Below are 144,179 nucleotides of genomic sequence, written 5' to 3' on the forward strand. Positions count from 1 at the left end.
ACCTACCCCCCCGGCAGTGGTTACAGGCATTAAAAATAACTATAAAGATCTAATCAATCATGTCGCTGATGGTTTTGTTTGCTTTAGAGGCATCAGTGTTAATTTCAGTCTGTTTCATAACCAGCTAAAAATCATCACAGGAGCTTTGAATAAAGCACCATGCACACTTCATATGCTGAAGTTTAGTTTAAGCTTTAATAATATTTGTGTCATGAACTCTGATTTACTTTAAGTGTTTGACCTCTTATATAAGTGTCATGTCTGCTTCAGCTGTTGTAGCACATTGGCTCTCACAAGCATCAACACACTGTGGAAACTTTTCACAAAGCCAGAACTAACTCCAAAAATAATATTCTTTCCTGCGGCTGCTTTGTAATGTTCTAATTAGGAACCTAAGGCTACAGCGGTGCTGTTATAGGCATAATTAGTTTTGAATCCTCAAAGAAGTCTTTCTCTCTATCTCCCCAAATCCTTCTATGTATTCTATTTTATTCTATTTGCAGAGCGGCTTCACCCTCACTTTATGACACTCAATAGTCTGAGGACATATGATGGTGCTAAGTGTTATAAATAAGGAATAAAAGCTCATCAAACACATCTATTTCAACATACAGAATGTCCTCTCTGTGTGTACAAAATGTACCTAGCTCCAGATATTAAAACATTTAAAAAAGCCTGTGGCTTACACATGTCCTCAGAGCTGCTTATTAAAAAATGAAAGCCATGGAGTGTAATATACCGCCTGATGTTATATAAGCTGTCCTCAGCTCCTTATTTTTCGAGCACACAGGCATCTTTTCCAGTTTGGATGCAATTTGGAACAGGCTTTGGACCTGTGACTCATTACAGATTTGAAATGCTTTATGTTCATTTGGAGGCTTCCTCCACATTCTTCACCTTCCTTTCAGCCTGAATCCCACCCGGAAATCAGGAAATTAGGGCAGCAGTTCCCAGAAGAATTTGGGAATAAAACAAGGTTTCTGGAATAGTGTGTGCACTCTGAGTGACAGGCTGTTTGCAGCCGCTGCTCTGCTCGTAATTGCTTTTCTGTAGTCAGTAATCTTGGTATGTGTTAGAAACGATTATGAACATGCTATTGTCTCCCCATCTGTGCAACATATCCAGCTACAGCTGAGGTAATATGATCACAAAGAGCACAGCAGAAGGAAAAGGAACAGCAAATATTACATCATTGTTTTGATATTGTCAGCATTACTACTTTGACAAGAACTGCTGCTTTGCACAAACAGTGATTTTATTTTGAAGCCCTAAAAATACAAAGCTGCAGAACGGCACCTACAGATTTATTTCATAAGCTACACACACTAAAAATGGACCATCTAGGGGAAATGATTCACCATCAAATATTGCTGAGGTGTCCAGAAACAGGCGCAGGAGCATGACATCGAGTTACTTCCTGCTCCTTCTAAAGCCAAAGAGAGGAACTGCACGCTCAAGCTACACCAGAGGAGAAGGCAACAGTCTGATACCAAAGTCTGAACCAGCAGGTGGAGCTCAACAAACTGCCTACAACGGGTTAGCAGCAGTTGAGTCATAAGAGCTGCAACCTTCTCCACGGTCCAATCAGAGAGGAAGGCCCAACACCTCACTGTGGACATGTGTGAACTGTCCTCCCAAGGGACTTTTGGATAATTCACTCTGATAATGTATGTTTCTTTTCACCTCTGCAGGAAAGTCACAGTGAATGACTGCTATGGAGGATAATCATTAGTGTTACTAGCCTGTTGACTCTCCTTTCCTCCCCTTGAGTACTGCTGTGGAGGAGTGACGCCTCCATCTCAGCACCACACTCATTTCTAATCACAGAGGTACAAGGTCTTTCTCATGAAGGGAGAGCCTGAAGATGACATCATGCAGCTCCATGGACAGCTGTCAGGATGAGTCAGGTGAATGTGGGCAGACTGAAAGTCGCTGTGTTCCTTATGTCAGGGGGAAAAAAATCCTCCCGCTGTGAGGGACCTTCCAATTCATTCAACGTCAAAGTGTGAGTAACTGCTTTGACAGGAAGCTTTAAAATACAGTTACCGCCATGACTGCAAAACAATACACGACAACAGGATTGTGAAAGAGGTTCATCTACGGCTGCAATCATGAGTATGTTTCTTATCAGCGTGGAGCAGTGCCAGATCTGCCATTCAATGACGTGCACTGGCACTGAATAGGAATGTAGACTTGAAAGTAAAACTGAGCTGAAAAACACATTTGATAACCTAAAAGTAATTATTTTATTTTGAAAAACTTGCTCCTAATACTTAAATGACAAATGCAAATAAAAGCCCAACAATATCACCATGTTTCATATTATTTTTCATGCATTATATGAGTAGAAACCTCAGAAAAACACATTTAATAACCTAAAAGTAATCATTTTATTTTGAAAAACTAAGCACCTGAAATTAAAACAGCATATGTAAATAAAAGCCCAACGATATCAGCATGTTTCATATTATTGTTCATCCTTTATGTGAGTAGAAATCTCATAGAAACACATATAATAACCTAAAAGTAATTCTTTTATTTTGAAAAACTAAGCCTGCGATATTAAAACAACATATGAAAGACAAGCCCAACATTATTGCCATGTTTCCTATTATTTTTCATCCACGATATGAGTAGAAATCTCAGAAAAACACATTTAATAAAGTAAAGTAATTCTTTTATTTTGAAAAAAAGGAACCTGATGTTAAATTGCCCAACAACATCACCATCTTTTCCTCCACCACAGTGCCACACACTACAGATTTGCATGTGCTCAATTATACATTCAGTGTGTGACAAACATGTGCACTTCCTCATAATGAGAAGGAATTATTTATAGCATGCTGTGCTCTTATCATTTGTCGGGCCCAACAGGTACAAAAAGAGAGAAGGTCAAGGACTCCCAAAACTTGTCCTCCCAGCAAGCTGTTACTTGGACAAACATTCATCATTCAAACACACAATTGCACCATATCCAATCCCATTTTCAGTATTAATTGGATAAACAAATCTCTGTCACACCATTTAAGTGGCAGGTCATCCTGTTCTTGACTGAAATTATTATTATACACCAGATAGTTCTCTGTTATATCTCCATTTGCAGGGATTTAATACGCCTATTTAATGCATGACCCGTCACTTTTGCCTTGATCAAAACCCTATGGGGAAACAATTACTTTGCAATTTATTATTGCACAGAAAATATGCAGGAGTGTCTTTCTTGAAGATAATAATATTCTGAGGCCTTCATTAAGAGCTTCCTAAGTACATTTGTAAGCTCATTCTCTTCAGGACTATAATTCATGCTGCACTGGTGGAGCTGCTTAATTAACACCTACTCCAGCCAACAAATAGAAGTGTGTTAGTTGTACTTGCCTGCAGAACAAAACACCATTGTTGTCTGTAATTTTCTCTGTGACCACCTCCTTGAATTGCCTGTGAATGTCTCCTTTTTTTTTTTTTTTTTTTTTTTTCCCTCTTTATATAATTGAAATTATAACATATCTGCATGTAGTGCTTTGTCATATTTGATCATGCTGTTTCCTGTTAGAACAGACTTATTTTAAGCCAGTGGGGTTTACTGAGCACACACACAGGCAGAAAGGTGTAAAAAGGATGCAGGCTGTAAAAATATAATTATCCAATTACCAACTGTCAGACCTAGTTACTTTTTACCACCATGAGGAAAATTCTGTTTGCATGATACCTCTGTTTAAAGAGACAGCGTATCTATTATGTGTGAGTGTGTGTGTAAGGGAAACAGTGAGGCAGGAGGGGTGGCACCTGGTCTCTTCAGATAATCTATTTATGGCTTTCACACTTGATTAGGCCCAAACTAAAATACTTCCCTCTTGAAAATGTTTATCAAATGTCTCAATGTTATCAGTCACAGCAGCAACAAACCATAAAAGTGTGACTACTGCTTACTGATCGGATCTTGTATGGTTTTCTTGACCTTGAAATTGTTGAATTTGTGACATCTGCAAGCGATCTCCAGCTATCTGAATAAAAGTCTCATATAAAATGTCAGTGCTGCTGTTGTGGGATGTTTATTACATATAAATAAAATATGAGAAACTGAATATACAACCTGCTCATTGTGTATGCATCTGATGCGGCATTAGCTGGAGTTGCACTTTCTTTCTCAGGATGTTGAACCCAGTGACCTAAAAGCAAAAACAATATTATTTTGGGATGAATTCAATAGTATTTACTTCTGAGAAGGTTTGAAATGAAGTTTCAAACAAATGAGTCATATAAAAAGATATACAGTTCACCAAACATAGTATCAAAGTCAGAACTTTAAATAGACCATCAAAAAATTATTTAACTCATTTAATGACAAAATCTGCCATCTAAAACAATATGCCACATATTCTGACAATTAATAAGGAACAATACTTTGACTAATATAGCTTAATAGTGGATACATTGATTTACAACCTGTCAAAAATGATGCTTGTTAAGCTTACTTAGTGAGCTCTAACAAGGCAGTTTCTGTTGTAACCCAATAAATAGAGACAAAGTTTAATGCTGCTAACAGACCAAAAGTATGCGGAAACGAACATTTAGAATGAATATTTTATTCCTATTTAGTCTATTCAACTGAAATATGTCCACGTTTTTCCCTGTTAACCGGTTCCTTCCTCAGACTAACTGTTAAGGAGGTTTACGAAGGCCGTAATTAATCCATATATGGACACGTACAGTGAGTGCCACGCCCAAAACACCTCCTCGTTTTGCGGGCCTGCTGTGTCCTGTGGTCGCCCTGCCCCACTGCCAGGAAGTTCAGGAACTCGGTCACCGCCCCAGCCCCCCTCCGCCTCATCCATTGTTGGGCAATAGTCTGCGACATCGAAACATTCTTGACCGAAACTTTTCAGGTAACTAACCACCGAGGATCTGTTTTCGCAGCTCTTGTATAAACTTGTATTTTTCGAGAGGACATATCTTAAAGATCGTCCGTCAGGAGTAACAGTAGACTGAGTCAGCGAGGGGAGGAACAGGGAGGAAAACTTTTGAGGCAAGGAACTCGGTAATTCTCATTCCTCCATTTTGAACTTTTAAACTCCAGTTTTCCTAGTGGGTTGTTTTCGGTAAGTTAAAAACGTTTACTTTCTACTCATTTTAAGGTTAATAATTGAACGTTTATTACATGGAATTGTTATTTGGATAGCCCATTAATAAGATAAAGTTTTTCGAATTGTTACGCAGGCTAACAACGGAGCTAACGTTGATGTTTGTTGTGTCGGTTAGCATTAGCACACTGTACGTTAGCAGGTAACATACCGAACGTTGGGCTAAGTTGTCTCAGACGTTAACGGTCAGCCGTTAATAAGAAAATGCCTTCTGAAGCCGGATGACTTATCAACCGTTTAAAGTCTGCAACTACGCATCTAATGTTGGTTATAGTTTTCATTTATGTTGTTTTACAATGGTTAAACCAACGTTAAGTTAGGTAAAGTTAGCCACAACAGGTGCAACTGAACTTAAGCTACTTAACGTTGGCCCAGTAGCCCTTTGGTTAATTTCCCCAACAAACCTAACAGCTTTAAAGGCCAGGCAGACCATGAATTCTGTGGCTATAGTCAACAAGCCCCCCCCCTTCGTCCATGTAAAATAAAGCAAAAACTAAACTGCCAACTTTAGAATGTTGAGCTTCAGCGCTTGTATTAAGTGTTCCATGTTATGCTATAACTTTGGACCTCTGTTGTTTGGATATGCTATTTCAATTAGCATACAATACACCTTCTTAATGGCGAGTCTCAAGCCAAATGTTGTAATTTGCTAAGACCTTTAAATGGGTAATTTCGACCAAATAACTTCCGAGTATCACAGTGGTATCTAACGCTGGCCTTGCAGATTGTTTTGGTTTCATTTGAACAGATTTTGAAAGAAGGTTTATCTCTTGAGACCGCTACTGCCACACCCATAGAAAGGAGGTGAACGGTGAATCACGCCACCTGTCTGAGTTCGTTGGACTAATCCATAGACCAGTTTTTGATACAGCTATTTCTTTTATCGAAGGAGATTCAGTGTAAATTGAAATTACCACAAGGAACTTAAACATTTATGTAAAGACCCTTTTCTGATGAGTTCATCATGTGCAGTTTTAATGCACTGCACACCTCAAACACTTTAATTTAATTGAATAGTTTTCAGTGGCCCCAGATTTTTCTGCAGTGGAGACTTGAAAACCCTAGCAAACGATACCAAATCTATCTGTGTGGTTGGATACCACTAGGAAAAGTGATTTGTGTGAAGTGACCTCTAGATATGATAGCTGATTAGAAAAATTGCAGTAGTTGGTAAGTAATTGTAGATTAAAGCCTCTGTGAGTAGGAAGGAAGTGCTTTAAGATTTTTTTTCAATGATAAAATGAGTTACAACTGTGCCAGGCAATCTGCTTCCATCCATACTGGCTGGCTTTTTTAAATTAAAAGTTAAGAGGTGCCATAGATCACAAGTATGCCTCATCCAAATGCAAACATTAGTCAGGATGTTTGACGGCAGAATTGAAAGCACACCCACCAAATTTATTACAGTTCAATATAACATTAGACAGTCATTTCTCAAATATTCCTCTGTTTTTTTATTTTATGTTATCCTCTTTGTTGACAAAGTAGGCTAATAGCACTCTATGTCATTGTTGTCATATTGCAGCTGACCAACTTTTCAGTTGAAGCCCCTCAGCCCCCAGGGTTTGCTGATTATCCCTGCCCATCCATGTTAGATAGTTAATCAATGGAGTTGCAGTCAGTGCCTGAAAAGAGAAATTGAAATTGGGCCACAGTGTCAAACTGTGAGGGATGGAGCATTGCTGGCTCAAACTAGGATCATTATATTTTGATTGTCATACAAACTTTTAGAAACTAACTAGTTTAAGTCATAAAGTAAGCTTCATATAGTTGGACAACTTCCTCAAAAAAATAAAATAAAATCACTGTATTCTTCATTTTATTTTCTGCTGCCAGGCAAAAGGCTCTACTCTCCAACATGCAGCCACACTGATATCACTTTACATCTGAAATTCAATGTTTCATTAGACATAGATGTTTGTGTTTGGTGTAGTGTACATGTTGTTTTATCATTGTCCTGTCTCACCAGAGTCCTTGTTTTTTAAAACATTGTTTTCTTAACTTTATTTGTTTTCTACCTTCAGTAATCCAGACACCATGACAACCATCAACACAGCCAACATCAACTTTAAATGGGATCCAAAGAGTCTTGAGATCCGTACACTGGCAGTAGAGAGGCTGCTTGAGCCCCTGGTCACCCAGGTAAAATAAAACAAAATAATTTCGATGTAATTATTGCTGAGTAAATGCTAATATTATCAAAAAAGAGCACCTAACCAAATATATTTTTTTAAACACAAATGTGATGTAATCTCAGTTTCCTAAGTGAAACATTATTCTTTCCTCACCTTTTATAGGCTTTTCATATATTTTGTTAATTCTACATGAAAAATAGTAATAAAATAATTGACTAGCGTTAATGGAAAGCTAATATAACAGTCATATGTCTTATGTGTGAAAAGTGCCGTCGCCATAAATATAGTCTGCCAAACACATCCAAGGTCCCAAAGTAGCTGTTTCTGTTGTTGAACCATTTGCTGTTCTCGGTATAGGTCACCACTTTGGTAAACTCCAGCAACAAAGGCCCATCCAACAAGAAGAAAGGACGCTCCAAGAAGGCTCATGTTTTGGCAGCATCGGTGGAGACTGCTACCCAGAACTTCCTGGAGAAAGGAGAAAAGATTGCAAAGGAGAGTCAGTTCCTCAAGGATGAGTTGACTGCTGCTGTGGAAGATGTCCGCAAGCAAGGTATATTGAAATTATATACTCTGCCAGTGTGTGGTTTGTAGCTTGTCCAGAGTGCTTCTTAAGATAGGAAGGATGATAAATAAATCACAAGATATGTACATATCATCTGCCCCAGTGCAAGACCTTGAAATAAGAACATGTCCTGAGCCCCATAGATCTCCTTCTGCGATGGTGTTTTCTGGCAGCTCATTAATAGATACTTTCCATGTTAGCATGCAGGCAGTTAACATTCACACCCAGCCATACACAGCCATTGCCTTGACTTGCCTTCTACAAAGATTCAGTTGACCCATGTTTCCCCTCAGAAGTGTGTGTTTTTCTTGTAACCAAATGTTCGGTTGCACAGGAGGTGTAAAGGAGGTAGACCTCTCTTTTTAGTCCCGCCTGTGGAGTAGTATTTCCTATATATTTTCTTTGTCTGTTATGTTCTTGTATGATACAATAGAGGGAAATAAGACCAATATGGTGAATATTGATTTGTTATATGTATTACTATATACGGTGATTGTTTCTTTGTGTAGTTTAGTGTGGAATGAGATGAAAAGCAAAGTGAAAGTATTTATCTATCTAAATTTCTAATCTTCCAATAATGTGGGACTGGAGGTTACTTTATATGGAGCAAAATCACAATTTAAATTGCAGCGTTTTTATTGAAACTTGCCTTTTCCCATTAGTTTGAGTTGTGTCATAACTCGGACAGACCTTTACCAGGAGCAGGAGCATATAGTCATCTTGATTTAGTCGTGTTATTTTGTTCACTCCAGCGGCAAAAATTGGTATTTCCTGGATCTTTGTGTCAGCCTGTAAGGCCTAATAGTTTGTTTCCTCTGCAGCTAAAGTTGTCTATTTTGATGATGACGGAGTAAAAAGTGAATCATCACAAACCAGAGGGCTCATCTTGTCTATATAAATTATTTTGGGTGCATTGTGGTGATGGCTGTGATTTCTCTGGCATTTTGTTTGAAAGGTTAGCTGCTCTGTTGCTTTTTGGAATATCGGGTCATTGTTTGACGGAAGTGACATGCTGCTTTCCAACATCTTGTGCACCCGTGACCCAAGTCTACTATGGTTTGACATTAACCATGGCGCAATTTTGCATAGAGATGTCCCAAAGTGGCCACAAAGGTTGATCCCTGTACTGCAAGCCCTCCCCTGTGCAACAGTTCAACATACATCCATCATTCTTTGTGCTAGTGAAAGCAAAAGAGCTTGAGCAGCTGTAGCAAACACATTCTTACATCAACCTGATACCGTGTCCTTTTACTCTGTTCCTGTTTTAGTTGCTCTGGGAGTTTTTAGGGGTTAAAAAAACTTAAATTCTTTATTGTGCCATTGACCAGTTCTTGCTACTGCTACTGCTACTGCTACAGCTGACCGTGTCCCTTACACTCTCAGAGGACATGAGGATGTTGTAACACCAGATCCTAGAAATGAATAAAATAGGCACATAATACATAATACAGATAAGGGGATTTCTGTAACTCTTTTATTGCAATAATCACTAACCCAGGCACATTGTTAGGAAACGGGGAGCGAACGAGTGAGAGTGTGTTTATGAGCCAGGGGCATTCATTATATAGAGGCTATATTGAAACTATTCGTGTCTGTGTCTATCCTACCCTACCCTCCATATCTGACATTTTAATTTTACTAATAAATTAAATCACCAATTATTTTGCTTAGCAGATTCCATCATCTTACTACCACACTTTAAAGTGTCATTTGTTCGTTTTTGCCCTGGATATCTGACTTTCTTGATACACACACGCAGACCATCGAGACCAGGGCGCTATGTCTTGAGGGGTGGCTGTTATCACCTTGCAAAGTGACATCTTTGTCACTGTGTCTTTTTCTCCCCAGATGCCCAGCCAGTTAGAAGTCCCCCGCTCAAGCCCCGCTCTGAGTAGTTGGGAGGTAAATGACATGTCGGCAGATAGCTTGTGCTGCGCTCAGTGTCCAGGAATGTTACTGTAGTTGTGCTAAGCTGTCACAGGGCTGGAATCCAGTGACTGTTGTTAGCTGGTGCCTAGGCCTGGCTGTCAGCTATGCCATGCTGCTCAGTGGAGCGTGTCTAGACTGATAATACAGCTATTGAGTAGGGTAACAACACCCCCACACCCCCCGCGATTCAGAAAGCATTTTCCACCCAGCTGTGGCTTACCAGCTGTTTTAAAAGAGAGGAAATTTTGACTTTATTATAAAAGATAATTGTGCATACAATGCATGTTGAAGTGACAAGCAGACAAAATTTTCTCTCTATTTATTTGAAAAAAAAAGTGGATGTTTTGCTCCAGTTAACATATTCTCTGAATATATTTTAAATAGTGTATTATTGACCGTAGGCATCCCATAAATGAATAGACATTTCTCACCCTGTTAAAGATTTTACTCAGCCGTTCCTGCCTGCTCGTGTCCTTGTTCTCTCCGTCTTGCCCTTCCCTCCCTGTCTGTGTCATTGTTGTCCTGCTGTTTAGTGTATTCCTGTGTGATATACATTTTAATCATTTCATTGTGCACGTGGTGGGCCGCAGGTAAGCGTTAGATGGATGGAAGTTTATTAAAGGAGTACTGATCACTATCTGCCCTCTGAAAATGGCCTTATTGATTTTGATCACGGGGGGAATAACAGCCTGAAGGTGCGGACCGTGTTTGAGGTCTGTGTTGTCGATCATTTGCACAAACTGCTTCAGTTCTCTGTTGGGGTAAAATGATCAGACTCTGTGTGAGATTTCTGTTCTGCAGTGCAACTTTTAAGATCTTTTTTCCCTTGAAAACTTTGAGATATTTGATCCGTGATTTCTGGGAGCCCATGGACAATACAATTTACTCTAATAATAATGGATTGCTTTTGACAATTCTATGAGCTATTTTGAGCTTAGTGTCAAAGTTGATTATTTGGTTTGTTGATTTGCCCAGGAAATAATCGACTACTAGTTTTTGTTTGATATTAATTGCTGCTATTTTTTTACATCCAAATATGCAAAACCTTCACAAATTCACTTATTTCAAATTGTTAGGATGGATGCATTTCTTTGTCATGTATGATAAATGTTCTTCATCCATTTTGTCGGTCCGATAAATCAAGATATCTGAATGTCATATTGGGCTTATTTTGAGTTAAAGCCCTTGTTAGTAGTAGTTAATAGCTGCAGCACTTTTGGAGGGTATTTTATAAACTGCTGTGTCCTGGGTGGGGATTTTTCTTTGACATGCTTTACACGATAAAAGGATCACAGTTGCTGCTGATGTGGCACAGTAAAAGCCACTATCACCTCTGCTTCACACCCATTTTACAGCTGTGTTTTTCAGTTTGTCTGTTTGATAGGCTGGGTATGCTTCATTATAAATAACAGAGCAGTGTACACTGGCCATGAAAAAAAGTAGTGTCTTTTCAAGCTTCAAGTAAGTTCTTTTTAAACTTGCTTCGGGTACTACATTGATTTTGTACTGGGCTGTGAACACTGTCAAAACTCTTCTGAGCGTGGTGCACAGCAATTTTGTGGCAGAACAGATCTACTGGCGGAGCACTGACTCCTACTTAGCCTGCAGGGCTGTGAAGAGGTCTCTCACAGCTGGCCTGTAACACCTGGTGACATAGGCTGGGAGGGACATAGTCCATTCACCGAAAATATCTTATCAATTTTGATTTGCTTCATCTTTCGTTGTAAGAGGTGGAAGTACACTTTCAAACATTTCTAAACATCATCATTACACGAAAATGTTTACTAGATAACAGTCAAGCATTCCTGGAGTTATTTGATTACCTAACATTTTGAAGTCTCCTGAGTTAAAGCTTTTTATACTTAGATTATTGGAAGTACAACACTGCAACTAATGATGTTTTCTCTCTTCAGTGCCAGCAGAACTTGCCCAGATGTAAACCTCTGATTATTGAAGTATTGACTCACACAGTTACTGTACATAATTGTTAAAGTGTGCAAATATTGAACTCAAAGTGCTAGTGGGCATGCATGATGCTGGTATTAACAAAGGTTGGGGTATATGTGTACTAGCACTACTGTCTCACAGGCTTTCAGTGGAGTGGAGTTTGCTGATGGCTTGTTATCGATGTTTCATTTACTAAGGAGAGTAGCTCATATTTTATTCGACACCAAAGTATCTCAGTCCAGTCAAGCTTGTAGCATGGCAACATTAGCTTGCACTTACACTGATCAGTGAGGTTGCATTTCTAACTATCCAGCTTGTTGCTATGGATTCACTGTGACTAGAGGGGAAAAAGAAATACTTATTGGATCTGTCAAGAAATGTATCTGCAGTCAATTTGAAAGCTTTATCACTGACAACTTTATACAAAGGTTAAGCTGGTAATTAATTAGAACATTTAATTACCTGCAATTTCATTTATTCATTTCATTTATATTAATTGTATTTGATGATTGATTAAGGGTCTCAATAATAATGAATTCCTATTATTACTAATTGTGAGATGCTTATTCAAATATTGTAATTTAACAAGTCAAGTTATGGAACATTTCCTCTTAACTAGCTATATATTCTAAATTCTTTAGAATTAAAAAATAAGATGATAAGAAAATCAGGTTAATTGTGATTGGGTAATGTGTGTGATGAGATTATTATTATCCGTCTTGGAAGCAGAGGAAGATGACAAGCATGAATAAATCCGAATGTTGTCATGGGTTAAGAACAAATGTATACTTTATACTATATACTATATATATTGTATAGTATACTATATATATACTATATATTATTGTCCTACTACTACTATATATATATACTACAAATGTAACTTTGTTGAACTACAAAAACTTTTACAAATCAATTAGAGGAGTCCAAATCTCTAAAGCAAATGTTGATGCTTAGTAAGCTCTTATAGTGATGCTAGCATTAACACAGGCAGCATCATTGCACGCTGTAAGTTATATGTACTCGAGTTGAAACCGTTTTAACTTGGGGTTAAACATGTAGTTACTCTGAGTTGCATGACTTAAAGGAGCAATTCACCCCTGGAAAAAGCCACTGTCAGTCAAAGCTGGTGTTCTCTGTAATCGGTAGAATGTTACGATGTTACAATGTTACAATTTCATTTGCGACGTACATCTGAGAGTTCATACAACACAAGCAACGATCATGACAGGAGGGAACGAAGTCAGTAAGTGCCAAAAAAACGCTTCAAGTGCGATCGGACACTGGTGGAACAACAGGCAGTGTATAGGGCGTTTTTTTTTTTTTTTTTTTTTTTAAATAATAGTCATCATCATCATCATCATCATCATCATGAAAATCCTAGTCAGCATAAACTACGTCCTCGATGTCGTCATCATCAATATCATTAAGTGCAGAAGTGTTCATGAAAGAGCTGGGTCTTTAGCTTTTTCTTAAAGGTGGAAAGTGTCTCTGCGGACCGAATGGAGTTTGGTAGCTGTTCCACCACCAGGAGACTACTGAGGAGAAGAGTCTTGTTAGCGCCTTAGAGCCCTGCTGTGATGGGAGTACCAGGCGCCTTTCTTTGGCAGAGTGTAGTGGGCTGGACAGAGTGTAGACCAGGATGAGGGCGTTCAGGTAGGCAGGAGCCATTTTCGTTGCTGTTTTGTAAGCGAGCAACAGGGTTTGAATTTGATGCGAGCGGCGACTGGGAGCCAGTGGAGGGATATGAACAGTGGAGTGAAGTGCCGTTTTGGGTTGATTGAAGACCAGTCGAGCTGCTGCGTTCTGGATCATCTGCAGAGGTTTGAATGTGCATGCAGGAAGGCCTGCCAGTAGGGAGCTGCAGTAATCAATGCGTGATATCACGAGACCCTGTACCAGCAGTTGTGTTGCATGCTCTGAAAGGTAGGGTCTGATCTTTCTGATATTGTACAGGGCAAATCGACATGACCGAGCAACCAAGGCCACATGAACCTTAAAGGTTAGCTGGTCGTCAATTGTGACACCCAGGTTTTGGGCAGGCTTAGTGGGTATGAGTTCAGTTTATCCAAGCTGGATATTGATCTGTGGTTGCATAGAGGGGTTGGCTGGGATGACAAGGAGCTCAGTCATGGATAGGTTGAGCTGAAGGTGGCGTTCTTTCATCCATTTAGAGATGTCGGCAAGGCATGACGAAGCAATAATATTTGAATTTGGTGCCATAGCTGTGGAGAAAGTTGTACAAACAGCTTGTGGTTTCGCCCATTCTACATTCCTACAACACCCAGCATGCATTGCACCCCTCCCTCTGAAAGGAATGGCCCAGCGAGAGATGCTGGAGTGAAAAACTACCACTTTCAAGGACATTGATTGCTGCAGGCAATGGCTCAGAGAGGTACAGAATCTGACAAGAATATACGGGTGGAAAAAATCTCAGAGTCTGCAGTCTTCATTTCAAACCCGACGATTTTGAAAAAGACATGACATCGGAGGAGGGTGTCCTAGATTGAGGAAGTGTAGTTTCGTGAGCTCCCTGGCCATCACCGGATGATGCGTTTTACGTAGTCTGTAGGAGATTTTCCAGGGCCCATTGGAGTGAAATTGCATTTTTTTCCTACCATAATGGCATTGGTTCCCCATAATAGCATGATAGGACTGAGGTTGAAAATTGGCGAACTGCCCCTTTAATGAACGAAAATGGACAGGGGCAAACAAGAGATGATCTGGAGAAAATAAGAGAAATCGTGAGTTTGTGATACATTTGGAAATCAGCCGTCACACATACAGTCACCTTTTGTTCTCACAACCAAGATCATTTGGGAAATGTATCAGTTCGGATCAGCTTGTGGCCAAAACATACAGAAAACATTCCTTTTTTCAAAGCCAAGAAGTCACTTCACTTTGTATCTAAATAGAGCTCGCTCTTTATCTTTATAGTGAGAGAGTACACAGATTAGAAACACTCCACATATTTCAGCTCTCACTCTGCACCGCTCACATAGCCAGTCTATGATTTAGTTTGTATTTCAATCCATTTTCAGTGTTCCTTTTTGTTACTTGGAATGCAATGCCGCAACAGTGTGTTACATCCCTACTTATAACCTATTGTTGTCTTTGAAAGCTCCACTATTGTCTGAACTGCTTACCCTGTTTAGTTTCTTGGTAGCTGGAGTCAATCCCAGCACACAGATGGTAAAAGGGGAAGTACAGCCTCTATCGTAGCGCGTCTTTGTAAGCAGAAAAATAGAGCTGCACTCTGCCATCATAGAGAAAGTATTTAGCAAGATGGTAACAACTGGTGAGCCTGAACTGCTGCTAAATTAGTGTTCAGTTGTCTTTTTTCCAGAGCACACTTCATCACTGTAAGGAAACTATTCATGTTGCTGCTTGTCATCTGTTCTCACAGCCTCAATAGAGCTGTTCTACATTAAAGAAAAGTGGACAGAAAATGTGCTTGTATTTTTGTTGGCTTTGGATCTCTAATGCAGACATATTCTTGCTTTTGTAGAGCTTTTTTTTTAAAAGTTTGATTTGGCTGTGTCTCCACTGAAGTAAACTATTTACGGATTTACTGTCTTGTTCATAATGTGAGCCTACAAAGTCCATTTGTGTGCTCAGTCAACTGTGCAGACCCATCCAATGCAGGACAAAGAATGGTGCTGGACAAACCAGACAGTGAGCCTTTTGTTGTGGCTTCAACCTCCCTTTTTTTTTTTTTTTAAGAGGGCTGTTTGTTCATGTCTGTGTGCAAGCACACATTACTACTGAACATGGTGAGGTGTGTGTTTCTTTGTCACTCAGTGTGACATGTGCTGACCTCTAGCACGCAGAGAAAATGCATCAGACTATTGCTGCTCTCCCGCACACTCCTCTTTGTCTGAAATGAAGACTTCTGATGCGATACATCTGCAACGCCTGTGATTGCTCTCAGATATCTGCTTCCAACTCTTGTAAACTTCTAATAATAATAATGCTTAGACTCCTGCTACTACTTACATTTTCATTGTATTATTTGTCTTTTTATTTATTTGAAATCACAAATAATGTATTTGTGATCGAAAAGAAAGGACATTTGTTCATTCATGGTTGCAAAATATGGGAAAACTGTTATGATCAGAAATAATATGTCCACATTTTAGCATGTTGGCAGATTGTTCTTATTGGTTTAAATCACTTGGTGTTTATGAACAGTTGAGTTTTCAGCATTCAGTTTATGCATTGCAGTTTCAGCATTTCTTTTGTCTCATTTTCAGGTGATTCCATGCGTCAGGCTTCTGGAGAGTTTGCAGAAGACCCCTGCTCATCTGTGAAAAGGGGCAATATGGTTCGTGCTGCCAGAGCCCTCCTGTCTGCAGTCACACATCTGCTGGTGCTGGCAGACATGTCTGATGTCTACAAACTTCTCCTGCAGCTTAAACTGGTGAGATAGTTACAGCTTTATACAATACAACTGAGCATAATTATAGTTTAGGTATATCGAATTTTTTTCACACAATAGGAAAAGCCATACTGTACCAAGATCAGTGTTAACAGCTGATTACTTTGAGCACTTAAACTGCATGGTTCTCTATTTGCACATACTACAAGCTGTCTTGGAAGTTCTGGACATACAGTTTGCAATGCAGTGGTCAGGAAACACTTTTTATCTCTGTCAGTTGCTCCCTCAGCGACATTTGAGAACCAGGGGAAGCTGAACACAAGCGCTGAGTGTAAAAAAAATCAAGTTATACCAAATGGGCCAGTATTTTGGAATAGCTCTTCCGTGTTACAATGTCACAGCAATTAGCCCATGCTTGCGTGGATAGAGGAAGGGGAGGATATCTCTTGAATAAATGCTTGCCTTTGTTGCTATTTTTAACAGAAATGTTGAATGTTTCCTGTTAAATCACAAAGTCCTTTAAGGGTCCATTTAATGTTTGATTTTAATCCTAATTGATATAATTTTTGCAGACTGGAACTTTTTTAAAGGCTACAGCTAATTTAAATCACATCTTAATTGATTGGCTTGATTTGATTGCAATTTAGATAATTGTTTTCTATAATCCTGATGCATTCAGCCCTACCTCACACCTGCGCATTAAAAAACAGTGCAATCTTGAAGAACTGCACTTTTCTGGAATACTGTCTAACTTTTTTCCTTTACCTGGCTCAGGTGGAGGACAGTCTGGTTAAAGTGCGCAATGCAGGAACAGAGCAGGACCTCGGGATCCAATACAAGGCCCTAAAACCAGAGGTGGACAAGCTGAACCTCATGGCTGCCAAGCGACAGCAGGTAATGAAAAGTTTGCAAAACAGGAAGACAAAACGAGTTGAAGGCATTGGAGCACAGGGATTGTGATTGGCTTAATTGTGTGGGAGGTTATCAGGTACCTGAATGGTCATCAAAAACATGTTCTCAAATCATTATAGCGATAGAAGGTGAAACAATGGCAGGGACAAGCTAAAAGAAGAGTGCTTCATGCCCTAGTAGGACGATTAGATGCAGTAAGCATGAACGGTAATCTTATTACGAATATCAGTGAAGTGGTCTAAGTGCAAGAAAAGAGCACACAGCTTGACAAAACCCATTTCATTGTGATGAGAAGTGGTGCATCATTTTTCTCCACTATGCTGAAAGTGGTAGTCAACAGTGAAGTGCACTTCACAATGCATTTTCCAGATGAAACAATTTCTTAAGATGTTTGGTGCAGATCCAGAAATGCGCAGTCTTCTTATTACAGGAAACAAACAAAGCTTTGTGGATTAATTTTTAATTTGGAATTGAATACTTATATCTTGACACAATGCTACCACCCACATCCTCAACTTAGACTATGAATATTTTAGGTGTTTAAACTTTTTTTTGCATTTAATTTAAAATGTCCACTGCATAGCCTCTTCTGGGTAAACTCTGAATGTGAACACATGTGCAAGCAGTTTTATGATACAACTTAAGACCACACCTCAGCAATGCACTGATATGCTGAGTCCCACTGAGAACAGTGGTAGTATCAGAAGTTTGATCCAGAAAGTGACCAAGAGCATTGCAGTTCTGAATATAGTGCAGTTTTCCAGTTACCAGTTATCAACTGCATCACATCAAAAGGTTGTCGCAGTACTTTTTAAGTACCAGCTTCATGATTCAGAAGCATTCAAACAACATCTCTTATATCCACCCCGAGACAAGATAGTTCGTGTTCTCTTTATCCCCCCCTCTAAATGGGAGACTTGCCAAAATGAATACTGATGATTTTGTTAAGAAATTACTTTTACTTGTAATTGCATTTTTTGTTATGGCAAAATGTGTTTAACCAAAGTGATGCTGGAAGTAATGAGGCTTAAAGGCTGTTTTTTTTCTAAGTGCATGTCTGAAGAAATAGTGGAAAAAGCCCTGGGAGTATTCCATTTGGAGGGAAGGCTTTCGTTTTGTGTATGCAAGCCTTTTTTATGCCATAAATCTATGCCAGCGATCACTATCTCCCCTCCTCCCTCCTGTGAAGATGTAATTGCAATATAATGCCGAGGTCTGAACAGTAACGCATTAAATTGCAAAGGCATATTATAATGGCCTGATTATGACTATGTTTTGTTACCGCAGGGGACAGAAATAAATCTGGGTCATCCAGAACAAACTCTGTCGCACTTAGCGTCTCCATAAGGGTATGACTGGCCCATTCTGAATCTAAAGTAGATTACCACCCAGCCCCCTGTACGCATTCCATCTTCCAGTTAACCTTTTTTCATCCTTTTCTACGTTCCTTTTCATCTCATCCTGCTAGGAGCTAAAGGATGTCCACCACAAGGACCAAATGGCTGCAGCCCGCGGGGTTCTACAGAGGAACATCCCCATGCTGTACACAGCGTCCCGTGCCTGCCTGCAGCACCCTGACGTGGCAGCCTACAAGGCTAACCGTGACCTGATCTACAAGCAGCTGCAGCACGCCGTCTCAGGCATCTCCAATGCTGCCCAGGCCACTGCCACCGAAGATTCAGCACTCAATCAGCCAGCAGGGGGTGGAGAGCTCGCCTACGCCCTCAACAATTTTGATGTAAGTCAAATGAGTGGTTTACAAGTCACAGCCCATTTGCCTTTTATCATTTGTCCCGCCAGACACCCTGGTGCCTGCCAGATTAATAAATAGCACTAACTTTATGATCATCCTCTTTCTCTGCAATAATAAAGCTCAAAGGTATAATAAAATATATTTATTCAAAAAGCTACATGAGGGCATGCTGAGGAAGGTTATACTTAGGTCATATTTTAGTTTACAGAACTAACCCAACTGAATCATGAAATGACCAAAACCCTGGGAGGGCTCTGGGTTGAGGTGGAAATTAGGACAAGATATGTGAACAATTTGGGACATGGCTTTGGGATACTTTGAATATGTTCCTGAGTCACTGCTCCTTCATTCCTTGATAACTCTATGTCAGATGAAGGAGATTTAACCCACTTTAGCTACAGAAAGAGACCATCATAAAGCTATCTAAATAACCTGAGTTAACCCCTTCTCTGTTGGTAGCTATTTAGCTGTGGTCTACTGTTGCTAGGTTGGTTAGAACTAACGAATACAGGGGAAGTATATTTTAAAGTCATGGTTTTTAAGAAAAGCAGGGCTGAAATACTGTAATGTAATTCAAAAACAGCTATATGATATATACCAGCCATCATTATCATATTGACATTAAACAACATCAAGGTAACAGCTGGATAAAACATTGAAATAATCATCTTAATGCGGCATGGGGTGATAAATGCAAAGATCATTAACCTGTTTTTTTCTTCTTTTTTCGCTGCCTCTGACTTCCGTCAGACATGCAGAGCACCTTTTTTGTTTACAGGAGATTTGTTCATAATCAGGGAGCTTCCAGAGACACCGAACACATCCGCAGTGACAAATTAGACCTTTTCATTGAGCTCTATAGAAGTTCAGGTGTCTGTTTTTCATCTTCTCCCTTCACATTACTCATCCTGTGTTGATTACTTATTTTGTCATTAACCAAGCAGCAGTGTGTTACCTGATGGTTTGCTCAGGCAGTGACATTGTTTGCCCCCGTGATTGATCAAATCTGCACGCACATGTTTTACGTGCCCTCGGACATATGACACACTGTTTAATTGGTAACGGCCTTTTGAAGACATCTTAAGGGATGGGAACCAAGGATTTTCTGTTTAAGAAGCTTTGAACGTGTTTGTATTCTATACAGAAAAAGAGAAACAAATACCCCTTTCCTGCCTAAATTTAACATGTTGACGTGGGTTTTTCAGACCCGTGAAGACCCATTTATAAGTGCAGATTGTCCCTGTTCCCATTGCCAGTTGAGTATACTCCTGTCAATCTCTTTTCTGCTGCTTCACCGTCTGACGTCACAAACGCGCTGGGAACAGGTTCAGTAAACAGTGAAGATCTTACGGTGGTTAGGTCTTTGTTGTATCTATTGCTCATTCAGTCTGTTTGCCAAACTCGGCGCAGACAAATCTGGAACAATTTTCGAGCGCTGCTTGGACAGAGACGGGTTGAATTTGTAGCTGAGATGACAGGGAGTCGCAGAAGTTACTGACAAAGCATAGCATTAGCAGATTAGCGTGTCGACATGGGTTTTGTGTTCCCATCAATGCCGACCAGAGCCAAGGCAATAATTACTACTGCAGAGTCATTTGACCCGGGTCTGAATGTAGATTGTAGCCTTTTCCATTAAGCAAAAAGACTGGGTGTTAGCGGGTTTTTGACCAGTGGGAAAACGACTGAAGTTTTCTTAGTAAATGGGTGTAAAGAAATTCTACTAAATCATAAAAACTGTTTCACACATTTAATATGCCCCTGCGTGGGTAAATCCTTTGTGGACATTGAGAACATGACTGTTTTGATAGGATCTATGTGACTGTCACTTCCCAGGTACCTCTGCTGTTGGTCCTTCCAGGAGCAGAGGTACCTGGGTAGCATATAAGCAATCACAAAATTTATTGGAAAAAGTAACAGTTTTCTGAAAGTCCTTTCTTGTTAATGTCTGTGTGAAATATGTGACCCCCAGACATCACCTAACCCTTGGTTTCGGTCCAATTATGTTGTGCCAGGCCTGTACTGCAGCTAAATTAAAAGTATTTTTGAAACACATTGGTTTGAAGTCAAGTGAAGGCCATCAAGAAAATTAGGTCATTTGGCCCTAAAAGCTCATTGTTTCTTAGTTGGACTACACTGTGGAGATTTCTGAGGCTCATTTATCATTTCCAGGGACAAATACTGTGGCAATGCTCAGTTTCTGGCTTGCTTCTAGCATATTGTGTACCACTTTAATTTGTACAGTTTACCTTAAATGTTCTTTCTTCCCACTAAATTGTTGAGGCCTTTATAGTTGTCAAGCATATATATTTAACCTTAACTTAAGCAAGAAGTCTATTTAAACTGTCTTTTATGGTCCTGGCAAAAATGACAAAAAGTTTCATGCTACAGTTATGTGCCAGTTTGCTTTGCCTGGTTTCTGTTAGAAAAATGCTATACGTCAGTACCTCTTAGCATGACTAATGAAAAATTTAGTTAAGCTTCTTCTGTAGCAAATGTGGTACTTAGGCATTACTCTCCACTAATGGCTAGAAAAAGAGAAACTGCAGACTTTCTTATTACAGTTTACTTTAGTCACTAGATTCTCCTGTTTCAAATGTTGAAACACAGATTTGCAAGTTTTTGTATGAAGGATTGGACTGATGTCACGCAGCTCAGACTGAGTGGATTACAGTCATGGAAATTTATGTGAAACTGTTCGAAACTATAAAAGCATTTGTCTCTACAGACAGCTGGTGAGCCAAAAGATTAATCTACATAAAATAAGTGTCAACAATGCAGCCTCTCAGATGTGTTGCATCAGTGATTATTTTACGGGCAGCCATGCAGAAAGTCACTCCCCTGAAGACTGGTACGCAGCCTTTTCCAGGGTAGCTGCTTTGTGATGCCTAATTTCAAGTGCATAGCAAAATTAGCAAATGAGTCAACCCCCCAATTCTCTCTGTCTCTCTCTCTCTCTCTCTCTCGCTCTGTGTTTCCTCCTCCATGTCTCTCTCGTGTGCCTGTTGCCATGGTGATATGACACGCAAGCAGAGGAGGTCAGATGAGACGGAGCGGAGGGGGCTGGAGGTGGCTGTGATAGAGGGCGGGCTGCCTAATAAACCACACTTCTGACAGCTGAATTGTTGAATATTTTGTAGCAATAATGGCCTCTGTGAAAGCGCAGAGTTCGCTTGTCATTTGGGAAGTTGGCGTTCTTTCTTTAGCTGCCACAAGCGTCATGGTGATACCTTAACCCTCTGCGGCGCCTCTCCAGCATGTCAACTAGTTGCCTCTCACAGCAGGCTTGCCCCTGTGAAATCAGACATTTAAGTGTTCTCTCTCATCCTGCAGATATAAAAGAGAGGAGAGTGAGTTACTCGGGCACTTCTGTGACTCAAACGAAAGGTAGCAAAGGCTATAAAATCAAGTCCTTTCACAAATAGAATATATATTTATATATGTAATAACATATTCATAGGCTCATCTGTTGTCTGAAATGGCTCTTGTAGTCTAAACTACAGACATTGTAGTACTGCTTCCGCATTTTGATTTGTCATTGATTTATTCATTTAGTGCATTACAATAACCTTTCTGTGGCTGTGTTTTTACCATTCCAGATGATCCGGTTACTTTTTGTGCCGTATTTTCTGCAGGCCTGGGACTGAGAACGGGCCTTTTTAAAGCTGTATTCATAAGTCATAAAACTGTGTATCAGCAGAGCAGATGAGCAAGCCTCGTCTTTAAGAGGGCACAGAATAAGATTGCCCTCACAAGTGCAAACTTTGTACTCTGTAAAATGGGCTGTCTGCCTGGCTCAAGTTTTTAGATAAGGCATTTTCATTTTCTGTGTGAGACACACACAGGGAGAGGACAGCCCTGAGTACTATTCAGAAATGCTGATCATGTTTTCTTTTTTGCAAATGTCACAAAAAAGTTTTTCACTCAAGTGTCCTGTAATCTGTGTCAAGCATTGAAAGTAATATGTTTTCAGGTCTGTTAGTCTATCCCATTCTTGTGAACCAAGTTGTCAGGAGTGCCTGGACGGAATATCTTTCAATATGTACTAAAGGATAAACTGGTTAGATTTTAGAGGTTAAAGGTCAAGTTCTCTGTGATCTCATGTCCCTCCCATTTTTGTTATAGTAATATATCTTAGCAATACATTGCACTAGTTACAATAATTCCCTGGTTACCCTTTCATTAACTAAGATAAACTGCACACTGCTCTTGGTCAGATACTATACAGATGTGTTTACTATGATACTGTTACTGAACTGTAGACCAACAACATTTATGTTTTGGCCCATGGACACACAAAAGGGAGCTTAGCACATTCTTCCCTTTTGGCTTTCCATTAAGCCGGTCTGTCAATCAGGTGATCCTGCCTCCCATTGCCTGTCACATTTCTCTCTTTGAGCTTGGACAGGGCGATCTCAGTGTTACATAATGACTGTAAGCATTCTTCTTCACCTGTGTAATTTACCCTCTGACCCTTTCCTTACAGAAACAAATCATTGTGGACCCCCTGGCGTTTAGCGAGGAGCGCTTCCGTCCGTCCCTGGAGGAGCGTCTTGAGAGCATTATCAGTGGTGCTGCCCTCATGGCTGACTCATCTTGCACACGAGATGACCGCAGGGAGCGCATTGTGGCCGAATGCAATTCTGTGCGCCAGGCTCTTCAGGATCTTCTGTCTGAGTACATGGGCAATGTAAGTGTCCTTACCTTTCTATATTCCTACTGTTGCCACCACAATACTTCCTCATCGTTATCCACAGCCATTTTTGCCTTTATTGCGCAGTTGCACAGTGAAATTGGTTAGTTAAAAAGACATACAAATAAAAGCATATTAACTTAGAAAGACAGATTTAATGCTTTTCTTCTATGGTGAACCTTATTCACGTACTTTTTGGAAACAGTAAACCTCAATTACAAATATTGTGAAACTACAAAGACTAATTTGAGACTAAGTTGTTGAGAAAGTTAATGGTTTGTTTGAGAACAAATAAACATCCCTTTCTCATGCCATTGTCTTGATAGTAGCACAATCAATGGAAATTGACAGACACATGGAATAGAGATACATTCAACAATAGCAATCAACAATGTCTCTTGTGTATCAGGTCTTTGTAGTTGACATGAAAACTGACTCATTGAAATTCATATTTTGGCATTGTTAGAAGCATTGTTATTACACAATGAACAAATTGCTTATTCATTCATCATTTTGATCAAACATAAATAGTAAATATGAATCGTAAATATTTCCATTTGGGTTTATTGTTGGTGTTGTTTGGGATGCTGTTTGAATTAAAAATGGCTTTAACGTAAGTGTTACTATTAACTCATTTGTAATTTTGAGTGTTGATAATAGTTCATATTGATCCCTATGTAATATCTTGCTTTAGCTTACACACAGAAATCACTCTACAGTAGATTAATTCAGTCTACTTATCAAGGTGTGTGCTGCCCCCCAACAGCTCTACCTTTCAAATACTTTAGGCTACAGATTGTCAGGTTAGGGGCACAGCTGGGGTTAAGCTCTGCAAATTCCTCACAAAGGAGATCGGGTTAGTACACAGAGGAAGGATTCCCTGGGATGCTTAACCCAGGGCCCAATATTCCCCTGGGCAGCATCTGAGGAGAACAGAAGCTCCAGGCACACGACTTAATTGCCTCTGTGACTGGCTGGTTATGTGACATGTGTGCTTTGTGATTGTGTTTTTAACCAGAGCAGGAATTTCGAGGTTTTGATGTGGGCTGGTAGATTGTGTGATCTGGTTTGATTTAAAGCTGCTGTATGGTGGTACTTCTTACATTGCATGCAGCCTTTGTTGTAGCCTCCTGCAGTTGTTGAATACTGCTTCTGTAAGACAATGTTAGCCAAAAGGTATAATAACCCAACACAAACACAGGAATGAATTGTATTTATGAACTATGACTCAGAGTCATCTTCATTGTCTCTAACTCGCACTACTTTCTCACCCTTAACCATTAGTGCTGTCTTACCTAGTCATCATTCAGTGATTGAGCGGATCACTGCAGCAGCCATGTGCACCTTGTATTTGATCATATGTGTAAATCACTGTAGAAGTTCTTCCTTACAGAGAACAATTGCTTATTTCAGTGCAGTTATTTCAGTTTTCTGATATCAGATAGTTTTCCAGTCCTGCCAAGATGCATGAACTGCAAGTAAGTGTAAGTCTAAATGGGGTCAGTGTGATTCTGGAACCACAGATCGTCTGTTTTATTACTTTTTGTTGAACAAATGATAAGCTATTATGTCATTGAATTTAACATCACTTTTCAGGGGTGAGAGCTGTAATTGGGAGTCTATCCAATAACATAAAAAAGCTTTTTTTTTTTAAATTTTACCACAAAAGTATGAACTTGGCTGCAGTCCTTCCTGTTAGTGCTTTCATTTTCAAAATCAAAGGCTGCTGTTTCCAGTTGACAGCTGTTCATTTGTACCATAGTTTTCCTATTAAAGTGCCTTTAATATTTGTATATTCAGGATACTTTGCATTTATTAGAGTTAGAGTAAATTGCCTTTTTACTTACTTTAGTCTTTACGTGTATGGGACATTGTTCAAAAGATAAAATCATATCTAGTGTTTTAGGAAGAAAAGTGTTTGCTTCACTTTTGTAAATTAGACAGCAAAATATTTGATCCAAAATTAGTAAATGATGCTGAGTGTGAATCCATCCTGTCTGTTAATCCACTTAGATTCCATCTGGATTTGTTATCAGCTGTCGCTGGCTGTGAAGGCACGGCTTAAGCAAATTCGTTTCTTCAAAAGATTAGTCTACAAAGTCAATATGTGATCAAAGGATCAGTGAAGTTTGTCAGTCATATAAGTATATTCATCAATACATTTAGTATTCTTGTTTCTCCATTCTGTGAACTGTTTTCATGCAAACATTTTTTTTTAAAACCACCTTTTGTCTGCCATCTGCACAGATGCCTGTTGGCACCTGTTGAAAGGTATTCCTTTATAATTAAATCATTTTGACATCTGAGGCAGGGAAATCTAATGACTAGACTGACTAAAACTTGCTCAAGAGATCATTCCAGTAGAAATATCTCCTGGTCTCTGGGGATACATGTGTGAAGGAGTAGCGATGAAACTGAAAAGCTATTTAGATTTATCCGTTGTGTCCTTCAGCTGTTATAATTTTCATTTATAATGATGGGGCTTCCCATCAGAGTTTTCTGTTCTCTGTTTGGAAACAGTTCTGTTTAACCACCTCCTGAATATCCAACAGTATCTAACAGCCCAATATCAGTGTGAGCCAGTCATCCAGAGAGATTTCATTGCTGTGGCAATGCATTGTTTATTACTATCTATGAGCTTGAACTTTATGTGTTCACTGCTGTTCTTGATGGCTTATAGAGGTGAAATCATAAACCGCACAGCTTGCCTATTTCATCTCTAAAGCGTTATAGTGGTCCTGTGGCTGTAATGGATGTCTGGCCAGGCAGGATGTGATAGAAGTACAAGTGTTAATACTCATCCACACACTCGGCAGTTGTTCTGCCAGAGCACAAACATCTAAGGATGTAATTTGTCCAAATATCTGCTATAGGCTTAAGGTGGCTGCTAATTTTAACATGCCTCGCCAGTCTCAATACCTACAGTAATAATCTTCTTGAGCCCAGAGATAACCTTAAATAATCTAAATACAGTATTTTGTGGTTACATAATAAATAGGCCAATTTAGGAGTGGCACATTCAGTGAAAGGCGGCTGTACCATTAGATTTATTTTGGCAGGGAGTTGGGCAATGGCCTAAGCCCTCCTGCTTAATAAGTGGGCAAATGGGTTTTCTATGTGGACCCAACAGTAATCTGTGTCTTTTCGGCACTCAGCCAAACTCTCCATGCACTGCCACTAAAATCTTTTAAGTAGTTTTTGACGGATTATTTAGAGTAACAGATAAACAGACAGGACTAAATACACAACTGAGTTGGCAAACATGATAACTGCATTTGTTGCATACTGAATATTTCTGTCTTTTTTTCAACATGGAAAATATTACTTACTTACTATTACTGTTGCAGTATAGGAGAAGTTTGGTCAGTCCGGTATTCCTTAGGGAACATATTTTATTCTTAAGAGAGATGTTATGGATTAATTCCTATTTTTGTTCATCTGTAAAATGAACAAACCAGCTAGAATCACAGATGCATCTGGTTGATATTACATTGGTAACCTGGTAATTGCTACAAAGTTGGTCAGCATTGTAACTAAGCTGCTTTTCAATCAAATTTCTGTCTTTTTGGGTGTTTACTGGACATTTACGGACAACATGATAGGCAGTCAGATGTCAGGCAAGTTTACACGTCATTTTCTCTTAATACTTTCCTGTTCGTGCTCAGGCGACACAGCCGTGGTTTTCTCTTATTGCTCATCTACAACACTGCCAGTTTATTTTAAGCTTCGAGGCCGTTCATGCAACATTTCTGTTTTGCTTCAAAACAAGTTTTCTACTTCACTGGACTTGTCCACGCCACTCATGTAACCCTCGATGAGTTGAGAACTTGGGTTTATAGACGAAGACATCTCATCACCGCAGTGACGATGAGTTGACATGACAGGGATTTTGCCCCTCATTTGGCCAGATGAAGTAAACATATGAGAAGCATAATGTATCATTGTCCACCATGTGCATTAAATGGCCTGGTATAGTCTCTGAAACCTGTGGCTGACATATAGTTAGCACAGAGAGATAGCTGGAGTCTCAACATGTTGCCTTAAACCAATGGTAGAGAGTCTAACCTGACTGAGATGAAGCTGGACGGTCTAAACAAACCCCACATTGGCTTGATAAGGACGTGTGTGATGCTGTTCTCTGGCCCGGCTGTAGAGGTGCGATGAAATATGTAATTCATGCAGGAAACGTAATGCCCTACTTGAACAGATTATACTGTATAAGGTTATACTTAACAATGATTTTGCTGGGTAATGTACTGTATGTGGCATATTGTGATTATAGATGGGACACTGCAAGTCACTAAACAGTATGTTGCCATTACAGCATATGGGTTTACACTGTCAGCTGAGGCTGTTGGACGGACTCCTAACTCATTCTCCTTCTTCCTCCCGTCCCTTCTGCTTCTTCACTCCCCCAGGCTACAAGTTGTGTTTACCCCTCTTCTCAGCTCTTCTTCCTCTCCTTCAGACTCGTTGACAGAAATTCTGTCAGACATCTTTACTTCGCCATCTTTTTATGGAGTAATTTTAAGGATGGGACTTTAAAGCTTTGTTCAAAATCCTTCACGAGCTAAGGTGCAGTCTGCTATTGAGTGAATCTGCAAGAGCAGGTTTTCTGACTTAAGTGTGTAACTATGGCTGAACAAACAAAGAAAAGATCGATGACTACAGATACAACTTCAAAAATAAGTGAAAATCCAAAGAAAAAGAAACAAATTTGACGCTCGGATCAAGGTAACAGTCTAAAAAGGAAAGCGACTGTCAGCTAGGAAAATAAAGAGTTACAACCGGAAAAAACGTGGATGTCACACATGCAACACTGTTTGGATTTCTGGGAAGTGTGCTCCTATCGCCATAGGTCCTGCCAAAGAGGACGGAACTGAGATCTTCGAGATTACCATTTTGAAGTGACAAAATGTGCCTCTTTTTAATAGGTTTTTCAATCGTTAGTCTAATTATCCACACAGAGATGTGTTTGTTTGATTTTAAGGATATGTCAATACCATTATCAGATAGCAGTACTGTTCTAAACAGAAAAGAAAGACACAGACAAGCACAAAAGGTCAAAAAGCAATAGCTTTTAAGGGAAAACCAGAGGACAAATCAAAGTGTAGAAAAAAGTGTTGTAATTTCACATCTATTGGCTGCGCGGGAGAGATCACACTCTTCCACAGACACTATTAACATGATGGGACAATGAGGGCTTTTACCCTGATAACATCGTATTAAAGGCGTTCTCTGTTTGATGGCGTTTGTATACTTAACATTTTTTCTTAAGTGAGCCTGCAGAAGAAAGGAAACACTGTTTCTTTGTCATCCGATCATAAAATGCTTTCTTTAATTTTTGTTCACTGAACTTTTTAAAAGTCTGTCTCATTAGGCATATTACAAATGGTACAATGCTTATACAAGTCCACCAATGCTCCCTCCAGAAATAAGCAGGTCTGCAGGCAAAACAGAGCATTTCTGCTCTTATTAAAAATGAGCCAAAAGAATCTGCCCAGAAATGAAAGTCTCTGTGATTTTACATCGAACACTTATTAAAATAATTAAAGCAATTAGTACGGTGGCTAAAAAGATGGTTTTACATTTCCGTTGTTTTTGTTTTCTGTTCTTTATGAGCTCCGAGTTTGAACTTGCCAAGCTGTGGGTTTGTGCAGCTAATTTACTGCACAGCTGTTAAGGCTATAGTACAATTTATGATAAATGCCTTTAAATATACTGCTTACAGGAGCAGGTGCTACCGCCTTGCAATTTATATAACGCAAGTACCAGTTCATGTCGTCACTGTGTAATCTGAAATGCACTTTTTAAAAATGTATGCAAAGAATTAGGGTCATTATTATGAGATGAGCCTGATTTACTGTAAAAGCATCTTTGGTTCAACTCTTTTCAGGGAACTGAAGGCTGGCTTTGAGATCTGTGACACAGCATTGTGTCTTAATATAAAGAATACATTATGCTGGTGGTTTCCTGGGATGTCAGTTAAGTGTTTTTTTCCTCCTTTCCTGGAGTGGAAATTATGTACACTCTAATGATGATCATTTAAAAGACTAGGGCTTGTCTACTCAACCAGTGAAGATTAAAGACGGGTGGGGGTATTGTTGCTCCAGCACTGCCACATAGTGTGACCTCAATTATTTCATATTGTCATGACAGTTTGGCACGGCACGTGTTGAGTGTAACTGTTTCTGCCATTTTTTATTAATAATGCATCTCTTGTTCCCAGCATCTGTCAGGGTTGCGTTTCACATTAGAGAGTGATGCTAGGTTGCTTTGACGTATTAGGCTACTGACATTTAAATTCCTTCGACTTGAAATGATACATTATCCTTCGGACCTGCTATAAAAGGACATTCCTGGACACTGCAGAGGGACCCCTGCGTCTTCCTTCACTTGCGTCTTCTCTGTGTAGTTAACATAGTCTTCCCACTCTGTGCTCTTTAGCATTTCCCTCACATTTTGCTTTTTGAAACCTCTTCTCTGTTTTTTTCATCTACAAAATCCTTCTCTTCCCGGTTGTGTCCCTTTCCCTCTTGACAGCTCACTCTTTCCCCTTCTCTCGCTGTCTTTGTGCCTTAGGCATCTACAGTGAGTGGCAGTATTTTGCTTTATCCCCTTTCCTCTGTGCCCGCACAGTTGCCTCATAGTTTGAACACATTTTAGGCTGATTGGATCGTGGATTATCTGCTCTGTGTATTTAATTCTATCGTAAGCTATGTGAAAACTAACAAGAGAAAAATGATGGTTGGTTTACTGTTAAAATCATCCACACACCAAGTCACCCCCCTCTAATGGGGACACCAACAGGCATTTTATATGGCCTTTTATTCATGTGAGGGCAAGTGTATGAAATATTTACCATGATATCATATGCCCAGCGTTGGGGAACCAAGAGGCAATGTAGTGGAATGATGCAAAGTACAAAGTGTTTCCCTTTTTACCCATTTTTTTTTTAAAGTGGAAAAAAGGTTCAAAGAAGCTGCACCTCATGCAAGGCCAGCGTGAAAGCAGTTCAATTTATCTACTTGTAATCTCATCTAAATGCATAATTAAAACAAATTACACTCCATACAATGTACAGGGAAAAGATTTAGTGTCCCCAAGGCTTTTCGTATATTTACAGCCTCCATAAACCACTGGTCTGTCAGTAACAGCCTGTCAGGGCAACGTTTCCCAGACCTGGCCCTTGATCTTTTACTGGTGAATTCTCTGCTTTTTGATTGGCTCTCCTGACAGGTAGATGAGATGCACCCTTTTCCCACAACAGTCAAACAGGATAAAGGGGGCCAAATGGACATTTTGGGATGCGACTCCTAAAGTCCAACTTTATCTCTGTTCACAGTTATGTGGAAGAACAAAGTCAACCCAAGGGAAACATGCATGTTTTTTTAAAAGCTCGTCTGTGGCTTTTAGTACTAGATGACTTCATTGGAAAGCTGTGCCTCTACAGGTTTATACATATGTATTTCTTCAGATTAATATTTAATTCTTTGCCTGTCTGATCTTTTCTCCTTTTGTTGTACGGTCTTAGGCACATTGTGTGTCTTCATGTAAAGCTGCAGTACTGATTTTAGTATGCGATTTGCCTTTCATCCTAAAAAGCTCTGTGTTTTGGCCCCTGGGATTACTTAATGCCTCCAAATATCCCATTTGTGCACATACGGCAGATGCGATGCTCTAATTTATCTCACGTTCTTGTTTTGCGTTACATTTTGTTGCTCCCAAGGAGTTAGGTAAGGACATTTAGAAGTCTTTGATTACTATTAGTCTTTTCTCAGTTTACTTGAGTTTAACGCAATTTAGTGAAATAATTTTGCAATGCTTCATAAAATGAACTTCTAAGGATATTCTTTTGTGGTATCTAACATTTTTGTATGGGCAGTTGAACTCCACAAACATTCCCATGTTTTATGACATGTAAGGTGAATTGAAAGGTATATGGTGGAATACCAGTATATATATTTTAGAAATATAGACCCCCCAACATCAAAACACCCTATCTGTGATTCTATTTATTTACATATTACAATACAAAAACAGACTTCAGTGCCCGTAGCAGTACAGGGAACAGCAGAAATGAGTTATAATGACACAACTGGTACATTTAACACCTTTGATAAACACCATGCTATGAAGCCCTGTAGAGCTGATTCAAGGGGTAATTCTCAGCTGATAAACTCACATTGTAGTTAAATGTTGAGTAAGTTACTCAAGTAGTAAAAAGGCCTATGTAAAAAAAATTGTAATATTCCCTTTAAAATATGGAGAAATAAATAAATTAAATGTGCATTTTGATCTGCCTTCTTAGCAGAAATGTAATACATTTATTTGCCGCGACTTGCACAAACCAAATTAAGTCAACAAAAGCATTTTTACTCTGACTATGGTAGGATCTTTTGAGTCTGTGTCTCTGCCTGAGAGGTCTAATAAGCCGTTGTCATCCAGCCAGTGGTACAAACATTGTTAAAAATGACAAGAAACCAGAATTGGAATCCGCTGTGTGCAGGTGTTTAGCCAGAGAATTACATCGGTGGTTTGAAGGTGAGGTAGACTGAATTGAAGTGAATTGAGCTGTGATAAATGTGTCTCTCAATTGGAGGGAACACGTGCACACACACTGGCACAGATACTCAGCTGTAGCGAGTCCCTTTGTTTTCATCAGACATGCCGCTGACCTTGGCAACAGGAAATTACTGTTCATAGCTGTGATATTAAATAACAAAGGAGAATGGGAATATCTTTACTTTTATTGTATTAAGTTTAGAATTTCTTTTTAAAATTATGCAAATTTCTTCTCCTGCCTTTCTAACATGAATGCATTCAGCACATTCTGAAGATGTTTAATATCTGTGTGTGATAGCAGTCGACAATATCCATTCATCCATTATGTACACCTTGTATCCTGTTCAGGGCCCAAGGGACTGCAATGCAAACACACATTCAGCGACATGTAGTGTAAACCACAGCCAGGTCACTCTATCATGGAGCTATCATAAATATATATACATACTTTTGCACTCAAATTCACAGTCGTTGTTTGCAGTTCACCTGACGGTCATGTCTTTAAACTATGGTAGAACCGAGGCACTTTCAGTCTCAGTGAGAAGTCCCAGCCTGCCTTCCATCAAAGGACCTTCTACCTGTCAGGAGCAATGCTAACCACCAGTGTTTTTAACCTGACAGTCTGAGGAGGAATTCAGGATAAAGTTTTGCTATTTGTTGTCATTCATTTATTATGTACAGGAAAGCAAGGTTTGCCTTGACTTGAGGTGGAGCTGTCAGTGCTGATATTTAAGGCAAATGCTTTCAGTAACTATTGTATTCGATGATGTATCACATTTTCAGGCATTCGCCGATAACTTTAAAACATTGCTCTCAGGTTTGGAGGGCTCGCCATCTTGGGTTATGGATTGTTTTTATTTGGCTGCTATAGAACTGAGCTAATGCATCAAAAAGAGGGAAACAAAAACTAGAATAAATCTAAATAACTTGGGCAGTCATCTGCCCTGAGTGAGTGAGCCAATGGCTGATGCCATATGTCATTGAGGTGGCCAGTAGGGATGTCGTCTTTATAGAAAATAGCAATGCTGTTCTACAATTGGCATAGTTGTTTTGTTAATGCTCAGATGTTTGTTGGCTTAATATCTACTCGCTGGCAATTTCAAACATTATTCTTTATGGATGCATTAATATGCTGTTGCTTGAGAGACATTTGCAAATGTCACTTATGTTGGACCTGGCGTACAAGTACTTCTATCAACACTGTTTGCTTGTGAAGGTAATCGCCTTTGTATCTTCTGTAAAGAAAGCTTTAAAGTGTGTATACTTTCTTTCTGTTTAGTCAGGTTCAAGATTTTATTGCGTCTGGATCTGTTGCTGACTTCCATGTTATCTTTGTTATGGGGGAGGGGAATTGTAAAGAACACAATGAAGATGTAGACGACCAAGATTCTCTCTTTTATGTGTGAAGCGGCGATGATCAGAGACACTGAAAGGACGGCCTTCATCTCTCTGTCGTTTGCACTTAAATTCCCCACATGATTTCTTTGAGGAATGGCTTCAGATATGTTAAGCATTAAATATAGTTGGGAGATATTTGCTGATTAGACCAGATCAGAATGTCCTTCTGAGTAAGCATTTTCTAGATTTCTTGGAGGTTTCATAATGAATACCCAGGACATACATGGACTGAGTCCTTGAACTCTGCAAACTACAAAGGCCAGACTTGAGACCCCCACCTGTGAGAACTCTGCAGGTTAATAAATGCAGCTTGCTTTCTGAAGTCCTCATCCAAAGAGGAGGAAGAAGTGTTTCTTACAGTTAGACACTTTGCACATCTTTTAAAACCTGAAACCCTGAAACACTGAAAGATGTCTTCAGATAAAGTATACGTCTCAGTAAACTGGGACACAAACCTCAAAAGTGTTATTCTCTCTCTTAAGCACATTAGGCTCCTTGTGTGGAGTTTCTACACAATAGGAAAGTCTTGGATTAGATTTCCTGATAAGATTGGGTTCAGTAATACATCATCCCCCTCACCAACTAAAATCCCATCTCTCTAATTTTTGTCCTAGATTCTACAGGCTTTACTTCTAACTGCATATAGCTTTGTTATTGAAATGGAGTATGATCGTCTCTGTCACACATTTTGTGAAAAAAACAGGTCAAAACAGAAATAGATTTTCTCTGATGTAGAGTGAATGCAGATTTTAACATGGACTGTTCCTCAGTTGCTCATGTAGTTTGAGTTCAATTAAATGTGAAGAGAGCCCAGTGGGCTTAATTGGTTAGACTCTGGTAAACAAGCTGCTTCCTGCTCTCCATTAGATGTCACATCTGTGGATTGTCTCACTTTCAGAAGATGACAAAAAATTACTTTGACTTAGCAGACAACATGTTGGTGTTGTCCATTTTTTATCTGTGTAAACAGAAAATGCTTTCCAAATGATGAGTGGTGGTCTTTAAACAATATAATCTCATTCAATGGCATATGGAGAGATTGGCTTCGTTCTTTACTTTGTAACATCAATTCACCCAGCATTCATCTAAATGTACATGCCTATCTCGCAAAATACTGTGCTTCTGGCCTCCCGCATAGCTCATCTAGTAGAGCGCTTTACCATTAAGGCTGACTCCTTATCGCAGTGACACGGGTTCAAATCCAGACCCTCTCTCTCCCCCCTCTCTCTCCCCTTCCTTTCAAAGCAGTGAAAGGCGGCTTCAATTTGCTTCATGATGGAAATTGTGGACTTGTCTTTATTAAGACGCATGCAAACTGCTGAGTTGGAAAACCCCAAATCCGTGCAGGTAGTTTCTGCCGTGTCCACTTTGCAAATCCTCAGAGTATAATGCAAGCTTTTAAAAACCCTGTTATTCCTCCTTGTTCTAAAAACCAGCCAATGAATGTTTTATCTGTTGCTTGGGGTAATTTTTTCTCTTGCTGGGTTTCAAAGTTTTTGGCAGCTAAACAAAATTCCTAATTGACTAGTGCTGATGTCAAATATTAAATGTGTCTTGTATGGTACACTTCTTCGCTTCTGTTAAAGTTTCTTAGACAGAACACATAGAAGTAAATTACATAGATTTTTCTCTATTACCTGTTCTTCTGTTTAAATGGCCACATTTAGAACTGTAAAAATGCTCATTACCACTCTGTCTTAAAGCAGGGGTCGTGGACCCCAGAAACAATAGTATTATATTTAAGTGTATGTCACCATTGACTTGTTAACTAGATAATCTAATCATTGTGTTTACATGTATATATTGAAGGCAATTGGAACTGAATAGATCCCTTCACCTTTTTTTGCCTGCAAAAACTATATTAGACAATGAAATTGTTTTATAGTTGACACATACTTTATATTTTTTCACAATATACTGATGAGTATCCGTTTTATTAAGTGTGGGTTTGATTTGGTATGCTTAAGGATTATTTTTAATGCTAAAGATTACACAATAAACCAAAATGTAATGAAAGACCAAACCATGTTGTGAGCATCCAGCAGTTGGCAAACACTCTGTAAATTATAACCATTTTATTTAAAAAATATATGTTTTGAGGGGAAAATGTTTTTTTTTTCTTCAGTTTGGCACATCTTATCCACTATACAGATATGAAATTGTACATATTACAATACAAAAGGAAAATGGGAAGAGAAAAGCATTCATTTTGCACAAAGAGTTGGGTAAGAGAGAGGGGAGTGGATCACTTGTTTTTTCTTTTTTTATTTTTTGGCAGGGTGGGGACCAGGGCTAGAGGATGACAAGAGGAAACAAAAACAGTTTACAAAGAGCCAGAGTGCAAAGGGATGCATATTTCTACAAATTTTGTGGATTTTCAGTCACTTAGTACAACCGTAGTCTTAAACAGTGAAATGTCAAATGATTGACAGAACTTAATAGGAACTCCACATACATCCCCATTCTTGGTGTTATCAAAAATGAGGTCTCTCCATAATGTTTGCTGAATGACATTAAGAAGTAATCAACTCAATTTTGACTTTTGAACATGCAAGACAGATTAGAAGGGCAATAGTAAAGCAGTGCGAAGCTGGAAGAAAACAAAATTGGAAACAAAGTGGAGGTGCTTGGCTTTGGAAAATCAGTATGATCAGTGTATGTCATGTTTTTCATTCAATTCAAATGTGAAGTGTAACAATTTTTGGTTTACACAAACACTGTTGTTGTAGGCATCCCATGAGCATGTGCAGAGAGACATTGATACAAGCATTCATGTTGAAAATTGAAGCCAAATTTTGACAGGCTCAATAAAGAGACACAGCCTAAAATGGTACCTTCTGGCTACCTCTAGGGGGCACCAGCCAACGAACTGCATCCTAATTGCTCAAAACCAGATTTCTCGCTCCAAGGCGCAGTGCTCTCAGACGCATCTTTCCGTCTTAATCGCTGACTTCATTAAACATAGCCAAAAGCTGAACTGTGGAGAAAATGCCATATTTTGATTTCTAGTGTCAACATTTGAGAAAATGACACGTTCTTATTCCGGTGTCAAGAATTTAACTTGAGTTTGTAACTATTTCAACATTGGATAGCTCTTTAGTTTATATGAGGTGAGATCGTTGTTGCTGTGTGGTCACTGCGCATTTCAAGCCCAAGGAGCTGTCAGTATTTATTATTCAATTCTCCCCTACCTTTAGAAAGAGGTTTGGTTTTAACAAAGATATTACCCCATAGTTGCCCCTCTCCATCGTCCCATCAATTCCTCTCAATCCCTCTCTCTTTCACCCTGCCCCCACCACCAAACTGAACACAAAGAAGTGCGGAGCTGCGGCAGCAGCTTTAGTCTGATGCTAATGCACATCCTCTCCCTGCTGCATACAAATGTGTCCTGACCCAGGCTGGCTGTTTGCTTATCACTGGATCTCCATTTGCTTTCAGGCTATTGACCGCAGTTAACTTGACACTTGTGACTGCTACCAAGTAACTATTATAATATTTATTCTTCACCGTACCCCCATTTTCAAGACTCTAAAAGACAACTCTGCATCCCTAACAATAGCAATGTCTTAAAGTAAAAGGCTCTGTGATGTTTTTGTGGTGCGGAGGATGATTCTGCGAGAAACATTTTTGAGTGGCTGAACAAGCTAAATGTTGCTGGATCACTGGCGTGGGTGACAGAATATTAGATTCTTTTTGCCTTGCCTTAATTGGTTCAATCTTGAGCCTGTCAGTCCTGATTAGTGTGTAAGCAGTAAAGAGTCTGGGCTTCTGGGGAAAGGTTTTATTTTCAGAATGAAATGTTCTCCTGTCTGGCATTTGCACTGTTCATTCTGCTTTCACTTGCTACCCTCGCACCTCACACCAGCCTGACTGTATATTGATCCTGGTATACAATAGCAAATCAACAAACTGTACTTACTAGGATAAGCTGTTGGAAATGGTCACAGTGTGTATGGCATTTGGGAGCTAGAGAATCCATGTACATTTAAAGGTCTAATAATTTAGTTCTTGATGTCTAAGTGAGGAAGACATCTTTGTGTTTTGGCTAAGCAGTGTTGTATATAGGAGATTAACCACAGATGGGCAATGCTTAGTGTGTCCCACAGGTTAAGAATTTATTTGTGGCAGTTAGCCCTTGTGGGCAGGAAGAGAAATCCAAATTTCCGAACTCAAAAATAATCCTTTATTGCCTGTGGTAGGCATTTTTGAGGGGTTAGCCTCCCGCATAAATCATGTAAAGAGGAAACACTCAGATACTTTTGATCTGATTGAAGATTATAGACTTTGCTTTTGACTCGTGTCTGATTTGGTATCGATAATAAAATTCCAAGGTTCTTCTCTCCTAAAGAGATGATTTATTTTTTTCAGTAAAAATTCAGAACTAGATTTTGGTCTTATTGGTCTTAAATGTATCGTCGTCCTCCCAGACAAAGAATTTATCAAACAAATACCACCTGATAATTGATCCAATTCATTCCCCAGTGATTGAGTGATTGGCTTACACTGCCTGTGGTGCTGTTAAAAACACGTTTCAAATATTTACTCTTGAAAAGAAATAAGACATAAATCACATTTCTCCACTTAATGTATTCCGTTAGCAGAGGGCCATTTGGCTAAGTGTTTTGTCTGTGCTGCAGAATATAGAGACAATGTGGAGACAAATCTCACAGTTTACAATGTTCCTGTTTAAAATGATTGCCCCTGCCTGATATTAACAACTTTGCATTCATAGAAAAATAAATTTGTGACTATCTCTACATCTTCCCTTAACTGTCATGTCCAACCTCTGTCATTGTAGCATTCAACATTTCTCACATATTCTCAGATCTCACTTGTAGAAATTATGCTTTTTACATAAACTGGAAAAAAAACTCAAAAAAGCAAACCCTGTATCATCTGAAATGGTCAAATGGTCAAACCATATGCTCTAGGAATAAATAAGAGTTCATACTTCACACTCTTTGTAAGGCAGTTGCTGACACTTGCACTGCCCATAGCCATTGATGATCACAAGTGCCCCCTCTTCATGACTGGGCTCATACTCATTATAGGGTACCTGTGTAGCTAGATCTGCCATAGGCTGCCGCTGCTGGGTCCTCATCTGTCTGCGATTCTGAATAGCCGAACAGTGGCGTATCCGGCGCAGGGTGGGAGGGCAGCACTTCCGTGAAATATACACAACGAAAATGATGAAAAAGAATGAAAATAGAAGGGCCATAGTTCCAATGATGACCCTATGAGTCATAACAGTGTTGTCCATTGCAGAGAAGTCATCCGTTACAGCTGCCTCTTCCCATGTAGCAGTAGTTGCTTGAGCAGTGCGTGGTGCTTGTGTTGTGGTTGTTGTCGTAGTGACTGTGGTAAAGCTCCCAAAATCCTCTGCATAGTCCTGCGTGGGGGTTGGCTGCATAATTCCAAACAGGGAGCTTGTGATCTCTGCAGCTATAGTAGCGTCTGTGGTTGTACTAATGGTCTGTACAACCGGCGCTGAAAAATTCTGGCAAAGCTGGAATCCATAAACAGCATCGAGTATCTCCTCACCCTGGGCATATTCAGGACTGTGGCAGAGAATTGAATGTTCCCACCTTCCCTTAAAGGTGCTTAGCCACGTGGCCAGAGAGCAAATCCTTTTGGTACATTCCCAAAGGTTGCTAGAGAGCCCAATGGTACCCAGAGACTGCCACATATCCATGACTTGGGGATCCAGACTGCTAAGTTTGTTGTTATCCAGCAGCAAAATCTTTAAATTTGGCAGCGTTTGAAACACATCAGATGTCAGGACACGAATTTCATTTCCTGTGAGGTCCAGCTTTTCTAAAGTGGTCCAGGTCCACTCCATGCCACATGTTAGGTTGCTGATCTTATTCCATTGCAGATACAGAAACTGAAGGGCAACAAGTCGAGGGAAATGGGCCAAGTTGATCTTGGTCAGCTGATTGTGCTCCAAGTGGAGCTCTTTAAGCTTAATGAGCCCAGCAAATCCATTACGGGCCAGACTCCGAAGACGGTTGCTGCTGAGGCCCAGATATTCCAGGCTGCGACAGTCCCAGAATGCCCGAACAGGTGTGGTGCGAAGTAAATTGGAGCGGAGGTGGAGTATCTGGAGCTTCCTCAGTCCGTGAAACAGCTCAGGTTCCAGTGCAGTCATCTGATTGAAGGACAGGTCCAGTATCTGGAGATTGATGAGGTGGATGAAGGTTGTGTTGGGCAACTTGGTGATACGATTGGAACTTAGATTGAGGTCCTTCAGCTTGTAGAGTCCTTGAAAGGCATCCTCCTGTACGGTGGTAATCTGGTTATGGTCTAGATGTAGCCAAGTGAGCTGGCTGAAGCCATAGAATTGATCAGGGCTGAGCTCAGTGATGCTATTGTGGCGTAGTGACAACCCCAGGGCCCCCTTGTCCACACCATCTGGGGGTGCCTGAAGCCCCTGGGTGTCGCAGTAGAACTGCAGATCCTCACAGCGGCATTTTTGAGGGCAGGTTGTGCACGATGCAGGAGGCAGCAGGCACACTAGGAGCATGCTGATCACACACAGACACAGAGCCGCTGGTGCAGGTCCCACCAATGGCCACCTTGAATGGAAACCTGGGTGGGTTCAAAGATAGGAAAATGAACTGTGGGGCGGGAAAGCTTATCTCTGCAGAGCACTTATTACTAATTCATGATGACGATTGTGCTTTTTGTGTGTGCTCTCATTTTTTCCATACATACGCCACTTAGAATATTTTTCATTGACAACTTTCACAATGGGTGGAAACATGATTTCACAGAGCTTAGGTCTAATGTAGATTTCCTTTAATTGAAGACATATTGACAAATTACATTCATTAGCTGGACTTTGTCTCCACTCTTTTGCTATTTATATTCCGGGCATTTTGTTCTCATCTTTTGCTCTGTGGTTTGGCTTGAATTCAGATTTTTTTCTGATTACGGTCATTCATCCAAAAATATTGCTATAGTTTTTTTAACAGTTTTTTTAAGCAGCTCAAATATGCCATTGTCCTTTTTGAATGCATATCTTTTTAAACTGAGTTTTTTTTTTAAGTCTTCATCACTTGAAAGGTCTGCAATACTAAACAAATGGTCTTTAAAAATGTATATATTCACAACTGGTGTGTGGTTGAAGAAGGAAAAATGAAGGACAATTGCAGTAAATAGACCAGGCTGAGGAGCTTTTAGTCCGTAGCCTCCCTTGCTCTTACTTGTCTTCCCTATTCATGTCCAGATCTGCCGTATAAAGGGGCTAACTTACCCATTCTTTTGTGCACATCGGAGGCTGCATTCAACTGTCCTTTTCCGCAGACTCTTGGAGCAACCAGATGGAAGAAAAATCCAAAGGGAAAAAACCCTTTTGAGTAAGCACAAAAGGAATCAGCCTCTTTGGAAATAAAGCAATTCTGAGCCCACCCAAATGAAACAAAATATGAAATTCCATGTCCAAAGATGATGCTTATTCCTGGTGTTTGGCTTAGAGTCCCTTAAAATCCAAGCTCAGAGAAAAGGTTGAATCTTTTCCTTCATCCCACGAATCCTTGAAATAAATATTTATATATTTTTTTAAGTTGATCAGTTGCATCCAGAGCGACTCCGGTGAACAGATCCCCCCTCCTCTCCTTTTTTTCTTTTTTCTTTTTTTACCCTTTTGTTTCCCTTCCACCGCAATGATGTCAGCTCAGACGGTTAATTGAAAATCAAGCGTTCCTCTTTCATGGCTGTGGTCCTCCAACCTTAACTTGTTGATGGCAGCCAGAGATCCTGCTTCCGACGCCGGCTCAGCCTCAGCATAGCCTCTGCAGAGCTGTGAGCGGAGCCCCTCGTCTGCTAGCTGAGACGCAGGGAGAGAGAAAAAAGCAGAGCAGGGAGTCAGGGATGTTATTCTGTGCTTTTTGTTGCAGCCACTCACTGCTACAGAGTGGTGGCAGCCTGGCGTCGATCATCACTACTGTTTCTCTCTCTCTTTTTCTCTCCCACACTCACAAACACCCTCTCGCTCTCTCGCTCAGTCACTTGCTCTCTGCCTCATACACACTGCTTGTGCACCTCAGTCTTCCTCCACCTCCCTCTTGCAACCCCCCCTTCCCTCCCACTGGCTCGTCACCATCAGAATATTGATATCTTGAACGTGTTGCGGCAGCTTGCTGTTGAAATTAACCACAGCTGTAAATCTCAGCCTCGCCTTGCTGTTGTTCTGCATGTGCTTATGTATGAATGTATACACAGGCGTAAACAAAACAACACAACAAAGCTAAATATAGTTTGTAACATGTGGCTAAAGCCTGCATAAACGAGCAGAGGAAAGGCAAAGGTATGCTGCACTGCCATATCTCTGTACAGGAAGAAGTATGCTATAGCACAGCTAACATAGGTCATCTGTCTTATATTCATAATTTACATATCCTGAGTGCAGTGTTTAAATTTTTGAACATTGGCATGTGATGTATGGCCAGCTGCTCTGAAGTTAAATTAAGCCACATTTTTACATGGTATTAACAAGGCCAGAAACACAAGCTGATATCAAAGTAACTAAATGTTAACTTGATTTAGTTTTTTGAAATTGAGCATAGGGTTTTGTTAAAAGAAGCTTTAACAGTATCTGATGTCTGAAGTTCAGTGCATTAAAGGGCTGACTGTTCCTTAATTATTTAATATGGGTGGAGATGGGTGTTAGGGAAGTTGCATTGAACTTGATTTGATCTGCCAGAGACGAGATACAAGAGAAAGTATGAAGCACGGATACTGTTGTCTACTGTTGCCCCCAGCACCCTGTCAGCCTTTTGTTTACTAAGTGTCTTTGACTTAAATATAACTTCAGATTACTGCAGCAATCCACACCCTTCCAGGTTTCATACCCATGTTATACTTTGAAGTGACTTGATGTCGATTTTAATTCTTGTTGCTCCTATTTACCAATAATAAGTACTTAAAGTAAGCAACGAGTGATTTGGCTGTAGGCGAGTAAAGGAGAAACTTGAATTTTCAATTTGCCTTGAACATAAACTATTATTACCATAATTATATCCCCAAATTAATTTAGTTACATAATTCTCAGGTCCTGCATCTGGCTTTGACTTTCCAGGTCACTTGACCAGCATTCTGTCATACTCCACATTTTTTGTGCTAGACTACATTTCCCTCTGGGACTTTTCTGCAGCATGTAAGAGCTGAAAACATGGGATAAAAACGCTTGAATCTCAGGAGGCATGATGGATATTTCTTTTTCTGAGGTGTGTAAGCTTTTCAACATCACAGATGTTTAAAGCATGTTCATAAGAAAAAAAACACAACATTATGTTGGTCATTTAAATGAAAAAACAAAATAGTTCAACTCTATAAACATTTCTCTTGGAGTTTATGTTATCTCCATTGAATTTTTTCATAATCCAGTGGACTAGTGGTTTTGTAGAAACTGGATGTTCCTAAATCTGTCCTAAAGGAGATGGATAGAGACTCACTTGAGTATCATAAAAGATGCCGCAGAGAAACTGCCTCCATAATAAGCACCTGAGGAAGTGCTTTAGAAGCCTCTGGTGTGGAAATGAAATATAGGCTAGGCATGAATGAAATAGGATTGAGAGAGTAGGGGCAGAGCAGACTAAAGCCCTACCACAGCACTGCATCCAACCGGCACAAAATCACAGGGGATTAGTGCCTTTGGAGCTCCCCGGCCCCTAACTATGTACACAACCCCCCATTGGGCAAAGGGCAGTGGGGGATGGGGCAGGTCAATGCCACCACCAACCATGGTGTTATGTCGCAGCTGATTTCAGCATTATAAGGGGGATGAACAGCCCAGAGTCCAACTGGTTCTTTGCCTTTCCTCTTTTGCCCTTTCCTGTTCATTTAATTTTGCTCTAATTTTATTATTCTCCCATATCCGGCCATCTATCTGTCTGTCTCTATCTCACTCTCCTTTTCCATCCCTCCATCCCTCCTAATAGTTTTTCACATTTTAGCTTGAGCAGTTTACAAAAATGTGACTGAACATCTCTCTGCTCTCTGTGCTGACTGCTGGTTAGGGCTTTAACTACTACATAGCACTCAGCTGTGTGACGACTGCCAAAGGCGTTGCATTACAGCTCGCGGTGTTTAGTAAATTGTAACCTTTTAATCAACACAAATTTCTCATTTGGGATGAGAGTAAAACACCTGTAGAGATTAGAATACTATTTTCAGTGTGTATCTCACGCCACAGACCATATACACACTCATCCATTTGAATCTATACTTGTATCTACAAACAATATCCACAATATGCTCTTGCTTTGCAATAATGTTCTGAAGTCAAAACGTTCACACAAGCCAAACCAGTCCTTGCTTTGTCATATAACTGTGTTTCCAAGATTTCCACTATTAAGCGATATGTCAGATGTTTTCGTATTGTGCTCTAAAAGACATTGTTTGTTATATTGAGTCCTACGAGTTGCTTAAAGTCCAATTTTTAAAATGGTTTGGACAAAAAATGATTCAAAATAAATGTTAAAATGGAGATACCAAACAGAATTTATTTAATTTGTCTCTGAACTCAACCGCAGTTGTTAAAGACTTTGAATCTGCCAGCAGCTATAGATTTAAAAGCTTATAGATCTGCATCAAGAGACTAATGCCTGCATCACAGTTCGCCTGTGTTGGTTTACTGCAATATATTTTATAGGGTCCATTACAACATTCATGAAGTGAGCTGTGCTGGCAGGAAGGCTCAAACAGGATTTGGATCTCCTCTCTTGATCTCTGCATGAATATAATTTCAGATTTAAATCTTTATGCCGTTTACAACAGCAGCACTTGGAGGGTGTGGTGCACATGAATTATAGCACTGGTATAGATGCAAATCAGCTGTTTTTTAACCCAAAGCAGCGCTTCCTTTATACTGATGCATGCTTTCAGCTTGCGTATATTATATGAATAGAAACTGTTGGCCACTGTTTTTGTTTGTTTGCTCCATGATTCACTGCTCGCAATATTAAGAGTTAGAAAATGATTCCAGTGTTTTAACGGAGGGCGATGGGGTGCTTTTGACAGCTGGTCTACCCAGAGCACAATGGTTTCCAATAAATAAAAGGATCAGAAATGGATCAGGCTGGGTATCTGCTGAACGCCAGCTGTACTAATAACACTATTACTGTCACTGGTTGTTGTATACTAATGGATGGATGGATGGATGAATGAATAGTTTTATTTATGGCTTGTCATTTCCATGACTCATGCCTCATGGGATTATTCAAAGACATTCATGAACAACAGACAAAACATTCTCCCTCCAGCATAATAAATTGACCCCATGCAGAGAAAGTTCCTGAAACAAATGTTCAATTGTATGCCTTTGTGCAGGTGAAAGCCGTGGCTAGAGGCATACTGTTTTCAGGTGGTCCCTGTGTTCGTCCTCTTCTTGTAAACGCATTATCTCAGAAGTGCCTGGAGGGATTGTCTTTAAGTTTGGCACAAATGTTTCCTTTGACTCACAAATGAACTGATTTGATTTTGGAGGTCAAAGGCCACCGTGACCTCAGGTTCATCCTATATTCATGAACGTAATATCTCAGCAACGCCTAGAGAAAATGTTTTTTCCAAACAGTCTTAGAGCGCGAAGCAATCCACAATGATACGTTGAGCTCTACCCTTGCCTACCGTTTTTTTCGTCTACTGACTACCGCCTGCTCTGCAGAGAAAAACAGAGATGTTCTTTGTATATGTCCCTCTTGTTGATATTGTAGGAAAGAAAAATGATTATCCATCCGAGAGATCGACACAATTTGCATAACATAAGTAGGGACCAATCTGCTTCTGCTTTGTGTTTTTTGAACCTGTTGAGAGAAGGGGCCACACCCATGCTTTGCAGAGAAAAACTGAGAGAGAGGGAGAGGGGTAGAGAGAGACATCCTATGGGAACTACTAAATTAAATCTCATCTTTAGGCTCATCAGAGGGTATTTTGTATGAGCATCCACAGCAATTATGTTGAAAACAGTTGTAATTCAACATGCTTACAATCTTTTCCATGTCTCTTGATGTTTCAGGCTGGAAGGAAGGACAGGAGTGATGCTCTGAACACAGCCATCGACAGGATGACAAAGAAGACCAGAGACCTCCGCAGACAGGTTTGTTTTTTTCCATTGTCTTTTTTTATCTTCCGCACCACCTCAGTGTGTGTACTCACTGAGAACTGAATGTAAAAATATATCTTCTCCAAAAAAATATTTTATTTGCAGTTTGGCTGATTGAGTTGACAAGCTATCTGTTAGGAGGCTGGTGTCTGTCTTGAATGTGGAAGGTGCTCTTTGTAGCCAGGTCAACAAGCTGTACTGAGAAAGTCAGTGCATATGCACAGTTTTGTTTTAACAGTGCCTTTTCTTTTCTTTTCTTGAACTATCTTACTTCACAGCTGCGTAAAGCTGTAATGGACCATGTCTCCGACTCTTTCCTGGAGACCAATGTTCCCCTCCTGGTCCTCATTGAAGCTGCCAAGAATGGCAATGAGAAAGAAGTCAAGGAATATGCCCAGGTGTTCCGTGAACACGCCAACAAGCTGATCGAGGTAATGTGGGATTTTCAACGCTTTCACACTCAAAATGTGATATGACCCAAATACAGAACATTCATATTTCTCTTTTCCATCCAATCGGCTCTGGACATTTTAGCTTGGCTTACAGCAATCAGGCTTCATCCAGCTTCTCTGTTCTCTGACTGCGGCTGTGTTCTCAATATTCCCTCGTGATACAACTTTAGGATTAGAGTGCCTCAGAAAACAGCAATCTGGGATCTTTTGTCCCTAATGAAAACAAAGCAGTAAACATTGAAATTATTTTCTGTGGTAACTGTCCTTGTTTTTCCACTCTGTGTCTGTCTGCCTTTCCATCACACACAAACACTTTCTCAAAGTGTTTTTTCAATTGAAGGCGCTGCTGATTCTAATCTGATGCTGTAATGCTGTAGAGAGCAGACAGACTGAACATTGCTTTGTGTGGTTATAGCAACAGATCAAATTTTTAAGCAGAACAAAAGCAGTGAAACAACCACAACTCAGCGATGAGTGCTTCCTCTGGGAAAATGATGTCCTTGCCACAAAAGATTGATGTACAACTTCTTATTGACCGGCAACACATGCTAACAAAGATAAATACTTTTGCATCCTGCCTCTTTTGTGGCCGGTCTCATGTCTAAACTGAGGGAGTGATTGAGATTTGACGTGTCTCTGGTGTTGTATACTAGCAGCAAGAATACAGATGTAAGAGGGAATTCAAAGTGATGGACTCGGCAGCTGGAAAAAACATCAGCTGTCCTCATTAGCGGACTTCCTCCTCAGTTTCTTGAATGCCTGTGTCAGAGCATCATATGCTGACATTTGAAAGTGACTTCTCCCCACGGGCAGACGACCGTAAATGACGTTGGATCGGTTGGTCCAGTGAAAGCAGGGCAGCATAAGCTTTCATTGGGGGAAGCGCTGAAGCGTCCCAGGGAAAAGGGGACTACACTTGGGAGGAGACCCTTAAGTAGCCCCTAAAGGCCTGAGTGTCAGATGTGACGTTAGAGCATGACCTTTGTGGTCTCCCCTAATGCTCGGGTGCTACATCAGCTCATAGCACTTAGACAGAATACATGAAGAAGCTCAGCTTTGGAAGGAAATTACTCATGGATGAATGGCGCTAAATAAGAAAAAAATGTTTTAATTTGTGAAAAGCAGCTGGATGTTTCTCTCACCATGAACTTCATGTAATTTACTCTTTAATAGGCACTGCTGTGTGTGGTGTCAATCTAAGCCTTGTAGACCAAAGTTCTCCACTGCTTAAGGGAAAAATAGAACAAACTTTCCTTAATAAACTCTTCATCAATTACACTAAAAAATCCATTTGTACTTGTGGTAGTTCACCGTCATGTCTTTTAGCCAAAAATATTTTATTACTTGCCCAAACTCCATGCCTGTAAAGAGGAATTTAACTGCAGGCTTTGTCAAACGCTTACTGAAATATTCAGCAGCTGAAGGAAGTTTTGTCACGCATAAATAAGGAATGATAGTAACATATCTGAGGAGCACCACTGAATAGCATATGAGCGCTCTGCTGTGTCAAATAATGTTGGCCAAACCGAATTCTGATATGTCAATATGATGCATGAAAACCGTTTTGCTGGTTCAGTGAAGTTGTAACTGCAAGTAGTAGAGGAAAAAATAGTATGTCTCATGCTGATTTAAAAATAGGCGTAAACATTAGTCAGTTGAATCAAATCGCGATAAAAGAACAACGTATGGACACATGCTGATAATTCAAAATTTGGTGAACTTCTTCTTCTTCTTCATCTTCCTGGTTGCTCAGTCCAGATTAGAGCACAGTGTTCCAACTAATGAAATCTCTTACATCTTTTATTACTCTTTGCAAAAGCAGCTTCTATTACTGCAAATGGTGTACTGCAGAGAGTTTGAAAACACTGCAGTAATCTGCAATGTTTTTTCTTTTACAAGTTGCACAGTTACACCAAACATTTCTGTGTGTCATTAAAGCATGACTAATATGAAAGGAACACATTATGACATTTCAAGATAATGGCAGCGAACACACGAGGACAGCTGGATAAATGTTAAGGTGTCCAAATGTTTAGGGATTTTTCTGTGATGGCATGCAAAAGCAATGTACTCAGTAGACGATGCAGCCATGAGCAGTTTTAGTGCAGTGATGTCATCAGTGTATTGATAATTGTATGTTTTTTTGGCTGACCGCCAGGGTTAGCCCTACACTCGGGTCTGAATGTGACTGACTGAGTGACTGACTGAGTGAGTGAGTGACAGTACTTTCACAGCCGTAGAGAGAGAGTTGCGACATCGCAATGGTGGATCATGGAGCATATTGGACCTCCACTGACGCGACTCTCTGTCTACACGGCTCTGGGTACTTTGTTCGGGGAGTAGGCGGGGCTGCTCCTCTGCTGCTCGTCCGCTGTCCTCACCTACGTCCGCAGCGCGCACCTGCTTTCAAGCACGTTGTCATCGGCCTCATGAGGACAGTCCTTGTGACACATTGCCCACAAAAGCGCACTTTGACCTGATGCGGTCAGCCACATACTAGGTTTGTTTTAATATAATGTTTCATTTCAAGCCCACCACCAGTGCCTGATACCTTGCTTTTATAAAGGGTAAGAATTGAAACTAGGAGCAACTAGTGTTTTTTCCCGATTAAGCTTTTCTCAACACTAGCAAATACATATGTACAGTCAAGCATTGTATCATTTCTTATAAAAAATGCCGCTGTAGAGCAAGTCAACATCAATGCCACCGAGCAAAAGGTAAGTCACAGTAGGACTCCTGACTTTCCCCTCTCACTGAAAATGCTTGACATTTCCCTGCAAATGCATCGAGCAAAGTGGGTATTGAATGTTCTGTAAGTAACCTTGGAAAAGGGCCTCAGTCAAGCACTATAGCTGTAAATGGATGCAGTTTCCACGTCCACGGTGGGAAACGTTTTGCACCCTGTCATATAGGGAATAAATATGTCCTGTTAATGCAATACATCTCGTCTTCAGAGGTAGAGACAGCAAAATGCCACCAAGGTCTGGCTCTGTTTATGTGACATCATGAGTAGTGCAAGTGTAAGCTGCCTCGAGGCAAATGGTGCATTAGTTCACACACGTTTGTATGAAAGCAACATTATGACTGACCCACATTTCGGCCCTTTAAGCAGCTCGTCTACTCTATGATGTTAGTCAGAATATATTCTTCTTAAAGCTGGTGTTTATGTCATGAAATGAAGCTAAATTAAAGCTTTACTTTACCTGTCACATCCCACTGTGCAAGCTATCAGACAGTGTGTTAAATTATGATCATAAAATGAATAAAAAATGTTAACTATTGCTACCATTGAATTGGAGCTGTTTGCTCTTGTGAGGCAGGCTGAAATATTCATAATTAATAGTAATTTCACTTTGTTCTTAATGTTATTAGGCTTTATTCAAATGCAGTGTTTTTTCCTCTTCGCTTCTAAGGCAGTGGAATTGATCATCTTGAGAGCATGGGGTAAAATAGACCGAGCTTCGTGTTGTTGCCTCAAGGCCGTGTGCTTAAACGTGCCATGGTCAGTCAGGGCAATGTGGAGATTTCAGTTCTCAGTTAGCAGATGAAGAATTTAGCATAGAAAAACTGCTAAATATTCAGCATCTGTAATATCCTCATCACATGCTGTGAATCCATTTGGGCTCTTCTCATCACGACCAAAAAACACGTCAAGGTCTGGAATGGAAAAGATTCACAGCTGAAGGAGGGATTGATTGAAGAAATTGTTTGCAACAAACTTTTAGGCTTTCAACCAGGCAAAGAAATGAAAGTGACATTATAAAGGGTGTAAGTTAACATTTTGCTCATAAGCTCATACTGGTTTCAAGTGCACCTTCTGTTTGATAATGAGCTTCAGAGTCCAAATCACAGTAAGTGATCAAGATGGCATCATGATAGGTCAGGATGCAGAAATGGACTCATGGAGGGGTGACTAATTTGGCAACATCTTTTCCCCTCAAAGGTAGCCTGCTCTGTGATCTTTTTATTTCTATTTTAAAGCCTGTTTTTCATGCATTTTTACCCAATGCTTGAGCCTAATGCATTTTCTTGCCTTTGTAAATAATGTAAGAGATTTTTTCTGTTAAAAATAAGGCTAAATATCAGGATAAGCTGACTGCCTGTGGGTTTTATACATGACTTACATTTTAGCAAGTTTTCAACCTTTTTATTAACAGAGCTGCACAAAAATAGAAATACGCCTTCTGATTTTTACCTCTGAACTTCATACAGCACAATGATTAGCTTTCCAAACACATTCTCCTCTTTTACCCTCCTCTACTCCAAGGGGGAGTATTTATGACCCTGTATCTTATTTTGCATGATAGTTGTGGCACAGTGTGGATCATTGGACCTGCTGTTGTTGCTTAATGTTTGAGACATAAAAAGACACTACTGGGAAGTCTCTGATCACAACCAGCCTGTTTTGTTGTCTCATCTATTTAAATTAACAACGTATCCATCACTATAAGCTCAGACACGCTCTCACACAGCATCTCAGTCAGTTAAAGAGATGGTGTGATAAAACCTGCACGCTGTGATAAAGCAATGAGGATAAAGTTTATTAGATTGTCCTTCATATGCTTAGGCAGCATAATTGTATTACAGGGCCTCGTGCGTTTCAGGGGATTGGACATGTCATTGAATGAAATGTTTATTATTAGCCTGGTGAGGTTTGTTTAACTTTGCAGCCTGATGAACCTGTTATTGTGTGTTTATGTGGAAAGATAGATGCATTTTTGAATATGTTTGCACAGACTCTGTAAACTCTGACTCCCCTGACACTTAAACGCTGTGGTACAGCATGGCAAGTAGAATACTGTTAGTTGACTTCAGGGTAGAATTTCCCGTCTCTGGCTTCCTTCACAGTTTCTTTATGCTGAAACGGCTGTTTTCCCGGAGGTATCATGGTGAGAGCAGGCGAACGCTTATGTGAAAGATCATGAAAGTAAAAACACAGGTCTAAAGTGCCGGTTTTCCTTTTTTTGCACCCGCTCTCTCACCCCTCCTCTCAGGATACGGAATGTTCTCCCTGTGCTCCCTGCATGTGTTTGCATAGTGATGCAGAATGTGTTTATATCAATGTTTCAGTGCTTCACCAGCACAGAGGAATAAGTGCTTCTCATCAGCAAAATTGCTCTGAAATTTCGAGGTGGGGGTGGGCTTCTTCTTGTAGAATTGACTGAAGAGAAGATCTTTCACACTCCGTGATTCATTCCACCACCAGTGCTTCAATGGAAAAATCTGAGTTGAACCGATTTGCCCCACATTTCTATGCTTTTGTGAAAGCTTTAGATCTAACAGCTGAAAACTTGAAATCCCAGAACCCAGTTTAGTTCTTTAGGGCAAACACAGGCAATCATAGAGGTTGAAAGTAAATCTTTTCTTTCTTCTTATTTTTCAAAGTAAAGAATAACAAAGATTAATGTGAAAATCCAGCTTTCCAATATAAACACTCATTTGGTTTTCAAACCAGCTCTCTGCTTGTGCTTTGCCCTTTGCTAATTATACAGTTGTGAAAGCATGTCATGTTTAAGTGTTTGATCATAACGGACTGTTCAGTTACACCTAATTTGGGATATTATGGTAAAACTAGTGTTTTGTTCACAGCGTAAGTGATTGTCACACTGCTCGTGTTGCTGTGTGACCCAGATCTCAGCAATTAAATTAGTGAGTAAAATATAACAGATTGATTGGCTTCAAAAATAAGACACAGGTTGTTAAAAACCCCCTCAGTCTCCCCCCTGCTAACGTGCAGGCAATAGTGTTTTTGTGCCTTTGTAATTGATTATGTTTTAGCACATTTTCTGTCGATTGGATAATCCCTCTTTGGCACACTTCCTCACATCCCAGGCATTCTGTTTCAGCATTGTTGCCAGTACATCCCAACCAACAAATGGGAATCTTCACAGTCTCTGACCTACATTTTTGTGAATATGAGGAGATGCATAACGTTACTCCGGAAGATGCGAGAATATTTAGAAATAATCATAGCGGGGATGATTTGTTGGTCAATACAAGAAAATATACTCACAAACCATAAATGCTGGCAGCCTGGAGCGGGACCTGCTGAGCTCAGCACTCCTGTTCTCACTCGTTTTTGAAAGTGTCAGGAATATTTTGCCACTCTGATTCCAGGAGCGTAATGGCAATCTGGCAGCATCGTGATATGTTCACTGAGAATAACCACGTCCTTGAGTCACCGGCTACAACTGCTACAAACATTTGTAGAAATGTAACTGTTTTTATGGAAACAAATGCAAAACTTTTATTTTATCTATTCACTCAGCAGCTTAGCTTTTGTTTTCCCTCCCACATGTCCTTTTTTCCCCTCTGTGCCAATGTATTGTATCATTTTAGCAGCTTTATAAATTAATCCTCAGCACTGGGTTTGTATTCCACCGAGATTACTATTGTGTTACAGCACTGCTCCATTTCTGATAGAGAATAACCCAGCCTAACCCAGGCTACCAAAATGAACTTATCTACGTTTAATTATGCATCGATGTATTGCTCTTTCTGTGTTTCCTTTTAGATAAGGCTGTTTTAGAGTTCCTGTCTGTGGCTAAAAAGCAGATATGTGTGTGCTTTCTGTTCAGGTGGCCAATCTGGCGTGCTCCATCTCCAACAATGAAGAGGGAGTGAAGCTGGTCCGCATGGCAGCATCTCAACTGGAAAGTCTTTGCCCCCAGGTACCTGGCTGTTTTGCTCCCTACTTCTATCCAGTTCACTGATTGTGCTCTTTGAAAGGCTGCCACATTGCCTTTTAATACAAGCGCCAATATAGTGTTGGATTTGTCAAGTCATTTTTGTGTCTAATTTTGATTTGATAAAAAAGACTGTGCAGGACTTCTTAGTTACAGTCCAGTACTAGAATAGGAGAATATTCTTTTTTGCAGTCGAGGAGTATTCGCCTGATTAGGTGACTACTTTTATATCAAAGTCAGAGTTAACATAATGCAAACAGACCTACAATCTTACTTGATTTATGGAGGTATGTAAACACTCGGCCATCTACAGTGTCATGATTCTGCTTTTGTACCAGAAAGGTGTTTAAGTGACCTGAACAATACAATGTTGTCCTTCTTACAACATGAATTTTAACAAAAATTTAACTAAATAAAATATAGATAGAAGTCACAAACATGCTGCACAGGAAGTGGCATGCTTTGTAATAATAAAAAAAAAAGGACAGTATGAGTTGCCAGTGCAGCCACAAGGACATGGTACCCTCATGGTTTTCCACCTGCAAACATAATATTTTGTTGTTTGTTGGAGCATAAAACCATGCCAAAGGTAGTGCAACATGGATTTGTGTTCCAGGACTCTGTGTTGGCAGGGTCATGCACTCCCTGCCCCCATGATATTTGGAAGTTTTGTATACCAAAAGTGGAATAAAATAGTCCCTCATAAACATAGTGGCTATGTCTCTAAAGTATATGGAAATATTTGCTAGAAATTGTGTATGATGCAAGCCAGGGCTCACTCTGTTAAACCGTGAAACAAATACATAAGAAAAGAACTACGATCAAAATGCTGCTACTGTTTTCTAAAAGTGGTCCCTCGCAGCGACAGTGTTTCTATGTTGCTGAGTGAGGGTATTGATTCACTCACTTTCTGTGCCCCCACATCACTTCTCTCACCAGTGCTGAACTATCTGAACATCATTGGGTCTGTCACTGCACATCCCCCGGCCCTATTTCCAAAAACATCCTTCTATCCATTTGGATCCATCATTTTAAATATGAAAAATGTAAATGCTTTAATCCAACTTTCAGGTTTTAATTGGACACAAACTACCATGTTGGGTCGTGTAAGAACAGAACAAAAGCATAAATACCTCGTTTTATTCCCCCATGTGTCCACCATTGTGCCAGTCTTTTCATACCCCGTACAATGCCTACATCTGAGCTCTGCCAGCTCTCTTCACTATGGTGCCACGGCTCCTTTTAATCTCATCTAATGACTCCTATTCACTGTGAGCCTGGAAATTCACAGATGTTTCCACCCTAAAAACAAGCAGCTATTAGTTGCATTTTATTCAGTCCCTCAAAACATTCCGTGTCTCTAATCACTCCTAGGAATGAATTGGTTTCATGTTGCAGTCCCAACATTGGGGTTGGAGAATGGGGGGCTGCGTGCAATCAACCTATGCTAATGTTGTGGCTGAGGGCTATGCTGTAATGGAGCTTTAATGGTTGTAATTGGGTGATTACAGGTGATTAATGCAGCGTTAGCCCTTGCTGCCAAACCCAACAGTAAGGTGGCCCAGGACAATATGGATTTGTTCAAGGAGCAGTGGGAGAAGCAGGTCCGTGTCCTCACTGATGCTGTTGATGACATAACGTCCATTGATGACTTCCTTTGTGTGTCCGGTGAGTGGTACTTACTTATATGTTATTAAAAGAAATGTGTTGATCTGTTGGATGATTAATAATAATTATTCTTTCTTTTAAATGTGAAAACAGACTGTGTACTGTTTGGTAGACGGGGCTTGTGGTCAGTATGAAGACAGATTTGAACAGACCACTTAAGGCCATTCTTAAGAGGAGCTAAAATAGCTGTAAAGAATCTCTGGTATTAGTCTTTCCTGATGAGAGCCATACGTACCCAGGCTGATTGGACTCAGAGGAAAGTACTGAAGCATCAGCAGCACTACGTCTGAAATTGACATCCTGTCACGTGTGTTAAACCACACAAATGGTTTGTCAGGCATACCCTTAAAGAGTTCTCGTTAAGCATTAAGCAGAGTGACTTCTCTCACCTCCAGCCAAGGACAGGCTGTAATTTACACAGTGGACATTTGCATTTAACAGGCTCCCATTAATAAGCAGTCTGAGAATTTGTCTTTAGCCCTCCCCATCCTATTCTTCAGCTTCCCAGTGGCCCTTTTAATTTCAGGACTATTCAAACTCAGAATGAGGGCTGAGAATTTCCTGGCCCGAGGTATTCTCTCATTATAACTCATATAAACAGTTTCCACCTCAGATTGCAGCATGTCTTGGATGAGAAAAAAAAAAGAACACCCTGTCTTGAGTTAAAATTCAACACTAACCTCTTTCCACGTACACTACTAACAACATCATTGTTTTATGTCCCCAGAGAACCACATCCTGGAGGATGTGAACAAGTGTGTCATCGCTCTGCAGGAGAAAGATGTGGATGGTTTGGATCGCACTGCTGGAGCTATTCGAGGACGTGCTGCTAGAGTCGTCCATGTTGTCACTTCTGAAATGGACAATTATGAACCTGGAGTCTACACAGAGAAGGTCCTGGAGGCCACCAAGCTCCTCACAAACACAGGTACACAAACACAGGTTTGCCAATGGACTGCATTTACATTTACATAGATTCAGATGACAGCAACCTAAAAGACACACCAGGATTACTTTTTTATTTATTTATTTATATTTTTATTTGGTTTTATTCATCTGTCAGGCACGGTGAACACTACCTGCCACCCTCTTGGTTTTTGTAAAATGCTGATTGTTCATTATTAATTTAGTATGTATTCAATTATCTGGACCCATCCGCTTGGTTGGTTTTTCGGTACACATAGAACTGGCTTAGGAAATGTAATTTCCTGATTGCAGCCAATCCCATATTTATTAAATATGCTGCATTGTGGGATGTAACCACATGCTTATCTGCACAGTGAACTCTGTTAAGTTGTCAGCTAGCCCTGAATATCTCAACCCAAGTTATGTTATAGAAGTTGCTTCTCTACTGTATCATTATCAGGCAGTATGTGTGAGCCGTGTTAGCTTCCATTTCCAGCCAGCTAACAAGATGGCAGAACAATTTGTCGCTTGTCAGATTTGGAAACGGCCGGGTCCTCTTGAGGGTGGGCCCATTAAAAGTCAGGAAATGCAGGCTGTAGTTCGAGCAGGATTTCTGCTGTGGCTGAGAGGTGATGAGCTCTGAAGACATAGACTGTCATGAGAATTGGTCCGATTTTTTTCTCTTAGCTGTACAGAAGAGAGGACAATGAGTTGATTCTGTTTTTTAAATGTGAAATAATTTCGAAGACTTATCAGTAATAGGTTGAGGGAAGTGATCGCTGTGACTCTAACAACCACAAATATGTTATTTTCTCTTCATCATTCTCATTCGGAAGCCCGTAGGTCATTAATGGTCTAAAAGCAAAACCCCCCTTTTTTCCTCGCTCCTGCTGCTCTTCCTCTCCATCTTCATCCTGACATCCATGTCTCTTCAATGTAGCCAAAGCTGTATCTTAAATACAGAATTTAAAATACTATTAATGCAGATGTGCTAAAAAGCCCTCTGGAGCTGTTATTATATCGTCAGTGGGGCAAAGTACATGCCTGCTGGGACAGCTTTGTGAAACCTTCTATTGGAAAACTCTGTCATGCCCATTATGAGATCTGTTCCCTTTAGCATTTCCCCGCTATTTCTTATTCAAGAGTAGAAGGCATCACATTAAGTAGGAGGACCAACAGTGCAAATTCCATCAGTCAAGGTTGTATGTTAAGACTACACTTTTTAGTTAATCATTCAGGGGCTACTAGTAGGAGCTATTATTTTTCAGAGAGCAGAATTAGGCCTCACTAGTGTCTTCAAGGGGTAATGTATGTATATACTGTATATTTATCATTTTCTCAGTAGCTTTGTTTGAGGTTTTATGTGCACAGTTTTTGCAACATGTAGTTCTGCCTTTGTTAGTTATTTTTCACCCATCTGGTATAACACATATCCACCCTAACTATGTTGTCTGTTATGTGCCTTCCTTTTGTGTTTTGAAGTGAATCTTAATCAATATTGTTTTTCTCTCCCTCCCACCTTCATCTCACCTCCCTCAGTCATGCCACGGTTCACAGAGCAAGTGGAGTCTGCAGTTGAGGCCTTGAGTGCAAACCCCTCACAGCCTGTGGACGAGAACGAGTTCATCGACGCGTCCCGTCTGGTGTATGATGGCATTCGCGACATTCGCAAGGCTGTCCTCATGATCCGAGTAAGTCGCAGTGTATTCTCTACTTGTGCAACAAAAGACGTGGATTTGACCCCGAGTTCAACATCTTTGTCACCTCTCTTTCCTGTTCTGTATTTAATCTGGACCCTATCCCTCTCAGAGCATGGGCAAAGCTGAAACTGACAGGAGTAAATAAATGCCGTTTCTCTTCAGGAAATGTTCACTTATATAGAAAGGTTTACCTTTGACCATGTTAAGAAGCTGTAATCCTTTGAAAAACCACACAAGCTCTGTGTGAAGGTCAAAATTCATTTACCATGGAGAGGATTTAAGGTCAAGGTTCAAGGTTTATTTGATGTTCTTGAATTTAAAACATCTCAGCAGAAGTCATCTAGTTCACAGCACAGTGAGAGGCCCTGGTTATTGTAGTGTAATGTAATTGTATATATATAGCCATTGGTGTGTGCACCAGATGCTGATTTTAATGGAACGTGAGAAACTGTATATGCGTGCAGTCCTAGAAGCCAATGATTAACTTGTCTCATGCAAGAGCAGACCTAATTGACCAGACTTGCAATCTAGTGTAACAGCAGCCTTGGTTGTCTGTGGGTTAATGGCCTTTGCTTGAGTAGAACTATAACTGAGACAGATGGTAGTTGGGTACCTAATTGACTGACTATGTGCCGACAACAAAAGCCACTCCAGCTGTAAAGAGAAATGGATAGTTCTTCTGGCTTTATAGTATATACCTACCTTAACTACTTGAGGCTTCCAAACTGCATTTTTTATATATTAAGAAGTAAGTGTATTTGTTTAAAACGCTTCTCGTGTGTAACTGTACCTAATTATATATTTGCTGTGTTGAGCTACAATGAGCTGGTTGGTTGTATTATGTCATCTTCCATTATTTTCAACACTTTAATGGTTTGAATTGGAATCATTAGTCTTGACAGCACATTTTGTGTTGACAGTGGTGCTCCAGAGCTCCGCCTGGGCCTCCATTAATAATGCCGCTCAGACACAGACAAAACCAGATGAGTGAGGGACATTCATGCTGTATTTGCATTATAATAAGCAATTGATTTAAGATGGAGGTTTTAATTAGCATTCTTTAGTTGGACTGCAAGCCAGAGAGCTACATTCAATTTCCATCTGCCCCAGCTCCACTCCTGTTATCCAGATTGATTAAGCTGTTAACACTGGGCCTGTGGGGCTGGCTGAGCACTACCAGGTGGGTGTGTGCGCGTGTAGGTGTGCACGTGTGCACGCGTGTTAAAAATAACAGAGGATTTATGAACAATCTTTTGTACTTATAATTAATCCGTCAGAATGAAACTGCCATTCTTAACTGCGAGCAGCAGATAGTGGTGTGAATCAACTCAAACTTCATCCATTATCATAAAAGGAAATTATGCAGTTCCCCATGGGTTTGCCAGGGCTTCTCCATCAGGTGTGTGGGGTAATAATCATTGGATTGGTAGTGATTATTCAGCAGGAAAATGCTCTTCTGTTAAGCGGAGTGGTTGTGGAACAGCATCTACACTCACCGGCCACTTCATTTGGTACACCTGTACAATCTAATGCAGTTCAATACAACAGCACTGCCATGCATTGTGCTTTTATGAATTTTAGTTTTCGTTGACTTTTGTTTTGTTGAGAGTTGGAAGTGTGTAAATTCAATAACGTTCATTACTCAGGGTATAGTTAAAGGTGGTGTTGTACTGAACTAAATGATATTGAGATGTGTCTCTAGTTTTTATCCTCCCTATTTACATACATGAGGGGGCCACAGTATTAGACACACCACCAATTATGACCTTGACGCTGAAATATCATTGAATTAACATCTCTATGACAGCTTAGAAAAAAGCCTGTACATTACAGGCAACATAAAAGCAAATCTTATGGCTGAGCTGGTATATTGGATTACATTAGATTTTTCAGGTGTACCTAATGAAGTGGCCTGTGAGTGTATATGAATGTATATGGTTGAACTGCACTTCAGTGACACAGTTTGTGAAACTCAGCATGTTCAGCTCAGTCCAAACAGATACAAAATATTACAAATCAGCTGAGCACTATGAGACAACTGCTCTAGAGGGCATGTCCACACAGACACACAAACACACTTGCCCTCTTTCTATAAACTATCACATGCATGCACTGCATGGGCTTAAATCAGAGCAGACAAGTGTGTGGTTTGGGCTACTTAAGATAGACAAGTCTTTAACCTCTGTAAGTGGTGCCCAGGCAGCCTATGTTGGACATCCCCCGGATATTTGACAGGCGGACAGAACCCTCTCCCACCTACGGCGACATCAGAGAATGCCTCCCAGACATCAAACTGTCTCAGAGTCAGGGAGCTGCTGACAGCCAGATACAGGGGCAGCTGTCGTTACCTTATGATTTGTGCAGGGTGCCACGGCTCAAGGTGATTTTGCTGGCTCTGTCCTCAAGATGCTGAGGGGGATTTTACTGTGGGGCTGCCCTGTCTGTATCTACAGCAGCAAATACAAGATAAGACTAAGGCCTGGTTTGTAATGTTACAATACTGTGATTCCAGCTCTCACCCTGTCCCCATGTCTCTCAGCACTTCAGATATTATCTATTCACATATGACACGTAGAGGTGAGACAGGGGAAGCTGAATATTTTAGCCTTCAGACACATTACCAAATTAAATATTGATTCACACATTTTGCCCCAGCATGAAAAACAGTATTAAAATTTCATTTTCTGTGACCGTTACAGTACCTCCTAGACAAAATCCTTTTTTAATTCTACTGCAGGCTACTGTTGTCACTTCTCTTCTGTAGTGGCCCATCGGCTGCTCACCATGAACTATCAATTGTGAGCGTCCCACATTCACAGGTTATCTGTTGCGCAGACCACAGCAGGTGATATCTCTGCCCCACTGAACAGCATTGTCTGGGTTGAAAGAGATGCCTGTGAGTCACTACAGCTTTGTATCTGAAACCCCTATTCCCCTGAGAACAAGAGCATCTCTACATCCCATAAAGCAGTGTAAGGTTATTCAGAGACCTTCAGCTATTTTTAGATGTGGGGGCTCCAAATCCATTACAGAAGGGAGGCATTGAGACAGCTGGATAAGCACAAGTAGCGGCAGAGGCGTGATAATGCACCTTTATCTGTCCACATCATCTTCCCCGTGCCTATATCACCAGCAAATACATTTCCCTGTCAGTCACTATTGTATTTTGCCTCAAGCATGACCTGTTGAGAGAGAAATTCTTTTGAGTATTAATATTTATGGAAGAGTACTTGCGTGAAGCTTGTTTTGCATTCAAAGCAAGGGAAGAGGTGAAGGATCAGAGATGAAGTAGAAACACTCAAGAAGAACACAACTCATGCCTCACACGCCTCTTTACAGACAGCAGCGACAGATGGGACTGAAGCGCTTTGCTCCCAATATGTTTCATACCGGCTTGTACCTTCATTTTGCCTCTCAGAATGCACAGGCAGCACATTACACTTGATTTACAAATTCATCTAGAGTTTACAGTTTCTGGTATCAAGCTGTGGGAAGGAGACATTTATCTGCTGCTGCCCTTGCTGGCAGTGCCAAGGCATTTCTCACACATAGTAAGCAGACTGGTTATTTAATAGTGCTCAAAAGGCTGTAGTATGCCAACATTATTTTATGTTCTCCACTTACATCTTACTTCTTTTTCTTACCTTTTCCAACCCTGTCTCTTGGCTCTGCTGCCTATCATGTGCATTTGGCTGTTTTGATTCATCCCTCCTTGTTGGCCCTTCATTCACCTCTCTCTCCCTCTCTGTTGTCCTGTTGCAGACTCCCGAGGAGTTGGACGACTCTGACTTTGAGACCGAAGACTTTGATGTTCGCAGCAGGACCAGCGTGCAGACTGAGGATGACCAGCTTATTGCCGGCCAGAGTGCACGGGTAAGTTGTCCATCACTTCTCCCTGTATTTACTTCTATGCCTGACATTCTCTCGCCTGCCTTTGAACTCCTCAGTTGTCAGATTTCATCAGTAGTACTTTGTGAGAGGTGTAAGATGTGTGTGAAAGGAGAAACACACTTTTATTAAAAGTAAACACCTTTTTATTCTTAAGCTAAGAAGCATTCTTTTAAAAGGTTCAATATTTACTTACAAGCTTGTATTTTATGCTTTAGTTATTGAGTTCAATATTGCCATGCTGCTTGAGTAAATCTCTGTGGCATGTTAGACAATTCATGAGAGGAAAAATCTAATTATTGCCTTGATACTACACTATGAGCAGTGCACTTCAATATCTTATTCACAAGACTGTAGAATTGTTTCGATAACAACCTGTTGATGTTACCTAGGGCTGTCACGGTAACCGCATGACCGCAATACCGCGGTTATGTGCTAATCGCGGGGCGAACCCAGTGACCATCAACACCGCACATTTTTTTTAATATCATAGACCCAGTGAGGTTGCTAGGTATGTGTCCTGTGTCTCTGCGTCCCAGGGAAGCATCTCATCTTCCCATACAGAACGACACATTATGAACAACAAACTCTGTGTGTAAAAATCACAGTAATCAGCAAAAGAAACCTAGCTGTCAGAGCACTGCTGTTTCAATCCTCTGTGCATCTAATCGGTGCAGTCTTGTGACATGCTAGTTTGGCTGCTACAGCAACAACTAGCCCGTCACCACAGATTTAATTTAATCAATTAAGGATATAAACTTAGTAGTGGTTAAGTAACCTCGCGTTTCCACTGCTCATGCTGTCTTTACTCATGTCCATGATGTTTTACCTTCTGGGGTAAGCGCTGTAGTTGAATAAACAAAACATACTCCAGCAGCGGGCTGGGGCGGCGGTCAACCGTCGAACCTCAAGTTAGAAAAATTCAGTACCATGACAGCCCTAATGTTACCTCGGTTTCTCTTTCTTCAGCTGTGTTGATCAGGTTTGACTGAAGCTCATGTGAGCTTGGATCTCTGCTCTGTGAGGCATTAAGAGTTTAAGCCTACAACAGTCATCTTGATAGGCCAGCATTGCCATTGTGTCTTTAAGCATCTACTCCTTTACCAAACAGCTTGTGTCTGTTTGAAGCTCACATGTTATTGTACCTTTTAGAGGCTTACTGCATTAATGATTTAAAGAATACAATGTAATAAGTTAATCTTTTAAATCCCTGTTGGCAGAGTGATCCATCAGTACATTACCATGCTGTTTGTTATGTTCATTACAGATTATCAGACTGTTTTTTTAGGTAGGGGCTTCTCATCTTTGCACCCGCTCTGAACAGCTTTGTTCAAGCTTAGGTGACTCTAGAGAGTGAGTCCTATTTACCAGTAATGGAATGAACGCTCTTGCAATGATATTAGATTTCCTGCTCTTAAGTGTCTGCCCACTTCGGCCTCACAGGCTCATTCATTGAATGTCTGATTGCCTGTTTGGAAGCTGCCCTTTAACCGTCCTACGCAATAGGAAGGATAGAAATGATTTTAAGCAGCGCTAAAAAAATGCCTTTATATTGATTTCTATCAGTGGCAAGAGGCAGAGAGTTCAGTGAATGTATATTTTTTTCTGAAAGATGTCACATGATATTACTTGCTGTGAACCTTGTATTGAACCAAGCTTTTGGAGCTAAAAAAAAGATTACAGTAACCACTTAACCTGCGGCTTTATGTGAAATGTCCATCTAGAGCACTGGTGTTGGTTACATTTATTTAATGAAAAGACATAGCAATTCTTGTAGCCATTTGTCAGTCTTTGATGACTAGTACTCACCACAAAGAGTTAAAAGGGACTTAAAAAAATCTATCCAGTACTGACCTTCCTAATACAACAGCTTTAGTATTAAGAACCTTTAAGTACAACATCACTATTACATTTCATTTTGGTCTAGCTAACAAAGTAGCTATAGTGAATGAAAGAGGTTAAATTCACAATATCACAGTGGTTCTCTGCTCTGATCTCAAACAATACCTTGTATGGTAATGAAGCTCATGTGCATCCATGGAAACCATAGGAGATGGCAGAAGACAAAATGCCCTGGAGACAGAAATCTCCTCTGTAACAGTATGTCGAGGCCTAGTGTGCTAACCCTCTACACTTTCCATAATTCCTCCTTCAGGCTATCATGGCCCAGTTGCCCCAGGAGCAGAAGGCTAAGATCGCCGAACAGGTGGCTAGCTTCCAGGAAGAGAAGAGCAAGCTGGATGCTGAAGTATCCAAGTGGGATGACAGCGGCAATGACATCATTGTGTTGGCTAAACAGATGTGCATGATCATGATGGAGATGACAGACTTCACCAGGTGAGTTTGGACTAACAGCTTGGCTTGGACCCAGAGCCATTTTTCTTCCCTAGCAGATGATTGCCCAGTTCTTAATTGAAGAGATTGAATGAATTGTTTGAAGTATGGCTGCACAGTTAAAGTGAGGAGTTTATGTATTTCTCTTTGAGTATTTTGTAGTGCTTTCTCTCCAGAGGACCGGTATGCACATGTCATGTGGCTGTCCTCACATTAATATTCTTATAGTTGTGCAATTCAAGCAAAATGCCTCCAGGATAGAACGCATGTTTAAGTTAAGCCGAATGCAATCAGCCAGTAAGCCTACATTTGTTTCCCAACATTGGCTCATATCTGCACAATACTATGCAGCCAGTTTAACACCACTGTTCATGCATCAGTGCTCTTCATTTTCCGAAAGCAGCACTGTAGGTAGGATTTTCTTCTTGATTATTTTCTCACCCTCCCCCAATCCTAATATGCACAAGCCAAATCCCCCCTCTCTGGTACACTAATAAAGCTGGCGTGCTCTGTAAATCTTAAACGGACAGTCTCACTCAGCAGAACTGCTACAGGTTGGCTATATTCACACTTTTCACTGGTTTGTTGAGACACTAACGATGGGAGGGGAATGGTTCGATTAAAGTTAAAAATCTTAGCAATTATGATGGAATATTATGAAACATCCATGCAGCAAATACATCTGGAAAAATATGCCTCCACTAAAACATTAATTGGGTCTTAAAGTTTTTGTGATAACAAGCAGGCCGTTTGCTGAAAACTTCACAAGTATTGATTTCTGCAGAAGCGCTGCTGTTCGGCAAATCTTGCCAGTGAAACCAAGTACTTGAGAGAGATGGAAATGTTTTCCAGCTTAATAAACATCACACAGATTTTAACATCAGTGATCCAAATATAACCAAATATAAACGCAAGGGTTGCACCACCAAAGTAAAAACAGACGACTGAGCCTTATTTTAAAATAGAATTATTACTTAACTGACAAAACAACGATCCCAAACATCTATATGAGGATTTTCTGATATTGTCAGATGTTTTTTTCCCATATAATGTTCCTAAACCCGTTAAACACTTTTTTTTAGTCGTTTAGTCATTTTGTAATTTGATATACATAGACTGTAATACCTCTGTGTTCATAGACAAGTCATGAACCTTGAACTCTGCACTTTCAGCGATGCACAGGCCCTTCTATAACACACTTGTACACTGGTTGTACAAGCTAGGCCTACTGTAGTGTTCAAATACCACCAAATAAGGCATAACTGTTCTATTTACATCATACTTACAAATTCTACAGCCCCATGCTTCTAGCCAGGCAGGGGTCAAATGTAATATGTATGAATGGGTAATATGCATGCTTGTAAATGACATTGGAATTTGTGTCTAGTTGCGGTTTTATTGACACTTTAAGATTAGTGTGAGCAGCATTTCTGTCTCTGTGTGATCGTCTAGCTCACCCAGTGGGTGTGCGTTGTGTGTTGGTGTGTGTGTGTTTTTGTGTGGAGGACGTGAAGAAACATTTTGACTGGCTGACTTTGTTTGCGCCTGACTGTTTTTGTATGACTGTGCCTTTTTACATTTCCAAGCGAATTAGTCAGAGGACATTTTGTGCCTAACTCTGAGTCACATCCGTAATGACGGTGAAATGCTGCCTCTCTGCTGTCTGAATGGGTCAAAGATCCCGTCTCCTTGGCCAGGAGTACAATACTGGAAAGCTGTCGCAGAGTTCAAAATACGAACACGGACAGCGATCGGAGTGAGGTTACACAGAACCCTGCAATTTTCTATTCGCTTATATTCATCCAAAGGACCAAGAAAAAAAGTAATTGCTGCCTTTTGCAATACATGCACTGTACACGCTGTACACACATTTAAATGGAATGCAAATGATGCTGCTTCCACCCCAGAGTGCCATCCGTGTTTCTTTATTAGATGCTGCAGCTGTGTATATATATTTTAAGAGGTTATTGATTGCGGTGACATCTTTATATCAACATGAAGGCAGGCTTCTTCTTTCACTTTAAAGGAGACCCCAGGAATTCAAATGAGAATCTCTCCAATTGGAAAAACAGCTTCTTGAAGCTTTTTTTCGACAGTTTTATTCCTGGTCACCAGTAGGAAATGTATTCAGCTTGCAAATTCCACATGTAGTATCAAATGAATTTGTTGGAAAGCTAAACAGGCATGAAATAAGCAAGAAAAAAAAACCCAAAAATAAAACAAATAAAGCTGCTTTGTGATTTCTTAACAGCTTTTAAAGGGGACCTATCTTTTGAATGGATATTCTCATATTTAGCATATTTTTCACATTTTTGGGAGTTCATTGTTCACAGTGAAAAGGTGAAAACTGCATAATTCTGTGTTTTTCCGGAATCACATTTTTAAAAAGGTAGCCTCTAAAATTGGCCGTTCAGAACAGCTGCAGGTTTCTACGTAGAAGCTTGCTTTCGCTGAAATCGACCAATCGTAACCCCAGGCTGCCGTCTTGCACTTGCTTGTAGTCAAGTCGTTGTCAAGATTTCAACTCACCATTCCGATCCCTCCTGGAGATTCTGGCTCATACATATAAGGCTGAATAACCGATCTTAGAGCAGCCATGTTTTCTACAACTTCAGAGTGCAGTGGGACCGCTCCCCCACGTGGTGGAGGGGCTACGCGGTCACTCCAAATACTGTCAGCCAATCGTGGCTAAGGTCTGACCTTTGAATGGCAAAACGGTTCGTTCGTTTCAGGAGGAAGGAGAGGCTATGTAAAATAATTACATTAAAATATATGAACAATTTTTAAAACAAAACTAACTTTACAAACATGATTCGAAAACACATTAGAATGATAGAAAATTGAATGCAGAGCTAAAATGTGTCCACTTTAAACACTTTGATGCCAGTATCAAATTGAACTCACCTTACAGAAGGCTTTTGTGCCTCTGTTATTGATGGTGCAGTTACTCTTAGAGTTTGGAAATTTAAAGGATAACACCTAAACTTGTGTGTTTTCACTTCTTAATTGGCTCTCTGAGAGTTTGGATCGCATCCTGTCTAACCAGTGTGTGTGTCTGTCAGAGCACACACACCGATGTTTGTCGGCCTGAATATATGTCTTCACATTATGCCTTGACTCTGGCATTCAGCAGCCGTACAGGGAAGGTCAGTAGCTGGCTAATTCAGCCCGCGCCCAAATTATTGCCCTCTCAACCTTGAGCTGGCACAAAGCCCTGCCAAGGTTAATGCTGTAAGAGGTAATTGTTTTGGACCTCTCTCCTGACAAATCTGCAGAGAGTGAGATTCTTGTTGACTCCTGCATTGCTTATGGCTATGTGACAGCTCTCATGAATAAGGCATGTGTGGCTTGGAAACATGCAACATATTTTGGAGCCACCTATCTTGGAGCGATCTGTGCTCTGGAGTGCTCGGCCTGATGTGGCTTACACCCATCTGGAGGCCTGCAGCTGTCACCAGACCTGAAGTGTCTTGTCCTTTCTCCAGGTATGAATCCATTACAAATATCTGACAAGGGTCCTCGTGTCAGGAGGTCTCTTGTCCATCTCTGTGGCCTCTTCTGCTTTTTCTCAATGCTACTTGGCCACCCAGGCAGCGCTGAAGATGCTCAGGAAATGTAGCAGCTGGCTGTTTATTCTCAGGGCTACAGCAAATGTTTTTCTAAAGGAAATTAGTGCTTAGGGAAAAATCAGTGTGATGTTTTAAATTGGGACAAACTACAACATTATACTATCAATACTTCAAACACTCCACAAAGACGTTTTCCCCCAGAACACATCACAATGCCTCGAGCGAAGTCTCCAGGGGGTTGACTCGTCCCCAGAGAGCTGCCAGTCTGTGCTCTGACGCATGGCCTCCTCCACGAGGACCCTGACTTGCTTTACAGCAGAGCAGCAGAGGGAGAGACCGAGAGGGGAAGGGTTGGAGATGGGAGCAGAGGGAAGAGGAAGCGAGAGAACAGAACACAAAATTCCATCTGTTCTGGGTTGGATGGCTCATTTTTTAGCCTGAAGAGAGCAGCTTTGAATCCAATTTGTGCCTCTTGCCAACTGTGTCCCAGAGTCCCTTGTGGGGGCAGAAAAAACAGCAAATGGCTGACAAGCTTACAGTGAGTCGGGTCACGGCTGGACTGACCCGTGTTGGGACGGGCTTTGTGTGGCTCAGGAAAGGTCAAGAATGGATGTTTAGCTTTAGGACAATGACCAAAGCCTTTAAATTGAATGTTACTACTTTCAATTCTGGACATTCTTTTCTCTGAGTCTCCTCCTTTGTCTCATACCTGGATAAAAAGGACTATAGTTACGAGGAGCGGGTGTGTGTGTGCGCGCGTGTGTGTGTGTGTGTTGGGCTTTTGAGAGCAACCAACATATATGAGACCAATCCTATTTGCGTCTTAGCCTCCTGATAAACCCTTCAAAGCTGCTTGAATAAAAGAGGCCAAACAGATTGAACTGAGAATTTCTGTTGCGATAGAAAGCATATAGCGACTGCTATAACACGATAGGCTCTTATATCCAGGTTTCCTCTGATTTACAGTGTGAAAGCACTGCCAGTTCAAACCAATATTTTGTTGATCAAATGCTTTATAGCTCCTGTGAGGAACTTTTCTGTTAGTGTTGATTTTGGCGCCCCCTGTGGACAAAGCCGTACCTCTCATGTCTTTGCTGATATTGTCCTGTATATGCTTAAGTGGGTTTTTTTTTAACAAAAAATCACATCCTGCTTTCATATATGAATATATGTATCACTCAAAATGTTTGCCCTGGAAAATCGTCCCCCCCCCCAACCAACCACCAGCGGCTTCAGGCATTAAAAATAACCATATAGAAATAATCAATCTTACCGCTGATGGTCTGGTTTGCCTTTTGTAGGTCATATAGAGTCATTAGAAATAGTTTTACTCTGTTTCATAACCAGCGAAAAACTCCTCACAGGAGCTTTAAATAGATGAAACAATGGGATAAATCTCCTATTTGCTGCGTTGGGTCACAGTGCTTCAAACAAGTGTGCTTATACAGCGCCATGGCACCGATTTGAGATTAAATGGTGCCCCTCTGCATTTAATGGGTTCGAAAACATTCTCCGCTCTGATTGAACAATATGGTGCCAGAGTGTGCAAGTGTCGTGCGTATGCGTGGTAACATCTGTGCACCAGCGTACACATGTATTTCTGTGTCGTTTCCCTGAACTATTCCCATAAGTCACGCTTCTCTATCCACACTTGCCTCTGCCCAAAAAAAACAACCTTCCAAAACAAACAGACGCTCCATGACTGAGATGCTGCTGCAGCATATTAAATGAGGCTGCAGAAGATCAGAAACAGTGACTGATCTTTCCACTTTTTTTCCCCAGGGGAAAAGGGCCGCTGAAGAATACGTCTGATGTCATCAGCGCAGCGAAGAAAATTGCAGAGGCGGGATCAAGAATGGACAAGCTGGGCCGCACCATTGCTGACAATGTAAGTCGTTAATGAACCTCCATCCCACAGGGTTTGGTGTAGACTACACCTTTGTGCTAGCGACCCCAATATATAATTAGAATTGTATCAATGTGCCACATCGACACTGTCATGGCCCAATTAATTAGCAACAAGTTCAGCCACACAAAGGACAAATAAAGGGAAATCATTCGCTTGCTTGGCTAGAAAAATTGGAGCACAAACATGTAACATAATGTTGTGTGTATTACAAAATAACATGAACCACATGAAAGAAGTTGTTAAATGAGAAGCTACAAATGGAGCAGTTTCTCTCTTAAAATCTGCTGCTGTATCATATTCACTTCACTGTGTGGAGGGGGGGCGAAACTTAACACTGACTGTGTTTTGTGTGATAGTCAAGCAAATATACATCACTAATCCCAATCTTTCAAGCACTACTGTCACACATCAGCACGGGTTGCATTTCATCTTTGTGAGGGCTTTGTGAAGTTAAACTACCTATCTATTAAGTCCTAAACGTTGTGACTCCAATACACAAGTGGAAACTTTGGTATAATCGTGGAGTTTTTCATTACTCAAATGCACAACTCGTTCTCTGCTTCTGTGTTCCTAAAGGAACTGACACTGCTGCAAGCTTGTGTGCTCACACTGAGTTTGAAAAGCAAATGCTTTCATGCAGATTGCATCTTGACACTCCTTCCTTTTATTTTTAAATGTTATGCTCAGCAGTGCTGCATGTAAGCTAGATGTAAAGACTCAGAATGAGAGGCAAACTTTTCTTAGAGAATATACTCGCCTCTTATTACTCTAAGCCATGTCTGCCAGAGCAAAGCTCTCAGTACGTTCTTTTTGCACAAATGCTTTTCATGTTATTATATATTTTTTTTTCTCATTTGCACGTTTAAGAGCAAATCCTAGTAAAAGGTTCACACTGCAGAGCTCTTCAGATGTTAAGAACCTCTATAATTTGAGTTATTCATGACACACCCCGTAACCGTCTTTACCAATTTCTTTCAGGATCAAACACTCCCTCCCTCTCTCTCAGCCTTCCATCTCCCACTCCCCAATTCCCGATTCCATCATCTCTCTGCATCTATCCCTTACCCCAGAGACTATGGTCCTTGACATAGGGAAACACACATTCAATTATCCATGGCCTCATATTTCACTTAAATACTTGCACTGTACCACACCTCAGGGAGGCACTGTACATGATTTATCCCCCAACTTATTCATGTGCCTTCTCTTAGGCAGAGACACATCGCCTCTGTGTCTGCAATATGTATACATTTTGTTGTTAAATCATGGAAGAGTTAAGTTTTGATGTTTGCAACAAGACATGGTTGTCAGATTGAGGTTTTCTCTCGTGAAGACGTTGCTTGGCTCTGTGGTTTCAATGCACCAGCTGTGGGTTTCTTCACTTCTATCCAAGAACACGCGCTCAGCAAGGCACACGCTGGCTTTGGATGTTTGCTGTAAGATTTCAATTTCGATAAGATCGGAGGCGTTTGGAAGTCTCTCTCTTACGCTGGTGTTGTTGACATCTCGACTGATATGTTGGCAAAACATCCTAACAGCAGAAAGCCTCTTTGTTAGGTAATGAGTTATTCAAATTAAATGATTCATGGCAGACTACAACACATGAATATCAATGCTATGCATTGGTCATTAACAAATCTGTTTGAGCCTATTGTGCAGCATTAGTCTCTGAACAGTCAAGTTTGCCTACAAAAAGCACGGTTTAATTATTGATTTAAGGCGTATGTTGTTTTACGTCGTAGCTTTTTTCTGGTGTTTTATTTGCATGACAAGAAGAGATGTGTACAGGCTGCTGCAGCACTTGAAGTGAAGAATAATCTACATAAACTGAAAGAGGATAAAACAAATATTCCATATATACATTCAAAGAGAATGCAAGAGGTATATCAAGGGGTATATAAAGGGGTATAAAAAGTACCTATAAAGTACCTTTGTGTTATCGGTGGCCAACCAGGGGGTTTAATTATTCCACACATATTGGAACATCTGCATTTAGCTTTCAGCAGATCTCCCTTATAGTCTGACATAATGAGCTGCTGGTCGCCAAGAGCACAGCAGGCCTGATATTTTATTTAAGGTGCCCTCAGATCTTTCATGTTACAGGTCCACGTCCATCACAAAGTAAAAGTCAGAACTGTTCTGACCTAATTGCATCCGAATCATCTGAATAGGGAATAAGCCGTTCTGGAAAGTGACTTTTTTATGCCTCACTGCCGCTTTTGAAGATGCTTATTCACTTTAATGAAAACAGTGTTATCCCCCAAAGAAAACAGATGGGCAACTGTGCAGGTGTGTGAGCGTGCGTTTGTGTGTGTGTGTGTGTTTGTGCCTACATCTGAACACTGCTGTTCATTGGCCTGCCTCTCTGCAAGCACATGTGTATGGATGTTGGGGATTATTTTATTCTCCCATCCTCAACTGTTTGTAAGTAATGGTTTCTTTATGTTTTTGCTGTGTATGTTTGTGTGTGCGACTATTAAGGGATTTTGGGGTTTGAAGCACTCAAAGTATGAATAAATGAAGAGCTTTGGCTGTTGGAACAGAAGTCTTTGCCAGGAGTGAGGACCCCTCCAGCCTCTGAACCCATCCAGCTGTCCCTCTTAGCCTTTCTCTCTCAGCAGAGACCAAAACACCAGCAGTCCAGGCGACACTCACCCGTAACACATCAGCCAGGGCTCCCAGGGATGGACATGGGGTAGAGGAGAGGAGAATGATGGAGAGATAGAAGTGGGAGGAAAGAGGGGGAGTGTATTTGTGTTGAGAGAGGAACATCCCTCCTGAGAGATGAATCCATTAAGAGTGCTTCGCCTTTTAATTAGCAGTATAATTGCCAGGTGGCAGTTTTTTTTAATTTATTTATTTACACAGGCAGTTTATATTTAGGGCTATAACTCTAACAAAGCAGGAGATGCCACAGGCCCACTTAAAGCAAAGGCATGGCACGCTGTGATGGTCTCCATACTCCAGCAGCAATAGTAAAGTGATTCACCACCAAGATGCACACGTACTGACAGCAGACAGAGAGCAAAGGCAATGCTGGGACTGCTCATTAACCTAGGCATATTAATCACTTGCGCTCTGTGCCTCTGGCCTGCAGGGCCTGTGAGGGTTTACTCCTCATATAAAACACATTGGCAGATGGTCCCAGACTGATGGCACAGCATCTCACCCACATTTTCCTTTGCAAGACCGTGTCAAGCCTTGTTTTGGTTTGTGCTTATTGTGTTCAACAGACGTGCAGGTGGACGTGGTCTAGTTTGGGGTTTCTGAAAAACTGTTAAATATGTGTAATCGAGCCTCATTAAAGTTTAAAGAAATGAGTGTAGTGCAGAGATGAGCTGCAGGATTTAGGTCAGCGGCGTACAAAGGTCTGCACTGCAGTTTATTAAGAATTTATGACCCTCCTCTGCAGGGCACCTTATGAGAATTCCATCTGAGCCGGCTGGTAAACAAATAATGCTATGTAATTGAGATTTATAATGTAAATGTGTTAGCCACTATGTAGCCCATAAATTTCTGCCGCTTGCCTGCTCGCCACATAAACACTTGCATGTACACATACAAACACATGCACATAAAATAAGGCTTGCATATTTAGAGAATGGGCATTTGCTAGCTGTGTGTGTGCAAGCTTTATTCTCATGATGTATACTGACATACATAGTGTACTTTTCCAATTTGCATTCAATCAGCGGAGATTTATGGTGATCCATGGGCTCTGTTGCTGGTCACAGTCTAATCCCGGCTCTGGCCCTAGACGCTTTACAGCAGACAGGGTTGTAAATTACCTACTGCAGTGGAGAAGCAAAATCACCCACAGAGTCCACAAATTCTCAGCTCAGCAGTTCAAGGGTCAGCCCTCAGCCAACTGCACTTCAGCCCAATCAAGTGCAGCCCACCTTATTTGCTGGTTGAGAAAACGTAACAACTCCCAATCAATTGTTTTTAAAGGGATTTACCCATGACATGTTAATCTGTAATGTTTTGCCTACTAATAGAATTTGGCCTTGAAAGAGCCATCTTTAGTAACCAAAGAGCGATCCACCAGGAAGGATCATGCAAAGAACAGACAGACACTGAATGGAGATGTTGATAAAGTTGTTTCTTGCTACACTTTGAGATGTTTGAGCATTATTTGTCGCTGGCTAAATACTTTTAGCTTTGAAATACATACTGTTTGTTTATAGCTTTGAAGGTGCTGGGTAGTCTTTGTTTTTCCACCTTTAATTGGGAATCTGAGGTTTTGGAGCAGCTGCATGTCAAGCGAGCCAAAAAGGAGTAAAATGTCTGGCCAAATAAAAGTCAGTCTGAATATTAAAAAGTGAAAGTATAAATGTTTTAACAGGCCTGTGTGTACTTTACTCTGCAGCAGCCGTGTTAACTTAACAGTTCTGCTTACAAGTACAGGAGTGAATTGCCTGACTGACAGGTGCAGCACAAACATTAAAAATTGATGAGGGCCATTTAATTGGTCCCTGTGGTTACCTTTAAAGTCAGTCTTTTTGGCTCGCCCCCAGCTTGATGTTCTCCTGTCAGACACCCTGTCTGCCTCAATGTCACATTAACATCACCGATTGCCGGCGTGATTGAATTGGCCCAACGCAAATCTGGAGAATCTTTTTAGCAGACGCAGAGATGAGACGAGATCTGGTTATCACGTTCTGTTTTGAAATTGATCTTGATTGATAAAGGTAGACCATGGCAGATTTATATTTAGCCGTCAACAGCTAACGTACAGCACATAAACAGTAAAGCCCATTCACAAGGCTGTGCACAGTAAACACCTAGAATAAGAAGTGTGCTTTAAGTTCAGTTTTTGGAAACCCACTGCTCTCAGTGGTCTGAAGCCATCTCATCTATCTTTGCTTGTTCTTTTCATTAATGTTTCACCATTTACTGTTGTATTCCCTGCAACAGAACTTATAAATTCTGTTTAATACATTGGACATTTTTTATTTTGCGCTGTATAAATCTTTAAATGTCTACAGATAACAGTGCAGAATTGATCATGTCCTGTTGCAGCATAGCCCTATCTTCTCCTTCAGTTTCCTCCTGCAGTAACAGAATGCTCTTTGCAGTGCTTTGTTTTCTGTATCTCCTTAAACTTTGCCATAGATCTCAGGCTCACTGTTATTCCCAATGGCAGGCAGCGCACTGTAACCTATATATCTCTCGTCCCTGCTCCCCCCCCTGGCAGTTTTGAGTTGTAATGGCAGATAAAGGTTCCTGTTGGCTTCTTGTCCTGAAGGTCCTTTCTCAGGTTAGGCAGAGCTAATTATCCACAACCCTCTATCTCACACACAGGCGCACAAATGTCGGATTTATGTTTTCGTTTTTTCTCACCCCCCGCTCGATGTTTTATATGTCAGAGCATTAAAGCCGCAAAGTGAAAAGAGCTTGCTGGTCTTAGCTTTGTTTTCCTCGCTTTGAGCTAAAAAAAGATCCAGCCACAACACCACATGGCTCGTCTCTTTTTGTGTTTGTTTAAGCTAGTCTTTTAACTGTAGCGGGAGGACAAATTGGGCTGTCACTGTGTCATGTTATGAGCTGATTTATAAAGTTGAGGCATAGTTATCAGTACACTTCCTAAATAAACACATATTCTTTTAGGCTGTGAAGCAGTTCTTTCTCTGGCTCCAGACAGCCAGAAAAAGTCTCGAGGATAAAGCAACAGGCAGAGTCCCAATGAAGACACTCAGCAAAATCACTCACACCTCCTCACTAAGACTTGACAGCAGTGGAAGTATCAATTTACTCACTATAGGAAGTGACTGAAAATCAAAACATATCAGAAAACAGCACTGTGCTCACCGCCCTGTGGCACTCCCCAACAGGTTGCTGGCAGCGGCACATTAGAATGCTGCCGTGTCAGTAAATATTGGAAATTGGCATTTCCTCTGGGTGATGCGTCCTGAAAGGTCAATGCCGGGCGGCAGCAGCACAGTGGCTCCGACTCTGTCTCTGCTCGGTATAATGGAATTCAGCGAAACTGCATGGCATTTCCAATAATGGGACCTGACCTTCCTGATCATCATTTATATCATGGACATTACCCAACACGGAGCCCAGTGAAATCCTTTTGTTCAACATCCTACTTCGTTATTCTTATTGCCTCATTTCCTTTTCTTATTTTGTTGGCTGAGTTGTTAAGGGGGGAAAGATTTCTGCGTTAGTTTTAGACTCTGCTCTGAACCTCCTCTGGAGCAGCAGCTTAAATGCTAAGCAATGCAAAATGAAAAAAGAGCTACCCACACACTTAAAAAGCGAGGCCCTCATGAATATGTAATAAAGCAAAAGTCATGAAAGCTATTGTTACTTAAGAGAAGAAATTAGAAAATTAGAACAATGCTGAAGTACCCTTTGATCCTACTTTGGCGTTTCACCTTTTATTTTTCTGAGAAGGCACTTAAATCCTGCAGAGAAGAGACAAGGACAACTCTACAAGAATCATTGACATTTCTACATGTACTGCTGCCTCCTGTTGAAAGCTGGTGACTCACCTTTTCTATTAGTTTGCCTTGAAAAGATATCCCGAGCTGTGTGATGAAGTCCCTCATGCCCCTCTCTTTGCTTTGCCATTCCTCAGTAGTAGCTGACCCAGCAGGGTTGACTGTCCCAGCCCATAACTGGCCTCACAGCATGAGAAAGAAGCAAAAGGCTATATCATCAAACTTCAGGAACATATTACAGCAGCACTTAGAGAAAGAAAAAGTGTCACAGTGATGGGCTCTAATAGCTGAAGTCACTATTAGAGGGGAGCATCAGTCAGTGTGGATCCCTTCCTTTTTTACACAAGAGGGAGTTCCTGCAGGTCCTTAAAGTGCCTGAAAATCCTCAAATTTCAGGCCATAAAATGTCCTAAAAAGAGTATTTTTACTTGTGAGGGCCGACTGAGACATGTCGACATACCTAATCAGAATGACCTTTACTACTGTTTCTAGTAAGCATTATATGATATAATTTATTCCTAATTCTTTTGTTGATTTGCATTACATCTTGTAAGACGTCAGTCAGAAACTGTGAGTAGCTCAAAATTGTATATCTTCTTTTTGACATGGAGGGTTTTGGTGTTTGCACAACATGCACATACATTAACATTTAAAGTTGACAAAAACATTTACATTCTCAGCCACAGTTAATATTTATTTTCATTCATACTGTGTAATATAAAAGCAGAGACCTAATGTTTCTACAGACGCATGGAAACATGGAATACAGCACAGTGAATGAAGCCATTGAGGTACTTTAGCTCATCAGCACAGATCAGCTAGTGGAAACCATTGAGTTAATGACACACAGTGCTTCTGTTTGAATTACCAAAACAATCCAAGGTGTTCTTGTCTCTTCTCTGTGCAACTTATGTATTCACATGTCACAGTCGGAGCAGCCTTGCAGAGTTTCCTGAGTGCTGAGTGAAGCCAGCAGCTGAGCTGAGTATGAGCACAAGTGATGCTTTCACAGCGCCCTGCTCTCAGCCGTCTGAATACTTCCCCGAGCCCTCATTAGCATGGCTGCTGCATTCAGCCTCATCCCAGGTCTTTGCTATTGCATGCGTGTCTATGCACACACACTCACACACACACATACGCACACACACGCTATTTCTTACTTACTTATACCCCCCTCCCAACTGCAGTTGAATCCTCCTGTCTGCGTCCCGTTTCCCCAGTTGGATTTCTCCCCCTTATTTACTCCTCCACACTGTTCCCCCTCTGGCTCACTCTTCATCCTCGTCTTTTCTCCAACTACTTATTTTTCTTCTTCTCTCCTCTTTTTTTTTAACCTTCCCTCCCTCTCCCCTTTTATCCAGTCTCTCAGCCATGTATTAGTCTTCTCCTGTATGATGATCATCCCCTGCAGCTCTTTCTCCCCTCATCTCCTCTTGCATACCCTTCTTTAATAGAATGTCAACTCTTACATTTCCCTCCTCTCTACTTAGCCCATCTTCGATTAATCAGGAGGGGATGGGAGTGAGAGAAGACTCCGTTTTATTAATATTGTCACAGCACATCTATAGAGCGCTCAGTGTGGAAAGAAATAAGTGTAATGGCCTCAGCTGTATTTGTTTTAATTTGTATGTATGTAGATAGGATGGGTTTCTCTGAGCACGGTGATAGGAAGTGTTTGGTGTCCTTGTTCTACTATAGCAGCACATTACTCTGCTGTATGCTGTGTATGAATGAGCACAGTTGTGCTGGCTGGGTTCTGTGTAAATGCATGCATGCTTGCCTGTATATGTGGGAGCGAGAGCACATTATTCAGCGGAGATCTCTGCACTCTCACCAGGGATACCGACGCGCTCAGCGGGATTAGACGCGTCCCAGTGTGTTTGACGTGTCCAAAAAGCTTTGCATAGAAAAGAGAGAATGGGGATTTCTTTTCCTTCTGTGGATTAAGTGTACTTTAATAGTAGTAATGGTCAATATTAAGGAATGTGTGCTCACTTACAGCTGCACAGAAATCCTGCTCATTTAGTCTAAATACATGCAAACACTCTTGCACACTCCAGCACTGACCTCACCTGCTCCGTCCTACAGATGCCATCAATTAAAAGATTGGCTGCTATTACCTCCCGCTCACCTTTCCCTGCACTCAGAATTAACAGCTGCCAGAGGACTCCTCCTTCAGACAGCAGAACACCTGCAAATCCTGATGTTTCAACCAGTATTTTTTCCTGGCTCGCTCACTCACATGGTCACCTCGGTGCTTTTCACAGGCTCAGTTAGTTTAGTATGCGGGGTGAAAGGCTACCAGCCTCTGATTGTGTGTAACAGGAGTCGGTCTCTCCATGTCATGATCATTGCTGACGGACTCTTTGTGTGTCAGGTCACTCTGCAGAGATCTACATCCTGATGTCCCAGCAGGGTGTTTTCATACTTCACTTGATGAGCAGCGAGGAAGAGTACAGTGGCCTAATTATAAAAGCTGGCAGGGGGCTCATTTAGCAAACGAAGAAAGAGTATAGAATATTGTTCCAAGGTAGAACCAAAGTCGTCTAATTATGATGAGTTGAAATAATTCAAAGAGGGTGCCAATGCTAAATGAGATGCATTTATTGGGCTCTTCACATACCGCCACTCTTAAGTGGTTTTTATGATAATTTATTGGATTTCTTCAAGTTGATGATTTTTTTATGGCTCCAATGTATTTTGTTTTGACAGTATAATTAATGTCTTGTAGGAAAGAATAATAGCCTTTTTAATTTAGTATTAAATCTATGCTCTTCAAAATGTTTTAAGCCTCTTCTCATCTGTTGCACGAGGAGCTGCATCTGTAATGATTTTGATAAGTGATTAATAGGTTCAAGTTTTTCTTTAAAGTCAAAATTATCTTCTTCACCTTCTGTGATGTGAATAATTTCCTGTTTCTTTAATCATCTGCCAACTGAATATATTTGGGTTTTGGCAAAACAAGACATTTTAAAGGTTGTCATCGTGGGCTTTGGAAAACACTGGTTGACCTTTTTCACCATTTTCTGAAACTTTATAATCTAAAGATAAAATTATCTTGAAAACAATTGAAAGATTATTCTACAAAACAGTTCCTCACATCCCTTGTTGCTGCTTGTTTCCTCTGGTTTAAGATGTTGGGATGGAGGCTTCTCAAAGGTTTTTTTTTCCAAGAAGAGATTAATGAAAGCTTGCGTGGGTAATACATTTCTTACCACTGATCAGGGCTACTGTTAACACTTTGCTTCCAAACAGACTTCTCACAGGATAATGTCCAGCACTGAAAACTAATTGATTGACAGCCGTGTTTGCCTCTTAATAGAATTTGCATTCTGTGTGACTTGATCGTGCCTAACCCTGTGAAGATGGGTTATCAATCTAGCAGGTTGTGGGCGTGCGTTTGTCATTTTGGCTCCGAGCACGTCCCTAATGTGGGTGTCTACCTTACCTGTCACACTGCAACTAACTCATCTTGATAAAGTGCGAGATCATTGCCTCTGTGGAATCACATAAATATTCAGATTGAGTAGTGCCAGCAAATGACTCAAGTGACAAAAATTGATTCATTGTTGCACCTGCAAGCAGGTAGTATTAAAACCACAAACCTGTTACTGCTTGTACTACTTAATGATGTGCACATTAGTTAACACATGTTGTCTTTCTGCCTCGTAGTGCCCCGACTCCACCTGTAAGCAGGACCTGCTGGCCTACCTGCAGCGTATCGCCCTGTACTGCCACCAGCTGAACATCTGCAGCAAAGTCAAGGCAGAGGTGCAGAACCTGGGAGGAGAGCTGGTCGTCTCTGGGGTAAGTTAAACATGACATAAACCATGGACACACTGTCAACCCTTTACAGTCTTCATTGTGCAACAGGGCCCACAGTACCCAAAGAGTAGTAGAGCAGTTGAAATGGGGTGTTAAATTAAACAGTTTTATTTGGACTATAACAGTTTTGAGGACTGCAGAGGGCGGTCGGAGTTGGTGTTGGCTTCAGAGTTAGCAAATAGCCATGAAAGAGGAGAGGAAGAGGACAGAAGCTGCAAACAGTACAGGTTCCAAAACAATAACACAAATGAAGTGCAGTGATTTTTTTTTTAAGCCTTAAGCATAAGCACAATGTACTCTGGTGAGAAACTGATTGTTAACAGCACTGCATTTGTTTACCAAGAAATATCCACTGAGTACTTTTTATTTCAAGCTGCAAAGATAATTAAATCAATAGAATACATTTGCTTCTTTCTAAAGTTTTATTATCTGGTGGTGCCCAAATAAATTAAAAATACTAATACCTAGCGGCATTGGCTGTTGGTTGTCATTAGTTTATGATTCATTCTCTGCAGTGTAATGTGCAGCATATATTTCATAACGAATTATCAGATACCAGAAATAATAGCTTCTTCGTGCTAGTGAGAACTTGTGCTGCCCAAATGTTCTCTAACCTTTTTACTACTTAAGATAACACTGTAAAAGGCGAATGTTTACAGACCCTATTTAAGCATTAATTAACCTATTACTTGCCAGTCAAATTAATTAAAAGAGGCTGCCTCTGTGTGCAGGAGGTAATGAATTATCCCCTCCTTTCTGGAGGGCTGAAATGAGCCTTTGCTTCCAACACACCCAGTCAAGTGTCACCACAGTCTCCGAGGCTATTAAATTGTGGAGATTAAATTAGTGTGACCTTTTCCCATATTCTAAAATTCTCACATATGTTTGTGTTCTGGACAAACTTGGAAAGGTCTTCTGTGAAAAACACTTGAGTCTCTGTTTACTTGGTTTTAAAACTGAAAGGCAAAATAAAGATGGGAACAATTTACCTTTACTTGGCTTGATTTCGCCACAGACTTTGCCTGTTTAACAAAGCTAACTGTGTCTCTGGTGTTCTCTCTCGTCCCTTTCATGTACTCAGTTGGACAGCGCCATGTCCCTCATTCAGGCCGCCAAGAACCTGATGAACACCGTGGTGTCCACAGTCAAGGCCTCCTACGTTGCATCCACTAAGTACCAGAAGAACAAAAACATGGAGGCCCTCAATATGCCAGCGATCTCCTGGAGGATGAAAGCTCCTGAGAAGAAGCCTCTGGTGAAGAGAGAGAAGCAGGACGACGGCCAAACAAACAGAGTCAAGAGATCCTCTCACAAGAAGCACGTGAACCCCGTGCAGGCTCTGAGCGAGTTTAAAGCCATGGATAGCATCTAGACTCCCTGATTCTGATTCAAGAGAACACAGAATATTGACCAATGAGTTTATATAGAGATAAAACTTGTCATTCTATCAAAAAGGAAAGATTTATCATATTAGTTCCACCTTTGCATAGACTGCTTGTCTGTTTGACCAATTATATTCCTACACTGCCTCATCTCTATTCCGTAAGTTCACGTTTGCTCAAGTCTGTAGCATTAACTGTCTCTTAAGAAGCAGTTAGAGGGAAATCAACTGGACAAAGGCATTTTTCATGTTTGTTCCCGTGTTTACGGGAGGAAGCGGAGTGGATTTCATAGGTATTATAAGAACTAATTCCAAGAGGCTTTTGATTATTTTGTATTCTAACCAGTTTTATAGTTCATAATACTGAGGGGTCTCTGGTGTTTCCACTGTAGTGTTTGATGATTGCAAGATTCTTCTGTTCTGCAAATATCAACTATGCAAAATCTCAACAGCCTTATTTTAACCTGAGCAATAACTGTAGTTCATTTGGATGTGCTGGGCTAACTGGTGAGATTTTAAATAAGTTCGGTTTAACTTCATGTAACCAAAGTCACTATATTTTCATGCGTGCCTGTACTTTTATAACTTTAGACATACTTTGTTATGCCACTATAAACAGTTAAATAAGTTTAAACTGAACTTGAACACTATTTTCAGAGCTGAATGATGACTAATTTGTATTCCCTTTAACATATTGTCTGGTAAATGTCATTTTTTTTCATAATTTAAGCATCTCAAGTTTCATTTTCTTTGTTTTTTTCATGTTCACATCATTTGGCAAACCAAAGGTGACTCCTCCCAGCCCTCTGTTTTGCTGCCTAACTGGCACACATGCTTGATTTTACACTTGAAGCACACAGGTCCACCCAGTCCAGTCAAACTTTGTAAATATACCCCAAGCCCCCCCAATAGAACCCAAGGGGGGCTAAACAATGCGTAGACCCTGTGTCGGTACTCCTCAAGCTGACGAGCTAACCGACGATGTGACCAAACACCTTCACAATCTAAGAATGTGTCCAAATTGACGGATCAATACGTTTTCTTTACACAGCTTAGCAGGGAAGGAGAGGATTTCACTGACTCGTGTTCATTGTTTATATTCCTCGTCTTTGAGCTTGAACACTAATCAAGACTTTACTTGTGAACAATCTTTATAAAGAACTAGAATCAAGTTGCCAGGTGTTTGAGCTTTAAAAATGAAACGGGATCATTTTTATTTTTTACTTCAGGTAACAGTAACGGTGGTGATTTAGTTGCTCAGTGAACTGCAGCAGGATGGGCATGTTTGGTTATTTGACAATTTTATTATTATTACTGTAGAATCAAGCATTTCGAGCGAGTTTTCAGTACGTTTTTTTTCCTCACAGTTTGTCTTTTGCTGTATTTGAATATGAATTTTGAGTGATATCAAACTACTTTGCTGTGGATTTTTTGTTATTGAGAGCTGACTTATTAGTGCACATACAAGTTTCTTGTATTCATGTGCCTGCTTTATATCTTAATAAACAATTAAAATGAATGTCTTAATATCTTTATCTTTACTGCACACTGAATTAATGCTTTTCTCCCCTCCCTTAAACCCTTACCGTCATTGTATGCCTTTTACGCCATTATACCAGATTCATGTTGTAGAAACAAGGTTTAGTGCTCGGAGAGTGCTAAAAAAAGCCCTTAAGTTTCCTTCTTGCTTTCTGAGGTAAAATGAAGTTCCACACATCTCTAAATATGCTGCTGTGCATAATTAAAGCATTATATCATGTATACATGCCCCCCTATAGTCTGCATTACTGACTCAAGGGCTTTATTCAGCATGCTCTTGTAACTTCTGTAATTAGGTTTCTCTGCTGTTGTGGGTTATTTTCTCTACAAAAATAAGTGCAGCTTTTAACATCAAACACATTCTTCTGGTGGTGTTTTTTAAACAATAGTCTGTGAAGACGATGCATTAGGAGACCAAAGAAAGTGCACAACGTGAAGATAAATATATCTGAGGCAACACTGTATGTGGGGAAAATGCGAAATTTTTCTGTAAGTGCTGTAGTAATCGCACATCACAGCCAGTATGAGTCATCACTGAGAAAACATCCACTTTTTCATATTCATCTACAGGCAGGCAGTACGAGTATCACTGTTTGGGGGGTTTGAGATGGATATAATTTATTAGGTTGGTTAGTTAAAACCCTTACCTCCCTACCTCATCTACATCTACTTAGGAGTCCTATCAAGTTTTCCCAGATTTTTTTTATGAAAAAGATGGAATGAACTTTAGTGGCTGTAGATGACAAGATATGTGTCCCGATTACTGTAGCAATTAAACTGCAATTAAAGAGTTAACATGTAAATAACTTAATAGAAGCATTCCTCTCCATATATATTATATCGGTTCTGTTGAATTGATCTTTGTAGGAACCTTTTACACAGGATTTGGGACATTGAGTAACACTGGTCTTATTGAAAATTTTCAGAAAAATCATGGTTAGAATTATAGGACATAACATCCCCTGTGAACTTCTGTTGTGTTTTAACCACAAGTAATGTAATGTATATAGATTTAGAAAAACTGAAAAAGAAAATAGAGGACCCCAAAAACATAATTGCTCAATGTATTTTTAGATGGCATAAGTTTTAGGACAACATGAAAGACCTTAATTGTTTATTATTATGACCTTTTGTTATTATTATCTCATGCATTTAAATATTAGGAGACCTGACGTTTGGTATTAAGAAGTAGGCCTATCATAAGAATATTTTAAATATAAAGTATAAAGTATATAAATTAGATTTTCCACAGGACAGAAGAGGCTCTGAAGAAATGTGACTGAACCAGGCTGAGTCATCTGTATATTACGTTTTATCATATTTTATTTAGCCTTTTAAATGTAGTGATGATTAACGAATAGACCCTTTTCAAGGATAAGCACAAGGTAAGCAGGTGAAAATAATAAAATGAACTACGGCTTCATTCTATTAAGTGTCCATGACATTGAGTGAGCATGCGCAATGGAAGACTCCAGTACCTGGCTCGCTTAATGTTATGCAGCCATCATTAACTACACCTGTGATTCTCTGCATACAAATGTTTGCCTTGAAAGAGAGACCGCCAAAAGTCAGTTAGCTGATAAAATAACTTTTTTCGCGACTTTAAAGTCAAATGAGGAGGAGGGCGAGTTGCTGTAGCACCCGATGAGACAGTTGAAGGCAGAGGCGCGTTAAAGAGTGAAGAAAACCGGAGTTTAAACATAACCGCTAAGCTAGCTTACATCTCTTTCAATTAAGCTAGCGTGTTTAGGGGCGAGCTTGCTCACGCGCGGCCTGTCAACCGCCGTCCTCAACTGCCGTTGGGGAGCATTGGGACTGACGAACCAAAAATGCGTGGCTACACCAAGGCAAACATTGCCCTAAGATGTGAGTGCAGTGTTCACGGACAAAGTCCTGCTGAAAAAAGCCACAGTGTTGAGACAGAAATGCTTCCAGCTTATGGTTCTCAGTGCTCGGACTTAATGGGACAAATTCAAGGCCTGAAATTTAAACTTGTAAAAACGTGTTCAGGAAATATCAACAAGTCATGCTTCACACACTGGAGGGACAGCTTGTTGCATCACTGTGGGTCCAGCTAACCTTGGAGAGAAACAGCAACATTACCTCCAAGTGCACCGATGACCGGAAGGATGTTATCTGGAGATGGTTGAACACCTACACTCGCTGCCCCAAGCATCCTCAATGGTAAGTGAAACATTATTTATTTTTACTACCTGAAGGTTGATATTGTGCCACTGTTCTATTGTAGATTAGTTATTATTCTCCGCACACTGCTACTATGGCTGCTGCTACTGGTAGACATAGATACACTGGTTACAGATGTGTCTGTCATGTTGTTATTAGTTGGTACATGATGTGGCTGTGTATGTTTGTGTATATTTCAGATTTTGTGTCTGTACTCTTGATGGGCTTGTTGTTCCTCGATGTTTTGCAGCCTTGAACTTATCTATAAATCTTGTTGTTCATGCTGTTGTGACACGGAGTGGGATGCTCATGCTTGTGTTAATTTGCAGCTTCCAGCGAGTGTTTGAACACAAGGCTTGTGTTGTTGTTTTTAGCTTATGATGCTTTTTATCGAGTAAAAAGTCTTAACAATGTTGAAGTGTCACTCTCACGGCCCCCTGACAACTTCACTGAACTTGTTCTTTATAAGATGAATTGTAAGTAGGACCATGCACAGACTGGTAAACTGAAAAAAGGGGGACGATGAAAGTGCTGTGCAGACCTAGTTAGAATGGGCCCTACTTCTCTGTGGTATTTGGGCTTGTACCCTAAATTCAATGTAGGACTGTAGTTTCATAATGACCCATTTAAAATTACAGAGAGTCATGACGATGGATAGGATTTTAAAATGTAATTCTTACTCTTCATCTCTGTGTAAACTGGACCCTCTCCGACTATTAAGAGGGGCTGCGTTAAGAGTAAATCTGTTCCCTCCAATGTTAATATATCCAGGGTGGTTTGAATTAATCTGCCTGTAGAGAGAAGCAATAAAGTTTGAAAGTCTCACACATCATTAAGTGGTAATGATAAATCTCCTGTGTTTCACTGAGTCCTTTGTGTTGATGTAGTCTTTGACACAGGTGTTTTTAGTGCATGAAGGAAACAAATGAACCAAAAAAAGCATGTAACAAGAGGGGTATTACATCCATTAGTGTTGTTATGATTCCCTGCCCAGTAACCAAGATAAAACATCACATAATTAGCCTGCACCACACCACGCTAACAGTCAAGCTTAACTTAACTGTGACAATGAATGTCAGACAGATGGTTACACTCTAGCAATAGACAGATCCATCAGTGTATTTTATCGCACACTTATGTTGAGACATGGTTCAGCCCATTTTCTCACAGTGTGACTAATCATTAATTTACACTTCTACTTTATTTCCACAGATGGTATTGATAAAAATAGTGATACATCATGTCTTAATATTTTCAGTGTCCAAAATCTATCACTCAAGCAAACTTTGTTAATACAACAGAAATCAAACATACGTAGTGGTACACTACATATTTTGTACGTAGTGGTACATGCAGCGCTTCTGAGCTGGTTGGTGTTGACATGATCAGTTCTGTTGCACGGTCTTATACTAGAAGCGTAGCTCTGTTTTGGGAAGAGCTATGCGGTGAGTGTGGGGTGGTGGAGCGAGTGAGAGACAACGGAAGTGTGTGTGTGCATGAGTTACCTGAAGTGTCAGGGACTGGAGCAGCGGAAGAGTTGAGAAAAAAAGTGATAGGTAGCTGTTTAAATGACAGAACAAATGTACAGTTTAGGTTGTGCTTGTGCATCATAAAGCCTCCGACTCCTCAAGAGTCAAGCCACGCTCCCGTGTCTTGCTTGCTGCTTGCTGCTTGCTGCAGGCGTATTAATGTGACGTGAGTTAGCCCTGAAGGTAGCTAAAGCTTCGGCCCTGGAGCAGAACTACAATAAGTCCCCTGTGCTTTCTGACTACAGTTGGGACGCTGAAACAGGAAAGGTTAACAACGGATGGCTCGTTAGTTTCCTCCATTGGTTTGTGGCAGGCAGCGTGTTATCGCCTTCTGTTGGTATACAAGGCACACTGTGATAACATTCTGGGACTCTGGAAAGCAGCTCTGGTAAATTTGTTCGTGGGCAAGTGTTATCTGCTGTGCTTCAATTTTGAGTTTGATCACATCATTCCAGTTCGAACTATTAATATTTCACCAGGTTCGAATGATAATGAATTTCGATTGGAAAGTGACAGCCCTAACAGCCACACTCACACCAGCAACAAATATTGTGTTATTGCAGGGACCTGGGTTTTATTGTAGCCTGGGCCCAGTGCAGATCGTCTCTTCTATTTTAAACTTTCTTTAGCCATCAAATGTCATGTAGCTAGATCTTGCAGTCGCATTATAATATAGGCAACTCAGAGAGGGCTATAGTAGCCTACACTAGAGTGTGGTCCACCTAAGAAGAACCCATCCCTTGTTTTCCCTTCATTTTGCAACATAGTGATGTGTCTTTGCAGTTGACCTTTGGGCTTCTTATGAGCTCCTTTGAAAGCTTATTGAAGCCTTGCTAGAGTAAAAATTGATTAGAAGCGGCTGAATTGTGTTGGTAGATAGTGTACGTTAATTTAAACTGGGCGTTTTACTTTAGCTTGACCATGTCGCTTGACACAGGTAGAGTGAGAACCAAACTAGGCAACAAACTTTGAACAAAAATAGAATCATAGAGACTAAAATGAGTTCACAATTTGTGTTGTAAAGCAAACATACCCAGACAGTTTATACACGTCAGTCAAACTCTAAAGCACTCTTTGTTTTTGTCTTGTGCCCCTCCAGTGCCTGCTTTATCCACAGCGTTTCTCTCCAAAAAGTTTTAGACTCTTGGACCACATATATTTTTTATTATCCTTTAACATTTCATTGCAATAACTTTAAAGCACTCCTTTATTACTGTTTGCAAACACTTTAAACACTTTACAACACTGTCCTTGTTTATTTGAGTCCCTAATGGGCCACAGGAAATATTCTAATAACTTTTTTAGTCCCTTGTAAGTCTTCCCTTAAAATGTAGCTTTTTTTTTTTTTTTTTTTACTTATACCATTCTTTGGCGATGCCTGTGTTTGCTGTCTTTGTGAAAAATAATGTAATTCATTACCAGGGCAAGACCCAGCCTCCATCGTCTAATCACAGCAACCTAAATGTTCACAATGTAGTCACATATCAGACTAATAAGTGTGGGTCATTTCACCCTTTAACATGTCAGCATAAAGCTCCCTTCAACCTAATACAGCCTTACATGTCGGACATTGTTTAGAACAATTTAAGATTAAGCCAACTCTTCATTTTGGGAAAGGCTTATTTAAATTGTTAGAGTCATAATAGTTACATCAGTGACTTGCTTGTTAGGTATGGTTTATTTATTCTCTTGTTAAACTGTGAAGTGATAGAAAGCTCACTGCAGCTGGGCTTAGAGTTTGACAAATTTGACTAAATATATTTTGAGATGTATAAAGAGATTTTGCTGTGCCATTTGAACCATGGTAGTTATTCCTTTGATATCTTGTATTAGGCCATCAAGGATCTTGATGCGATTCAATAAGCTGAACAAGTTAGGGATTGATTTGCATGTGAATTTTGTAAGAAATAGAAGTAATCTATCAACCATTAACAAGCAGTCCTAAGAAGTTTCTTTGTATTTCTTTCTACTTTACTCTATTATGGTTCATATTGTTATTGTAGTAATAAATTATTAATATTCCACTAGAGGATTTTACCCACATGGCTCACCACAGCTGAGTAATGTGGAACAGTTTTTAATATTTCTATAGAGCTGCTGCAAGCAGATGTAACCGTATTGAATGACAATGAGCCTTTTACTTTGATGGTATGGAGTCCAAAGCATACGATTGCTATGCCCATTGGAAGAACTGGGAGTACACTTGGGTAAACATATTTGGAGTGTAAGACCTGGTGTCAGAGTCCATTATTTGATACATTTTCAGGGCATTGCCTCAAAATGGTTCAGTGCTTTGTTTCTCCATTCAGAGCTGTGCAGAAAAATCCATGCTCTGTTCGGCCAGATCTCAGTCATTATATCAAAATCGTTCTCACACAACACACAATTACCACTGCAGTTGTCAAAATTGTATGCTTAGTGATATGTGGCGAGGCTCATAGATCCTAAACCTGCTTTCATTGTTCGCTCCTCATGGTTAAGCCAGAACCCTCCACAGTGTCCCCAGACGAACACACCTCCATAAATATGGCTGGGCCCCAGAGACCAGTAGAGTCCTGACAGATAATACGAGGATGGGTTCCCCTCTGCTGTGAAAACGAAGACCTAAATCATTGTGGTCTTGTATAGTAAAACAATACACTGGCTGTATAAGGCGTTTGAATGCAGATATGATGCAAAGATGACAGCACAGGACAGCCCCTCATGTCAACCCCCCCCTCGCTAGCTTCCTCTCATTTGTGTTTTGCTGTGTCACTCAAACTGCTGTCGTCGCATGACATGTTTGAATGAAGTTTTATCAATCACAGTGGTCAAGTGTGACAGTTTAATCAATAAGGTGAGATTCCCATTATTTTAGAATTAGAGGATGTGGGCTGGTGGAGGCAGGGAGGCAGAGTAGGTTGTTGAGGAAGGGGTGAGCTGGGTGCTGTACATAAACACAGAAATAGAGAGGTTTTCTGAAGTATTAGCGCTGAACCAAGTGAGAGAGAATTGGCAATAAACACAGGCTGCTGGACTGACAATCTGTCAGTGCCAAGGTGGGCGTCTCGGATAGATAGACTTGGCTCTGTTGGTGGAGTATAAATGTTAAATATGACTGGTTGAAAGGACCAGTGAACCACACCATACAGCTAATAAGCTAGTTCTCACTAAAATGTCAGCGGCTTAAAACAGGATCCAAGAGTCCAGTGAGTCCAGCTGGACACACTGGGAGATGGTCTGTAGTTTTAAAGCTCTCCAGTGACTACAAAAAAGACACAGAGCGTCTCCTTTATTTATGCATTACTTTGTAGTGGAATCATTTGACAGGTGGTGTCAGATTAACAATATCAAACACAAGGAGGTATTGGGTCGTGGTCTGTTTATTCAGATGAGATACTGAACAGTCGCAGTGAATGAAATGAAATGCCTTTTCTCTATTTAACAAACACCAGGAGTCACGGGGAAGAGGAGAAACTTAGAAGTAATTGGGATGTATTTAATCCAGTTTGAAGGTCTTCCAAAAGTTCCCCTGACCTTATGAGTCTAACCTTTCCAGGGCGCCATTAATAATGACTTCTTCACATTAATAAAAATGTTTTGCCCGCAGCACTGTGGAGAAAAAAAAGTTCCTCGAGTCCCCGAAAGCCACAGCTACAGCCTGAGAGCTGGGGATTTGGGAGAACATTAATTACCTAAGGGCCAGCAGGAGAAATGGTAACTGTTGTAAGTTACTGGATTGTACATTTGCTTGCTAGTGTCAGGTTTATAGTAGCGCAGTAACCCACTTATCATGTTTAATGGAAGTATAGTCCCTTGGGGAATTTAATTTTGCTTTTCTTCGTAAAAGTGTAATTAGTGATGAGGTATGAGGCTTTCAGTCTCCGCAGCATTCATCTCATAAAGTGCAAAATTCCTCCCCTGTTGGCTGGTCAGAGGTTTTTATTGTGGCTGCTGAGTCTTACGGCTAGTCTTTTTATAGGCATGAGTCTGCCAGTGGAGAGCCATGTTAGCCCAAGAAAAGGGGAGTTCAGCTACACATGCAGCACTGCCCCTCAACATGTATGAACCATTTCAGAGTGCTTGGATAATAACCTGTAATTTTGCTTTTGAGAATACATGTGTTGACTATGAAAATGAAACTTTAACCGCAGGTTGAAATATATGCTTCTGAAGTAAAGAACACTTTGAAACACCTAATCTCCTTACATGGTTGCCTCACTGAACACAATTTCATACCTTAGCCTTTTCATGGCATGGCATCTGAGACCAGTTACATAAAACCTAATCCCAAAATCACCTCTTTCTAATGTGAGTGCAGGTCCAGGGTACTTATCCCCGGGGCTGTGAGTCTGAAAACATTGTAGAGTTGGATACTATGTAATCCAGTGAAATGGTGCCAGCATTAAAAAGAGCACTATCTTTTCATTTGAAGTCACTTTTATAATCAGCTCCCTAGGAATCACAAAAAAGGCAGTAAAAAGTAATAGAATCAGCAGCGGCACAGACATAGGTAATTATGTTAAAACTCCGTTCACAATGTAAGCGTAATACTGTAAGCCTTGCAGCGAGGGCCGCTGTCATTGTATTGCAAATAAATGGCCATGGTGAACATGCATGTGTGCTGTCTGAGACGATTTGTGTGATGTAATTAGATGTAAAATGCTTTTTCGCTGGCTCTTTAATTGACTTTTGGCTAGAGTGATTTGTGGCCATCAGGTTTTCCCCTCGTGGCACCGTGTTGTCTTCACTCAGGGCCAGTGGATTATTTGCAAACACCTAAATCCACTTTCTCGAGCTGGACTTGTTCGATCAGCTGTCTCTCGTGTTGACGTGATTTCTATAAGCCACTGGAGGAGCTGCTTTAAATGTATATTCCTTATTCTAGTTGTTAAGATTCCCTCAATGATGCTCCCCGGTGCTTCACTTGAAATACATCCTGACAGCTTTTTAAACAGACCCAGGTATTAAACATTCAGCTGAACACTTTTGCATAAGGTAATCTGGCAGTGTCATACAGCATTGCGGACTACCAATCATCTCATATGTATTCCAGGTACCCAGCACTGTATTTTAATGGCTGACATCTCAGGGCTGCAATTCAAGTGTGATTTATATCTTCTCAAGTCATCAGTTACAATCAGATCCAAGGATCTGACTTTGTGCTTGCAGGACAAGCATAGCTAATACAGAGGGGAGGAAAAAGAAAAGGAGCTGTGTCACATTGCCAATTTTTAGTGAAAATTTGAATCAAAGGTGCCGCAGTCGGGTGGAGAAGGTTAGATAGAGAGAGCAAGAGAGGGGTGACGGGGCTCTACATTGGTACGCAAGCCTGTGTCCCATCCTTTAAACCAATTTCCTTCCTCAATACTCTGGGGAGTGGTCTGATTTGCACCGTTTCCTTTCTCCCAGTAAGTGTTTATCCTGCTTTTACAATTAGATCTTGCTCCCAGCTGCAACATTAATCAAATAGTCAGAGATATTCTAGACATTTGAAGATGGAGGGAATGAGGGAATGTGTCCTACATGTCTCCGTCTGTGGTAACAAGCTGTGAAGCAGCACCGTTATTTGATAAGTATGAGTCTCGCACTGTACACAGATTTAACAGGTCAATAGGATTTGAGAGGCTTCTGAAAGGAAGCCTCTGAAAGTGAAGGTTATTTAGATATATGGTGCTTGGAAACATGCCTGTGACCTATTGATTATATTGATATTGCTCTTAACTATCTTGGTTTGGTATTTTACTGTCTTTACTCAAGAGCATAAAAAGGATGTGCGGACTGGGCCTGCAAAAAATCTGGTGGCAAAATGACGGCGGCCGATGCAACACCATCGTATCGTCCTAAAACTTCTAAAGCCAGCAATTTATCCTGAACGCTGCAAAGAAAAGGATTAGGCTACCTACCGCTGTAAAGCGGACCTTGCTTATCATGGGAGTGTGTCTGTAACGCACGAGCATTTGAAGAGAAGGCAGTTTGGACATGTGGATGATGCAGACTCGCCAGATAAGATAATAAGCTTCTCAATTATTTAACGTTAGCTATCTCTAGAAGGAGTTGTTTTGGCTTTTAACATTAATATAACACTTTAGTGCTATAGAAAGAACCTGGCTCATCTCTTTTTTTAAACATCTTCAATCTTTAAAGTCCAAAGTCACAGCCATGCTGTGTAATTTTTTTTCTTTTGTATTTTCAGTCCTGTATCTTAAAACCTTTCCCTACTTAATCATTTTCTCTCTCGCATATTTTTTCTCTTCTTTTATTTATCTTTTGTATCAGTGGTAGCCAAATCAGCAGCAAAGTTGATAAAAAAGTTAATTTTGAATAAAGAATTTTCTTGTTACTGAGCACTAAAAAGAACCTCCAACTAAATTTAAAAGCTGATAGCAAAATAAGAGCCATTAATAATTGTGCAATTCATTATCCAATTAGTCGACTAGTCGTTTTAATAATCGATGACTAGTCGACTATCAAAATAGTCGTTAGTTGTAGCCCTAGTGCATATTGGTTGCACTAGGGTATTATATTTCTAGCTCTGTCCACCAGTCAGTTAGAACTGAAGAAGGCTTTCGGATGAGAGGTGAAACGTCTTCAAGAACTTCAACCAAGTCCAGTCGCCTCTGGGATGACTGAGAACCTTCACTGACACTAGGGTAACCAGTTTCTTTGTCTCTCTGCTTTTTTGCATGTTAACACAATACCTGTCATTGTAAACTCTGTATCTCCTGAATGCAATATACTTATAGATAACAGAAGTTCAGTTATTTTTCATCACAAGGTCTAAACCATGATTTCCTCACTCTCTCTCCTTCCTCTGTCATTGGGCTTGCTAACCTGGCAGTCGCCACCAAATTGACACCAAATGATCTAAAAGTAGCTGATGACGAGCTTAAGTGGCCAAACTCTGTGAATGCATGGCCAAGGTATTTAGGATGCCATCTGATAGGTCAAATGTTTGCATACTGTGTGTGAATGTATTGCACATGTACTAAAAGTTTTTTCATATTGCGTTTTAGCAGTCTTTTGGGATGTTTACTGTGCCTGAACATACCACAGTGAAAATTAAAATGTGATTATTAGTTTAGACCTAGTCCTCCAGACATTGTTTAAAAACACAATACAAAATGTTATAAAGTTTTAAATTATATTGAGTCCTTAGAAGTAGAGGTGCTTTTCTGGGTCTTGAAAAAGTGTTCATAGAATGGCACAATAATACTTAGAGTTATGAGGGTTAAATATTTGAGAAGCACAGAGTCTACTACATAATGGACTTATTTAGCGAAGAAACCATGGCCCTCATAGTTCATGGTTGCAGTATTGTGTGGGTGTGTGCGTTCCTCTCTTCATAGCATAATGTCAATAGAAATCCAGTACAATCACTTAATGTACTCTACTGCCCCACTCTACATATGGGCTTTAAATGCTTTAATCGAAGACCTGCTCATTTTTATTGGTGTTCTTTATAGGTAAGGTTAGTGATGATTTTCAAATGCACTCAGTGATTTGTGGCTAATTAGGGCGAGAGTTGGTCAGACCGCAAAAATGTATGTTCGCTCGAGGGCAGCGAGTTTGCTGCTGGTGAAACAAAGGCCACAATACTCAGCGGGACCAATTCTCCCCTGTAGACAGCGAACGATGGGCAGCTGATATAGTACAGACTCAGTACAGATGAGACCAGCATGTAGTGAAGGTATAATGTATCAGAGGAGAAAGCAACATTGTGGTGTTTCTCAGAAAGAGGTGATTTTCCAGTCGAGCAGCTGCTTTTGTCGTGATGGATACCTGTGAAAGATGCATGACAACCAATTTATTAGTCTAGTTTTATTTCTAATAGATCCAGAATTAGAAGTGAGGGATGGTGAAGATATACACCCATCATCTACAACATTAAAACCACCGACAGCTGAAATGGATAACATTAATCATCTTGTTACAATGTCACCTGTCAATGGGTTTGATGCACAAGGCGGCAAGTGAACAGTGTTTGAAGTTGAAAAAGGAGCAAGGGACCCTCACAATAGTCGATGGTGATGGTGATGGTTAGACGACTGCATATTGTGAACACTCCATAAGACATGCGGTGGTCAGACATGCTTTAATTCAGAGGTTAGCACCAGAGAAATAGAGCTTTTATTGTTTGTAATTGCATAAAATACTAAATCTTGATAGTATAATTTGAATATAAATGTATTGGTTTGGAACTGATTCCAAATTACTGAATTAACTGAATGAAATAATGAAGGACATTTCTAATAAAATTCAGTTGCTGGAAAACTGTATTTAATTACATAATATTACATTCTGTTTCAAGTGTATTTGATTTCAAATTTCATTACATTTTTTTAATTTAAGTTCAGTTCGCATTGACATGTCTGCCTACACCTCATACCAATAGTTTGTAGCCTCTCTGCTCTGCTGTTGGTCACACTTGCAGCTCTGTATACAGAACCGTAACACTGCAGACTGTTCCCAAACCTAGGCCATCAAATACAGATGCTTTATTAGTTCACTTTGTGAGAGCAGAGACGGCAATGTAACCTCGATGCTGCATTTTTTGAGTCCTACAGTCTGTTTTTCCTCGGGCTAAAAGCCATGTTGCATGCTTGACACTACAAAAATGACTCATTCATAAGGTAATTAGATTACTCGAATATTGAGATCACTGGAAATGCCCATCCCTAGTTGATATGTGTTTGGTTACTTTTCATTTACCACCTCTCTGTAGATTGGTAACATTCATTTCTCTGTGTTGATTTTTAGATATTATTTTTTTGTTCCACCTACCTTGTCAATGTGTACCCCTTCATGGCAACAGTATTCTTCAATGGAGTGGCCTCTTTAAGCACGGAAACTCTCCCTGCTACGCTGCAGAAATTGGTCATTAATAGTTTGAGGAACATGAAAGAGTTCAAGGTGTTGACTTGGCATCCAAATTCCCTTGGTCTCAATCTGCGGTATGTGCTGGAACAACAAGTACGATCAATTGAGGCCCCACCTCGCAACTTCTCGGACTTAAAGGATCTGCTGCTGAAGTCTTGGTGCCAGATAACAAGGGACCCCTAGAGGTCCTGTGGAGTCCATATCTCTACTGGTTCGAGTTGTCTTGGCGACGCAAGGGGGACCTACAGAATATTAAGCGGGAGGTTTTAATGTTGTGGCTGATCTGTGTTATCACTAATTGGTCTGTTTCAATCCCTATGATGCAGTGTGCTGCCAGAGTCACATGTTAATTATCATAAGCGAGACCTTCAACAACACCTCCAGCAGCAAAGCACCCTGCTTATTATTCACTTATTAATCCCTCCTCTCTTCTCCACTTTATCGTCTGTGAAACCTGTCCCTCTACACTGGAGGAATAGTTTATTCAGTATTTTCCCAGGAAGAGTGTTTCCTCTGCCAACCATATAAGCAGGTATTTTGCTGTGTTGGCTAAAATTGTCTGCATCCAGATGCAAGTGGCTAATGCAGCCCTTGGGTGAGGAGTTAACACGTTATGTGTATTTCAATATTTAATGAGCTAAATTCCAATGCGTCTCTAAGAATTGTATTTATTAAAAAAAGGCAGGGGTACAACCCTGAGTTTCATTTTTTTTTCTGGATAGGAATTAAATGAAGGTGATGTTCCTTCACCACAAATTGGATTGTGACAACAACACAAATTGGTTTATTTCCATCTGTGCGTCATGTAGAAACATTAACTCCTAGACAAGGGGCAGGCCACCAGGATGACTGTGGTTCTAGAACCAGAATGTAGTTATGATGATTGTTCAGTTTGTGACAATACAATTTGATAGGATTCATTTATTTTACACTGAACAAAAATATAAATGCGACACTTCTGTTTTTGCTCCCATTTTTCATGAGCTGAACTCAAAGATCTAACGCCGTGAACACACCGGATGCCGAAGCGCTGCGAAGCGCCGCGCAACGAAAATCGCGCGCGAGCCGGGGCACTTCTGTTCACACCAGACGCGCATTTCTCCGCGCCGGTCGACAAGCGCCTCTGCTCCTCAGCTGTCGTTTACTCACATTTGGAGCTGTTTTCATGTTCTCATCATGCTCGCTCTCTCTGTTTGCATGTGTGTTTTGACACCCCGCCCGCACCCCCTATAGCCAGTCCACTTTGTGTCTCTCTCTTTCTTGTGTGTGCCTGTGTGTCTGTGTCTGTGTGTGAATCTATGTCTGTGTGTCTGTGTGTCTGTGTGTATCTTCATCTCTCTCGCGCTCTGTTTAGATACTGACAAATATATAAAAGCACACAAATATAACATCTCATTTGTCAATCGCGGTGTTTTATTTTGAAAATTGTTTTAATTTTGAAGATTGACCGGATTCTCTCATTGTTTCATGTGTGACTTCCTGCCAGGATTGACGCGATCGCTCGCTGCGGCGCGCCTGGTGTGAACGACACAATCGGTTAACATGGGCGCCGAAAGGAAACTGGCTCTGCTTCGCGGCGCTTCAGCGTCCGGTGTGTTCCCGGCGTAAGACTTTTTCTTTGTACACAAAAGGCCTATTCCTGTCAAATATTGTTCACAAATTTGTCTAAATCTGTGTTAGTGAGCACTTCTCCTTTGCCGAGATAATCCATCCACCCCACAGGCGTGGCACATCAAGATGCTGATTAGACAGCATGATTATTGCACAGGTGTGCCTTAGGCTGGCCACAATAAAAGGCCACTCTAAAATGTGTCCGGGGGGGGAGTCAGAAAACCAGTCAGTATCTGGTGTGACCACCATTTGCCTCATGCAGTGCAACACATCTCCTTCGCATAGAGTTGATCAGGTCGTTGATTGTGGCCTGTGGGATGTTGGTCCACTCCTCTTCAATTGCTGCGAAGTTGCTGGATATTGGCAGGAACTGGAACACACTGCCGTATATGCGGATCCAGAGCATCCCAAACATGCTCAATGGGTGACATGTCCGGTGAGTATGCTGGCCATGCAAGAACTGGGATGTTTTCAGCTTCCAGGAATTGTGTACAGATCCTTGCAACATGGGGCCGTGCATTATCACGCTGCAACATGAGGTCATGGTCGTGGATGAATGGCACAACAGTGGGCCTCAGGATCTCGTCACGGTATCACTGTGCATTCAAAATGCCATCATTAAAATGCACCTGTGTTCGTTGTCAATAACATATTCCTGCCCATACCATAACCCCACCGCCACCATGGGCCACTCGATTCACAGCGTTGACATCAGCAAACCGCTCACCCACACGACGCCATACACGCTGTCTGCCATCTGCCCTGTACAGTGAAAACCGGGATTCATCCGTGAAGACGCCATCGAATGTGAGCATTTGCCCACTAGAGTCGGTGACGACGACAAACGAACAAATTCTCTGAAACGCCTTTGGAGATGGCCTATGGTAGAGAAATGAACATTCAATTTACGGTCTACAACAGCTCTGGTGGACATTCCTGCAGTCAGCATGCCGACTGCACGCTCCCTCCAAACTTGCGACATCTGTGGCATTGTTCTGTATAATTAAACTGCACATTTTAGAGTGGCCTTTTATTGTGGCCAGCCTAAGGCACACCTGTGCAATAATCATGCTGTCTAATCAGCATCTTGATATGCCACACCTGTGAGGTGAATGGATTATCCCGGCAAAGGAGAAGTGCTCACTAACTCAGATTTAGACACATTTGTGAACAATGTTTGAGAGAAATAGGCCTTTTGTGTACAAAGAAAAAGTCTTAGATCTTTGAGTTCAGCTCGTGAAAAATGGGAGCAAAAAAAAAAGTGTTGCGTTTATATTTTTGTTCAGTGTATATCATACTTATGTTTTTTTTCCCCTTATTTGTTAATTTTATCATTGTATAGGCTGGGTCATATCTTGTGATATAAATCTTCATAAACCAGTATCAAATATGACATTCCTTCATAAAAAAGGCTAAATAATTTCCCCTACCAGTCAGTTCAGTCAGTTTTTTACACAAAAATAAGTAAACTGTGCATTTGTTGGAGACTTTGGATCTTCTAATTTATCAAGTAGATCTAACAACCACAGAACCACAGGTGATGGGACAAGCACGACTCTGAGCACAGTCTCAGGATACCAGTAAAAAAGCACAGGCAAACGAATCCAAAAAAAGTCACAAAACAAGGCAAAGATCAAAATCCAGAGAAGTCTTACATGAGGAGGGAACGAGCGGACTCTCCTGCGTGCCACATAGAAAGTGGGGTGAATCCATCAGGGTCTGGGGAGCTTAAGATGAACTGACACAGGATTCACAACTTTAGATACAGGGAATGGTCCAACAAATCGAGGAGCCAACTTAGGGGATTCCACTAGCAGGGGAAGATCTTAGGTGGACAACCAGACTTTCTGCCCCGTCCAGTACGAGGGAGCTGGAACCCTCCAATGATCTGCCCATTTCTTGTACCGGGCTGATGTCCTGAGAATTGCCTGTTGGGTCTGATTCAAAAACCAGCGACGGCAACGAATGAAGGCCTGAGCCAATGGGATGCTGACCTCCGACTCTAGCTCTGGGAATAGTGGCAGCTGGTAGTCGTAAACACACTGAAAGGGGGAGAGACCAGGAGCAGAGCAAGGTAAAGAATTGTGTGCATACTCAGCCCAAATCAAATTTTTACTCCAGGAAGATGAGCTCTGGGAGACAAGGCAGTGAAGACAGGTTTCCAACTCTTGATTCAGTCTCTGCTTTTGTCCTTTGGACTCAGGCTGGTAACCAGAGGTGAGGCTGGGTGTGGCACCAAGCAGAGAACAGAAGGCCTTCCAGAATTGTGAGATGAACTGCAGGCCCCAATCTGACTCAATGTTTCTAGGAAGCCATGAAGACGGTAACTTGGGAGAGTAAAGCCTCTGCCGTCTGTTTGGCCGAGGGCAGTTTGGGCAGAGCAATAAAACGCACTATTTTGGAAACCATTGTGAGGACTGTGGTGTTAACTTCTGAGGGAGGCAAACCTGTGACGAAGTCCAGGGAGATGTCAGACCAGGGACGTTGAGGAACCAATAATGGGACTAGGAGGACAGGGGGCGGATGCCGCAACGATTTACACTGGGTGCACACAGGACAGACTGCCACATATTGCTCCACCTCTTTTGATGAATAACGTCTGATGAATCCCAGGGTGGCAGGGGAGGAGTGAGGTGTGCACCCTGTAGATCACCTTAGAACGGAGAGACACTGGGACAAACAACCAATTAGGGGGATCGCTGTCTAGCAATTGGGTGTTGGTGTTAGCCAGCTGGACCTTTTCCTCAATATCCCATGTGACAGCTCCCACCACACAGGAGGAAGGTAGGATGTTACTGGGAGTTTTGGGAGCAGTGTTCTGGTCAAGCAAGTGGGCAGAGCATCTGGCTTTGTACTTTTAGAACCTGGACAGTAAGTTAGATCAAAATTAAATCTATTACACGAAAGGGCCCACCTGGCTTGTCTGGCATTTAGTCATTTGCCACTCCAGATGTGTTCCAGGTTCTAATGGTCTATCCAGACAGGAAAAGTATGCTTTGCCCCCTCCAATCAATGATACCACTCCTCCAAGGCCACCTTGACAGCCAGCAGCTCACTGTTCCCTACATCATAGTTTGCCTCTGCAGGGGATAGTTTCCATGACAGGAATGCACAGGGGTGAGGTTTGTTGTCTGTGGGGGAGCGCTGGCAGAGAGTTGCCCCATTGCCAATCTCACAGGGATCAACCTCCACGATGAACTGAAGATTGGGGTCAACTGCCTCTCAGTTTCTGAAACGTTCGGTCAGCATGGGGATGGTCCAATTAAACTTGACCTGAGGGGAAGCTAAGGAGGGCAGAGGGGCAGTAATAGAACTGAAATGTCTAATGAAGCGTTAGAAATGCGTTGCACCTGTTTGCGACTTGTGGGTGTGGACCATTCAACGACTGCACTGACCTTAGATGGACCCATTAGGATGCTGTTTGGTGAGATGACCAACCCCAGGAATGTCACGGGGGAAACATGAAATGCACACTTCTCTGCCTAAACAAAGCTGATTGTCAAGGAGATGCTGTAGAACCTTCTGGACATGCTGAATGTGGGCCTTTTCATCCGGGGAGAAGATGAGGATGTCGTCTAGATACACAAACACGAAGCAATGTAGCATATCCCTGAGAACATCGTTAACCAGAGCCTGAAACACAGCTGGGGCGTTTGCCAGTCCAAAAGACATTGCCAGATATTCATGATGTCCACTAGGGGTATTGAAAGCAGTTTTTCATTCTTCCCCCTCCCTTATCCTCACCAAATGATCTTGCTTATAAAATATTTTTCTCCCTTGCAATAGTTGAAATGCTGAAAAAAGGAGAGGGAAGGGTTTACGTGCTCTTGACTGTAATACCATTAAGGCCATGGTAGTCAGTGCAAGGTGGGAGGGTCTTGTCTGAAAAATCCAGCTCCAGGAGGTGATTTAAGAAGATCAGATGATTCCAGCAGTGGTGGGGAAGAAAGTCAAAAACACAGTCATAGGCACGGTGAGATGGCAAAGAAGTGGCAAGAGACTTGTTACCACCTCAACAAGGTAGCAGGAGGGCACTTTGGAGAGGTCAGGGAACTCCGAGTCAGGAGGCTGTGGAGGCTGCGATGTGGTGGAACACTCTGGCCGCACAGGGGAGGTCGGAGCTGAAGAAGATTTTTGAATAATAATAACAACTTTATTTATATAGCACATTCAAAAACAAGAGTTTACAAACTGCTTTGACAGCCAAGCAAACAAAGCTGACAAACAAGCAGATCACAAAACCAGCAACTCACTCAGGACCAGCAAATCACACAACAAGCAAAGCACAAAACCAGCAACTCACACAAAACCAGCAATTCACAAAACAAGCAAAGCACAAAACCCAATACCCAATAGGCAGCAGGAGAACCCACACAACCAAGACCAAGGGGATGAAGCAAGAAGAAGTAGAGTAAATAAAATGAAATAAAATAAAATACCTAAAAGAGATAAAGAAAGGAAATAATGCAAAAAGAAATAAAAGCTGTAAAAGCAATAGGAGAGATAGAAACCAGTAAAAGGCAATAAAAACAATAAGAGCTAAAGCAATACAAGCAATAAAAAGGAATCAAATCACTTAAGCAACCACAGAGATTAAAGCAATAAAAGCAATAAAGGAGATAAAGGATCAATAAAAACAATGAAAGATGGAAAAGTAAGAATAAGGTGAAATAACATTTTAAAAACATAAATATGAGCCAATAAGAAGACGATAAGAAGATGATAAGAGGACGACATCACATAAAAGCAAGTCTATAAAAGTGAGTTTTAAGAAGAGATTTAAAAGATGTCACCGATTTTGAATCTGTGCTCTTCCCAGTTGCATAGCACGGGGCCCTGGTGAGCTGGATCCTTGGATAGGATGCGGAGGGGGCCGATGAGGAACAGGACGAGCAGGGATGGACTCTCCCCTCTGGAACAGTGGCACCGATGTGTGTTTGGACCTCTCTTTATCAATCTTGATGGTCAAGGTGATGAATGACTCGAGGTCAGTCGGGCATTTTAGAGGAACCAACTGATCTTTAATGGCGTTGGACAGTCCGTTGTAAAAGGCCTCCAGCAGTGAGGGGGTAAGCCGCTAGAGTGCAAATAAAAGGTTACAAAGGTAACCCCCGGTAACATGAGCGAGGTATCTCACTATGGGGTACGCCCCTCTGCGTAGTCCTCAGAAGCCCAATACTATTACGCCAGCCACATTGGCTGGCAGTTGTGACAACTGCATCAAGAGGAGGGACATCCTCTCTCTACAAGCTTATCTTGAGGACCGACTGCCAATGATTAGGCTGATGACTCACGGCCCTCGGAAGAGGCCACACTATCCAATGAGAAAGCCGTTGTTTTGTTACAGGCTAACCAGTATGAGGTTTTGCCCATGACACAAACAGCTGATCTGTTTTCCTAAAACCTTTTGTTGTTTCCACATGAATGCGTAAGGCATGCACTGGGCACAATTTGTGTAACTGCTCCTGTTCTGAGGTGGAAAAAGGAGGAGGTGAAAAGGCAGCTAGGTCAAGTGGTAGATGCACCAAAGTAGGATTCTTTGGTATAAAAGCTGGATTTGGCCTTAGCACCACACGTGCATCTCTGTGGCAAACAGTCAGGATGCACTGAAAATGCATGGATATCACTGACCCGCTTAGCAGATGCCAGTGCCAATAACACGGTCGTCTTAAGTGATAAAACCTTAAGATCGACCTGATCTAAAGGCTCAAAGGGGGGGTGAGACAGTGCATCCAAATCAGTTTGCAAATCCTGTGATAGGGCCAGCTGTTTGGACGCCGGTCGCAAACGACGAGCGCCCTTCATAAAACTGGCTGGCAAGGGGATGTTGTCCCACAGCCTTACCATCAAAACCTACATGGCATGCTGCAATAGCAGCCAAGTAAACTTTAACGGTGGAGAAGGCTTTTTATCCAGCAAATCCTGCAGAGCCGTGTGTGCTGCAGGTGTGGCCGCTAAAAGTAAACACTCAGTGGCACATCCACTACGGGAGTACTCTCACTTATAAGCCACCTCGTGTAATGGGGCCTTGATCATATCGCCGACATTATCTGTGAGTATTCCTGTTAATGGCGGCACATCATCCCAGTGCAGCACACACACGGCGTGAGGTTGTGTGTGCTGACAGGAATGACGGGAACTAGGAGACGTGAGTTTTCGTTTCCAAAAGTTACCATCACCGAGCTGGTCATGCTGATTAAACAAACATTTGAATAGCGTTAGAAATGGTTGATGACATACCGTATAAATAACAACTGCAGCCCACGAGTCTGTTTGTATTTATTTTATAAAGAAAGGTGTTGCTCCACCTGAACTACTTTTTCTTAAGGGTGTCAGTCTGAACCAAGGGTAGAAAAAGTAGGAAGGGGGTTTGTTTTGTTGGAGCAAATAGACTTAAAGTCCTAAATAATAAAAAAGTGTGATAGTTAATTGTTTATATGAACATGAAAACACACTGCATTCATCTGGTATAATTTGCCGTATTTTTAAAAGAACACAATAAATATCACAGAACAAAAAGATATCGCAATGTATGTTTATTATTATTATTATTACAATATATGTTATATTTTTCCAATATCGTGCAGCCTTAGTGTAAAGCTGAAGATACTCTTATTCATATTACCAACCACAATACCATTGTTTCTTCCAGTGTCAAACTGCAGTACTAATCCTTTCATGAAGTTTTGCACTTGTTCTGCATGGAGCACGTATCATCCTGAGTCAATAATGTTTTTGAGTTCTAGGCTGGTGCATTAAGAATGAATTAATTCCATGAAGGGCAAGTTTAACCTTGGAAAAACAATACATGCACATGATGCCTGAGGTTAGGAGGTTGTTTAATGCATAAGAAAAACAGACCAGTGCTATTCTTATTCTGCTGTCAGCTCACATATTCCTGCTGTCATGTATGTTGTAATGTTCATGGGCCTGCAGTGACATCACCGAGCATGTGGGTGAGCTTGAATGGACGCAGACGCAGGCATAAACGCCACTGAACTGAACTGAGCTGAAATACACTGAGTAAATCAACCCTCCATTGTAATGAGCTGCTGTGTCGGCTGACTTAATTAAAAGTGATGTTAAATAATTTCTCTGTGGTGATGGTGCCATGAACTCGGCTCAGCCTTACAGCGCGACCTGGTACTCTTCTCCACGCCTGATTTCAGCCATCATGCACACTTGAGAAGCCATATTGATCAGAAACGAAGTATTTATCCCTCCTAAGAAAACCAGGCATTAGATTTAATTTGGATTTGTACATTTATTTCCCCCCTCTCTAAAAACGCTCTACAGGCTGACTGAATCTGTGTGATTGTCCATCTATATATGATGAAGCGTGTCGCAGAACAAGAGAAAAATGAGGCTCTGCTTTGGAACGGTGCCTCAGGAGCGTCTGCTTTTTTGCCTTGATTGCTCTGTGTTCCTCGAAGGCTGTGCAATATGGACGACAGTTCGGTGTGAAAGTAGAGGGAGGGAGTACTATTAAATTTGTCTAAGGGTTGAGTGAACTTGTCATGGCATCACACGCACACCCAGATACACACAGACAGTCTTATCCTGTTTTTCCCGGAGATTGATTCCGTCGCACAGAAATAGGCTTAGGATGAAGTCATATATTACAAGATGATTCAGCCTCATTAGAACTACTTCACACTGTTTCGTGGACGATGCTGCTGACATATCTTCAATTTAAAAGCAACAAATGGGATTTTTTTTTTTTTTCAAGCAACATGAGCAGAGACGATGATATTGTTCCTGTCTGTCACATAAGAGGATCAGTAAATTCATGCAGGGCTTCTCTTGTATCAATTTAGTTCTGTTGAGAAAATCTGGATTGTATTTATGTGGCCAACACATGAAAAATATCAGAAATCTAACACATATTCCAGCAGAGATGTAGTAATTACCATGTCAAATAAGACAAGTATAAGTTGTCCCAAGAGAATCATTATGAATTCACCAATACCCCTTATTTCTCAGATGCTTAATTTAAAATGTAATTATTGTTCAAAGTGTGTAATTTAATATTCTTTATCTTGTCATATCCTCAGCCGGCCAGCTCTCAAACAGCCCCCAGCCCCCATCAGCCAGTCGAACAGCAGAGTGCTGACAATGCAGCTGCCGTCACACTGCTTTTATAATAGCATACATCAAGCCTTAAACGCTTCGGAGAAACACTCAAACATCTACGTGCGAGTAATTTTTGTTGCCCTATAGATTCTGCCCAGACAGACAGAGTGTAAAATAATAGGTGTGCAGCAAAATGAAGAGCACACACTGTTTCTAGAGGCGGCAGTGATTTTTGGTGCTGTGGTAATCAGTGAGTCGGTGGCATCTGCAGAGGCCTCCTGCTTCTGCTCTTGCCCCGGGCGGTGCAACTAACTTGAAGTGCTCCAGTATGTGGAATGCTTTACACAGGGTCTTAATGTAAATACTTCATAGCATGCTGAGTGGCCCTATGAATATGTGATAAGGATACAGGCACCGATTTGAATTAAATGTTACACAAAGCAACCATTTGCATAAATGGGTCCTTTATTTTGGATGTGATGGTATGTGAATAACAACAAACGTCTGACTTCATTTTTATGAATTTGCTTTAACGCCATCTGGTTTTATCTATTTTATATTGCCTTCAAGTGAGGCGTGATAGTGTTTGTAAAAAGCCAGTGGCCACCTGAACTCTACTGGTGTTCAGTGCGATAGCTGCAATGGCATCTGTAATGGCATGTCATAACTGAAGTTGTGTTGAACTCTCTGCGCAGGAATGCAAAAAATGTCTAAAATATTTGGCCAGCAATTACTGCGGTCAGCGGGCAATCTTTCCCTACCTGCCCGGTCAAACAAGTCCAGATATATTCTGAGAAGCTGACCATGTATCCATTTAAAACTACACACGCATATGTTGTCCTTATCTTGTCTTCCTTTTCTTCAAACTTGTTCTGCTCCTTTCAAAAACAGGCCTAGACTGAGGAACAGAAATACAGTACTTCCCCAAAGATTATTAGTTTGTCTCTCAATAAATGTCACCCTAAAAAGTGAAATGCACGAGTTATTTTGACTTCTGCTGGTTGACATGACAACTGTGCCCTGAAATGCCAACATAACATCTGTTCAGTCAATAACTGGACCTGAGCTTCCTGTTAAAATGTCTCACTATGCTGAAGGTTGGATCTCCGCAAACAGACCTGTGCATTTGAAGAATTCAAATTTGCTACAAGACTGGTGCCTCAAAATGTGTCTCTTCTTGCGTGTTGTTTTCTTTTCTATTGTGAGGTAATATGTTCCATTAAAATGTATAAACCCATATCATAAAGGTTTCATTGCTCAAAGTGTTCTGCTGCAGTTCACAATGCACTTTATCACAGAGTATTCCATAAGTGAGGTCCATTGTGGGTAAGTACATCATTTCCGTTAACACTTTGATTTAAGTTCCTTGTGACTACAGTGGATACATACAAGCAAACACCAATTAATGAAGGAGTTAAATCATGAGCCGACTAGACTTAAGACACACCACTGGCCAATTAGCCTGTCCACCAGGATGTAATCCCAGACTTTGCACAACACCGCCTCTGGCTCTTCTCTCTCGCGTTTTGTAAAGTCCGGCCGTCACCCCGAGTGACCTGAAACTGGCTGAGCGTTACTCTTTTGTAGCTTCCAGTTGCAGACTGACAGTGACACAGTGGTTGCTGCTGGCAGAGTTCGATAAATAAATACAAAGAAATCTGTAACACACAAACCTGGAGTCCATGTCTCACTTATTGATCTGGTTATGCACCAGTAGATCTCCATTTGCCTTTTCCAAACTACAAAGTGCTTTTGTAGAGGATGACCTGAGGATTTACAGATCTGAACAAATCTTACTCAAACCTTTGTGTCCTGTCATGTAAAAGACGTAAGCTCTGAGAGAAGAAGAAAAGAGCAAGGATGCAACACAACCTTCAAATATCATCCTGGAAAATATTTCATGAAATGTTGTTTATATATTTACAGTGCTTATTCAAATGTATCCCTCTTGTGCTGAGCTCTCAAAGAAAGACTATTGTAGGCAGGGACTCATGTGACAATGTACAATGTCAAGTGTCTTTTATTGCAGCTTTGCTGCCAAAGCCCAGTGGTGTTTAAACTGGATCATAGCAGCAGGGAGTGATGGATGTTGGGAGCTGCTTTTTCACTGTGTGGTTATTATGTAGCGCTAGAGTGAAGAATCCTCAGGGACATAAATTCTCACATACCATTAAGTGAAATGTAATGCTAGAAAGTATATTCATTCAAAAATGAAAAGGGTAAATTACAGCAAATGTGGCTTAGGAAATGAAACTCTGCCATTTACATGACGTGTATCGTCAGGCTGTAATGCTCACGCTAAAGTGAGGGTAGAAAAAGCGGAGGGAAAAGGTAAGAGAGAGCCTTGACACAGAAGTGCTGAATGAGTCATTTTTTAATGTTACCTGCCACTCTGTAGAATCGACTTGTGCTCTTTTTTTAATGACTTACACGCTGAACCTTACAGAATCACAAGAGAGAGTGCATCTTTCAACCATTTGTGTTGCTGTTGCATCACATGCGGCTTTAATCTCTGCTAAATATATCAATGCTGTGAGCAGATCACTGCTTTCTCACTCACAGCACAAACCCCTGCATCTTATCTGGAGGGTTTACTCACTTTTTCACAGATTTAAGGACTCTGGACTCCTCATCTGCATTTATATAAGCAGCCATAAAAGCTGGTTTCTGCTCTTTTTACTTCCCTCTTCCTTGGACAGTCTTGAAAAACAGGAATAGAATTGGGATGCTGGCAAAGGCTACTTACTCGACGGAGGCAGCAGCTGCATAAACAATGCTTTATTTCACATCCTCTTAATGTTTATTCACTGGCTCCCATTCGTACACTGATAGTGCTGAGTCACACCCTCATGTGCATGCTCCCTAATTATCCTCTACCATAGCAACCGTAACTTAGCAATTGCTAAACCTCTTCCATTTGAGAGGTTTTGAAAAATGTCATTATTTTTCTCTATTTATCCTTTCAAACTCAGGAAAGTATGAAGTAAAACCGGCAGTGGCTACATTATTATACATTTCTATCCAGCCATCTCTCCATGAGTTCTTAGCCACAAAACCCCTTTTGTAATATGCTGATTTAAGGTCTTTAGAGATGAAGTGAAGTCATTAAAATTGAGTTGACAGACTCGTAAATGACTCATAATTTCATGTAAAATACAGAAGGTACATTGTTTCATTAAGGTGAGGGCTATTAAAATGTAGTAAGTGACTTATATCTGATGTCCTTTCTGCACAACCATGCAGCACCGTCTGGAGGAGAGCCACGATGATTTCTGGGCTCTCTGACAACTAGTGACACTCTCTCTCAGCTGAAGTGTCTTATACCACCTACAAAACTGTAAATCCCACATGGTAAGAGACGCTCATTCATACCCAAATTATGTTAATAAGTACAGTAAATGCAGATATATTAAGATGCATATAAGATCCTAGCATTTTACTGTATTTAATAATGTCACTGCAACAAAATTGAGCTACTATACGCAGCCTGTAATGTGCTATCATGTTTGGATGCCAATAAGATGCATAGGTTCCATACAGTTAACGGTTAATAGATTTCTATATGCAGTCTGCAGTGCAGTTTGTCTTGTTGTAGCTATACATACATCAACAGTGAATTCTTTGGCTGATGCAGCTGTAGGTTACTCACACTATCAACAATTATATACTTCATAGATGGGGAATATGTATTGAAATTATTGAGGTTAACACGACTGTCATAAGTGTCGCCCAACCAGATGTGGCTTTGTGCTTTAGGTAATGGCTGCAATTAAATGAGAACAGCACAGACAAACAGAGTTAATAGCACTGACGTATTGAGCTCACGCAGATAACATCAGGCCAGCTGCCGTCACTGACGTTATTGATGGGCTGTCGCTTCCACTGCACAGGCCAGTCATTGCTAACCTGGACACGGCTCATTAACTATGTTTTTTCTTTTGGAAGTTGACTCTCACAATGTCCATATTCTTAAACAACTCGATTCCCATCTGTATTATATGATATTAAAATTAAATACTAGTAGTGCACGCCTTGTTTTTTCTTCCATTGGGAATCTGGGAAGTGTCCTTTGTCTTGTGTTTGAGTTTTTCATTGGTCTGACCTTTGGTTGACCCTGTTTACCTTCAGCGAATACATTTCGTTTTAGGTAAACTAAATATTTCAATTCAAACTTTTCAGATTCAAACAGCTTTAGTCAAAAATAGTGAACAGCCCTTTGCTTTAATGAAAGCTATAATTATCTTCAATCCTAAAAAGGTATTGATATGCTACTTAAAACAAGGAAACGGTTCACAGTGTGTCTTTTCACCATCACTTTCCAGAGTGTGAAAAATATACTTCTCGATCCTTATTCCCATGGTTTACTTTAGACGGTAATGCAGTGCACCACGGGAGACACAAGCATGGTGCAGTTATTTGGCGGTGTCCAAAATAAAGGTGTTGTTGACATCGGCTCCAACAACCAATCCACAGGAAAAAACTCTCCAGAATTCAATTAAAGAGCCACAAAAGTGCTCGATGTGATCGTGCCCTGACGCCTATGGCTTAAGAGTATCACCTTGTTCGTCTCAAGAGTTTCCTCTCGTTGAAGATCCCCGGAAAAAATCCTCCTCTTTTCCTTCACTGACTGTCTTATCTTGTTTGTTACTGCCCAGTCTTGGAGCTCGACTGCGCCTGATACTTTCTACACATATAGACACAGATTCTGAGCCAGTCACACAACACCACACACACACACACACACACACACACACACACACACACACACACACACACACACACACACACACACACACACGCACACTTTTCCTTTCCTGCCCTCGCCTAAGGGTTTGGTTTGATTCATGCCCTTTGTCAGAGTTTGAGTGGGTCTCAAAGAAATAATGGTGCGACTTCCCTGGGAGTGTGGCTCCTTCCTTAATTGGTGTCTTTTCTCGCATGTACATCACATTCGCTCTTGTTCACTAGAAATCACACATCAAAGCATCTAAAAACTCCTCTCCTGCAGTGTCAACTTAAAGTTCATACCGCTGAGGTCCTGATAGGAGCTGTACATCAGACATTTTGACGAAGTGGAAATGTGAAAACAAATTGGAGCCATCCAAGAGTTTATCTACAGTACACATGTAGTGTATTTGGAGATTAAATTTTAAATATGTTACGTTGAGAAAAAAAACACTGAAAATCTTATTTAAAGTAAAATAAATCAAACAATAGTTTTGTGTTAAATCTTAATAGGAGAAACTGTGTTTAATACAGATGCATTCATTCATCATTCAATTATTCAGAGCTTCACTGTGAAACAAACAGCATCAGATATTATTATTCCAATCTGACTTGACACATGCCCTTTAATCTTGAAGATACAAGGTTTTCCTGAATCACTTAAGGCAAATGACGTATTGTATGTTACAGCACGCTGAGTCTATGCAGGCCGGCGCTACCACAGCATCTGACAATTACATGCCACATTATCTATAAACACTTTCACAAAAATGTTGATCAGTTCTCATCTTTTTCTAATTTCATAGAATTAACCACACCTCACTACACTTTATATTTTGTTAACAATACGTACATTTCTGAAAGAATGGTCGCCCTTGTGAGCTGCAGTTTTGTTTTCACCAACCCTCACATCAGACACGGCCAATTACAGTCATATTTCATCACACTAAAAATGTCATTTGATCACGCTAAACTGTGAAATGACAGCTAAACACAGAGGATGTTTGTAAGAAGAATAGTTTGAGAAAATAATTGAATAGATAATTAGAATGAAATTAATGTCTTCCCTGGCTGCTGCAAAGGCTCTCTTGAATGATGGGGAACATATGTCTCCTACGCGATGGTTGAATTCAAGCCGTGAGGTTTTTCCTGTCACCAGCGAAAATGAATGGTCATGTTTTTATCCAGTCAGGTGTGAAATTGCTGCTGTATTTGGCAGATTGGTGCGGGTTAATGTACTCTCTGAGGTCCTACTTCCTATCCCTTTTGCACCACCCTGGCAAGCGTGAGCGGCCCCGTATCACACATGCTGTGGTGGTTTCACCGTGGCCACTTTGGTGATAACAAAAGATTTGTGAGGGTGCTTGTGCGCAGGAATGTGTTCAAATGCACAAATGTGGGCTCTAACCGCTCTGATGGATCTGCCCAAACGGCTTTAACTCCTCGATGGTCATGCTGGCTCATTGACTGGTCTCCAAATGGGGACAAGACTTGAGTTTCCCCCCAGTCAGAATGATAGAAGTGGCCGTTTAATGGCTGGTTGTTTTAGGGGAGAGGCAGGGAGCCATTAAAATAGTCCTGCACCTGCCCGTTGTGCAGCGCTCAGATCTCATGCTGCTGTGCGCTCAAACGCCCAGGTTAGTGTCGTTAGGTAGCTGGTCTCATCTGTGCATTGATTGCTCTGTTTTGGATCCTCTTTCATCTATAAATAATGTAGTCATCTGCGGAGTGTAGTCCCTCAGAAACCCCCCTGTTACCAGCACGGGGAGGCAATCAGCCCTTCAAGGCATGTCACGCCTGTCTGTGATAATTATTTTATGGATGACACTCTCACTTTCTCTCTCAGTGTTTAACTCTCTCTGTCTCGATGTGGCAGATGATTGCAGGTAGACCAACTGTTACGGGCTCCTTTCCCAGTCTTGCTCCATCTGAATTCCCTTCACACCTTCCCCACGGCGTTGATTCATAGGATCATTCATGAGATCACTAAGGCAGCATCAAAAGGCTGAAGCACACAGGCTACTGCTGATGGCCGTCTCCACTAGAGGGGTAAATAAAAAACAAGACTTGACTCTCTTGCTCGGCTTGTAAATATTGCCAAAGTAACACTTTCCCTTTCTATCTCGCTCTCTCCCTCATTATCAATGCATGGTTGGATGTCTTACCCAGTGTACTGTAAATGCTTTCAATAGCAATCTGGGAGGGCTGAGAGTGTTGTGATTTCCATTCTGTTGCACATTTCTCTCTCCTGGTCTCCAGAGAGATGGGGGATTGCCGGGGCTCCCCTGAGGTTGGACACCAAGCCCCAGGCAGTGTGAGCAGATTAAGCTCAAGATGGAAATTCACATTTCTTTACTTATTTTCTTCAACTAGATACAATTCTTGCTGTTGTTTGTTTGCCACGGGGCAGAATGGGCATTTAGGTATGTCATCTTGCAGCACATTGTAAATAACTGTAAATAGAAATGCTGTCATTACATATATTTTCACGCACAATGTATTCAGCCATCTTGAGAATTGAAATGTTATATAACCCTGAAGTGTTTGTTTCTTCTTCTTACACTGGCACCTCTTCACACCGAAGTATGCAAATGATGCAGGAGTTGAGGAGCTGAAATGACTGCTCAGATGTTGCAGCTTTTCTTGGCCATATAATCTGTGGTAAACGTATCCAAAGCACCTGGCAGATGTGGAACACCAGTTTGTTTTATTCCTTGAGAGGGCCGGTGCTTGCATTCCCGTTTAATCTGTGCTTAGACTTTTCAAAAGCCAAAGAACTGTGTGAATATCGCATCAAAAAGCAGGATTTATCCTTTAATCTTTCCCTTCATTGCAGCGCCACTCGACATGGGCGGTTTCCCATTATGTGGCTTTGTTGTCAGGATTAGTGGCAGGGTCCTTTTTTTAATGACATGTGATATCTTAAGAAAGAAAGAAAAAAATGACAAATGAGTAAAGCAATTTGAAGAATAGCTCAGAGTCACCTGTTTGTATCGCTAGAAATTGATTCTGTTACTATTTCACTCCCCACCAGTTTACATGTTACTGCCAGGAAAGAAAAGACAATATTTTCCTGGATGGGACTGAATTCCCAGAGTTAGACGAGCAGACTAGATATCTGTAATCTCTTGACATTTCTGCTGCCAGTACCACTGTTTCTTTGCTCTCGAGCGTATCTCCTGCTTCATACTACAAACTGATAAATAATTCTGTCGAGGTTTTGAAGACACGCTTGGCTAAGTGACTGCCAATAAACAAGACTCTGTGGAACCAAATCACCCTCACAATCATCCTGCTGCTGTCACAGTTCTTGAAGACAGGTACGAATCAGTGTAGCATTTGCTTCCCTGCAGATCTGAATAGAAAAGCTAGCGAGAAGAAAAGACTGTAAATGCCAGTGGTGCCTTTTAATAACCAAATCTGTGGATGGATTGTGGTGCCAGCTTTTCTCTGAAATAAATGGCACATGAAGACTGTGAGCGTGTGATGAATAATGTGTATCATATTTTGAAATGCTTACAGTATGTGCACAGGCAGCAAAAAAAATGTTATTTTCAAGGTGGTATTTATGCGCCACTATCACCCTGGTCTCTACTTTGGGGTTTGTAGCATTAAACTTTATAGACACCACTAACAGGTTTTGGTACAAAGCAGCTAAATCTCCACATAGTTTGAAGAGAGAATGTTATCACATTGTAGGCTATGTGAGGTTTTGTATTTGCTGAATATATCTTGTGTGGCAGCCTTAACAAACTGCTCTTCTGTTGTGCAGGTCTACAGTATTGGGTCAGGCACATTGGGAGACACTATTGAGATATTTTTCACGAACCTTCACGATTCTAAAAACGCACCACATGAAAATTCAAGAGTAAACTTTGCCACATGCAGAAGTAAGATGTGCAGTGAAATGAGAAATGGCAATGCCTAATGGTAATGGCCAGCTACTTACTGGCACATTATGTCAAGAGTGCAGGTGCATTACCAAACGAGGCACAAAGGAAACTGACCATGTCTGACACAGCAATTGTTCACAAGTCTTATGGGCTCTGGAATAAGACCAAACCTCCCTCTGTTGTTAACATGCAAGCAGGTTTAAAGCACATATATTATGGCATAAAGAACATTTTTGTTCTTTCCACAAAGACATGTAAACCAACAAATGTGAAAGAGTCAAAGAACATTTAATAAATAGGTTTAAAATATTGTCATTTTTCTCTCATTTACTTGACAGCAGTTTAATTGGTGAATGCAGTAAAGACACTGCTGAGCCTGTTTATGATGACCTTTGTCTTTTCACTTAATCTAACCTGTCATCAAACACATCCTGAGTGGTTGATCTGTACCAGTCAACACCTCATCAGTTTCTGTCTAAAGAAATTATTATTTCTTTAGTTTTGAATGTAATCTAATGAAAGCTCACAATCACTGGTGTTAATGGTCCATTTGATTCATCTGACTAACTAAAAAAAATACTTTCATTAAAGCGATTTATGTGAAAGACATCTGCATGTGGAGAAAAAAAGGACACTGGGTCAAACTAGAGGTTAGAGGTAAAATACACATAAGGATTCAGATGCTAGATTATGTATAACTACGGTCTGTGTTCTCTACATGAATCAAAATCTGATGAGTCTGTGCAATGTTAATGGTGAAGGAAAGTTCAACATGTGCAGGATGCCTTGTATTACTTTTCCAAGTTGTACTGGATCCCAATACAAGGCTGTGAAATTTAATTTTGTTCAGCTTTTTGTAACAAAGATGAAAAGAATACTTATGTTATCTTTCCTGTGAAACTCCACAGCATACTCTGAATATTTTATAACGCAACAGAACAAGTGAAAATGATCCTCCTGAGAGACTGTGTGCAACATCTGTTTATCACTGTGGACAGCCATCTTTAGAAATTACCTCAAGTCAACTGAGTAAAATTAAAACATAGAAACCAAAGTTAATACATTTTTTTTGTGTATTTTAAAGATACCAAATATGTTTACATCCAGAAACACTCAGAAAAGTTGTTCAGGTTCATCTCTGAAGTACGTTTATAGTGGTGTTATACAGTAGTTAGTAGTGTTAAAATGATCTGCAGCAGCAGTGGTGTTTTTTTCCAGCCACAACAAAGAAATGACAAGAAATGAAAGTGAAACAGTCTGACAGTCTCCACAAAGATATTAATACACAAGATTAAAAATACAAGAGTTTTGCTAGTGCAACAAAAATATCAAAGAGAAACAAGAAGAAGAGAGGGCAGGATGTAATAGCCTCTGGATAAATTGTGCTTAATAGTGTAAAAACCTTTAAAATTAATTGAGCAGCCAAATGTTACTTCATCTTTCTCATGCATGCTTGCAGCTATGGAGAATGTTACTGCAAATGGAAATGGCTTTGTCCTTTGTCTCAGAGCCCGGCGAATGTGTGGATACTGTATTCATCACATTATTCTTTTTTATTAGAGTCTGTGGTATTAATGTTGCTAAATGCACTTGCCCTGCGTGTGATTGTGCAGAGGTGGTAGGTTATGGTCGACAATAAATGGAATGCTGCAGTATTTTACTGTGATCATGTTAAACACCAACAGTCAGTAATAGCACCAGCAATCAGCAGCTATTAAGTGGATGTGGATTTGCATAAAGAGCAGATAATTTACATCATGATGATTTACATGATCAGACGATACCACAATTCATCATTGAAGGCGGGAGGTTCTGGCTGTTTTACACCATGAGCTGTTTAAGCAATGCAGAGACGTGCGTGACAAAACCTAAGAGGCAGTGCGACGTCCTGCTGAAAAGTAATTTCAAAAGAGGATTTGACCTTAAAGTACATTGGAAGCCAACCAGGGTCAGTTTTCTGGAGCAGTTTGGAGTCACAGAAAGCTTCAGTCCAATGTTTTCAATTATATCTCGAGTCAGTTTGCTGGGCAGTAGGTGTGGGCCAATCTGAAACTAGGGCCACTGTATCTTTGTGGTCTGAGATTGTTAGCTGACCCAGTATTCAGTCAGGGCTTCATGCTTCACAGAGCCTTTCTGCAATCTACTCCACCGTAGCACCCAAGAAATTAGGGATGGGAGTGAGCCACTGTAGCTTTGATACATTTCATCTTTGCTCAGAGGGCTGTCTTTCTCATGCTATAAAAAAAAAAGCTGGAGCCCAGCAGTCAGAGTCCTGCAAAAAGAGTGATGAATCCTCTCTAAGCCATTGGGGTTTTATGGGCTATTCCCTTGGAAGCAACAATTATTCCATTGCAATGAATGCATGCACAACTGTGATGGGGCACACCACATGACCATCTTCCAGATTATGAACACATCTGATGCCGATGGCAAACATTTCAATCTCTTACAAGTGATGGTATGCACTGCTGTCAGAATGGATCTCACCTTGCCTTCTAATATCACAAGGAAAAAAAGGTGAACATGTCGTACCTGAGAGCTACAAAAGGCCTGATCTGTCATTGAAGAATACACATCATCTTTAATGTCATGACTACAATCACAGCAAATCTGCATGTGTTGTCCCCTGGAGGCTCCCGGATGCAGCCTCCTTCATCTCAACTCAACGAGTGGCCAACTTGGATCCAGCCTAAGATAAATCATATTGGTTTGAATCGAGCAATGATCTAATTTCTGAAGTGCTGAGGGACAAGAGAGGAGGGGAAAACACTGATCCTACAAAATGCAATTTTATGACTCCTCCTGTCACATCTACTTGCTTTGTCAATTTAGCGCTAACACTGCTGCCTTGGGGCCTGAGCATGGAGACGTGTAGATATACCAGCTCCGATCGCTTCAACTGCTGGAGCGTGGACGAGTCCGCTCGACATCTCTTACATTATTTATTTGGTTCAGAAGGTCGGGGGGGGCTTCTCGAAGATGAAAAGGTCTTTAATTGATGCATGGGAATGCTGGTAACATTTGTTTGAAAAGCTTGAGGAACTTGAACCTAAAACCAGGGAGGACGCAGGTGTGACCCAACATTTTTCACTTGTGGTCTTTCACTCAGAGACGTGTGTTAGAATAGTGAGAAAACTGTGTAGCAGCTGCAAGGCTGCGTCTCTTGGCAGAACAGGCTCTTTACTTAGGATATAGCCATTTCACTACAGTGTTGCTGATGTTGAAGCTGTTGCCTGGTAACATAAAAATCTAAACCTGCCAAACCACTAATTGTATGCAGGAAGTAAAGAAATACGAGCGCAAGGCTAGGTGTAGTATGTGCATCTGTCTGAGCATAATGCAGACCTCTCCTCTGCTTCCATACTTTGTATTACTGTCAGAGGATGCAGTGTCTCTTGATAACTTGATAAATACAGTGCACCTGAAGCCGTCTCGATTTTTTACTAAATTCTTTTTTTCTTTTGCTGCTGAAGGACAAGATCGTCCCGCAGTGTTAACAGAGGAGATGGTGGTGCCTCTTGCAGTCAGAGAGACTACAATGCAGAGAGCACAGCCCTTACAGCATATCTGGAAAGCAACATTATAAAATCATTTAGCTTTTACCTTGATCAGTCAGACTGGCAGCAGCAGTTCATAGTGTGGGATGTTTTGCATCAGAGCTTCTCACAAAAAAATGTGTGCACTTTAGTACCGACTGGTTCTCTGTTACTATAAGCCTGCTAAAGGTCTTTGATTGACAGGTTGTTACCCAGTGTGGGAAATCTGATATTTGTATCCTTATAAAAGATAAGGTGTTAAAGGCTGTTAAATATTTTCTGAGATTTTTTTTCTTGAAAAAGTGGGGAAAAGTTCTGCTGCAATAAAAAGTATAGAGTGGGATCAATAGATGTTGTAATACACTAACTCAAATGTGGATTTAGTTTGAAGGTATGAAGTAATATTTTAGAAGAAAGGCTTAAAGTTGTGTCCTTTGGTGGTGAAATAAGTGAAGCAGACTTGTCTCAGTTGTCAGTGTCTCCTCGTCTGCCATCTCTGCGTGTCTGATGTCGCTGCTGCCTAATATGTGAAGTGAATAGAAGGTGCTGCTCCTCATGGCCACGGCCGATTAACGTGATAAAGATGGTTACTGTGATAGTCTAAACCTGTGGCCGTGTGATATCCAGTAATGCCTCCGTCTGCCCGAGCTCCAGATTGATGTCACAAAGTGCCTCCACAGGATTCAGTGGCAGGCTCTGAATAGGTTTCTATCTAATATTGACTGTGACATTTTAACCTTTGTGATGAATTTTCCAGATTAGCATTACTTGCTATCTGTGCTCGTGTATTGGTGGGGGCTTAACAAGCGCACAGGAAGAGTTCAATACTGAGGAGAAATAATCTGCTTAGAGATGGCGGGAGAGAAACGTCAGCCTTCATCCTCTCTCTGCTCTCTGTGCTCTGTGGAGGTGTCCGTGGCCTTGACAACAACATTACATGCTCACCAGGCGAGGTGTATGACCCCCACCACCACCTCCTTCTCCTCCCTCTAACACACACTCACTCACACACACTGTACATATCCCACCATGCAAAAGCTTATCCTCACAAGTGTTATCTTTACTGAAGCCCACGGAGAATCTAATCATGAGAGCTCTGTATGGAAACCTGAGTGCAGTTTATTCTGCTGAGCTGTACTCCCAGATAGCACTCGACAATGCTCCTCTACACACAGCACACATGCTACACGTGCTGACATTAAGTCCTCACTAAAACGGATGACGACCATCAAATGGGAAACAACACTCTGCTCCAGACACACACAGATAACAAGCAAACTTTTGGAGTAGGATCGCTCCTCTTGTGTCTCTAACTGTAAATGGGCCATAGTCTGATTGCTGCCTCACGGAGCAGAGATTCTCCTGCGGATGAGTATTCATACAGCAGCAGGAGGGGCCTTACATCCCCCGAGGACAGGCAGAGCCTAGCCATGCCTACAGATTGGAGCCCTCTGGGAGGCAGAGAGGCTGGGAAACCTCTCAGGGAAGCTATGTACAGGAGGTCACATCCCCCACAGACAGTTTTTCCCATGATTGTTTTTTATACACTTTCTCGAATGATACTTGACTGTTGGATCTTTCTTTCTCAGCCTCTGTCCCCAAAAGAACCAGGCTGAGACAAGATGTCTGCATGCTAAATTGGATGCTCGCTGGTGACGGTGACATTTGAGCTGCTAATTATTATGTTGTCTCATGCACCGTTCCTCCGCCGGCTCTAAATCTCTCTTTGAACATCTCAGGTAAGGAGCCGCTTTTTCTCAGAGTAAGAAAAAAATTGCAGTCCATTATGATTCTGAATGCAGTCTAGTAATCCTGAACATGTCATTAGCTGCCCATTATATCACCAGACATGTAATTTGGGAACTTGGATCTTTAATTTTCACTTTAAATTTTTTTTTTTTTTTAGTTTAAAAGTGTTGCCTTTTAATTTAGATATGACAATTTTGTACCGGAAATTAAGTTTTCTTTATCTTTTAACCTGACAGTGCTCAACCTTACAGCTGACTAAAACTGGTAAGGTAAATTCAGATACAGCTAGCAGTTACTAACTCCCTGTTCACTCTCTCTGTGAGCCTCTCATCTTGACTGCCATGCAAGTAAAGAAAACATGAGGACAGAAGTCCAGGCTGAAAATGACCTCTGTCCTCCAGATAACTCTGTACCTGCAGAAGCATCCGTGGTTGTGTCAGAGGAGCAGTAAACACGTCTATACTATCTCGCTGTAAAAATGGTTCTATCAGTGCTTTAATCTTGTTTTCATTTGGAAACCACTGCATTTGAAACCAGCTGAATTAGACGAGGGCGCAATCGGATCCAGAAGTCTCCAGCCTCCCCGTCAGGCGGTAACTCTGCCTGCCTCTGAAGTGACATCTTCAATCACTGACGTCCATCTGTTCAATTGGACTGCATCGTAACATGTTCTCTCTGACCCTGCAGTCATTATCCACTTCCCCAGCAGATTCTGTGTGTACCTGTTTGACCCACGTTGCTGTCTGACCACGGCAAATCACTGTACTGCACCCCCGCCACGCAGTCCCCACTGGGACGCATCCACTTCTTTAAAATGTAAGAGGATTTTTTTTCATCTTCAAAGGATGCTCATTTGAAATTCAAATTTCTCAGACATGTTTCACCGTGTGCAATAAAGGGCGTGCTGCAAAAAACTCTCTTCATAACAACTAATGACATAAACAATGTTTATATAATATCTTCAGACACCTCATTTAGGCATAGTGAGAGTTGTTCAAGACAAATTCACTGCATGCAGTCTTTCCAGCATTTTCATCAGCTATCGTCTATACAAGAGCTTCTCCTTTGTGTCTTCTATACAGAGAGTTTGCAGAGATTCTTTAAGATCTGGAAAATGTAACACAATCAGGAGAAGGAAAGACATCGTGCCTGCCTTTTATAAATAGGCTAATGTTTCATGCCTCTACTTTGTCATTGGCATTGCTTTTGAAATGTGAACTTACTCAGGAATTATAAAGAGAAAGTAAGACGCCTTTACAGATATTCTTAAGCTCAACATTTATTTAATGTTGACTTTTAATTAATTAGTCTTTCTCTGAAACACAGCCTTAATCAAATACCAGGATGAAACAAACGAGTTTTCAAACAATATCACACTTTAACAGTAGGAGTTTTACATGATGTTCTAAATTTACAAATATTACACATCTGACAACATTCTAGACTGCCGGAGGAAGAAACTCATTTTATTCACCCAAGCATCGTATGATGAGTATACTTATAAGAAATTGGAAAGGATATAAAAGATGATTGACTGCAGCCCTTTGATGGATTCCTCCAGCATGCAGGATTTGTCCAGAAGGACTTCACCCCCTCTTGTGTATGTCAGGACTGTAGGTGTAAGCTTCTTGGCCGGTGCACAGAAATGTGGGAAGAAAATCCTATCCCTGTTTCTGGGACATGGCAGTGAATTCCAAGCTTGGTCACTGCCAGTTTGCACATAAATGTATGTCAGTGGGGTCTGCCCATCGCGTTGTTATGGTTACTTAAATACACAGCCTTTGTTTCTGGCTACACTTGTAGTTAGATCATGGGGCCTCAGTGATGCTAGGGTCATTTTTTAGAAAACTCTGCTCTCCCACTTTGCTCTCTGACATGTGCAGTGTAAGCAGCATTACAGGCTCTAGGGGGCATACAGGGTAAAGGGTCACAAAACCTTTGGCCTGGACAAATATCTAATGGTTTCCTACCATCTATTCTTCCATTTTCTGATCTACTTTCGGATACAGTTTGTGTCTTAACTAAAGCCCTTCCAAAAAGTATCCATACATATATAAATATACACATACTTTGCAACGTTTTGCCGTCAATACCTGTCACCGCTTGTACAGGGTAATTGTCCGACGAGCGATTTCACCGCCAAAGTCAACACAAAATAAGAGTTCCTTACACTAGCCTTAAATGAAAATGGCAGTGCACTGAACACCCTGTTGTGTATGTTGTTACGCAACGGCACCGCCCTTTTCTGGTTCTGACCTTTGCCTGACTCCCCCGTCCCATCAGCCTTTTAGAACTGTATTTTTTGCAATAAAAGCACTGAACTCCGTCAGCTCTGCCTTTGAGGTCTGCATTTGGGTTCTATCCCCTGTATTCCCTTTTCCTTGCTTGAACATGACATGGTATTCAGTTTGATCACAAGTTACCAAAAGTAAGTTCCAGATGCATTGAGCTGGGTGCAACTGTGATCATTTCTGCTTTATAAAGTTTATCAGAAAATGGAGCCTTTAGTGTCATCGTGTGAGCAAAGGGCAGAAAGTAACCCACTACCAACTTGTAGAGGAAATGGTATAAACAAGAAACACAGAGATTATACTGACAGCTGCTGACTCTGAGACAGGATGGACATTACAATATCTGAAACATGACATCTTTATTAACATGTCGAATAAAACTCCACAAAGCTGACCATCAAAAGGCGGTGCTTCAAGCACTGAATATTCCTTTCGCACATGCGCAGTTTGAGTATGTATACCAACGATGTCACCTGTGACCCCTGGATGACCCGAGAGAAGTAATATCTTCCGGTGTCATCAGAGGTTCTGCTCCTTTTTTCTTCTCACGTGCAGTTTGTTGCATCACATAGCATTAGCCATAGCTAAGGCATTACTAAATCATTTTGAAATAGTTTTCTAAGGAACCGTCGCCTTGTGACCGTGTCGGTCCCTCCTTGGTTTGTTTGAGTTTTTCAAGTGACACTGTGGCGTCCAGAAATTAATTAAATTTTCATATCAGTTAGTGAATTTCCTAACTTGGTATAGTTGTGATTTTGTCGGCGTAGGCAGCATCTGTGCTAGCCCCCCCCGGCATTTGTTACTTTGGTTTGACTTTCATTGAGTTAGTAGCTGTGTTCGCCCAAGCTAACTTGTTTCAGTCGTTTACAACCTTTGACGGTGAAGGCAGTGTCTGGTCTCCCCGCTCCCGGTATTCTGGTTATACTTTCATTATTCTTGTGTTAGTCTCGATAACTCGTTTTAGCGTGTCTCTGCCGATGTAGGTGGCATGCGCCCCTCCCTTTCCCCATTTACGGTGTTATTGGTCTGGTTAGAGGTGACGTCCGCACCCGAGATAATTTTTTTTTTTCCGTCTTCTTGAAAGGAGTCCGCCTCTGCTGGTGAAGGCAGCGTTCGCATCCCCTCTCCCAGCCTACGTTGTTGTGTTTACTTGGCTGTAGTGCTCGTGCTACACTAGCAGCTTTTGGAAGTAGACCTCTGCTGGTAGTGCTGCAGTCTCCCTGGCTCCAGCATATGGTGTGGTAGTTCACACCACAAGCTAACTTGGGCGCTAACCTTTGCTGGGTAGGTGGCGTACGCGCTTCCTTCCCTCAGCTTACGGTATTTTCAGCCTAGTTAGCGGGTCCATTTGAACCCGTGCTAGCTGGTGCTGTATTGTCGTCTGGCCACTAACATCTCCGCTGTGCAGGCGGCGTTTGTGCCCCCTTCCCTCAGCTTACGGTGTTTACAGTAGTGTAGCGTCTGTCACGATGGACGGTTCCCATTACTGTGTTGCCTGTGGGGCACCTCTTCAGGTCGAAGATGGCCTGATCAACTGAGGGAGGGGCTGTCTGACGACCCGTGTATAAACCGCAGCTACATGCCTCAGGCGCATAGGGCTGCAAGATTGGCGCAGGTACCCTCAGTGACTGAGGGTGACCTTCCCTCCTCAGGCAAGCTGCCTCAAGCCCAACCTAGGCGTTTGAAAGGTTGGGTCCAGCCTGCTCCTGCAGCTACCCCATCCAGGAAGAAGGGAAAATCGGGGTGCAAGCTTTCCTTGGAAGTGTATCGGCTATTTGCTGAGTAGATGAGACGATGTTCTCTCTCTGGCAGCTTCGGCTTCTTACTTCCATGACGACGAGGGGGACGGGGCTCTCTTACCTCCTCAGCTCAGAGCTCACAGAGTGAGACAGGAGATAGCTCCATGCAGCGCATGGCTCTGGATCCCATGCAGCTGAACATACCACAGCAGGCTGAATCAGCCCCTGAGAGCGCCTTCTTCAGGCACAGATGGGCCCCCACCACTTTTGCTGTGCCCCCCTCAGAAGAGTACTTGAGGGAGTTACATGCCTGTTGGAGGGATACTGGGGCTCTCTCACATCTCTCAGCTGATGGCCGAGCCCTGGCAGCCATGCACGATGCGGCAAGAGTTGTCCTGGATCATATGCCCGCTGATGAGCCTGCCATCGCATCCCTCATTGTGTCTCCTGATGAGGCGCTGCGACTGGATGTCAGGTGCCCTCGCCCCCAATGTCGAATCACAGATGACCTTCTCACGAGGGCTTATAATGCTGCCGCACATGCTGGCCGTATTGACAACTCCCTGGTTCACCTCATGTTCGCCCTCTCCACTTCCCTGCAGGAAGGCGTTTTTGAGGAGTCCTCCATCAGCCTTAGCGACTAATCATGGCAGGCCTTTGCCCTCATGTCTAGCAAACTTGGGCGGATGATGTCCCTCCTGGTTCAGACTCACCGCCAGGTATGGCTGGCACAGTCCCCCCCTGACGGAGGCGTGTAGGAGGACCCTCCGTAGTGTCCTGGTGGAGCCAGGGGAACTGTTTGGTTCGGCTGCACTGGAGGCACTGGAGCAAACCGTTCGGGATCGGGAGATCAGGCAGCAGCTTTCGGGTCTTAGTAGAAGCATGCCTCCCCCCAAGAGACCTAGTGGCCCCTTGATTGCTCCCCAACCAACCAAACAAAGAGTCGTTCTAGACCTGCTCTTTTTGTGATGTGTCTTGAGATAACTCTGGTTATGATTTGGCGCTATACAAATAAAATCTGATTGATTGATTGACTGAAAGTGTTGCCATTTCATATGCTAACCACGGCAGACGTCCTGCAAACGGTCACCCAGGGAGAATGGTTTGTGTCAATAGACTTGAAGGATGCCTACTTTCATGTCCCCATTGCAGGCAGTTTCTTCCTTTTGCCCACCAAGGTCGCCACTGGCGGTTCAGGGTGCCTCAATTTGGGCTCTCCCTTTCTCTGAGAATGTTCACCAGGTTTGTGACAACGGCCCTTGCTCCTTTGCAGTCTCAAGGCATGAAGGTTCTGCCGTACCTGGATGGCTAACTTGTGCACCATCCCATGCTCAGGTGGCCCATGACATGGCTCGTCGTCTCTCCCACATGGCCCGGTTGGGCCTCAATGTCAACCTAGAGAAGAGCTGTCTGAACCCCTCTCAGACCACAACCTTCATTGGTGTGGCCTTGGACACAACAACCATGAAGGCCCGTCCGTCCCCTCATTGTGTGGACGACATTCTACACCTCCTTCCCCTCTTCTGAAGGGGCAGGTTGTTGCCCTACGTCACTTTCCAGCGTCTCTTGGGCAAACTAACATCAGTCTTAGCTGTCATTCTATTGAGTTTGCTGTCGCTGTGACCCCTGCAGAGGTGGCTGAACAGTTTCCACCTGGACGCCAAGCAGCACAGAGACCAGAAGCTCCCGGTGTCACAGCAGTGCCTCCTCGCCCTGGCTCAGTGGAAGGACAGGGCATACATGTCTAGGGGTGTTTCCATTGCCTCTGTCCTATCCCAACGAGAGATTGTCACCACAGAGCTTGCCTCTCTGGATGGGGTGCAGTGTGGCAGAACAGGACGGCTCAGGGACGGTGATCTGTGCGAGACAGCACCGAACACATCAATGTGCTCCTAGCCCTCAATCACCTCCTGCTGTACCTAAGAGGAAGGCATGTGCTCATAAGGTCAGACAGCACCTCAACTGTCTTCCATGTCAACCACCAGGGTGGCACCAAGTCCGCACGTCTGCTGCAGATGTCTCAGGACCTCCTGACATGGACGGTCCCCCGTCTGACTAGCCTGCGGGCGATGTATCTTCCAGGAAAACAAAACCGGCTTGCAGACTTCCTCTCCCATCAGAAGCCCCCACTGTGGGAGTGATGCCTCCACCCAGAGGTGGTGCACACAATCTGGGGCCTCTTCGGCAGAGCAGAAGTGGATCTCTTTGCCTCAGAGGAATCGACTTGCTGCCCGCTTTGGTTTTCCCTGGCAGAGATGAACAGCTCTCTGGGCCAAGATGCCCTGGCTCATGCTTGGCCAGAGGGTCTTTTGTACGCCTTTCCACCACACCCTCTGATTTGGTTAGCATTTCAGAGAGTTCTTCAGGAGGGTCACCGGATGTTGCTGGTGGCCCCCTTCTGGCCAGCACGGACGTGGTTTCCTCTGCTGCACAGACTCTGTCGCGGCATGCTGTGGTGCCTCCCCAACAGGGAAGACCTACTGTCTCAACTGGGATGTCGGATCAGGCATCCCAGTCCTCAGCACCTCCACCTGTGGGTTTGGCTGCTGGAGGGCCCGAACTGCTGCCGAACAGCTGTGTGGACCCTGTCAGGCAGACCATCCTGTACGCAAGAGTGTTGTCCACCCGGCAGCAGTACAACAACAGGTGGAAACTACTTTCAGGGTGGTGTTCAAGCTGCAGTGAGGATCCAGTGTGTTGCACCGTACCTACTATCCTGGAGTTCCTGCAGTCTCTCCTGGATGAAGGCAGGGCTCCCTCTACCCTAAAGGTGTATGTGGCGGCAATATCTTGTCGGCATGTTAAGAGTCAACAATGGCACAGCCTGGTGTCCCTCTTTCTGAAGGGGGCTCGGAGGTTGCATCCCTCGAGAGTCCCACAAGCTCCGACATGGGACCTGCCCCTGTGCTAGATGCTCTGCGCGAGCCTCCCTTTGAGCCTTTGGTACGGGCAGCTGAAGTGGGTGTCATGTAAAACTGCATTTTTACTGGCCATTACCTCAGCAAAGTGTATCAGTGAGTTACACGCCCTGTCTGTCAGCAACTCATGTCCGAGATCTCAGATAGCTCAGGTGTCACACTGTGGCTGAACACAGCATTTCTCCCGAAGATGCTGTCCCGCTTTCATCTCAACCAGTCTATAAGGCTTGCACGGTTTAAACCCCCACCAGGAGAGGAGGGGGAACAAACCAGAACTGTTGTGCCCAGTACGGGCTCTGAGAGCATATGTTGCAGCTACTGCTGGCATTCGGCAGTCAGATCAGCTTCTTCTATGTTATGGTGGCACCAATAAAGGTTGCACTCTCTCTAAACAGGGCCTCTCCCACTGGAGTGTGGATGTCATTTACCACGTAACCGCTCCCTGCCGTCTGGTGTGAGGTGCAACTCTACCAGAAGTATTTCCACATCATGGGCTGCCCTGAGAGGAGTACCCCTGGAGGCTATATGTGCTGCTGCCTCATGGGCATCACCTGGCACATTGTCCAGGTTCTATAGGGTGAATCTTGCCACTCCCCATCCACTGGGTGTGGTCCTCTTGCCGTAGTCCTCTTGAGTCTGCTCGGTGAATTAGGTATTCAGGATTCCTCGTGACTTTGCTGGTATCATTCAGTGCTTTAAGCACCTCTGGTGGTCAGCAGGATGAAATAGAATGAAAGTTACAAATGTAACTATGGTTCTATGAATCCCGAATGACCGCCAGAGCGCTCTGTCACTCAGAATCCTCCTGTTCCCGCGAGAAGATTCTGTAGGAGCAAAACCTCTAACACCGGAAGGTATTACCTTTTCTCTGGTCATCCAGGGGTCGCAGGTGACGTTGGTATACACACTTAAACTACGTATGCGTGAAGGGGATATTCAGTGCTTTAAGCACCACCTTCTGGCGGTCATTTGGGATCACTTACATTCGTAACTTTCGTTACAATCCCTGTGTAATAAGTGTGTTTAAGATTCTTTTACATTGCCATGACAGCTGAGCTTGTGGCAGGCTTAAATACCCTCAGTCATATGGATCATATTGTTTGTTCTGAGTTATACAGTCGTTGAATCAAAAATGGCTGATCCGTGTCCCCCGGCCCGAAGGCCCCTGCTGGGACATCGAAAAGTTTAATTATGTGTTATTACATTATACTTAATATGATGCTTGCTGGTGGGTTTTAAAGCACGCTTGGGTCCTGTAAAGCATAATGTGGTTTTTAATGACACATCTAATGACACACACTTAGCATTGAAAAGTGATTTAAATGGGTTACAAGAGGCTGAGGGTTGAAAGGATGATTGAGGAAGTAAATCAAATGGTGGTCATTTGTCTGAAAGACTATAATCAACCCACTTGTGGCCTACCGGAAAATGCTGATAGTGGCCCACTTATTTGCTTCAGCACTACATATAGCATACACTTTAACATATTATAGTAAACTACTGGAAAAAAACAGGACTAATATTAGAAATACTTGGAGAGTCTTGAATGAAATCATCAAAAAGAAAAAAAGAAAAAGGAACTACCCATATTACTTTTACTCCAACAATAATACGGTTATGAAAGAAAATAAATTGATAAGTTTATTGAATATTTTGTTAAAGTGGGGAAAAATTTTGCCAAGTCCATTATACTTCAAAATATAGATGGAGTAAATAGTCATATTATTAAGATAAATTTTCATTCAATGTTTATTAGAGAAACTGATGAAAATGAAATAATTACTATTGTGCACAATTTTAAAAACAAAAAATCAACAGACTGGAATGGTTATATGTTTTTGATTAAAACAATTATTGACTGTATGTTGTTAAACCTCTAAATTATATTTATCAGTCCCTGATGGCTGGAAGATTTCCCAAACAAATGAACATAGCTAAATTCCAAATCAAATCTGGTGATACACACGAGTTCTCAAATTATACACCAATATCACTGTTGTCACAGTTCTCAAAAAGTTTAGAAAATATATTTGTAAACGGGCTAAATTATTTCATATCTAAACATAACATACTCTGTTTTTTTCTGAATGCACATTGTTGTTCACAGACCACCTCACTAGCACTTAGAGATTTTGTTCAGCAAATGACAAATGCAACTGAGAGAAATTAATATACAGTTAGTTAAGTTAGTTAAGATAGCTTAACTAGCTATTTGGAAGACCGGTATCAGTATGTCCATATTAAAAATTCAAATTCAAACCTTTTGAAGATTTTGTGAGGGGTACCACAGGGTTTGGTACTTGGACCATTGCTGTTCATTTTGTATATTAATGACATTTGTTTGGTTTCAAGGGCATTGAAGTGTATTTTATTTGCTGATGATACAACTTTTTGCTGTGGCAAACATTTAAAACAACTTCTGGATACTGTGGAGAAAGAACTACAGATAATAAAAAAAAAAAGTTTAATTCCAATAAATAAATAAAACAAAATGTATAATATTCATAAATCGAGCAACAAACTCTCACAGGAAAATTAGAGTTAATAAAGAGAAATTGATACAGTACTTGAAACTAAATTTTTAGGAGTAATAATTTACATTAAATTAATTTGGAAATCACACAAACAATGACAAAGCCCAAATGTCTAAATCTATCGCAATACTGTACAAAGCTCAACATATCCTAAGTCAGAAATCATTGCACACACCGTGCTATTCACTCATAGTCCCATACATGACGTACTGTGTAGAGGTATAGGGAAATAAAACAAATACAAACTCTATTTTCTTACTGCAAAAGAGAGCCATAAAAATTCTAAGCAAGAAACCCTATCGTGAGCCAACCAATCCATTATTTATCCAGCTAAATGTATTACTAATTAAAGACTTAGCAGATTACAATACACTACAAATTATGTACAAAGCCAAAAATGGACAATTACCATGAAATATCCAGAGGTTGTTTAAAATGAGGGTCAGCCGGCGCCAGTTTAGCTCAGCGGTTAAATCGGCAGCCCATGTACAGAGGCTACAGTCCTCAATGCAGCTCGACTTCTGCCCTCTGCCCTTTTCGGCGTGTCATCCCCCACTCTCTATTCCCCTGTTTCCAACACTATCCACTGTCCTCCTATCCTAATAAAAAAGGCATAAAAGCCCCCCAAAATATGAGGGTCAGCCAATACAATCTGAGAGGAACATTCTTATTTGAAAAAGTAAAGACAAGAACAAATGTTAAAAATCAGTCTGTTAGTCAGGGGGGTGAACCTGTGGAATACTTGTTCCAAAAACATTAAAACATATAGTACACTAATCAGGCTCAAAAACTTTATAAGAATAGTTGCATCATGCAATACACTTTTAAATTTTAAGTGAATGTAAGTATGTTAATGCCAGTAATGGCCAAAATGATGATACTAATTTATCTTCATTGCTGCTGCCATATCCTTGTTCTTGTGATGATTATGATTTTGTGAGGTAAGAGGCGTAGGTGTTAATAAGCTTTACCTTCTGCCTACACTCTTTCGGTTTATTACTAAGAATTATGATGGTGCTTTTATTTTCTGTCTTTGTATTTTGATTTGTCTATTGAAAATGAACCGAAATAAAAAGAAATTGGATTGAAAAAGAAGTGAAAAAAACCCCCCAACATATTAGCATTTTTCAATTACCTATAATCAGTTCAGGAGTATGCATGAGCTGACCATACATGAAACATATAGATTTTTATGATGCAAAGAATTGCATACAGGAACATAATGCACAGTGAAGGTGGAATATGAGAACAGGCCACTTGTTTTGAAGACTTCCTTTTAAACCAGAACTCTCAGATAAAGCATTGCTACTTGGTAAAGCTTTTTAAAAAATCCCTTGACATCTGAAAAAAGAAATTATGAACCAAACCTCTGATAATGTACCAAAACTTTTATTGGATTGAACACATTATTTTTCCTTTCACACGGCAGATATATTTGTCCCCCATCTACCACACAAACATCCATCTACAATAGGCCTTTTAAAACAACCTTTTAACATGTCACAGTAGAAAAATCGTAAGTCTAAATAATAATTTATTTATCAGCGATTACTCTATTCAGCTGCTTCAGTTTCAGGGTCCAGCCATTGTGCGTGCTGGCTCACTGTCACACTGTCAGGGCTTGCTGGGACACTTGAATAGAACAGAGCCATTGTTAATGTTATTAGTAACACCTGGGCTCTTCTTACTATGAGGAGTCAAAATGTCTGCTGTGAATAAGGCCTATCTACAAAGGTCCACATTGCTTTTTTCCCTCAATACAAAGCTCCAGTCACATTTCAATTTTCAGTTCCAGCAATTTTACATGGCATATGTTCAATTACTCACAACAGCTAGGTCATTAAAGGACACACAACAGAAGTGCAACTCGCAAAATTGTTCAGGGCGCAACTAGATCAAGAGGAGTGAAGTATTCTTAAAGTGTACATTTTTCTTTTAAAATGGGAGATGTATAAAAGAAAAGTGGTAAGATGCTTCTCTGAAGAACACTGCAGAGACTTACAGGCAAATGCATAAAGGCCTCTCTAGGGCGGAAGAGACTAAGGACTAAGGAGTTGAACTGCTCCTCAAGCCCCCTGACAAGGTCATCCCAAATGAGCTTGACTGACCTCACACAGCACCACAAACGGGATTTATGATGGGGGGTTTCTAAATGACCTGTTCCTTTGAATTTGTCTGGTCTTTTTTTTCCAATATCCTGAGCCCTTCTGCTTGATACTGGAACATATTTGGAACCAGTATTACAATTACTTGTCATCAAAAATATACAATTCAGATGCTCTCCTCAAAAGTCCTTGAACCAATGAATGTGTCTCACTATGGCAGTAACAAACACAATGTAGTGTCCTTGCTTGACTCACAGCCAGGACCAAAACCTGAAATAATAATGTTGGTAGTTTTAAATATTCAATCCCTTGTTATCTCCCTGAATTTCCTTAGTTCATATTCAAATTCAACATTGGCTTTCTTTAACTGTCTCAGTCACATTGTCAGAGTCTTTGTACAGCTTTTTAAACTAAAATGTTCTCCTGTAATTTCGCCTGCACCAACAGTTCTGTTTTTACTTTATGCCGTTTCAATACTTAGCTGTGGTTATTAGAGCACAGCAGTTTGCACTCTGTCACTGTGTGTGTTTGTGTGTGTTTTAAGGTCACTTTTATTTATTGACCATCAAAGGACCCTGACTACAGGGTTAAAGCATAATTTTCATATTTGGTGAGTATTCCCCGACCCTTTACTGTGCCCAGTTGATTTCTCAGCCGATACAGACAAATACAAGAAATGCAATTAAACTAAAAGTCACTGTAGAGAACACTATTTCCTAGTTTCAAGGCAAATTGCTCCAGAGCCAAGGTTTAAATGAGAAAACACTTAGGTTTAACATATTACTGAGCTTTGTTGAAATCTTGATTCCGATTAGTCAATCACATTATTCTACAGTCTACAGTTATTTTTGTACAGTATATCAGACTGCTGCTGTAAATAAGAGACTGTTGCTTTTGAAGCGGTTGTGACCCAACCTGATGCAGGACCACTGTGAATAATACACTGCTTAAAAAAATAAAGGGAACACTTAAACAACACATCCTAGATCTCGTTGAATGAAATATTACAGTTTAAAATCTTTATTCATTACATAGTGGAATGCGTTGAGAACAAAATAACATAAGAATGATCAATGGAAATCTAAATCATTAACCCACAGAGGTCTGGATTCAGAATCATACTCAAAATAAAAGTGGAAAAATCAGATCACAGGCTGATCCGACTTCTGTGGAAATTCCTCAAGACAATTCAAAATGAGGCTCAGTAGTGTGTGTGGCCTCCACGTGCCTGTATGCACTCCCTACAACGTCTGGGCATGCTCCTGATGAGACGACGGATGTTCTCCTGAGGGATCTCCTCCCAGACCTGGATCAGGGCATCAGTCAACTCCTGGACAGTCTGTGGTGTGACGTGGCGTCGGTGGATGGAACGAGACATGATGTCCCAGAGGTGCTCGATTGGATTCAGGTCTGGGAAACGGGCAGGCCAGTCCATAGCATCAATGCCCTCGTCATGCAGGAACTGCTGACGCACTCCAGCCACATGAGGCCGAGCATTGTCATGCATCAGAAGGAACCCAGGGCCCACTGCACCAGCATATGGTCTGACAATGGGTGTGATGATCTCATCCTGGTACCTAATGGCAGTCAGGGTACCTCTGGCTAGCACATGGAGGTCTGTGCAGCCCTCCAAGGATATGCCTCCCCAGACCATCACTGACCGACCGCCAAACCGGTCATGCTGAAGGATGTTGCAGGCAGCAGAACGTTCTCCATGGCGTCTCCAGACTCTGTCACGTCTGTCACATGTGCTCAGTGTGAACCTGCTCTCAACCGTGAAGAGCACAGGGCGCCAATGGCGAATCTGCCAATCCTGGTGTTCTCTGGCTAATGCCAATCGGGCTGCACAGTGCTGGGCTGTGAGCACAGGCCCCACTTGTGGACGTCGGGCCCTCATGCCACCCTCATGGAGTCTGTTTCTGACAGTTTGAGTAGAAACATGCACATTAGTGGACTGCTGAAGGTCATTTTGTAGGGCTCTGGCAGTGCTCCTCCTGTTCCTCCCTGTACAAAGGAGCAGATAGCGGTCCTGCTGCTGGGTTGTTGTCCTCCTTCGGCCCCTTCCACGTCTCCTGGTGTACTGGCCTGTCTCCTGGTATCTCCTCCATGCTCTTGACACTGTGCTGGGAGACACAGCAAACCTTCTTGCCACATCGGCATTGATGTGTCATCCTGGATGAGTTGCACTACCTGAGCAACTTCTGTGGGTTGCAGACACCGCCTCATGCTACCTCTAGTGGTGAGGACACTGGCAAAATGCAAAAGTGACCAAAAATCAGCCAGAAAGGATGAGGACAGGGAAATGGTCTGTGGCCACCACCTGCAGAACCATTCCTTTATAGGGGTTGTCTTGCTAATTGCCTCTCATTTCCACCTGTTGTATGTTCCATTTGCACAACAGCAGGTGAAATTGATTCACAATCAGTGTTGCTTCCTAACTGGACAGTTTAAAATCCCAGAAGTGTGAATGACTTGGAGTTACATTGTAATGTTTATGTGTTCCCTTTATTTTTTTTGAGCAGTGTATAAATCCATTATAAAAAAATAAAAACCTCCGCTCGCATCATAACTGCATCTTGGCCGTGTTTATTTCCATTATAATAACCCCTGTACATTATCCTAAAGCCTGTAAAAAAATAAGTCAAATCTCATCTAAAAGTCTAATATAATTTTTTTCTTTCTCAATCAGTAGTCTTCTAAATCCAATCTTTCATTTGCTCTACATCAAATTAAAATTTTATTTGTATAGTGGCAAATCATAACCAGCGTTATCTCAAGACACTTTACAAAAAGAGCAGGACAAGACCGACTCTTTATGTTATTTAAAGAGAGGCCCAACATGAATCACCATGAGTAGCACTTGGAAATATTCGGCACATTGGCATGGAAAAACTTCCTTTTAACAGGCAGACACCTCGAGCAGAACCAGTACATAGTTGATTAAAAAATGTTAGGCTAAATGGGAAGACTCATTTAAAGATTTTAAGTAAAATGTCTCCATTGGAGCCACTAATGGCAATGTCGATGTAACAACTCCCCTGCCTCTCCTTGTCCATGAACTTCCACCTTGAGTGTCATTCTATAATATGATGACAGAAGACGCAATCAGTGTTGCAATTAGTGAGATGAAGTCATCTGCTTGTGTTCTTGACCTTATTCTAGCCAAGTTGTTTAAAGCCAGTTTCCAGCGCTTCCCCCAGGAAACAAATTATCATAAAATGTTCTCTGAGTTCAGGCCTCTTTCCCCAAAGCTTTCAAAACAGCCGTGGTAAAACCTCTGCTCCCGAAATGCTAGCACTTAAAGAGACATCTCTAGTCTTCCTGTTCTCGGTAAAATCTTTTGGGAAAATAATTTCAATCCAGTCATATTTTCAGCTGAATATGTAAGTGGCATTTTAGAAAAGTCTGATTACAAATTCAGTTTTGCACAATTGAAGTAGCGACTTTTAATATGGCTTTCATGTCAAATCCATGGTTGTTTTTAACCTCACTTTTTTTGATTATATCATGTTATTTTATTTTGCAGCAGCATTGCTTTACATTTTTGTGCTTCTTAAAGGAAGTAAACATGTTTAAAACACAACTTTGACCGTACATTTCTATTGAGCTGTTACATGAATGTGCGAGCAAATTCGTTAAGTTGTGCGTTATCAATCGCCAAACAAATTTTCGGTTGAATGTTGACTCCTTCTTAGCCTTTTTGTTTGGTGTCCACCAACTCCAAATATCCAGGACCATAGCAGCTAAATGCTCCTCTGTACAGCTCTGTGTGTGAAGGTCTCTGCTGCCCAGCTCTTCCCCCTCTCCATCACACAGAGAGGAGAAGGGAGGGGTGAAACAGAGCTAACCCAGGACAGAGAAAATGTTGATTCATCAATGTGGCTCTTTTATTTGGTTTAATAGTCTGTAAACACACACACGTATATATATGCACACACATATCCACACACATACATTCACATATAAATGTTTGTTCACCATGATATGTTTATTGCTGAATTAACTATTACTTTCATGAACTGTTTATTTAATCTCATTCTGTGTATAATAACCCAGCGATGTTTGGAGTCTACACGCAGCTGAGAGTCCAGAGGTATCAAATATGGTGGGGTTATATCGATGAGATTAACTACTTTAAGTTTAGGAAGAAATAGTTTATTTGATATTTTGCGGCGCCGCTCCGAGGGATGTTACCCGGGTTAAAGCCCAGGGCACCTGAAGCTCCAGGCCACGCGACGGCCTCCACACGCCTCGACAGCGCAGTTGACTCTCTCATCCGTCAGAGTAGGTCTAACTTTGCTTTACTGTATATCGGAGTTGATGTGGTAGTATTAAGGGTATTAGGGGTTAGAGTAGAACTTTAGCAAAGACACCTCCCAATATCTCAGCAGCTACACTGTGCTCCCTTTACAGGTTTCATTTTCAGTCCATCTTTCCATCATATTCATCCTTGTAATAATCGTTTTCCTGCTCCTAACCATATTCATTTATGTCATGTATATTTAGTAGTTTAGTTAATAAATATCATTTATAAAGATCTGGTTTGAGTGTTTTGTATGCGTGAAGTACTAAGCATCTGTACACCACGAAACGAACTCAATCCTAGAGTGTAGAAACCTTCAGATTATGAGATTGAATTAAAATAATTAGGTAACTAATTATATGTTCTCCCATTTTTCTCAAAATAGGTTGGTGCCCTGTTAAATACCTATGATAGGTTTAGTCTTTTAATTAAAGTTAAAGACAAATTCTCGTCAATATATGAATTGCCAAAAAGCTCTTTAAATCTGAGGTTAACCGAGCCACATGATACACCGATCAGCCATTAAATTATGACCACCTGCCTAATATCGTGTAGGACCCCCTTATGCCACTAAAACAGACCTGACCCGTTGAGGCATGGACTTCACTAGACCTCTGAAGGTGTGCTGAGGTATCTGGCACCAAGACGTTAGCAGCAGATCCTGTAAGTCCTGTAAGTTGCGAGGTGAGGCCTCCATGGATCGGACTTGTTTGTCCAGCACATCCCACAGATGCTTGATTGGATTGAGATCTGGGGAATTTGGAGGCCAAGTCAACACCTTCAACTTGTTGTCGTGTTTCTCAAACCATTCCTGATCCATGTTTGCAGTGTGGCAGGGCGCATTATCCTGCTGAGAGAGGCCACTGCCATTAGGGAATACCATTTCCATGAAGGGGTGTACTTAGGCTGCTTCCCAAGTCTCTTAAATTGCATCCATGTTTCCTTCACTTGCGTCTTTCACTTGCGTCTTAGTCCCTCCCACCAGAGATGCATGGAGAGACGCGAGGAAACCAAGAGAGGAGAGAGGAAACGAGGGAATGTTTTTTAAGAGACATGAGACGTCCTTTCCGATGAAGCGTCACGTGCTGCGACGTCCGTTTGTGATCATCGCGTCAGCTGATCACAGCTGGATCAGCTGTCAGTCTGCTTTAACAGCTGTTAGTGTCTGCACACATGTGCACTGTTTTCATTCTAATAAAACACACAGTAACAGTGTTTTCTCTCTGTAACCTGTGTAACAAACACCTGCAGTCTGTGTTCCTGCTGCAGAGCCAGACGGACATTTCTTACCAGCACTATGTCTTTATATTATTTGTTCATTATTTACATTTTTGATCACTGATTATCTGATCTAAATTCATTATTTAATAAGCCCAAATACTGTCTGTTCATGAACTATGAACATTATTGATTAGGCTAAAAGTTTCAGGATAAATAGAGAGATTTTGATTTTTAGACAATTAACTTATTTTTACTCAGATGTTGACTCAGAAAACTAATCAAATCTGCAGTTATTCACTGCATTTTGTATATTTTACATATATCAATATTTTGTTCTAAACGAACACAGGTTGTCAAATACCAACTCATTATACCGATGTTTCAAGGCGCCCTGTAAAGTCTGTTTTAAGGTCCGCTTCTTCCCCTCTGCGATATGAAACTCCGGTGATGTTGTGAAGTTTCACATAAGTCCGATCTGCTGCAGCGTCCAATCACTAACTGATCTCTAATAAGGGGGCGTGTCGGCCAGTAAAAGACTTCCGTGGAGGCTGTTCTCGTGTATCCTCGCTTATCGCTCCTCGGAACTCGCTCCTCTCTCCTCCGAGCAGCGATAAGAGCTTTGAGAAGGTCCTCAATATGGCGGCTCCGGAAATACTTCCTGTTCATGCGAGGAGCGAGGAGCTATCAAATAAGAGACTTGGGAAGCAGCCTTAGTCTGCAACAATGTTTAGGTCGGTGGTACGTGTCAAAGTTACATCCACATGAATGGCAGGACCCAAGGTTTCCAAGCAGAACATTGTCAAAAGCGTCACACCGCCACCACTGGTCCAGCTCTGGTGCTCACGTGCCCATTGTAGGCGCTTTCTGTGGTGGACAGGGGTCAGCATGGGCACCCCGACTGGTCTGCGGCTACGCATCCCCATACACAACAAACTGTGATGCATTTTGTGTTCTGACACCTTTCTATCAGAACCAGCATTACCTTTTTCAGCAGATTGTGTGACAGTAGCTCTTCTGTCTGATCGCACCTCACTGGCCAGCCTTTGCTCCCCACGCGCATCAGTGAGCCTTGGCTGCCGGTTCACTGATTTTCCTTCCTTGGACCACTTTTGGTCAGTTCTGACCGCTGCAGACTGGGAACACCTCACAAAAGCAGCAGTTTTGGAGATGCTCTGACCCAGTGGTCTAGCCATTGTACCCTTGTCAAAGTTACTCACATCCTTATGCTTGCCCATTTTTCCTGCTTCCAACACACCAACTTTGAGCACAAAATGTTCACTTACTGCCCAACATATCTCACCCTGTGACAGCTGCCAGACATTCACCTGTCAGGGGTCATAATGTTATAGCTGATAGGTGTATTTCTCATTACACATTGATATTAACATATTGATCAGTGCAGCTTTAATATTTGACAAAACCAGTATGAAAAGCAGGTGATTTTGTATGTGTAAATAGAGGTTCATAAACTCCTGTGTATCATGGTGCAGAATGTGAGTGTGCAGACAGTGCTGTTGGGGGATAAGCCCTCTAAATTGAGCACAGGATCCATCAGGCTAGATCAGTTCAGTTTGTCATTCAAGAGGGAAAGTGCAATGCTTTTCAATATGTCACCATGACTATAGCATCCACTCCCCCTCTGGGACTTCAGTCTTTAGGTCTCTGATCATAGTTTGGCATAAATGCTGCACTCTGTGGTTCATAAGAATGAAACATTTTTGGCCCACGCTGTATTTAATCTTTTTATTGAAGTGAAGTCCCTACAAAAATATTTCTCTCTCCCACTGTCTTGGTTTTGCACTCATGCCAGTGTCTAACAGTCATCATCAATTCTGGGCATGCTCAAGCCGTTCCCTCAAATCTGCAATTTGATGTATGTGGTGTGGAAATAACTCAACAAATGTATCATGATTTGGCCTTTGGCCTTCATTATGCATGTCCAAGTGGAGATGAGCTAGCTGGATATGAATATGACACCTTTTTTTTAACATATATTTTGGCTGATTCTTAAGAGTCCAGGAGGCAGTAGATCAGATTAGCTGCAGTATGAAGTGATGATATTCATGATGCTACCTAATAATGTGCGTGAGTTTTAAGATATGGGCAGTCACAGCACGTTTTCGATCTGGTCAGAAATCGAATCCAAAAATATCCAAGGAATGAATTAATCTCTCACGCAGATTCAAGTGAATTCCTGGCGTTCCACTGTCTGCTTCACGTTTCCCAAAGCTGCATTCTGTTGTGATGCTCAATCAAATTAGCTTTGAATTCCAGTGATCATCAGACTCATTAAAATGTGTTTATAATGCAATCAATTTTTGCATGCCTCGGTAAAAAGGCTGCACAGTTTTAGTTATGTGCAGCCAATAATCTCCCCCTCTGAAGTTTGAACAGCCTTCTTGTTAGGGAACAGTTGTCCTTGCACATGATTTACTTTTACTCGTTACTTGTTGAGTACTTAATAGCACAGTATTTTATGTTGCCTATGTTAGTTTGCCATTGTAATTTAATGGCCAGCTCACTCAAAGTCCTCTGAACTTTTAGATACTATATAAAATAAAACACTACAGATGGATTCATGTGCTTAGTGCATGTAATAAATCTAAAGTAGAAATGTAATTCAATAAATCTAGATTACATTAAGAGAAATGCATCTCAGAGATTCAATTTAGGACTTATGAGGCTTGAATTATAAAAGACAATTACTGTCTGGCTTCTGCCATGACTGCAAGAGAACTGAAACTGAGAGGAGCATTTTATCAAAACCTTCAGACATTTATTATAAGTCACTTTTATAAATAAACTGGTTTTAAGATAATTCTTAAAAGGGTTGAGCATATTCTGGAGATGACGGTTTCCTTAGGCTTGGAAACCAATTGAGGTCAGCATCCTTGGATATGCATTTCCCTCTGCACTGCCATTGCAGAACAGTTGCAGCTGTTTCTGTAGCGATTAGCCTGACACATGTGGCGTGTACAAAGTGCTACCAGGCTAACAGCTGAGTCAAAAGGAGAGGGCCAGACCCTCCTAACGGGATTTTTTGGAGGACGAATTTTCTCCCCTTTTCTGATTTTCTGCTCCTGTCTCAGAGGGTGTAAGTGAAAAGGAAAAGCATCCTCCCTTAAAAGTCTCAACGGAAAGTGATTTGCATTGTATTATTCAAATTGCAGTTAAGTGCATAATACAGTCTAATTACACGGTACAGTACTGAGTGTGTTTTGAATTAATGCATTTCATTTTTCAGGCAGACTAACACCAAATGAATCACATAAAATGAATAATGGAAGATGGCTATTGTACAGATGTAAAAAGTTCTCTGTGCTCTTGCGCTTCGCAGGAGAGTGGTATGAAAATTCACAATCCTGTGTTTTAAATGAGTCAATATTTGAGCGCATCTACACCTCTGTTTCTGCCTGTTTGTGTGTGTTTGTGTGTGTGTGTGTGTGTGTGTGTGTGTGTGTGTGTGTGTAACGTGTACACAAGGGAAAACCCCTGTTTGTGTGTGAAACTCTGGTCAAGTAGCATTTGAAAATGAATCCCAGGCACTTGTTTAAAGCAGACCAGATGGACATTGTTGTCTATAGGGCATTGAAGTAGGTACTTGATTTACAATGATCTACCTTTGAGTGAACTATGGTCTTCATTTCGTTGATATGGTAATCCCCATTCATTTGGTATGCTAAGCAGTTAAAAAAAAAAAGGTTATGTTTAAGGCATCTGTTTTTCAGTGTGTGTGTGGGGGTGAGGGACCATCTCTATAATACTGTTATTGTTACAGTTTAATGCACAGCGAGTAAAGCGCTAACTGTCACATTTCGCAGAATGACCATAATATACCTGTAACTGATGAGAGTTTGATAGGGATGTTACTCAAAATCAATGAGTCAGTTATTACTTACTGTGTGTTCAGACCGTAGGCAAACACAAAGGGGCTGTGTGGTGGGCGTGTGTAGTTTCAGTGAGATGATGAAATACAGTCCAGGAAAGCTGGTTTGAGGACGAGATTGATGAGTTTGAAGGTTTTTCAGACCCATCAACACAGCACAGCCGTTCTAGGATGCCATCTGGAAGGATTTACAACTCTGAAAAGTTGTCAAAGCAACAAGAAACTCATCCTCTGCTGAAACAATCACTGCATAAACAGTACAATTAAGCTTTTTATGTAACTAAGTTGTCTACCGTGAGTTTATGCTTGCTCGAATTTATTGGCAAACGCAGCACCTTGCAAGAGGACAGCGCATTGCAGCAAAAGTTCAACCAGGCTGGAACTTCTCCACTGGTATAACTTTCATTTTTCTTTGCTGGAGCCTTTGGGTTTGATGTAAAATGTACGTTTTCATGCATCACAACTCACCGACTAACCCATAATATTTGTTAGCTATAATAACACTTCCTTACTTGTCCTATTGTGCAAATAAAATCTGTGCAGGAATATATTCTGAGGAAGGGTTGCTTTTAAATGCTGTGAACATGCAAGGTAAAACTGCTTTCTAAATTTGGATCTGAAACTTGCAGCAATCATTTACAGTTGAATGAACTGATCTGAACCTGCAAACTTTGCCAAAAAAAATGAACTAAACAACACAGAGAATCTTTAACTTCCCACAAGAGCTGGTAGCTTCCTACTTTGTGGTGTATCATTCATGATATTATATCTGATGCATCATTTTAAATACAGTGCGTAAGAGATCTGTCTGGCAGAATCAGCACCAGTGGGTGCTTTATGCTGCACAGAGCGTTAGGTTTTATGTCTGCCTAGCTGGAGTGGGAGTTTCTATATGGCTGCTCTGAGCTCACATAAGGACGCCGCGAGTCAGTTGAGACAAAATATAAAAAAAGTACGAAACATCATGCGTACCTGTGTTAACTCTTTTTTGCTAGAAAGTGATCTTCATACACTGAACAGAGATGATGGCATGACACAATCATGTAAGTACACCAAAGTAGAATCTAATACACATTAAGCCATCAGCTTCTCTTTTCTTCTCACACTGGAACCACAGCAGAACAAGACATCCACATGAAGAGAAATGTGCCCTTTTCCTGCTATGACAAGTCAAAATGTCTGCTCTGAAAAGCAGAGGTGTTACTGATGACATTAATGATGGCTGTTTTTATTCAAGTGTCTCAGTGAGCCGTGACAGTCTGACAGTAAGCCAGCACGCAGAGCTCCGGGACCCTAAAACAGAAACAGCTAATACTGCCATCGTTAATTTTATCGCTAACGTGTGCTTTTCCTGCTGTGACATGTCAAAATGTTGCCTGTGTGAAAGGGCGATTGGTGAAATCATATAAGACAGAGATAATTTAAAAGAGAGTATGTTATTTCCTCTTTGGCACACCCTCCACTCCAGCTCTGCAGAAATGTCCTGGTCACCAATACTCCAACTTAATTTTGAATCTGCATTGACCTATGCGTAAGATGTGTTGATAGCCTCGCCATTAACTCATTAGAAGTCATTAGCAGGGGAAGTTAATTAATTGGATGGCTAGACTGGAGAGAGAGGTGATTTGCCTTTACAAAAACAGAATTTATTGTAGACGTCAAACAAAAATGAGTCTAGATTTTGTAACCAAACAAAGTCCACACCTCTACTTTCAGCAAAATGGAAGTTACTGCATAATTATCTCTAGGTGACATGCTGAGGTGTTTAACTCAAATGGTTTAAATGCACTCACGATGTAAGGCTCTGTACCAACACTAGCACTGACATCTTGCAACACTTTCTTGTGTTGGTGTGACGTTCTTCAGCTTGTTTGCAATACTTACACAGCCTACATGATTTCATTTGCATATAGAAAGATTCCCGCTGTCATTGCTGTACAACTCTTTCTTTTGCAAAGAATGACAACATTAAAAAAGTTATACATCTCTGCTTTGAACCCAGAAAGACAGTTCATTTACTGCACTAGAAAATTGCCAGGAAAATGAGAGTCGTTTGGAGTAATGGCTTCCTAGAACTCCCCTTACATCAGCATGAGTGTAAGGGAGGGTGAATGGCAAGCCACCAGGATGTAACGGCACTGTTTTCACAGCTCAACAGGATTTGCCACCTATTCAACGGGAGTGCAACCACACGCAAACATGGACTCCGACTGTGGAAAGAGAAACAAAGATATCACCGAACACATCCACAGGGCCTTAAAGTGCAAAGGCACTACTACACACGCGCTCACTTAACTCTTAATTATCATGGATGCTCCAGTCATCAATTATTAAACACACTCTAGGCGTTGCTAATGGTATTTTTGGAGAGGAAGCTTTATCTACTGTAAGAAGGTAGATGTCTAGTTTGGGAGCCTGTGAAATAATTTATCGTGGCCCCGCAGGCAGTTTAAATGCTGTCTGTATTTAAATTAAGTGCAATGTCTCAGCAAGTTTAGGTGGTTTTGTCTGACCCTTATTTTGTATCTATTCAGGTTGCAATTACTTTTAAGCTGGCAAGCAAGACCTCCTCGACAGATTCAGACAGATCTTATCGTGACACCATGTGCAGGCAGTAATCTGCAAAGTCTACTGTATTACAGCATGATTTCATCAGTACCTCTGACATATTTTTACCAAAGGAAAATTGCAATATTCTGAATCATGAGTTAATTAAATGTCTTATTATGCATTTACCATTTGGATTCATACTGTATGACTATTTATAACCATGGCAGTTTGATTGACAGGAATTCGTATTATAGCAGATGGCTGCAGAATCTGATGCCAATGGTGGCGATTCTGGGAAAGAGGATATCTATTAGGGGATATACTGTAAGACAAGGTATCCAGTGGCTTAAAACAAAATAAAACACCTCAATATCACCGCAGCGTGACAGAGCTCGAAATTCACCCCTCAGCTTTTAAACAAATGCTTTCAATTTGGGACAATCCAAGCATCACCAAAGTGAGACATTGTGCCGGGTGAGGTAGGGATACTGGATTTTCAGCGGGAGAAAGAGAGACAGTGAACAGCTTTGGTGGTGAAATCAGCAGTGTTGCTTGTCAGCTCCTCTGTAATGGAAAATGTATTTAAAATGGGGTCTACTGGATCTCATTTTACGAATCATTAATAATAAATTGGTGCCATCAATCCTAATGATGACGGGTGCCCTATTATCAGGCCAGCATTTGGGGAAATTTCTGTTGGCTTGGATCAATTAATTCCCCTTTTCCCTCTGCATAAAACATCTGTTTGCTTTCTTGAAAAACAGTGTTGCATAAAACAAAGGAGACCTTAGGGTCTGTAGCCTCGCTGGTTGGATTGGTGACCTATTTAACCTCTGTTTGCTGCTGCTGTTGACTGCTGATACCGAGAGACAGAGGAGGCAGAGAGCAGAGGCTGTGAGCTTGAGGCTGTAGCCACATACAGAATAGGAGGGGGGGAAAGCTAAACCTACAATAGCTGAGTTAAAGATCCATGACTTTACACGCTCCAGCCATATGACCACACTAATAGAAGAGATTATTTGAGTACTGGGGGCATTATGGTTAGATGATCATGGATATGTCCTTGAACAACATCCATCAGTCATATTTCCCCCCTCGCTTCATGCCATGTTTATGAGCATGCCTCGATATGCAGTCATTATAAGGATTTACTTCCACACACAGGATGCAGGTAGGTCACTGCACATAAGTACAGGTTACCACATAGACATATAAAACAGGGAGTCATTTACTAACTGCAAACCATTTTCACAACCGCCTTATTTTCATTTCTCAGGACAAACATGGGCACGCTTCCAAAATTGGGAATGTTGAAAAAGGTGCACGTCAGGACATTTATCCAGCGGGATAGTTCATAGGAATGTTTATGGGCCTCTGTGGGACCAATGATGTATTGCCAAGCTCTAACTCTGAAAAGAAGGCAGCTGAAAGAGTGTGGATTTAATTACATTAAAGCTGCGTTTAAATAGCAACCGTGTCCACAGCCAAAACATTTTGGGTGTTGAATGCTTGTCTTACATTAGGATTAGACAGAAGAATACAAATGGTGTGAACTGGAATTGTGATATCTATTTGTTCATTTAATCAACAGCAGACTTGTGTATTTTTAATTTCTCATTACTTATGTGGAGTGTCAAAAACCCTAGTGCAGAATGTGTTTGGATTTAACCAGGACAAACTATACTAGATGACTCTGCAAGTAGGAGCCTGTAGTAGGCTGCTACTTGCCTCACACTGTGCTACTGTTCTTTAAGAATGCTTCATATTTATGCACTGATTAATTCACATGAAAAGGTGACAACCTGAGGCAGGCAATGCTACGGTGCGGAAGTACTACAACCTTTGATTTACAAAGAAAATTAATGGTCAAAGTTCTTAACTTTATACTGATTGGTGAAATTATAAACTGGTATGTTCAAGGCCCAGGAGAGAGAGGCTCTGAAGCAGGTGATTTAAACTGCCCAGAACATATTTGGTACCTATCCATCCAGCATAAGTGATATGAGTGAGTTCAGGTGTCTGTGAAAACCCAAGCTATACTGAAAGTCAATAACCACCTCACAAACTGCCTGTTCAACTTGCGGATGTCTGACAAACGTTACAGAGGTATCCGTTGCCATACCAGCAGAGTGCAGAGCAGCATCTCTCCTCAGGCTGTAAGACGTCTAAGTTCTTCCTCCGTACTTCTCTATAAATAAGCATGTCTTGGTTTTTGTTTTGTTTTGTGTGGCAAACAGGGACTTAAGTTTGCATTTGTTGTGCAAGTCTGTGTAGTACAGCGATGGATAAATGTGTTCAAGGCTCACATTTGAAGGTCCAGAGACCCTGAATTCCTTCCTGTCTAAGCCAATAACTGAACTCATGAGATGTTTTATTTACAACGTGTGCTCATTTTCTTGTTGAAAATACCAAATTTAGCAGGGTGCTACTGACCTTGTAACAAAGGTACTCAACACGCAAGGGCATTTTAGTTGAAATTTCCACCTCAGCTGGCTGAAAAGTAACGCAGTGTACTGTTGCTGGTGTGAAAGAGAGCTTTATCTTCTGTGGTGTTTTTGTTATAGCATTTAAAATGATAACTGAGTAAATATATTATATATATATATATATATATATATTTTATATTTAGTTTAGTTAATTCATGAGCCAGTAAA

The 144,179-nt window shown here is 41.2% G+C and overlaps 2 protein-coding genes across 3 annotated transcripts; one reads left to right on the forward strand and one right to left on the reverse strand.

Moving 5' to 3' along the window:
• The first annotated feature begins 4,793 nt into the window (after positions 1-4,793).
• On the forward strand, positions 4,794-81,799 carry ctnna1 (catenin (cadherin-associated protein), alpha 1). Of its 2 annotated transcripts, none has more exons than XM_069669662.1 (18): positions 4,794-4,883; positions 7,163-7,280; positions 7,631-7,826; positions 15,968-16,134; positions 16,867-16,986; positions 18,473-18,742; positions 23,241-23,444; positions 45,427-45,507; positions 45,792-45,944; positions 52,544-52,636; positions 54,163-54,319; positions 55,047-55,247; positions 56,765-56,916; positions 60,688-60,798; positions 62,969-63,150; positions 68,499-68,604; positions 78,747-78,881; positions 79,981-81,799. In XM_069669662.1, exons 2-18 carry the CDS (start codon positions 7,176-7,178, stop codon positions 80,269-80,271), a joined length of 2,724 nt encoding a protein of 907 aa, XP_069525763.1. In that variant the 5' UTR covers positions 4,794-4,883; positions 7,163-7,175; the 3' UTR covers positions 80,272-81,799. The 2 variants fall into 2 exon arrangements, with proteins under 2 accessions (XP_069525763.1, XP_069525762.1); XM_069669661.1 differs by having other exon boundaries at positions 4,835-5,096.
• On the reverse strand, positions 35,618-41,300 carry lrrtm2 (leucine rich repeat transmembrane neuronal 2). The gene is made up of 2 exons (XM_069669948.1): positions 40,666-41,300; positions 35,618-39,998 (listed from the first exon to the last, which is right to left on the reverse strand). Exons 1-2 carry the CDS (start codon positions 40,667-40,669, stop codon positions 38,356-38,358), a joined length of 1,647 nt encoding a protein of 548 aa, XP_069526049.1. The 5' UTR covers positions 40,670-41,300; the 3' UTR covers positions 35,618-38,355.
• Positions 81,800-144,179: the final 62,380 nt, after the last annotated feature.

Source organism: Semicossyphus pulcher, unplaced genomic scaffold, assembly GCF_022749685.1.
Source record: "Semicossyphus pulcher isolate SPU_LCO1_2020_fin unplaced genomic scaffold, fSemPul1.0.p SCAF_2, whole genome shotgun sequence".
NCBI lineage: Eukaryota > Metazoa > Chordata > Actinopteri > Labriformes > Labridae > Semicossyphus > Semicossyphus pulcher.

Bases quoted from the DNA above. Each gene is read 5' to 3' on its own strand.
- ctnna1 (XM_069669662.1), top strand. From the start codon at position 7,176: ATGACAACCATCAACACAGCCAACATCAACTTTAAATGGGATCCAAAG. The intron at 7,827-15,967 runs GTATATTGAAAT...TCTCATTTTCAG, and splicing joins GGAAGATGTCCGCAAGCAAG to GTGATTCCATGCGTCAGGCT. The intron at 60,799-62,968 runs GTAAGTTGTCCA...TTCCTCCTTCAG, and splicing joins TTGCCGGCCAGAGTGCACGG to GCTATCATGGCCCAGTTGCC.